At 33.8% G+C, this 141,589-nt stretch overlaps 15 protein-coding genes, 1 long non-coding RNA gene and 2 other non-coding genes across 20 annotated transcripts in view; 9 read left to right on the top strand and 9 right to left on the bottom strand.

Annotated features, from left to right (window-relative positions):
• Window positions 1-1,602, top strand: part of PGGT-I (Prenyltransferase family protein) — a 3,385-nt gene extending 1,783 nt beyond the window's left edge. Inside the window, exons 6-11 of the mRNA XM_078322095.1 lie at window positions 5-81; window positions 171-216; window positions 567-682; window positions 761-828; window positions 1,020-1,107; window positions 1,215-1,602. Of these exons, the coding sequence (XP_078178221.1) occupies window positions 5-81; window positions 171-216; window positions 567-682; window positions 761-828; window positions 1,020-1,107; window positions 1,215-1,358 (539 nt within the window). The 3' untranslated portion in view covers window positions 1,359-1,602. The remainder of the gene's footprint in view (window positions 1-4; window positions 82-170; window positions 217-566; window positions 683-760; window positions 829-1,019; window positions 1,108-1,214) is intronic.
• A 1,700-nt stretch (window positions 1,603-3,302) lies between these two features.
• Window positions 3,303-8,873, top strand: LOC144572170 (inner membrane protein ALBINO3, chloroplastic-like). The gene is made up of 11 exons (XM_078321609.1): window positions 3,303-3,797; window positions 4,336-4,446; window positions 4,641-4,715; window positions 4,808-4,868; window positions 5,105-5,178; window positions 5,287-5,391; window positions 6,461-6,568; window positions 7,008-7,111; window positions 7,311-7,445; window positions 7,886-8,015; window positions 8,501-8,873. Exons 1-11 carry the CDS (start codon window positions 3,468-3,470, stop codon window positions 8,603-8,605), a joined length of 1,338 nt encoding a protein of 445 aa, XP_078177735.1. The 5' UTR covers window positions 3,303-3,467; the 3' UTR covers window positions 8,606-8,873.
• Window positions 7,371-9,287, bottom strand: LOC144572171 (uncharacterized). Its single transcript, XR_013517695.1, has 3 exons — window positions 9,273-9,287; window positions 8,387-9,006; window positions 7,371-8,208 (listed from the first exon to the last, which is right to left on the bottom strand). It is a non-coding gene; the product is annotated as an uncharacterized LOC144572171 (long non-coding RNA).
• Window positions 9,288-20,005: 10,718 nt separating this feature from the next.
• GGT4 (gamma-glutamyl transpeptidase 4) lies at window positions 20,006-26,058 on the top strand. The gene is made up of 9 exons (XM_078321608.1): window positions 20,006-20,152; window positions 20,321-20,685; window positions 22,391-22,573; window positions 22,895-23,099; window positions 23,264-23,394; window positions 23,679-23,914; window positions 24,072-24,336; window positions 25,114-25,251; window positions 25,513-26,058. Exons 1-9 carry the CDS (start codon window positions 20,062-20,064, stop codon window positions 25,807-25,809), a joined length of 1,911 nt encoding a protein of 636 aa, XP_078177734.1. The 5' UTR covers window positions 20,006-20,061; the 3' UTR covers window positions 25,810-26,058.
• Window positions 26,059-33,897: 7,839 nt separating this feature from the next.
• On the top strand, window positions 33,898-38,531 carry LOC144572106 (K-stimulated pyrophosphate-energized sodium pump protein). 2 transcript variants are annotated; one of them, XM_078321518.1, is made up of 11 exons: window positions 33,898-34,167; window positions 34,475-34,559; window positions 35,249-35,454; window positions 35,877-35,959; window positions 36,160-36,205; window positions 36,288-36,344; window positions 36,562-36,616; window positions 37,174-37,280; window positions 37,419-37,482; window positions 37,576-37,709; window positions 38,178-38,531. In XM_078321518.1, exons 1-11 carry the CDS (start codon window positions 34,090-34,092, stop codon window positions 38,349-38,351), a joined length of 1,089 nt encoding a protein of 362 aa, XP_078177644.1. In that variant the 5' UTR covers window positions 33,898-34,089; the 3' UTR covers window positions 38,352-38,531. The 2 variants fall into 2 exon arrangements, with proteins under 2 accessions (XP_078177644.1, XP_078177645.1); XM_078321519.1 differs by lacking the exon at window positions 36,562-36,616 and having other exon boundaries at window positions 37,152-37,280.
• Window positions 38,532-38,966: 435 nt separating this feature from the next.
• Window positions 38,967-44,493, bottom strand: LOC144572105 (importin subunit alpha-2). Its single transcript, XM_078321517.1, has 11 exons — window positions 44,337-44,493; window positions 43,531-43,756; window positions 43,065-43,218; window positions 42,884-42,986; window positions 41,954-42,138; window positions 41,429-41,508; window positions 41,090-41,240; window positions 40,763-40,844; window positions 40,590-40,648; window positions 39,999-40,307; window positions 38,967-39,252 (listed from the first exon to the last, which is right to left on the bottom strand). The coding sequence occupies exons 1-11, from the start codon at window positions 44,392-44,394 to the stop codon at window positions 39,091-39,093; spliced, it is 1,569 nt and encodes a 522-aa protein (XP_078177643.1). The 5' UTR covers window positions 44,395-44,493; the 3' UTR covers window positions 38,967-39,090.
• Window positions 44,494-47,928: 3,435 nt separating this feature from the next.
• On the bottom strand, window positions 47,929-55,010 carry LOC144572776 (sister chromatid cohesion 1 protein 1-like). The gene is made up of 20 exons (XM_078322451.1): window positions 54,958-55,010; window positions 54,764-54,832; window positions 54,516-54,574; window positions 54,372-54,416; window positions 54,236-54,255; window positions 54,044-54,120; window positions 53,617-53,722; window positions 52,559-52,634; window positions 52,387-52,465; window positions 52,104-52,309; window positions 51,842-51,879; window positions 51,595-51,759; window positions 51,231-51,396; window positions 50,748-50,875; window positions 50,561-50,699; window positions 50,126-50,213; window positions 49,735-49,856; window positions 49,280-49,376; window positions 48,833-48,945; window positions 47,929-48,151 (listed from the first exon to the last, which is right to left on the bottom strand). Exons 1-20 carry the CDS (start codon window positions 55,008-55,010, stop codon window positions 48,069-48,071), a joined length of 1,929 nt encoding a protein of 642 aa, XP_078178577.1. The 3' UTR covers window positions 47,929-48,068.
• Window positions 55,011-60,762: 5,752 nt separating this feature from the next.
• LOC144572168 (Chaperone DnaJ-domain superfamily protein) lies at window positions 60,763-62,304 on the top strand. The gene is made up of 3 exons (XM_078321607.1): window positions 60,763-60,787; window positions 61,179-61,358; window positions 61,860-62,304. Coding segments are annotated over exons 1-3 (339 nt in total). The 5' UTR covers window positions 60,763-60,785; the 3' UTR covers window positions 62,017-62,304.
• A 1,203-nt stretch (window positions 62,305-63,507) lies between these two features.
• On the bottom strand, window positions 63,508-65,652 carry LOC144572775 (putative beta-1,4-xylosyltransferase GT43A). Its single transcript, XM_078322450.1, has 2 exons — window positions 65,072-65,652; window positions 63,508-63,817 (listed from the first exon to the last, which is right to left on the bottom strand). Exons 1-2 carry the CDS (start codon window positions 65,650-65,652, stop codon window positions 63,535-63,537), a joined length of 864 nt encoding a protein of 287 aa, XP_078178576.1. The 3' UTR covers window positions 63,508-63,534.
• Window positions 65,653-75,774: 10,122 nt separating this feature from the next.
• LOC144572729 (protein REVEILLE 4-like) lies at window positions 75,775-79,541 on the top strand. Of its 2 annotated transcripts, XM_078322399.1 has the most exons (9): window positions 75,775-76,027; window positions 76,288-76,345; window positions 76,786-76,912; window positions 77,103-77,246; window positions 77,597-77,734; window positions 78,211-78,332; window positions 78,670-78,729; window positions 79,075-79,144; window positions 79,257-79,541. In XM_078322399.1, the coding sequence occupies exons 1-8, from the start codon at window positions 75,906-75,908 to the stop codon at window positions 79,141-79,143; spliced, it is 840 nt and encodes a 279-aa protein (XP_078178525.1). In that variant the 5' UTR covers window positions 75,775-75,905; the 3' UTR covers window position 79,144; window positions 79,257-79,541. The 2 variants fall into 2 exon arrangements, with proteins under 2 accessions (XP_078178525.1, XP_078178526.1); XM_078322400.1 differs by lacking the exon at window positions 79,075-79,144.
• A 272-nt stretch (window positions 79,542-79,813) lies between these two features.
• LOC144572730 (uncharacterized) lies at window positions 79,814-82,868 on the bottom strand. The gene is made up of 4 exons (XM_078322401.1): window positions 82,714-82,868; window positions 81,924-82,018; window positions 81,416-81,630; window positions 79,814-80,355 (listed from the first exon to the last, which is right to left on the bottom strand). Exons 2-4 carry the CDS (start codon window positions 82,014-82,016, stop codon window positions 80,061-80,063), a joined length of 603 nt encoding a protein of 200 aa, XP_078178527.1. The 5' UTR covers window positions 82,017-82,018; window positions 82,714-82,868; the 3' UTR covers window positions 79,814-80,060.
• A 13,689-nt stretch (window positions 82,869-96,557) lies between these two features.
• Window positions 96,558-105,165, top strand: LOC144572167 (structural maintenance of chromosomes protein). The gene is made up of 18 exons (XM_078321605.1): window positions 96,558-96,948; window positions 97,809-98,024; window positions 98,185-98,280; window positions 98,383-98,435; window positions 99,154-99,250; window positions 99,357-99,430; window positions 99,757-99,874; window positions 101,222-101,332; window positions 101,847-101,923; window positions 102,081-102,147; window positions 102,273-102,338; window positions 102,444-102,551; window positions 103,082-103,212; window positions 103,525-103,591; window positions 103,802-103,869; window positions 103,964-104,033; window positions 104,320-104,390; window positions 104,564-105,165. The coding sequence occupies exons 1-18, from the start codon at window positions 96,811-96,813 to the stop codon at window positions 104,961-104,963; spliced, it is 2,028 nt and encodes a 675-aa protein (XP_078177731.1). The 5' UTR covers window positions 96,558-96,810; the 3' UTR covers window positions 104,964-105,165.
• A 234-nt stretch (window positions 105,166-105,399) lies between these two features.
• On the bottom strand, window positions 105,400-106,768 carry LOC144572166 (dirigent protein 25-like). Its single transcript, XM_078321604.1, has 2 exons — window positions 106,093-106,768; window positions 105,400-105,773 (listed from the first exon to the last, which is right to left on the bottom strand). The coding sequence occupies exons 1-2, from the start codon at window positions 106,720-106,722 to the stop codon at window positions 105,501-105,503; spliced, it is 903 nt and encodes a 300-aa protein (XP_078177730.1). The 5' UTR covers window positions 106,723-106,768; the 3' UTR covers window positions 105,400-105,500.
• A 198-nt stretch (window positions 106,769-106,966) lies between these two features.
• Window positions 106,967-107,040, top strand: TRNAR-UCG (transfer RNA arginine (anticodon UCG)). Its single transcript has one exon. It is a non-coding gene; the product is annotated as a tRNA-Arg (tRNA).
• Window positions 107,041-107,108: 68 nt separating this feature from the next.
• TRNAE-CUC (transfer RNA glutamic acid (anticodon CUC)) lies at window positions 107,109-107,181 on the bottom strand. The gene has a single exon. It is a non-coding gene; the product is annotated as a tRNA-Glu (tRNA).
• Window positions 107,182-112,282: 5,101 nt separating this feature from the next.
• On the bottom strand, window positions 112,283-113,031 carry LOC144572773 (uncharacterized). Its single transcript, XM_078322449.1, has 2 exons — window positions 112,867-113,031; window positions 112,283-112,768 (listed from the first exon to the last, which is right to left on the bottom strand). The coding sequence occupies exons 1-2, from the start codon at window positions 113,029-113,031 to the stop codon at window positions 112,283-112,285; spliced, it is 651 nt and encodes a 216-aa protein (XP_078178575.1).
• Window positions 113,032-116,303: 3,272 nt separating this feature from the next.
• Window positions 116,304-125,188, top strand: LOC144572165 (nucleolar complex-associated protein 3-like). Its single transcript, XM_078321603.1, has 14 exons — window positions 116,304-116,381; window positions 116,879-117,037; window positions 117,501-117,664; window positions 117,955-118,157; window positions 119,189-119,397; window positions 119,608-119,710; window positions 119,832-119,995; window positions 120,130-120,268; window positions 120,418-120,594; window positions 121,169-121,305; window positions 121,898-122,230; window positions 122,730-122,869; window positions 123,768-123,865; window positions 124,435-125,188. Exons 2-14 carry the CDS (start codon window positions 116,883-116,885, stop codon window positions 124,987-124,989), a joined length of 2,577 nt encoding a protein of 858 aa, XP_078177729.1. The 5' UTR covers window positions 116,304-116,381; window positions 116,879-116,882; the 3' UTR covers window positions 124,990-125,188.
• Window positions 125,189-133,643: 8,455 nt separating this feature from the next.
• Window positions 133,644-141,143, bottom strand: LOC144572342 (tRNA synthetase class II (D, K and N) family protein). The gene is made up of 15 exons (XM_078321882.1): window positions 140,720-141,143; window positions 140,401-140,544; window positions 140,061-140,170; window positions 139,708-139,819; window positions 139,062-139,133; window positions 138,867-138,958; window positions 138,526-138,646; window positions 138,208-138,330; window positions 137,725-137,920; window positions 136,451-136,638; window positions 136,287-136,358; window positions 135,568-135,666; window positions 134,947-135,027; window positions 134,278-134,335; window positions 133,644-134,025 (listed from the first exon to the last, which is right to left on the bottom strand). Exons 1-15 carry the CDS (start codon window positions 141,062-141,064, stop codon window positions 133,844-133,846), a joined length of 1,995 nt encoding a protein of 664 aa, XP_078178008.1. The 5' UTR covers window positions 141,065-141,143; the 3' UTR covers window positions 133,644-133,843.
• Between the last annotated feature and the right edge of the window lie 446 nt (window positions 141,144-141,589).

Raw genomic sequence — 141,589 nt, 5'->3', positions numbered from 1 at the left:
TCAGCTGCTATCAGTTCCATGCTAAATGATTGGTCAGGAATGGATAGAGAAAAGGCCAAGGATTACATTATCAAGTGCCAGGTTGGCGTTTCAAAGTCAGAAAAGATGTATTTTTAAATGCACCTCATAAAGTTTGCTAATTATTATTTCATACTCTTTTTTTTTTCTAGTCTTATGATGGTGGTTTTGGCCTGACACCGGGTTCTGAGTCTCATGGTATGTATTTCATTTTCATGGCTGCCCAACTTTTTTCGTAATTATTGTACATCCCACTTTTATTGGTACTCTATGACCATTATGCTCTTGTTTTTCTTTAAATTCTTAGCAGAGCTCTGTATTATTCAAGTTCTTTACAACCTACTTTAGCTTTGTGTGGCAATTTAGTATAACAAATTTAGAAAGTAGGTTCTGTACTAAATTGCGACACAACCAAGTTCTGAACAAAGCTCTGTACTATGACAAATTTAGAAATTATGAACTCTTTGTGTGGCAATTTAATAATTATTGTTTCTTCCAGAACCCTGAATGAGTAATATATAATTTCTAAACTGGCTTTAGTGTGACAGGTGGCGGGACATATTGTGCAGTTGCTGCTCTTTTTCTCATGGGATTTATCCAGACTGATTATAATAATAGGTGTACTATTATTGATATATCTTCACTTGTTGAATGGTGTTTACAGGTGAAGTCTTCTTGTTTCAAATATACTCATTATCAGTTTTCTTATATGCTCTTTTGCTGAATCCAATTTTAATTTTAGAGGCAAGGGGCTGATGGAGGGTTTCAAGGTCGAGCTAACAAGCCCAGTGATACTTGCTATGCCTTTTGGTATATTCTTAAATAATATTCATATATTAGTCATTACAGTTACAATTACCAGTATGGATGCTGATTATTATCATGACTATTAGAACAATTCTAATAGTGATTATTTTCATTGTTGTTATATAAACTCAAATTATATAAAAAGTTAAGCCCATGTTTTAAGCCTAACTGACTCTTGCTCTTTCTATCTCTAGGGTTGGAGGTGCACTGAAAATGTTAGGGTTATATCACTTGATCAACCAATCGGCACTTCGTGACTTTTTGTTATCTTGCCAATCACCGGTAATAATCCATTCTTTCATGTATATTTTTCTACACCTGTAATCAAAAGTTTTTTATGTTTGATTCGATAATATATTACTTCCTTTCATTACTTCTTAACTTTTCAGTATGGTGGGTTCACAAAATTTCAGTACGAGGCAATACCCGATCTATATCACTCCTACTACGGCTTTGCAGCTCTCAGCTTGTTAGAGACGGAACTTGATCCCCTTTGTGTCGAGCTGGGCCTGGCTACATTTAGTCAATTGTAGAGGTTATGCAAAAATTAAAATGCTGAAATTCCTCATAATTAATTGGAAAAATCATAATGTGTGTAGATTTGTAAAATAGAGTACAATAGAAGTATCGAGATGGGCTTCAGGAGATTTTGTTGTACATCTAAATTATTTGATGGGGAATTGATGGGGAATTTTGTGAGATTTTGGTGTACATCTAAAATATTTCCAAAATGGATGTTGCAGCAATTTGAATTTGAATTTGAACAAAAAGCAAAAAGTTCTTTTTTGTTGCAAGTTTTCCTTCAGTATAAGAGTATATCAGATAGACATCCTACAAGGTCTCCTGTACTATTCTCAGATTCTGTGGAACGCTATCCTTTGCAGAGCTGTGCGGAGCTTTTAATCTGGACGGACCAGATCAGATCTCAAAATTTGGGCCCCTCTGATTTGGTCCGTCCGATCAAAACAAACGGACCAGATTAAAAGCTCCGCACAGCTCCGCAGAGAATACTCCGCAAAGGATACTCTCCCAGATTCTGTAGGGGATCATGTGAGCAGTTTGCCAGTTTCTGTAAAGTTATGTAATGTTTCAGAGCAAGATGACGACGTGTAAAAACTCTGTAAAAAATTATTCTCCGGGAGGTGTTATTAACATTTCTTAATTATCTTTTTTTTTTTGAAAATCTCGCAGAAGCTGCGAAATCACATTTCTTAATTATCTCAAACAAAGGTGGAGAGTAACGAATATTGCATGTTCCGGTTGAGTCCGCATCCTCTACATTAACTCAAAAGAGCATTTTTGAGTTAATACATATCGGCCGTCCGATTGTAAACAGAATCTATTCGATCACTGTCTAAAAAATTGAGTCTTTAATATAAGTGCGGATCTAATTTGTATAAATTTTGAAGCTAATTGGACAGTTAAGATGTATTAACTCAAAAAGATTCAAAGATTCATTTTTGAGTTAATGCAGATGATACGAATTCGTTCCGGTTTCCGTATTCATTAACAGCTGACAAGAATTTGACTCAAGTCAGAAAGTGAAAATTGATACATCAAAATAGAGTCAGGTTTAATCTGAGGCGTCCGTACATACGGATAGGATCAACACATACAATTTTTAAAATTGATTACGGTCTTTCTGCAAATCTGTTCTGTGACGAACTGACGATACCTAGAAATTTTAGCTCAAAAGATACTCTCGAAAATGTTCGGGAATTTATTTCATTTTATTTGGACTAGTTTTCACAATAATTTCAATTCATGGGAAAACAAATAGGTTGGAGTTAATTTTTTTTTTTTTTATCCACATCCTCTGTTTCCTCTTTTAGAACTATTTTCCTCACCGCTCTAGCAGTTCCAAAAAACGCAGGATAAGATGACTATGTTGGGTATATTCCGGGTACACCAGCTTGATCTGAATCCTACCTGATAGTGTATGGAGTATGGACTGAGTGCGTGCGTATCCTCCGTTCTCCGAGATATCTCATATTTTGCGTGACCGACGTGTCCGGTGCCTATTCGGGGACGGCGCAGGGGACCAGCATTATTTGTGATTTGTGATTCGTGCAGAACGTATTTGAACGGTTGAGATTTCCCAAAAAATCACCAAAGTATGAGATATCTGATGCGAATTTGCATGGACTATGGTTATCGTAATTGGTAAATATCTGCCGCCGAAACAGCAAACACCAAGGTTCACTATGAACCATGTCTGTCCCTCTCTCTGAAGGAACTTGTGGGATACTGGGATGACAGCATTGAACCTGAGTCCATATCCTCTTAGATAACAGAATATATTATTTTCCCTTTTCAATCTTTTTTTTTTTTTTTATTTCTTTATCGTAGAAACAGAGACGAATTGTTTTCAATCCACTGGTCCGGTTGAAAACCATATAATTATAAACCGAGACAAATGAAGTGCACACAATTATTTGCCCACTGTGAGCCCGGTCTACTCTAAGATTGAGCCTCCCAAGTCCAAACTCTTCCAAGTACTCGGATAACAGCCTCTCAAAGAAAGAGAGAGAGAGAGGCCACTTCCTCTGTCCTTCACTCTCTCCTCTCCCCCCTCTGCTTATCCCTTCAATCCCTAGACACCGGAGGGAGGACGGTGATAAACCCCCCCAACCCTTGAATTCATGGCGCAAGCTACAATCTTCACGCCTCTCTCCCCTCTTTCGACTCGCCACGGTCGCCTCTTCTCTCGCACCTTCTCCACCCCTTCGCAGCACATCAAGAGAACTGGCGTCAAGGTGAAATTGAGCTTGAACGACATAATACCTCCTTTGGGTTCAGTAGACGTCGACTTGCATGCACTTGGGGAGAGAATTGAGGGTTTGATGTATACTCTGGCTGATGCGGCTGTAGTTGCAGCGGACCCTGTTGCTGGAAGTGCTGCTGATACAACAACACAGAAGAATGGTGGCTGGTTTGGGTTTATTTCTGATGGTATGGAAGTGGTGCTCAAGGTAAATTCCATTTCTCTTTATTTATCTGAATTTGAATAGCTAACTCTTGGAGCTGGTGGTGGTCTGGTGGATAGACCAGACTCAATTCATATTTAGTTTGGTCACTGTATGAACTTTGTCCTGATTCAGGACAATAGATCCTTGCTGAACTTGACATTTTTACTCAATTGGAATGTAATTATGGCATTACAGATAATTTAAAATTATTGAAGCTTATGTTACCCAAAATTAGGTCTAAACGGCCAAACCAAATCGTGATTTGGTATTTTTTTTTTTTTTTCCTTTTTGTTGAATCAATGGTTTTATCATACATACTCTATGAGTTTCAAAAGTTCAAAATCATCCCTCCCTGTTCATAAATCATATATCCCTCTTGAGTCCTGACAAAGATTTGTTTCAGCAATTATAAAATTGAGGAGGTGGCAATGCTTCCCACATTTATTAGTTGTATATGCTATATTTTTTTCTTTTAGTGTTAATCAAGAATTTCAGTTCTAATGATTTTTATTGTTATTTTGATTGTATCTTTTGAGTGAAGATCCTAAAGGACGGCCTTTCAGCTCTGCACGTACCATATGCGTATGGTTTTGCAATTATACTTCTCACAGTTATTGTAAAAGTGGCAACTTTACCTCTGACAAAACAACAGGTGAAATTTCTAACCTCTTTGCCCGATTACTGACTGCTCTTTTTACTGGTTTATGTATCAAACAACCTTTCTAAAGTTGGTAAGGGTATCTCAAAGAAAAAGTAATAATCAAAGATGGGACAATATAATGATAATATGGTGTTTTCTGTTTCATCTAGCAAGAGAAATTTATATCCCATGATTTTGTTTTATAGGTAGAGTCGACACTTGCAATGCAAACTTTACAACCAAAGTTGAAGGCAATTCAAGAAAGATATGCTGGCAATCAGGTTCTATTTTGTTTCTTGTGAAAGTAAACTTTTGAGTCCTTTCTTTCATAAATTTAGATTCCTAACAATTTTGTAATACTCGTGTCATTTAGGAGAGAATTCAACTTGAGACAGCTCGATTGTATAGACAAGCTGGAGTAAATCCTTTAGCAGGTCCTTATTCGATCTCTACCCTCCTTTCCCCTCCCTCTTTTATTTTTTAAATAAAACTGGGCTGGTCTGCAAAACAGATTTTATATCCTTCCTCCTCTATCTCTCGTGGAATCTTGGCAGTGGCTGCCAAATTTCTCTCCCCCTCCCCCTCCCTCCCTCCCTCCCTCTCTTTTGAAAAACTCTCTGTTTCTCACTCTCTCAGTTTTATCTGGTTTAACATTAGAATGCATTAACAGGGTGCTTGCCAACTTTGGCAACAATACCTGTCTGGATCGGTTTGTACCAAGCTCTTTCAAACGCAGCCAATGAGGTACATAATTTTTTTTACTCCTTTTAGTCGTTTTCGGTAAAGAGGTGATCTTAACTGATTTTGTTTTATGAAATTAACAGATTTTTTTTATTTTTTATGAAATTGAAGGGGTTATTTACCGAAGGGTTTTTCTGGATACCATCACTCGGCGGGCCCACCACAATTGCAGCTCGTCAAAGTGGCTCTGGCATTTCTTGGCTCTTTCCTTTTGTGGTAATTTTACAATAGTCTTTTTTTTTTTGAGGGTAAGGTGGCAAGTTGCCATCTTACGATTTTCATTGATAAGGAAAATTATACAACCCAAATGGGCTTAAAGTTTGAAACTTAATTACAATTAATTACATTATCTCAAACAAACCTCAAATTCCATCTACCAACTAGTCTATCATTGTACCTTCTTTCAAGGGAGAGGTTGAACATCCCTTTTTTTGTAATATGTTAGCCCAACACAGACAAAGATGGCATGAGTATAATTGAATCATTAGAAAGTAAAATTTATTTTGCATAAAGAGTGCATTCCTTACAATTTTATGATTTCACGAACATTAGGGACATTGAGCAGACATAATTGACTATATTAATAAAGTTTTAGTTTGGGCATAATTTTTAATTTTAGCTTTTTTTCTTCTTCCGTACAATACCACCAGTTTCTCATTAATATAAACTCTTTATGCACCCTAACTCAACCCCTCATCCAACCAATTTTTCTCTTTACACTTGCATCCTTCACAATTTTTTACCACACAACTCTTTACAAAGTTAGACTCTAGTACATTGCTCATAAAAAAAAATAGAGGAGAAATGTAATATTTGTTCTATGTGGCACTCCCAAGAGCTATCCTCACCCCTTTTTTTAATGCTCCTGTGTGTATGCTTCTGAAATATGTTGCTTTTGTAGACGTATACCAGTCCCATAAATCATACATTTCCTGCCCATCCTGTGCTCCTGCTTTGTTGTGTGTAGTTTCTGGGACATAGATTTGCCCATCTTTTTGCTCCTGTCTGGACATCACCAGTATGATCTCTTTATCACACCTACTTGCACCAGTCGGCACCATTCCTCATTAATTCGCACTAGTCCTCAAAAAAATCAAAGCTTCTTCAGATTGCCTCTGAAGCACTCTCTGCAGTCTGCACACATCTTAATACAACAGGGGAATATATAAAAAGATTAGTATTTGATCTTATTGGATGTACCCATTACTTCTATCTTAACAATCTGTATTTGATCAAAGGATTTTAGATAATATTTTTGTTATATATCTAAGCTCATTCTTTTCAGGACGGGCATCCTCCGCTGGGTTGGTCGGACACAATAGCTTACCTGGTTTTACCGGTACTACTTATAGCTTCTCAGTATGTCTCTATGGAGATCATGAAACCCCCTCAGGTGTTTTTTTTTTAAAAAAAAAAAAAAATCATTTTCTATTTCCTTGTCAAAACAGTACTAGTTATTTTTATTTATTATCCGAATGTTAAAATCCTAATTAGGCCTCAATTTGTGCAACCGGGCCTCACATTTTGAGTAGAGCAAAGATGCTCAACTAAGATTAAAGAAAAAGTCCTCGTTGGCCCTCTTTTCTCCAGTCAAATATGAGAACTCACAAATCAAAATAAAAAAAAACTAGTAATAAACTCTGTACATAGCGCATACGAACACGACAATGGGTACTACTGCTGACCTGGCCAGAGTAGTACAGAAAGCCTATCCTTCAACCGTGGGCAGGTTGGGAGTACATTATTTTCTCACATTAAAGGTCGCTTCCTACTCTATGCAAAAATATGGGTAATAGCTGATTCTTACAAGTTAATTTGATTTTCAATAATAGAATGATGATCCTGCGGCAAAGAATTCACTTCTAGTTTTTAAATTTCTCCCTCTCTTGATTGGCTACTTCGCTCTCTCTGTACCGTCGGGTCTCTCCATTTATTGGTAATTTCCTTGTAAATTGAAATTGTACATCTTTTAGTTACATCCATTTTTTTCTTTCTTTTTTTATTCCCATATGAGCCCCCATACTTCACCTTATTGCAACTCAAACTCACTGCTTCCAGCATTTTTCAGAAGCCTTAGAAAGACATTAAGAGAATATAGATGCACATTAATTCTACTTTTTACTTTTCTTTTTCAGGTTTACAAACAATGTACTTAGCACAGCACAGCAAGTGTGGTTAAGGAAATTAGGAGGTGCTAAACCAGGTGTAAGTCAAGATGGAGGTGGTATTATTAGTGCTGGCCGTGCAATTCGATCGGATCGTGGTGACAAGTACTACTACTGTTCTATTATTTATTTTTTTAACCAAAACACCTGTAGTGCTTCTGAATTACAAAAATACCTAGAAGCTCAATTTCTGCTGGTTCCTGTTTCCCAAGTTTTACTCATTTCCCTAATTGGCTGATCAAAGCTTCAACTGTGCAATCAAGGCCAATTAATGCTCAACCCTGCAATTAAGAGATCAACTAATAAGAGGAGCTAGGCACAGTTAAGATAATAAACAATTAAAAAATTCACGTAAACACAAGTATTACTTGCCATAAAATCTGGCAAGTGCAGGCATGTATTAATTGTTTTTAGCTGGTAGAGTGGTAGTGTACAGGCTACACACCTAGTACAAAGGGCTGAAGTGACTTGGTAAAATATTGAGGAAGATCCTTCTTTACATTGTAATAGAAGTATTTACTAATTCAGATCTATTTCTTTTCCAGGTTTAAGCAGCTAAAAGATGATGAGAACAGAAGGAAGCTTCCAAAGGCAGCATTGAAAGCACAAGAGTCTCAAACTGCAGGCCCCACTTCAGAGTCCGATGAAGATTCTGACAATGATGCAAATGTTGAGGTACTTGCTTTGGGAAACTTTTTTACCTATCCGCTCTCCTATCAATTAAACATATTTAATGTGCATTATTGCTTTTTTAATAAAAGTGGACCAAGTCCACCAGTTCATATTTAAATTAAGTAGTTTGTTACAATATTGGTACCAAACAGCTGGTATGCATAATTAAGTCTTAAAAGAAATTACAAAAAATTAACTATTAATTTTTTTTTGAAAAAGTGGGGATACCACTTGGTTTCATTATAAAACGCCCAAGTTCTTACAAAATCCAAAATATACAAAACCAATAACAACTAAACTGAAAATAGAAACATCTAAGACAAAATACAACTAAAAACAACTAAGTCAACTAGAGCAAAATATACAAAATTAACTATTAATGTGTATTATTATCTATTTGAACTTTCATGCATATATATCGCTTTCAAAAGTTTGGATAACAGTAATCATTTCTGTAAATATGTCTTCTTATAATAAATGCTTTTCAGAAGGAAGAGGTAGAACCTAGCTACAGCTCAAGTACTAGCAAGCAGCTTCCAAATTATTCTCAGAAGAAAGGGAAAAGGTCAAAGAGGAAACGTACTGTCCAATGATCTGTTTATACTGTTCATTTTTTTTTTCCGGTAATTTTGGTGAAATTGCAAAACCTATCAGGGGTTGGCAATGAAAAAAGCGTCACAGTGCTCAATTTTTCACTGCTGGGCTACTTCGGCAAGGATAAAATGATTAATTTTGGATTAAATTGCATTACTGGGCCTAATATTGTAGCAAATTTCAGGTAGATGAGATATCGCATATTGTTTGTGAATGATTGTTGTAATTAAAACTTATCAATTTGATCCGAGTACTAATTTGCTTACTAACCTCTGTCGGTTACATTTTTCTTATTGACAAAAAAAAATGACGTAGGGTAAGCTTCGTTCAATCAAGATGGTATGCCGATTATGTAGCATCTCTAATTTTTAATTATATGCAGCAAACTTCTTTTTATGCACTACGGTCATGTTTGGTTGTGGGGTAAAGTTAATCCGAATTATTTTTTTTAGTCTAAGTTAAGATAGATTAAAATAATTATGTTTGGTTGGAGTTTGATGGAGTAAGCTTATAAAGATAGAGAAAATTATAACATGATGTTATTTTAACTGCGAGATTCATAGGTGGAGTAAGTTACATCACCTAGAGAAATAGAATAACTTAATCTGGATTAACTCAAATGTTACTTCATCTTACTTCACAACTTACTCCACAACCAAACATAACCTACATTTGTATACGGGTGCCTAGTACAGGAAACACCAGTGTTGGGAGATCAAATATCAAAATTCGTGATATGATGATTGCTTATTTTGGTTAATTGGTTTGCAATTGAGCGATAACGAAATCACGTACTGATGATTCAAATTAACCACCTTGACAGTAAGCAGTAAGCACAAAATGTTAAAAATAATACCATCTGACAATTCTTCAGGAAATATTCGGTAATGCTGAGAACAATGTAGTAGGGAACAAATTGGTTTTCCCTGTGATAAATTATTCAATGTAAGCAAAGTTGTATATCAATAATATGTATACCTACTGAAGAGTAGAACTAGGGTGTTCTTAAGTTTACCAAGTTTTTTGGTGAACTCAAGTTTAAAATCCATCAAATCTGCTTCAAATGACGAATCCGAACTGTTGAAATCCGTTTACCTTACGAGTGATGTGTCTACATGTGAAAATTTTAAACATTTGAATTAATTTAGTATAAAGTCAAGCTGTCAAAATTAGAAGGTTAATAAATTAATTTTAATGCATTCATTTTTTGAATTTTTTTGACCACTTGACTCTATGCAAAATTAATTTTAAAATAAAAAATATTTACATGTAGACGCATCACTCGTAAGGTAGATGGGTTTCAATGGTTCAGATTCGTCGTTTAAAGCCGTTTCGATGCGTTTTAGACTTGAGTTCACCAAGAGTTTGGTGAATTTAAGAACACCCTAGTTCTACTCCCTACTAAATACCAAAAGCATAGCCAAGTTGTAGAAAAAGAAAGGCATGCTAGTTAACGGTCAAATCATTACAAATACACTTAACGGATGTCTGTTTGCAGATGAAAACGATTAATCGACTGTTTTACTGTTTAATCATCCATTTATTCCTGTTTATTTCCGTTTATTTCTATTTATTTTCATTTATTCTAATTTATTCCAGTAAATATTTATTTTCACATGGATTTTTTTTCCTGTGATAGTGTGTGATAATAAGTTTTATAAATCATGTATTGTAATTTTATTTGCGCTTGGACATACATCTAATATTGTTTATATATGTTTTTTCTTCTTACTTACTTTGAAATTGATTAATTCTTCTGTTATTTATATACCAAATATTTTTCTTAATTACTATGTAATTTTTTCAATTAGTACAACATATTCATTTATGAAACTAAGTTGTTATTATAAACTAAATTTAATGATTTAATGATTTTATGTTGGAATGTTTCATTTCTTTCAAATAAAATGTTATTAATATTTGAAAAGGCTTAATTTTTTAATTTATATTTTCATGAAATAAATGTGTTACTTACACATATAAAGTACTTATGCGTTAAGAAAAAATAAGCGTAGTGTTATGTTATAATAATAGAACTAAGTTAAATTAAGTTTATTTGATAAGTTTAATGAGTTAAATTTTATTTACAACACTGCTAATCTGCTACACATGCAGTTAGTAATGAATTAATTAAATCATAGGGATAGGTCACTTTCCGATATTCCGATTGGTGGTTGAATTAAATTAGGAAGGGAATCCAGCTGTAGCAACCGAAAGTAAACTTATTTTTGAAGATCAAAGTTCAAAGATATTGTTTAATAATGTAATTAATTATTATCAGCGCACATTCACACCCCACCTGTCTTTGTCAGCATTCTCTAATCTGAAAGTAGATTAATAGAAAAACACTATGCAGGAGAGTTGTGTTACACGTGCAGGAGACGATATTAGATTATTGAAACTCGATCCACTTCGTTCAAAAGAAGATGAAATGGAAATAAATACAAAGCTTGGGGTTGGCTCGGGCTCTGCTCTTCTATAATGAAGTCAGTGTGCTTAGTAATTTCTATCATTTAATTTTTATTAATTATGTTATCTCCAATAAATTTTCACATAATTTAAAAAAAAAATTATATAGTTCAATTACTCATAATGTTTTAAAAGAGAAGGGGAGCTATGCACATTGAATGAAAATCAATTGATTGCTATTTTTTTTTTTCTATTTTTTTATATGTATACATTAAAATAATGTATAATTTAGAGTAAAATGATATGACTAGTGTAAAATTGACTTACATTCATAATATAAATTTTTTATATAATTAATTTTTATCAACGTCTTACTTTATAACTTAAAAGTCTGACTCCATTCATCCATCATACTTGAGATTTGAGAAAAAGTCAGTTTAGATCAAAAGTTTTTTTTTTTTTTTGACAAAAGTGGGTATCCCCACCAGTTTCTTATAGAAACAGAAAATGTCAAATCTTACAATAATCAACGAGGTAGACCTCATTGTGCAAAACAAAGACAAACATACTCCAGATCAGTTTAGGAAGCATTACAAAACAACTGCTGAACAATTAAAAGAAACTAGTAACTATGAAAAATAGTAAACTTCAATCTTCAGTAGAAGCTGAAGAGTAGTCCATATGACCTTCATCAGAAGGTTGGATATTCATGTAGCTTGATTCAACCCTGTCTATCAAGAATTCTGAAAGGTCCCTCTGTGCATGTCCAGGTTCTTCTTCCCCTGTATCCAGAGTTGGGCCATCCTCTATTGAATCTGGATTCATAAGAGGAACCATGCCTACCTGAGTTAAGTTACATACATTCATAGGCAAAATCAAGGTTAATTTAAAGTAAGTTTCATCATTTTTGACTTTACACCAAAAGGAAGCTAATGAAATTATACTGGAACCTATACTAGCTATGGAGGGAATTACTATATTATCAAAGCAAACTTTGTTTCTAGTTAACCACAAAGTCCATAGTGTAGCTGCTCTAACTAACTCCACTAATAATTTATCTTTTAAAGGAATACAGCAATCAATATACCAGAGATCATCAATTGTGTCACAATTAAAGTGAAAACCGTTATGATGGGCTATCCAAGACCAAATTGATTGCGCTATGGAACAAGTAACAAATAAATGATTAGTAGATTCAAATTCCCCACAAAATATGTATTTCCTGTCCATCCCCTATTTAACAAATTTTCTTTGGTTAAGATCCTATTCTGTTTTAATAACCATAGAAAAACTTTTATTTTTAGAGGTATATTAGCCCTCCAAATTGTTAAAAAATTCCTATTTTTCATTCCCCCAAACTCTAACCATTTATATAAAGAGTGCACTGTAAATTGGCCATTTGTGTTCCATCTCCAAGTTATTAGATCAGGTGCATCAATTGGAGTAAAGGAAACACTATTTCTTAGGGTATTCCATTCTATAAGTAAGATTCCAGTAAGTTGTCTATTGAAAGTTATAGAAATTTGGAGGTTTGTGGAGAATGCATTAGCTACCGAGATTGTCGGATTAGTTGAGGCTCTAAACAAGTTCGGGTAAGTACAATATAAACTAGATTCTCCTTGCCATCTATCCAACCAGAAGGATGTATCTTGACCATTTCGCACAATTCTATTAATTCCTAAATCAATAATTGTTCTAAGGCTGGTGATTCCCTTCCAGAAGTGAGAAGGTCTTTGAAAATCTAAACCGGAATTACCATACTTAATAGACAAGAGGTCTTTCCATTGACCTTTAACAGAAGGGTCTTTGAATCTATATCCCCATTTAGCTAATAGAGCTATATTCATCCTAGTAAGATTTAACACTCCTAAACCACCTTGATCTTTTCCTAAACATACAAACTCCCAAGCAATTAGGTGATACTTTCGTTTATCTGCAGAACTTCCTGACCAAAGGAATTTTTTCCTAATTTTGTCTATCTTTGAGCATACTGTTGCTGGCATTTTATATATAGATAACCAATATAATGGTAATGCAGAAATGACTGAATTTAATAATGTAACTCTTCCTCCTAATGAGAGGAGGGAACCTCTCCATGTTTGTAATTTTTTCTCAATTCTACTAACTAAAGGGTTCCAATCTGCTACACTTAAGGTTCTCCAATGCAAGGGGACACCTAGATATGTAATGGGAAGAGATGAGATTTGACATCCTAAGGATCAAAAGTTTTATAGGAAGCTAAAAGTAATATGATAAGAGTATGGAGGTAGGGAGAAGATAATGAGAGAGATAGAGAGGAGGGAATCGAACGGAGTAGAGAGTGCGGTATCATCGGAGTTCGGAGCGTAGAGTTTTTATCTTGATCGGAGTGCGACAGTGAATAGATCCATTTGTCGGAGTGCGACGGCGGTCGGAAGAGCGGATCGAATCGTAGAGAGAGATGAAGATTAAGGTATTACAGTGATTAATAGTGTGTATATGTAAGATTAGAAGAGTAGATCTAGTTAAAAAGTAGATCTAAGAATTTAGAGGGTGATTAAGAGCGATTAGAGTAATTTTGAGTAATTTAGAGAATTTCGTGAGAATAAAGGAATAGATTTAGGAATTAGAGTCACTTGACTCGTTATAAATACGTTTTTTATCAATCGAATTGTTAGTAGGCATTAAAGCGGCTAACCTAAAAAAAAAAAGAGTCTGGCTCCAAAAGAGTTCGTAGAAGACTCGTATGATTTTACATAAGTGATTAAAATTTTAATTTGTTAAACAACACACTTTCTAGGAAGCTCCGCTGCCTCCTAGGGAGCTCCGCACAGAGAGAAAACGAAGACAGGCTGCAGGTTTGAGAGTCGACCGGCTCCTCCGCACCTCTCCACCCTGCCCCTCTATCCACCCCTCTTCGTCTGCTCGGTTCAACTTGCTACGTTTGAACTGAGCGGATGGACTCGTTCAAGAATTTCGCCGCTTGTTGTATTTTCCGTTCGTCTCGAGTTTTCAGGTTCGACTGAGGGTTTGTGAATTCATTCTGCCCGTAGCATCTACTATATATATATATGAATAAGGTATGTATTTTGGTTGTTGACGATGACGAGAACGCAACGAGTTGTCTTCTTTCTTCTCTCTTTCTTCTTCTTCCCCCTCTCTCAATGGTGACTGTCATGGTCTGGTTGATTCAATTCCCGGTTCCGGTTTGATTTAGTGTCATCTCGGTTGGGTGGTGACTGTCCTGGTTCGGTTTGATTCAGTGCCCTCTTCTTTCCTCCTCTCGAGTGGTGACTGTCCCGATCTAGTTTGATTCAGTGCCTCTCGGCTGTAAACTCCTCTGGGCAGTGTCGAATTCAAAAAGAAGATGACGTTTCGTCATAAAAAATGGTTCAATGCGGCATAGTCCGCGGGATATGCAACTCGAAGAACTTACTGCTGTGTCTACATTCTCAGAGAAGAAAATCGGAAGGCCCACCTACTTGTTATTCGGGCGCGAATAGATCAATTCGCATTCTCTGACTTCAATTATCTTTTATTTTCTGACATAGCAAATTAGATGATTGTACAAGTAGCAAAATATATAGGTTTTAATGCTTCTTAATTTTAACAAAAGAAACCTATGTAATAGTTACTTTGTAAATCATTAGATCAATGCAATCGTCTACGGGCTTTAAATCAAAAAAAAAAAAAAATTATTTGTTAATGTGAAAACTTGAATTCGACTCCTAATGTTTCTCCGCCTATGACTCAATTAGATATTCACTATTACAATTGTTATATTTATTATTGTTATATTTTGATTATTATTGTTGCTATTGTCGTCATTATAATTTGATTCTCCCTGTTCTCGTTACAAAATGCAAACAAAAAGTTAAGAAAAATAAAACACTAGTGAAAGATGACGAGTAATTAAGAACCCAGTGCCGATTTTTTTATAAATATTCAAAAACTAACTAAAGTTGCGCAAGATTTCGAAATCTACCTGAACTGCAAATTTTTTTTGCAGTAATTCAGTCTAAAACCGAAAAAAAAATTGCGGTTTTAGAATTCCAAAACCACAGTTTTTTTTAAAAAAAAGCCACAAAAAAAATTTTGCGGTTTCAAAATTTTTTATTTAAATATAAATATTTATAATTTATTTATTTTTTGTATTGAAATATTAGAAATATTTAATATATTTCTTTGAAAATAAATAGAATACTATATAATTTGATTTATTAGAAAGACTGCTACAAATAACTCGGATCAATATTTTTCATGCCGGATTTTTTGCGGCTATAAGAAAAATTAATATATTTTTTTATGAGTTATTGGAAAAAAAATAAAAATGTTTGGATTCTGAGTTATTGATCCCGGTTGAAAAGTTACTTCTAGGTAATACAAAAAATATTGTGATCCTTCTAGTACATTTAATTTATAAAATGTTGTATCTATTCTGAGAATTTTTTTTAATAACAATCATTAAATAACTTAAAGTTTTTTGTTTGTTTTTTAAATAGATACAACTTTTTAGAAATTAAATGCACTAGAAGGATGACAATATTTTTTGTATTTACTTAAAAGTGACTTTTGAACCAGGTTCAATAACTGAGAATCCAAACATTTTTATTTTTTTCCAATAACACATAAAGAAATATATTAATTTTTCTTACAGTCGCAAAAAATCCGGCATGAAAAATGTTGATCCAGGTTATTTATAGCAGTCTTTTTAATAAATCAAATTATATAGTATTCCATCTATTTTCAAAGAAATATATTAAATATTTCTAATATTTCAATACAAAAAATAAATAAATTATAAATATTTCTATTTACATAAATAAAAACATATGAAAAATGAAAAAAATTGGAACCACTGGTTTTGGAAAAACAACAAAATTGTTTCCAAAACCGTAATTTTTTTTCGCGGTTTTAGACTAAATTATCGCAAAAAAAATTTGCAGTTTGGATAGATTTCGAAATCCGGTGCAACTTTGATTAGTTTTTTAAATTTGAATTATTTTTTTGGATATTTATAAAAAATTCGGAACCCAGTGTATTCTTACAAGTTGAAATTGAATTGAAAACATAATCGTAGAAACAAAGATTCATCACTACGGCTCAATTCCCTCTCAATTTAGATTGCCTTTGACAATAACAAAAAAAAAGAATATTTACAAAGCAATATTGTTTCATAGAAAAATAAAACTAAGAAAGTATATAGAAAATATATAAAACAAATTAGTAGAATTAAAGTGTTCTTAGATCACCAAGTTTGTTATGATGTTAACTTTAAAATTTATCGAATTGACTTCAAATAATTAATTTAAATTATTGAAATCAATTTTTTTTTATAAATAATGGGTTTATATACAAAATATATAAATTTCAAAATTAGTTTAGTATAAAATTAAAAAAAAAATAAGATGATGCAAAAGAATAAAATTTTCACATGACAACTGATAGAAAGGTTTGATGGGCATCATATCTAAATTAAATCTGATGCTCATCCAACCTAATCAAAGTTAAAAAATTTACATGACAACTGATAGAAAGGACACAGTCGCTTCTAAATTGATGTCAGATCATATCATCAGTCTGAATTACAAATAATGATTATGATTGATGACTAGACTAATGCACCTTCCATAGGCTCTTTTTTATATATTTATTAAACTATGCGTCAGTAAAGTTCCAATTCATATCGACTACTTCTTAAATGAAATGATTTGCCATCGTACATTAAGTGCCAAAAGGGAATTCAAATTCCCAACTTTTCAAGGGGCCTAAAAAAAAACAGAGTTAATATGGTTTTTGTTTTAAAAATAAAATAAAATAAACCAGAGACGCAAGGCAACATGGAAACTGCGATTTCTACCTAAATAGCAGCACAGATTTAATCTACGTCCTATCCAGAGTGGTGAAACACAGATTTAAAATTTCTTTTTTTTTAAGGATATTAATAAAAATGGCCGCAGATTCAATCTACGTCCTATCCAATCCAGAGTGATGCAACACAGACAATCCCCGTCTGTATTATATTCATTATTTTTTAAAATCATGTTGACATTGTGTACTCATTATTATATGATGGTAACAAAAAAAAAAAAATCGGCCAAAACTGTTGGACTATTATTCCGATAATTTATTATGGAGGATTTAAAATAATTAAATTAGGGTTTGCTGAACAATATTTTGAAAAATAAATAAATCAAGTAATTTATATATATTAGTTTAATAAAATCAACTAATTAATAAAATAAGTTCGAGACGATGCTAAGTTATTTTGATAAGTCAAGCAATCAAGTCGCATCTAGCTATACTAACAATATATATAGCGACATGCTCGCGTTGGGGTGCAAGCAGATTGGATATTATTCGTCCGAATTCGAATTCGTATTCAAAAATCAGATATTGATAGTTGATATTCGAATATCCATACTGATACGGATACAGTTTTAAATTCTAATCGCTCTAGAAAAAATTAAATACATATATTTGATATCTAAATATCTGTGCGGATACGGATGCGGTTTTAAATTTTAATTATTTGTAACTGAATAGTAAATATATACCGTATAGTTTAATATATTACGAAAAATTTATGTTATTCACTGTTGTAATTAGATAATTATTATGAACTTTTAGTATTCTTTTTAATAATAAATAATAGTATTAAAAAAAATATCCAATCAGTATCTGTATTTATCTAATATTCAATTCGTATATATATATTCGAAAATAAAAACATACAAGGATATAGTTTTATCACTGTCTAATCTGTTTGCACCTCTGGCTCACATACATAGTTACGCGCTGGTTCCTCAATATTGTTCGATTAACGTAGAACGATACAAAGTACAGAACAGAAGGCCTCCATTTCAAACAAAACAAATGGAACTATACATCAAATTTAGTCAAATTTTAATAGTAATATTTTTTTAACAGAATGAGGCATTGTATGCATTCTCTTTTTTTCTTTCTTTGTGCATTCTATACATAGTTCATACGAACTTTGGTTATAACCATTGCTTATAGAAAATCAACGATTAAAAACTATTTTATATCAAGTTCAATTTTTGATTTAAGTAATAAAGACAATGCTCTTTGTGTTAAAAATTATGAGGTTAAAATTCAAATGAAAAATTCCTTACATATATTAAATATTGAGTAATTTTACCTCTAATTTTTACTACAAACAAATATTTCATGTCAAAGTTTTGAGATTTGAACATTTTTTATTTGTTAATAGGATAATGCAACAAAAACTTTGTAAATGAAAGAAAACCTCTAATCCAAAAAAAATAAAATAAAAAATAAAGTAGAAGAAGAAAACAACGACGGCTAAATTAAGACCCATTTCAAAAAGTAAAATCTCACAAAATTTAAGGTCTGAATTAGAAAAATTTAGACATTCTAAGGCGCTATTAGACACTGAATGTAGACATGAAGTTTAATTTGTTTTTTATTGTCATGTAACTCAATTTCATGAATATGTTTCGCTGAATTTTTATGGAAAAAGGAAATAGATTTCTTCCTTGCCACATCTAAACAAAGTAACAAACAAACAAGTCATTACAAACTTCATTTTTTTTTTTTAAATTATGGAAGCACTTATTCATCTTTTCAATTTCTGTTTTATCTATTTTTTTTAGATCACATATAGTCTATATGACATATTATTATGTAGTCTATTATAAATCACATTAACATAAATGAAAATAATTTTTAATTGATGTATCCAAAAGAAATGTATGAAATCTTTCACTGTCATCAAAGACATCACAATATAATTTTATAAATAAAAAATACATTTAATAGAGCATGTGGATCTCTTAAAACTGTTGCACATAAATAAAAGATGAATAATAAGAAAAAGTGCATTTGATACATATAAAGGGTACCCAAAATATCCCCAACCCCAAACTAAGCTGTTGTGCCAGTAAAGGGTACTTCTAGCAAAATATTAATTTCATTGATTGGTGGGTCCTGTTGCTAGGAGTAATATTTTGCCAAATGGATTTTCTAGGTGCACTTACAAAATCTCCCCAGTTACCTTACTTAAGCAAATTACAAACGGACAGTCCAGATTAATTCTATTATCTTGGCACGAATCTCAAAACGAACCTCCTCAAGCTTCCATAGACTGAGTCTTTGAAATGCAACATCAAGCGTGCAAGCAATATTTTTCGTAGTTGCAAGTCGTGTCGGACACAATTTGTATTCTTCCTAAATGCCCCTTGAGATCTCGTATTTTTCAAAGATTGAGATTCAACCAAGGCCCGATCAATGGCACGGACCTGGCTTGAATTTGGGAACTATACATGCTATTTGCTGAAACATCTTCAAAAGTATTGAAATTAGATAAAAGTGTGAAGTGCTATATAAATTCTAAAATTAGATAAAAGTGTATTTTTACGATAATTTAGTTAAATTTGACTGGACAGTTACTACGTCGTTCAACATAATTGCAACAATATAATATTTCATTGAAAAAAGTCCATCCGTCCATCAATTTCTGATCTGAAACAGTTATAATTAAAATATAAAAAGTATTTTATTTTGAGAAGTTTAAACCTATATTTTAATTATGATCGTTCAAATTATAGATGGATGAATGGATGGACAGTGAACCGGAGATTCGATTCCAATAATATTCAATAGAGCAGTTTGATTTTAATTGCTCCTTCACTCCTTGCCTTTTCTGTTCAAACTCAGATACCTTTTCTGTTTTCTTTATTATTTAATAATAATTTCTACAAATAAAAAGTTCTCCCAAGTCCCAATAATTGCTATTTGCTAACGACTCTCGGATTCCGAATTCATATACCTAAGGTACCTCATTTTCAGATTACAAATCTGGTCCGTTCATTATACAACAACACGAATCTTTAAGGACCTCATTGCAATCCAGGCTTGGACCGATTGATCAGGATTTTGATCGGACAGTCCGAATTAAAACTTAAATGGTGCATTACCTCAGAATATTTGGACTCAAGATTCCTGCATCTCTACCCTGTACAAATAGAAGATAGTACGTTTCCATCTCTCCCTCTCCCACTCCCCCCAAAGTAGTTGGAAGATAATGGCGCACGGCGATTTAAAATATACTCTCCTGGACTACCGTGCGCCTTCCCGGCGTACCTGGCTATGCTCCGCTGCGTCCGTTCTGATAGGTAATCCAACATTTCTTTATTGCTATCTATCGGAACTGGATGTGGAGGTTTTTGCATAATTTCATGATTTTTATTTGAAATAAAAGAAGAAGCTGGAGACGTCCAGTTAATTTTCTTTACTGAAGATGCCCTGTGCTCTGTGGTGGTTGTTTACCTGTTTGTTTCCAGGTGTTACGCTTATCCTGACAATAGCCTCCTACACAACGAGCTCCACTAACATACACATCATATCTTCATCACATAACAATGGTGTCAGAAGAACAATTAAAAGCACAGAGGGGCCCGGGTTGGTCGAATCAGATTCTGGCGTAGTGGCGGCAGATGACGGGAGGTGCTCTGAGATCGGTGTGCAAATTCTCAAAATCGGCGGCCATGCGGTCGATGCATCCGTTGCGGTTGCTCTGTGCTCAGGCGTCGTTCATCCTTTCTCTAGCGGCGTTGGTGGCGGATCATTTATTGTTGTCAGAGACTCTGGTTCTGGCGAGGCTCTGGCTTTTGACGCCAGAGAAACTGCTCCAGCTGCAGCCTCCACTGTAAGTTCTCTCTCTCATACATTAATTTATTGGTATTGCATTTGCAAATTTGATGAATTGTAGTAAAATATCAATGTTCTTCAGGGTTATTTACTTATAGTTATTTGTAGGTGGAGATATTTATGTGGTGACCTGGCAAGATTTATTTTGTATTGTTTTGTTAATAAAATTGTTTTATATAATAGTTTCCGGGTCTTTATTCATTAGTATTGTATATTTGTATTATTGGGCTATTGCCTATTATCCTATTGCTGTCGGGTTTTCCTTATAAAAAGTAGAATAATGGGGTCTTTTCCAGTGGGTGGCGCGCAGCAACTTGCTACTCCAATTATAGAATTCCCTGTTTGAATATGTTCTGCGGTGAATTCTCGTGCGATAATCCGTGTTCTTTTAGGCTGTCCATCCAATTATCTTTTATAGTTTTGGGGAATTACACTTATACCACTAAAAAACTATGAAATTACGTATTTTCTTCTCCAAATTCTATAATTACATATTTACCATAAAAAATTCTAGTAACTCACATATTTATTCAATAACTTGAAAACTGAAATTATTTAGATATAATCTTATATAAAATACAATTAAGCACTCCCTCTCCCTATCCTTATTTTTTTTAAATTGAAAATTTAACGGCGTTGGTTCCAGTAGTAGCTAGACCAATATATCAGTAAAATTTAGAATGAAGAACTGTATAAGTACTTTGATGAAGATTTTCATAATCATATTATATTGTCCTCATGTTTGCTTCTCATGGCCTCTTTAAGTGTGCTCTGTTTCAATCTCAAAAGTTGGCATATTGTTTTCGAACTAAGGAAAACTGAAATTTGCAGATAGAGCACTTGCTTCTCCAATGTATATATTCTAACAAAAAACAACCACCTCGAAGGATGGGAGTCAAATCATCTCAAATTCCATATTTTATTTCAGTGGGTTTCTAGGAGCTAGGTACAGCTTCTTCTTTTTTTATATGAAAAGCTCTTAGGAATGCTGTGAAGTTTGTTGATAGTGGCTCAAAGCATAACATTGGATTTTCCCAGATCAAAGAATACACAAATCGACTTTCCCTTTTTGAAAAGAATAAGAAGAGCTCAATTCTTGAAAAAGAGAAGAAGTTCCTTACAGATGCTCAACTCCATGTGGGACAACAAGGACTGCTGGACTGGAGGGGCAAATATTCAGCATCATATGAATTGAAGTGATGCGAACTGTTGATTCTTTTGATTTTCTACTCTGTTAACCGCTTACACAAAATCAAAAGGGGAAAGAAGGAAAAGGAGGATGGGAAAGGGATTGTTTAATTATATTTTATATAAGATTAAATTTAATTAAACTTAGTTTTCAATTAATTAGATAAACACATGAGTTATTAGAATTTTGAATGGTTAATATGTAATTATAGAATTTAGAGAGGGAAATACGTAATTTATAGTTTTTGAGTGGTATATATATGAAATTCCCCCTTAATAGTTTTAAACCGACATCTTATTATCCCCATTTTCCATAGGCATATTGAGCAATAATTCTTTAACAAAGTGCCTATACTTATAATACTGTATTGTTATTGAACAACATAAAAGTATTAGAAAAAAAAATTATAAGACATAGCATATAATAAATTATTCATATTTATGATCAACATCATTTTTTAGCTGTCAATTCAGAATGTTTGTATGTTTTGGTAATATATAAGCAAATTAAACAGGACATGTACAGGGACAACCCAACTTCTAAATTCGAAGGCCCGCTCTCCGCTGGCGTTCCAGGCGAGCTTGCTGGTTTGCATGCAGTCTGGACCAGGTACGGCCGACTCCCATGGCGGGACCTCTTTCTCCCTTCCATCAAGCTTGCCAGAGATGGTTTTCTCATTGTCCCCATCATGGCACAGGTGCGGTTATACATGCTAGCTAATATTAGAACATGCCACTGATACAACTTAGAGCGGGTTATGGTACATATCAGCATTGATTACCATGCCAGCTGAAATGGTACATCATGGCACAAAATTTAGTTTTACCGGTGTGTGACCCAGCTGGAACTTGACAATTATTTAATAGAAGGCACAATGCAAAATGGTATCGCATTGTACTAGCGCAGGACTTGAAAGGGATGATGTCAAAATTTGAACTGCAATTCTGAAATTAAACTGCTCAAATAGGGTCACATGGTGAAGTTGAATCTAAAGAGTCTAGTTTGACTTGTTTAACAGGCAATGAAATCAAAAGAGGCATTGATCTTAGCAGATCCTGGTCTAACGGAGGTCCTTGCTCCAGGTGGCAAGCTGCTATTAGTCAATGAGACGTGCTATAACCCTAAGCTAGCTGACACGCTAGAGGAAATATCAGAGAAGGGGCCTGATGCTTTTTACAAGGGGTCTCTTGGAGAGAATTTCATAAAGGATGTCCAAAATTTAGGTACTGCACACTTTTTTTTGTATGGTTGGATTTGTCAATAATCCAAACCCAATGAATTGACAATCTAGCTATTTGCCAAGAACTTTTAATTGGTTGGGTTCTTATAAAAAGATTCAAAAGAACTATATGATACTGTAAGTTTATACATACAACGCAAACTGTAGGTGGTATACTAACGATGGAAGATTTGAAAGAGTACAAAGTAGTGATAAAGAAAGCACTGGAGTTTGAAGCAATGGGTTATACATTACTTGGCATGCATCCCCCCTCTAGTGGTACTGTTGGCATGGCTCTGGTACTGCTCACCATTCCACTCTACCCTTTATATTTTCTTTTTGTTTTACATGATTTTCTTTCATTTTCAGTATGATGTTACAATTGATACATACTCGTCAGGTTAGTACTGGTACTTGATTTTAATCTGGTAGAGCATTGTCCCGGCTTGACACTAGAATTGGATCACCAGAGTGTTGGGCAGCTCATATGCCTGTATGTAGAAAGTCTGTTTTACAAACTTCCTTTTTTATTTAATACCTGAATTTGCAAACTTCCTTTTTTTTTTTTTTTTTAATTTCGTAGATTATGAACATACTTGAGAGTTACCGGTCGGTACAAGCTGTTCAAGGATTGTTAGGTCTACACCGGATAATAGAATCTATGAAGCACATGTTTGCAGTGAGAATGAATCTTGGGGACCCTGATTTTGTGAATGTAACCCTGGATGTTTCCAATATGCTTTCTCCATCCTTTGCAGCCAAAATTCGGCAGAAAATAGTTGATAATACTACTTTTAGCCCCAGTTACTACATGCCTAAGTAATTCTTTTACACTTCATTTATTTAATTAATAATTTAACAACCTTAATAAGTTAGTGTGTCAACATTATTTATCAACCTTAATAAGTTAGTGTGCCAACAGAAGCTGTTCATTGTTTCATTATATATGCTTGATAGTTGTATTTCATTTAATCAGGTGGAGTCAATTAAGAGACAATGGCACAAGCCATTTCTGTGTGGTAGACTCTGATAGAAATGCTGTAGCAATGACAACCACGGTAAACTACTATTTTGGGGCTGGTGTATTATCGCCTTCAACAGGCATAGTATTAAATAATGAAATGGATGATTTCTCGGCCCCATCTGAGTTGACACCAGACGAGCTGCCACCAGCCCCTGCCAACTTCATTGAGCCACGCAAACGGCCACTTTCTTCCATGACACCATTGATCATACTAAAGGTGAATTTCCCTTCTATTTCTTAATCTTAGTTAATCTTGTCTGAAGAGATTGGCAGTGACAGTTGTATACATGAGGATTTTTTACTGATGTGCTCCATACGTTCTGAAATGCACAAGTTGACATGTATCTGGAAATGAATAATTCCATATAAAAATTGTTAAATTAAATCAAGGAAACTACATGGATAGCCCAAAACAGAAATGCATAACAAGGTAGAAAACCCAGAATAACAATTTTGAACCTTGGACTAAAACACACACACACACAAACAGAAGAGGATAAAAAATGCGAGTATAAGGTTCAACCAAATCCCCTCCCCCCTCCTCCTTCCCATTCAAAAAGAAATAGTTGTGTTTATTATTGAAATTTTTTAGAATTTGTATTTTCTAGCTAGATCTTTTTTCTTTTATTAGATTTTAATTTTGGTTGTAAGTTGTACATCACTATCCATTCTGTTTTGGCCCCTGGACTTTAAATATTCCCATTGTGTTCCTAAACATTCCAAACGAACCTCTTTGGTTTAAAAAATTAAGGAAATTGGTGTGATTGCATATGTGGCCTAGGACATTGTTTGACTGAATACTCTCTCGTTAGAAATCATCCATTCACACAATTGACCTCGTGTTTGACTAAAAGGGTACAGTCAGACTACTTAGAGATCATTCTTAAATTTGAAATTTTTAGTCCCAATACTGTAAATGACTGATGCTTTATAAATCATCTTTTAAGTTCTCCAATTATAATTTCTTTGCTTTTATGGAATACTGATTTATCAGGAAAATCAGCTAGCTGGTGTTGTAGGAGCTAGTGGTGGCACAAAAATAATACCAGCCGTTCTTCAAGTATTTCTGAACCATTTTGTACTTGGAATGGATCCCCTTGCTTCAGTACAAAATTCTAGGGTATACCACAAGGTTTGTTAGGCTCTTTCTCTTTTCATAGTAATTTTATCATTAAATAAAACTGAATTACCAAAAAAAAGTTTCACTGTAGAGACACTCGATCTTAAAACCTTTCTTGACACATTCCGTTTGGGATCTGATATTAGAAATAAAAAACTTTGGCAGAATCAATTCCCAAATAGATATTACAAATAAAGAACTTTGGCAGCAAGTCTTTGACTTGAGATTCAAATCTAATAATCTAATGATAAACTCTAAACCTTATCCATACAGTTGATACCAAACAAGGTTACATACGAGAATTACACTGCAATAGATGGGGAATTAATTAAATTTGAAAAAAACTCGAAACTGTTTTTGGAAAAAAGAGGTCATGTGCTGGAGAACACATCATCTGGTGCAGTGTGCCAGTTAGTGGTTCATGACTTGGGAGAATCTGTGCAAAATTGGGATGGGAAAAGAAGAAACTGGAGGATTTTTTTGAGAAGAAATACTGAAAATGCAGTTCTTAAGGGTATGCTGACGGCTGTCAGTGACCCGCGGAAAGATGGGGCTCCTGCAGGAATATAAGTATTTCTGGTGAATTATGAAAAATTCGCATAGTGTGCAGTGTATTTCTTCAGTACTACCTTAGATAGGTGAAAGCTATTAGGAAAGCTAAAGAGCAGAGTGTCTGCAAAATTTGCAGTGCAAACATTTATATTCATTGGTCAAGGCAAGGGCATTCTGGTCATTTTTTAAGTGTAAGGTGTCTGTTATACTTATACATGCATTTGCTCTTTGTACGTTATAAGTAAAGCTCTGGATGATAATCTGATATATTCCACAGTGGCTCTGGATGCTATAGAGCCCACTTTGATTCATTGATTTCTTCAAAGAAAGCCTTTTTAACCCAACTACGATGGGTCGGGCACTCGGGCTCCTTTCTTATATTGGACCGTTCAATACTTGGAACATCTTTTTATTTATACAATTTAAACTGTTCAATATTCAAACAATCTGATGGTCATGTTTAATTATTAATTGTCCTCATCACTCATCAGATCATTCATTAGAATTTAGAAGACACTGGACCCCAATCAAATCATTTCGCATTTCGCATTTCGCTTTCTCATCAAGTGAAGACAAGAGGTGGATAATGTAGGATCATTCTACCAACTTTTCGCATCGCTGCACGTAGATATAATTAATATTTTTGACTCTCTATATGTGGATGTAAGAGTGACATCCAAAGTTTTTGTTTTTGTCCTTTTATTCTATTCGTATTCGTATTCGTATTGTATTACGTCAATTCGACATGGATAAAAAATTTTAGTCTAACCTAGTGAATAAGAATACGAGTAAAAAAATATTTTTCATTAACTTATCAAGATAAGGACATTGATAAGAATTATTTTGCATCGTTTGCTTCATAAATATTAAAATTATACTGACTATTTTTAATTCCTACTATGATTATTATTTTTATTATCATAGTTATGATTTATACACTATTTTATATAATTTTTTATTTATAAACTTGTGAAAGGATTGATTTGTCCAGTATTGAATGAGACTACAGGAATATGCACATTACGTATCAATCCGTGTTATGAGTTTATGTCTTTATTTTTAAAGTTCAAACAATCAACCTGAATGCTTAACATATCTCTATTGAGAATGTATTCGAAGAGCAAATTGTATATTTCTTTAAAAAAATTAATTATTTTTTAGATAGATAGACAATTATTACTTTTGAATAGTTCATAATCTTTAGATGTAATGATTTTCTATATTAGTAAATAAATTCTACAAATGTAATTTTGGTCCCAGATATATTTTCATATAGAGATCATATTGAGACATTCAAATTGACTGCTTAAATTTTAAAAACCAAGATATGAATCTATAGCGCAGATGCATACCATAGCCTCATTTTAATTAGTAATTTCAAATTGATTTATACAATATATTATTTTTTATTTAATTAGTCATTTATGTTTTTCAAAATAATGAGACTAATAATTAATAATTTTATATTTTGTCATATTATGAGGTATTTTTATTTGTTTGTTATATTTTTGGATTCAATCATAAAGGCTATCAATTATGTGATAATTTTAACACATAAGGTATAAGGATAGAATATGATTATGCTAATTGATGTATTCTGAATTGTGCTTGAAATGGGAGCCGTTTGCATCATTGACTTCAATTACCAGGTGTTCAAGGAATTTAGCCCCGAAATTTTTATTAATATTAAAAAAATATAATAAATTTTAAATACTAACCAACAATTCCACTTATTTCGAAATCTATCCAAACTGCATTTTTTTTTTTGCGATTTCAGCCTTTATTAAAGCAAAAAAAAAAATAGTTGTCACACCCCCGATCCGAAGGTGCGACGATTATTACCGCGTCTATTTATCATTCAATATACGTAACACAAGACATGGATCTTTTTATGCATTGCCAATAGCATCCATTATAAATTTGCCACATCCCAAATAATTAACAATAATTATCTAACATTTTATAGTGGATGATGCTAGAGATATACTCTTTGCACCCTGTCAGATATAATAAACCCAAATCTCATACCTTTAGGTGGCCCTGCTGTCAATTACTCGAAAACGTTCTTTATCTTCGTATAATAAACCTGTAACCCACAAGGGGAAAGGAGTGAGAAATAATAAATAATTTCTCAGTGCTGATTGCCACTCAGATTATTGGATTCGAAGGAAATTCATATTCAGAATGAAATCACCGCACGAGAAATAAACAGTTCATTTCATAATGACGAATGCAAATGCTCAATAATAGAATCCAATTGAATAACAAAAATTACAGAAATAAATAAGAACTCCAATTATCAGAATAAATGGTTTGGGTCAAAATCTTTTAATCTTTTAAGTCTGGTAATGTTTAGGACCTAATCTTTACAACCACTAAGTCTGGTAACGTTTGGTTTCTTAACTTTACAATTTCTAATCTGGTAACACTATAGATACAATAACATGTATCTGTCGTGTCAGGGCTTATACCATTATAATTATTCTAACATATTGTTAACATAACCAATACGGAAACAATATTACAATACTGTTATTATCGGAAAGAAAATCAATAATAAGACAGTTACCACTGTTCATTAATTTCACAATCACAATTCACATTTATTCAATATCCCCTATCCAACCTGGATTCAGTTGGGGCCATTCACCATATGCGCATAAGGGTTCTGGAGTAAAGTCTAGTAGCTAGCTAGACTTTATGATATATTAATCATTTTTCTCCACTATATGGAGGTTCAAGGATTACAGTATTTCATACTCATTCAATTCAGTCACTATAGTCTCAATCAATCATTTAAAATAAGAATCAAGCAATCAATAAATAATATCAACATGACAGTCAACGGACTTACCTGTAATTCAGTTTCAGTTGTATTGGGATATGCATATGATGCAACAGTTCAATCAATGCAGTCAATCAAATATTCAAAATGCACAGCGAGTTACGATTTAATTCCTAGTTATGAATCTCAGACTAATCCAATAACCTTGCACTTGATATCGTAGGACAATAGGTGAGGTCACTAGCAGTCTGTTCTTCCAAACATTTTGTCTCGTCGGTCTCTTTACTCCCAATGATGTACACCTCAATCGAAAGGAATGACAAAGCAAACACAAGTCCATTTGTGAGTTTGCTTAACCGACTGAGAGAAACCCTCCTCTATTTTCTTCTTTGCGCAAGGAAAAAAAAGAACTTTCCAGTGGAAAGAGGAGGAGAAGATGAGCAGTAAAAATCAAAAGAGAAATAGGAAATGAGAATAGATCTATGTGGGTCCCACTAGTCATATTAAATAAATTTATTTTATTATTTAACTCTTAGTTAAGTGAATTTAAACAGGTGGGTGTTTCACACAGTGACCAACGCGTGGCCTTGTGCCATTTAGTCTTTATTAATTTTTATTTAAATGTTGCATTTTTATATATTTAACCCTCCACATTTTCAGTTTCGTAAATCAATCCAAAAGTAATTCAAAGAAGACCTAATATAAAATTACAAGGTTTTAATCTTATATTTTGTATCTAATAAAATTTCCATTTATAACATTTCAATTTTTTTTTTGTATTTGTAAATATTTTACAATTCCAAACCAATAAAAATATTTTATTAATCAAACAAAATTCTAAATAATCAGATTAATAGTAACTAATTTCAAAGCAAATTAATTATCTCACTAATATATTAAAAAAATGTCACTTGTTCTTTGAATGTAACATATTTGACTGAAAAATATATCCAGACATTTTGTACTTTATTTTCATATATTAATCTCATATACGTAATTTTGCGTAATGTTACAATAGTGGTCCAAAGGGATCCGAAACCGCAAAAAAAAAATTACGGTTTCAGATCAGAAGCTATAAGGCCCGCTCCATCCCTTTCCCTTTGATGCATTGCCTCCACATCCCCCTGCGCTATCCCTTTCCCTTTCAGAGCTCTGACTGTCTAATCGATCAGCTCTTCAATTCAGGTATTTTTATTTTAAATTTTAATTTAGAATATAATTAATTAGTTTATTTTAAATGGTTTATAATATTGTCCAAATAATTTAGAAATTCCAAAATAGTTTAGAATAATTTAGAAATTTCAAACTGGTTTACAATAATTTAGAAAATTCCAAAATGGTTTAGAATAGTGTCCTATGAATTTATAAATTCCAAAATGGTTTAGAATAATTTAGTAAATGATTTAGAATATTTGCCGACTAATTTAGAAAATTCCAAAATGGTTTAGAATTTTTTAGAAGATTCCAAAATGGTTTAGAATTTTTTTAGAAAATTTTAAAATAGTTTAGAATATTGCCCTATTAATTTAGAAATTTTCAAAATGGTTTAGAATATTTCGAAATTTTGAAAATGGTTTGGAATAATTTAGAGATTTCAAAATGGTTTGGAATAATTTAGAAATTCCAAAATGGTTTAGAATAATTTAGAAAATTCTAAAATGGTGTAGGATATTTTAGAAAACTCCAAAATGGTTTAGAATAGTGTCCTATGAATTTATAAATTTCAAAATGGTTTAGAATAATTTAGTAAATGATTTATAATATTTGCTGATAAATTTAGAAAATTCCAAAATGGTTTACAATATTGCCCTATTAATTTAGAAATTTTTAAAATGGTTTAGAATAATTTAAAAAATTAAAAAATGATTTATAATAATTTAGAAAATTCCAAAATGATTTAGAATATTGCCCTATTAATTTAGAAAATTCCAAAATTATTTATAGTAATTTAGAAAATTCGAAAATGGTTGAGAATAATTTAAAAAATTCAAAATGGCTTAGAATATTATCCGATTAATTTAGAAATTTTCAAATTTATTTAGAATACTGTCCGATTAATTTAAAAAATAATAACATATAAGTAATTGAAAAATTAAATAAGTGAGAAAACTTACTGAAAATTAGTTTCTCGTGTTTGATTTTTTTTTCTCCTTTTAGAAATTTCAAAATGGTTTAGAATAATTTAGAAATTCTAAAATGGTTTAGAATAATTTAGAAAATTTCAAAATGGTTTAGAATATTTTAGAAAATTCTAAAATGGTTTAGAATAGTGTCCTATGAATTTATAAATTCCAAAATGGTTTAGAATAATTTTGTAAATGATTTAGAATATTTGCCGATTAATTTAGAAAATTCCAAAGTGGTTTAGAATATTGCCCTATTAATTTAGAAGTTTCCAAAATGGTTTAGAATAATTTAGAAATTTCCAAAATGGTTCAGAATAATTTAGAAAATTTCAAAATGGTTTAGAATATTACCCTATTAATTTAGAAAATTCCAAAATAGTTTAGAATATTGTCCTATTAATTTAGAAAATTTTAAAATGGTTTAGATATTGTCCGATTAATTTAGAAAATTCCAATATAGTTTAGAATATTATCTGATTAATTTAGAAAAAAAACATCACCACCTTCCATTCCATGAGTCTTTATTCTTCAAAAAATAAGCAATTCGCCTTTTCTTCTCATCTTCTGCCATGCTCTTCTTTCTCTATTTGGCAATGGAAGGGTAAGGTGGAACGAGTTGTACAAATAGTTACTTATATTATATGCTTTGTTGTTGTTTTGTGTTGGTTGTTTGCTTGTGTCCTGCTTCTTCTTCTTCTTCTTCTTCTTCTTCTTCTTCTTCTTCTTCTTCTTCTTCTTCTTCTTCTTCTTCTTCTTCTTCTTCTTCTTCTTCTTCTTCTTCTCTCCTCTTCCTGCTCTAATAAACTTTTCTGGCTCCAACCCTAACGGCTCTCCATCTGAAAGGTGATTGTCCTGATTCGGTTGATTCAGTTCCTGTTCTGGTATGATTCAGTGCTTTCTCGACTGTACACTCCTCTGGAGCGGTGACTGTCCTAGTTCAGTTGATTCAGTTTTCAGTCCGGTTTGATTCAGTACCTTCTTAACTGTGCACAAGGAAGAGTTTGATATGGTGTAATATGCCAGAAGAAACAAGACAAATATGCACACAATGGAAACATCACTAGGCTTTTATCATTAATATAAAGCAATGATTATCAAATTTGTGTCCATAGAATACACATACCACATGTGTGTGTTTATTCGTTTCAAGTTGAATATTTTTTAAGACACTCGTTGTCTAATTAATATAATAGCTAGCTTGTAACTTTCTTTAATTAATATAATTGCCTACGATATTTCAACCAAAAAAAATATTGTACCTCAGGATATATTGTACACCCTTTTTTTAATCAAGTATAGAAAAAGATGACATAGTCATCGCCATCGGATTAAGATTTATAAGATTAGAAAAATAAAATCGAATATATAAAAAATATAAATAATGTGACATAATTACAAAAATATTTAAAATCTTAATCCGCTTTAAGCAGTATAAATTTGTATACGTTCATATAATTTAAACAAAAGAGAACGCCAGCCAACTCTAACAATAACTTTTATAATTTTTTTTTTTGTAAAATATTGTTTATGCTGTAAAAAAGACACATGTAATTAGGGGTGCAAACAGATCGGATAGTACTCAATCCATATCCGTATCCGTATTTTTTTTCAGATACGGATCGGATATTAAACGGATACAGATACAGATCGGATATTTTTCGGATACGAATACAGATACGGATATAATTCGGATTTCTAATTCAAAATATATATCTAATTGACTTGTTACACCATTACAAAATATATATCTTATTAACTAAAATTAACCAACATAACTATAACTTTAATTAAAAATACCAAACACAAAAGATAATCTTTAAAGATATTCTAATACAAAAGATAAATAGATACAAAAAAAATCTCTCAAATCTTAACATATCTGGATATTCGAAAAATCAAAATATCCAGATCTGGATAATTATCCGTATCCGATTTCGAAACTCAACCCGTATCCGTATCCGAATTCGTATAAAAAAAATCCGTATCCGTATCCAAATCCGCAACTATCCGTATCCGAATATCCAAATCCGCAAAAATTTGAATACGGATCCGAATTCTGACGGGTAATATCCGACTCGTTTGCACCCCTACATGTAATGCGTTGTTTGACTTGTTGCCAAGCCTTTTTTTTTATTAAACTGTACACTATCGAGCCTTTTCCTAACGATTTGGACCCTTTTATTTATTTGTAAATTTTGATAGGAAGTTAATGAATTTTATTATTGAGTGAGTCTATGGTACTATGCATATTACGATTTGGCGCCGTGTTACGGTTCTATATTTGAGTTTTCAAATTCTAACGGTCGATCTGAACTGTTCATCTTGTTCTCCATATTAATATGTGTTTGGAGACCAAATTTTACATTTTTTTGAAATTTTTTTACTATTTGTTTAGATTTATTGAAAATCACTGTTTTTGGATGGTCCAGAATTTTCAGATCAAGTGATTTTCTAAATATCTAAAAAAATAGTAAAAAAATTTCAAAAAATGTAAAATTTGGTCTCCAAACACATATTAATATGGAGAACAAGATGAACGGTTTGGATCGACCGTTAGGATTTGAAAACTCGAATATAGAGCCATAACATAGTAACAACTCGTGATATGCATAGTACCATAGACTCACTCTTTATTATTTATTAAAAGACGTAAATTCGTGCCGTTATGTATCATATCATGATTAATTATGTTGTGATCTGAATAACATGAATAATGTGTCGTAATTATAATAAATTTTCTTGATACTTTTATGATCAAAATCACAAAATATAATTAGGACACACAAATAATCACAGTAATCACAGTACGTTAATTATAATTAAGACACACAAATAAGTTTGTTTAAGAAAAAATATTTATGCGTAAAATGTAAATTTATTTTTTTAAATACCAATGATTAAGTTTGATATGAACGATCATGTTATGGAACCACGTGTCGGCAAGTGTTATGTGTCATACCTAGACCAATTTATCTACCGTATCGCGTTATTTTTTAAAGTTACTTTAGATGCGCCGTGTCGGATCCGCCCAGGATCCGTAAGTCTTGGAAGAAGAAAAATTATATTGTTCACAGCGCTTGCCATAACTCATCAAATATTAATCAATTTCTATTTTCAATTTTTAACTTTCCGAGGACTTAGAAGCAAACCTCCCGCACGATATCTAGAATATAGTGAGAACGCCACCGCCGAGGGGAGAGGAGAGGAGTGATAGAGAAATAAATAAGAAAAAAATGTCAGAATTTCCTAATTCAAGCAAGACAATACATCCCGTGCAAGCAATTCCTTTCCGTTACTGGTTATGTTAAGAATTTGAATCAATATTATATAGCTCAAAAGTTTTTGAACTCGCAACTCAACATCGGCGAGAAGTTCGTTAATGTAACGATGCAAGAGGTGCCGACGAACCGCCGGTCTGATTACCTCGCTGCTCTCACGCAGGAGATCGAGAGAAAGCTTCAAAAGGTGCTTTGTCAATCTTTTCATAACATTACATCTCCGATTTTGCCAATCGGACAAGCGAAATATTTATTTAGGTCCGTTAATCTAAACTTAATTGAGGTGCTATGAGAATGCACCTGCAATTGGAAATTCCTTTTTGTATTTTTTTATTTGACGAAGAATTTTTTTTTTCCAGAGTTCATTAATACAAATGGTTTCCGATTTATGGAGTGGCCAATTATTCATCACTCTTATTTATTTTTTTGTAGTTTGGTACAGAAATAGATTTTAATTTTCATTATTTGAAATTTGTAAAATGGATTTCTTTTAGGCATTGACCAATCATTCACAGAGGCTCCAAGTGTTGCAACAGCTATTTGCTGACATTGCACTTGAAATTGATGATCGGGCTCGAGGTTCCTCTTTCATCTCTTTTTGACTTAATTAACTAGTTTTTGAGTGTTGTATATAATAGATTAGATTCCCGATTATTACTAGTTCTTATTTATTGTGGATAATACATTAGACTTCTGATTATTAGTGTTTTATTACCAGTCAGGATACAGTCAGGATACGGACAGGAACAATATAAGAACAAATAATCAATACTTTTGTTGACCTTATTAAAATAGCATTAATTTTAAAACAATTTGGAATTCTCAACAATGGAATTATTTGACAATCTCAGACAATTTCTTCTAAATCAATTGAAAAATGCATCAAAATGAAAAAAAAAAAATTATGGGTGCATTGTTGGATATATAGATCCCCTACTGTCAAATTTTTTTTGTGTAATTTGAGTATGTCTTGACTGTTGACAAATCCGGACCATCAAGTTCAAATCATTTGATGAACGGTACAACACACGCTGAGTTATTTCAAACACACACACACACACACACACTGAATCTTTTCATTTATTATGTGCATGATAAATGTATCATATATATCATGCCAAAGGAGTTGAATTTCCTATTTCAATCTGTACTTTCGAGGATTGTCAAAATTGTGATAACATATGTTAATGGGTGGCAGACCCATATTTAAAATGATGTTAATCTAGTATACTTAAACTTATGAGTTATTTTTTTGAAACAAAATGCAGACATAATTCTAACTAAGAAAGTGGAGGGGGGTGGCATTAGCAAACTAGAAGACATAGCTGAAGGGGGTTGCATCTGTTTTTATGAAGTGTTAGCGGACCATTATGTAAAATCACCTGAAAGTGCAAGGCGTATACTTGACCTAATAATGCAGCTCTGGAGCCAATCATTCGTTTCTCACATATTTGCTCTACTTTTTCACAAATGGGTACGTTTCACTATGATTTCAGTCATTGTTCTCCTTAATTTTTTTTTTCGGGAGATAACGAGTATTGGAACTTTGATTTTGATCTGCTCCGGTCCTGGTTAGGTACTGCTTTTACCTTCTTCTTTTTATGTTTTGAGTTATTTTTATTGTTGTGTACAAGTCAATTTACTTAATATACATGGATGCACACATACCCACACAAATAATAATTAACGAATATATGAAAAATAAACAAATATAACATAAAGTTAACAAAAGAAAGAAGAAATGGAAAAACTATAGAAAATGCTTACATCTGAAAAGACATCCAATTGGTACTTGTACTGTGGAATAACCAGCTGCGTTAGACATGATACCGAATATCCAAGAACTTGAGAACTAACATTTATATTCATTTCTGAAAAAAATAAAAATTTGGTTAGTCATTTGAAGTACCGATAGATGAGAGTGAGGCATCGACACGGTATGGTTCAGCCCTTGTTCAAGGTGCCAGTGATGTTTTCTGGTATGGATATTTAGCATTTTTTATCATGTTTCTGTTCAGTAATATCTTCACACTTTTAATTCTATTGAGGTTTTGTGGTTGTTCATTTATGGAGATAAAGAATAGGGGTGACTTGAGCTTTTTTTAAGATGAGAGGGTTGGTGTATGTAAAGTACACAGTTTTAATATAGCTTCTAATGGTAATTTTCTTTATGTGTCAGGATTGACATACAAACAAACACGAGGCACTTTTTTTCCTTATTTCGTGTAAGTAATAATTATGCATTTTTCATAACTTATCATCGCAATTTTTAAATATAAATTAAGATCTGCTTATGTATTGAAACAGTATCTCCTAGAGGAAGTGGCATTAATCCCAGATAGGAGCAAGAAAATTTCTATACAGGTTCTTCTTTAGACTGTTATATTTACAAAAGAAAAGAAAAGAGTTGGATGCAAGTATGGTGCAAAGGACCCAACCAGGCAATTGCTGTTGGAATGGCTTACTATGAATTGTTACCTCTTTTTATATTGCTGTTAACTTATATTTTGTGATTTTGAAATAATTAATGACTTGTTGCTTTATTTATTTCATGCACATACTCTTTTTTTTTTTTTTCCAGGCACGTAGAGACCTATATCTTCTATTGTCTAGGTTTATTCTCTTCTATGATTTAGGTTTGTATATTGACCTCTTACCTCCCCAGCCACTATTGTCTAGGTTTATTCTCTTCAATGATTTAGGTTTTTGAGGGGCAATTTGTGCGGTTATGGTAATTAAAATGGAAGTGGAGAATTCTCCGGCAAACTTTCCAAATTAGTGCATATAATCACATGCATAAAGTAGAGCAAAGCTAGCATGTGTTGTACTCACTAAGAGGGTTTGGTAAACGCAACTCCAAAAATCTATCAGATTGGTTTCAAACGATGAATCCAAAACCATTGAAAAATGAATGCATAAAATAACTTATAAAAAGTTAATTTTTTTGACTGCCTGACTTTGTACTAGATGAATTTGAAACTTCCAAAATTTTGCCTGTGGCATGCATCACTCGTGAAGTAGATCGTTTCAACGGTTTGGATTCCGTCTTTTTAAACCAATCCGATAGATTTTTAGAGTTGTGCTCACCAAACTGTCTTGGTGAGCCCAACACACCCTAGCTTTGCTCCATAAAGTAATATCATAATTCCCATTGATCTTATGCTGCTGTAGTGTTTCACATTTTGCACTTTAGGTGAAGAAGACATACTTCAAAATTTTCTGATGCAGTTTCCAACATATCCAAATTCTTTCTTGGTTGGTGGACCGGCTGATTATTTTGTAATAGAGCTCACTGACATGGTACAGACAAGAAATCTAGATAATTTTTTGTTCTAAAACTTGGAATATTTAGAATTTCTATGAGCATGATCTTTAAACATAATCACGATTGTGAGCATACCTTCCATTAGTTGACTCTTTCTACCTTTTTTTTACCAGCTTCAAAAGTTAAAAGTGGAGCCAGTACTGATTCATTACCTTTCTCGCATGGGTGTTCTTCAAGGTATGTGAATTTGTAATCAGTGCCTTGTACCTGTTATTTCAATTGTTTGTCTGTACTCTAGAATATTTATCTTTTCTGATTTTTTTATTGTAGGGTTGGAATTGAGAATGGCCACCAGCACAAGACTAAAGGCATGTTTGTATAGTTTCACATCTCCTGGTGGCCCCGCTTACCCGACCCGTGCTGTCAGACATGCTGCTTGGAACACACTTGATTTCCTCTTTCCTGTAAGTCAACTGACTTCACAAATGGACTTCGCAAATGGACTTACTATCTAAAGAACCGAGATTGTTAAGAGAGAAACTATCTAATTTTTATTATTTGTTTAGAAGTATATTAAGAATTAACGCTTGTAACAAGGAAGAAAGAACACAAACACTAATAAGTTGCAATTCTACCCATATTAGTGTGTTCAGGTGCTGGTAATTGATCTAACCGTGGAAGTGAACCAAATGGTTGCAGAATTTGTAGGGGCATGTCAGGAAGTTGACAAAAGTATACATGTGATTATATTTCCAGCTTTTTTTTTTTCTGGTTAATGAAAATTGGTAGTTGGTCTTTTGCCAACTAATCTTCAAAAAGGAAAAAAAACAGCTCTAATACCAGTGACGTTTGTTTGCACTGAATTTTACTTATCTGTATTGCCTCAAGCTAAACAATTTGGTTCACATATGTAATTAACTCTCTTGAAACAGGTGGGACGTTATCCTCGGCATGTGATAAGTCTCTTCTTTAGGCTATTATACCCATGGTATTGGCCCTCTTCGTGCTGGAACTTTATCATGACATGCGTCAAAACTATATTTTACTATGTACTAGGCCTTATTATTTCTAGCTGGGAGAGCATGAATCGCCCAAAGAATGCATAGGTTAATATTATGCAGCTTCTCAATCTGTTTTTTTGTTTTAAAAAAATCAATTTTACAAACGCCTTCTTTTACACGTTTCTTCTGTATATATATGGTTCGTTTAATGCTTTTAAGTAAGAGATGGAAGTGTTTGATCTTTTTTGTGAGGATAAACTGATATAATATATGTTTTAGTGAGAATCTCGTTCCATTTGAGTGAATATTGTTTTTTTTTTTTTGGTATGCTCACGCAAACAGCGCTCAATGAATCGTCAGGCATCGTTATACTTGATCGCTGATCAATTATTTGAACCCCATGGTTGGGGGCATTTTTCTGGCAGTTCCATCGCATGCCACTCGCAACTATTTGACCATTCTCACTTCTCAGCCATGTATTCTACCTTTGATCTATCTCAAGTCGACAAAAAAGGCCCTTTAGAGCACTACAATGGTTAGATCTGGTCAGATGATGTCGTTTTAAAAAGGTTGCAAATAGTAAGTTGTTTCAGTGAAATACCCCGCAACCTTGATGATTAATGATAAAGAATAACAATAAATACCAGCAACTTTGTCAAAAAGTCTAAGAAAGACTATGACGGGTGTCCCATCACAAAGTTTGGGAAGTGCAGCCCCACATTTCAACGAAAAGCTAAATATATTTTTTAAATTAAACCAAAGATCAAATTGACGAGTCCTACAAGTTTGTTTTGCAAGATAATAATATTTGAAAGCTACTACGAAATGCTTAAATTTGGTAAAACTACTCTACACCATAATCTGCCCCAAAGTACTTATCAACCAAAGTATTAGCCATATTTCTCATCTCTTGATTTTCATGGAATTGAAACCTCTCCATTGCATCAATTCCATCTTCCCTCTCGACAAGCTTTGGACCTTCTCCATTTGGGTATCCCCTCATCACCTATTTCAAAGAAGAGGGTAAAAAATGTAAGGCAAGTACAAAAGTAAAAAAAATAATAATAATCAAGCTTAGTTCGGACTAGGGGCGAGTAAATTGCTCATAACTCGTAACTCACTCATTAAAAACTCATTAACAACTCGCTCATTTACTTAATGAGCCGAGCATGAGCATGCCCCAACTCGCTAATTAAGAATTTGCCACATCCAATCCCTGCCACATCCAATCCCAAATAAATCAATAAATTATGTTAATGCTATTCTAGTTTCTGGGGAGAAACTTTGTAATATGTTGATTCTATTTTTGTTAGTTTCTGTTGGATTTCTTTTCTATTTTATTTAAATGAATTATGACAGTTTGTTAAATTCTATTACTCATAACTCCTGACTCACTCATTATCAACTGACTCATTTATTAACTTGCTTAAACTCGTTCATTAACAACTCGCTAATTTACTTAATGAGCCGAGCATGAGCATACCCCAACCCGCTCATGCTCGCTCATTAATCACCCCTAGTTCGGACTGCTCCACTGTCTGCCAAAAGAACAAAAACTTTCATCTCTTTTGGCTATATTTGCAAATACTTATGCAAAAATGATGGCACCTTATACTGACCTGCGATGACAGCACCAGCTGGTGTAAACTAGTAAACCAACCAAAAGGGAAGTAAATTTTCCTTGAGACCATAACAGGTAAGGTATACTATGATGCAATATAAAAATCACATAACTATATAAAAAATCAGTACCAATTCTAAGAACTGAAGCCCCACCCTTGCACTCTCCAAATCAGCCGACCTGACAAGATTTACAAAACCCGGAAGGCACCCGCCTTTGACAAGCAGCACCAGATGGTCAACAATTATGTCACATTTGTTGTCAGAGCCCTTTGTTGGACCTACACAGATGTTGCCTAGTGTATAAGCGACCTCTTTTCTAGTTTCAAATGGGGCAGTTGACAGAAGATCTATTAGGAGTGGCACCACCTCGCTTGAAAGAATGAGTGTCTTATGTTCCAATGTACCAGCCGCTATGTTTGACAAAACCCACAAAGCCTCCTGAAGTAATGAAAATGAGATGAAATAAGTAAATCAAATGAAGACGTAAAATTGAGTTCATCTAATAACTACCATACCAGGAATTGGTAACAAGCCAAGCATAATCAGTTCAGAGTTATAACTTATAACTCCACATACTTGACATATGATATTACCCTACAATACTTATTTCAGCAACAGAAGGGCTTCCAATTACCTTTATCTCATACTAATACTAATGAGGATGACATCATCACCTTTGTTGTTATTTTATTGAATTATTGTTAATACAATACAAAATACCTTTTTCAGTACCCGATGCTCACTTTTCAGGCACTTAATCAGACCTGAGAGGAGTTGATCTGGAGAATCATGTATTGAGCATTTTAGTACTTGATCAGCACAGGAGAAAACAAAAAATGAAACCAAAAATTAGAAAAATATACATCCTAAAGAACAATTGAAAATATGCTAACCAGTGATATCATTTCCAACAATAAGAACTGAATGGGTGATGTAACCATCAGCAGCTATAAGATTACCAAGGCTTCTAAGCACCTACATCGATGATAAATAAGATCTCATAATATGGAAAGTCGAGCCAAATAAGAAAGATGAGTGCAAATGAGAGAGTTGGAATACAATTAAAAAAAAAGTTGGCTGCTGTGGGATGCTCATATGGGATTGACCTTTTTTTAATGGGGTTAATTGGATCCAAGAGGATATAATTTCACTTTTATTAGAAAAACTTCAGATATTTTAGTTTCTGTAGAAATGTACAAGGTATTATAAACTTTTAGTACCGGAATAAGCAACTGAAGGCTCTCTGACCGCACTAACAGATTAACCAAAACTGGCACAACATCACTTCGTACTAAGAGACTGATGGCCTTATCAGAAAGAGCTGAGAGATACACTACCACCCATGCCACCTCTATCACCAACTCTTCATCGCTAACAAAAAGGTATATCAATCAACTGTAAACCATATATTATGTAAAATCCAATGATTTCTGATGACATCATGCTGAACTTGGTAAAAAAGAAAAAATAAGAAAATAAATAAATAAATGAGGTAGTGGATTTACTCCCTGAACAACCTCTCATTAAAAAAATATAAAATATAAAAAAAGGAAAAGTACGCTGTCTTAAGGTGCTTTATGATAGTATCTATAATCGCTTCTATACGTATCAATTCATTAGCCGCCTTTGGATCTGGTCCCTACATTGAGATAAATAGCAAAAATAATATGAGATGGACTCTTTAACTATCATCACGGTTTGAGAAACATCATCACCTTCACGCTGGAGGCGGCACAGGATACACACCAATGGTTGCTTTATTGCTAACAAAACCAAAGTATATCATCAATGAAGACTTTGATATAGGTTGACTGAGAGTGTTACTTAACTTAATGAGCTGCATAATTAATCTGTGCTTTTCAGTTCTTAAGTGACAGTAACTTCTTCGTTTTTTAACTAAATGGTAACTGCTACTTTTATTATTTTTAATGAAATTGTTGGTTGGCTGTGCACCAACCATTTAATTCTTGTATGTAGGGATTGGAAAATTTGGGGTGGAGATGGGAGGCTCCATTTTTTCTTTTCTTTTTCAACCAAGCTCAGGAGCAGCTAGGTACCTTGTAAAATGTAACATAGCAAAGTACCTTGATAAGATTAGATAAAGCCCATGCAGCTGTTCGTGCAGTGGATCCCTTGTTAGACAGCATCAATCTGGTTAGAGGTAATAATGCACCTTGTGCAAATAAAATGCTACGCAGCTCCATATCCTCTCCTGCTACGTTCCCAAGTGCCCAGGCGCACTGCTCAGCCACATGTGCAGAGCTCTTCTCTAACCGTATTTAAAAATTAGTCAGATGATAAGTCAAACATGTGGTGTCTGGTGTAGAGACAATACGAAGTAGATCAACCCAATATTCTTTTTGCCCTTATCTTGACAGATATTTACAACAACAACAACCAAGCCTTTAGTCCCAAGCAAGTTGGGGTAGGCTAGAAATGAAACCCAACCAGAGACACATAATTTTGGGTTTCATTTCCACAAAGGGCTGTTTTTTTTACCACTGGCTAGCTACGCCTATCACGACCCTCCTCCTTTTTCTTGGCTTGGGACAGACTGTGCAGAAACTCACAGGCGGAGTTTATCTTGACAGATAATTAATTAGTTTTATTTTAATTTTTTTAAGATAGTTTCCTGTTTAATTTTTCCTTACAAAGTTATGATATTATTTTGTGTACAATTGGCCTGCACACACAGGCATCTGACCTGACGAGTGGTAATAACCCTGCTCAGTAGAACAGGGCCAAAGTTTTCGAGAGATAGAACTCTAACAGGTTCAATGGTTAATTCAAACCTCACAATAAAAAAGCTAAAATCCAGATTATAGCTTCTGTGTTGGCGGCTACTCTTACTGAGCCCGAATGGATCTGTATTACCTAGCAGTTGGTATGTTAGACCTAACATCCACTAAACATCCAAAACAGTTGCATCACAAGGTCATACCTTGTTCTCAACCATACAGTACTAGTACAAGCTCAAAGTGACACATATATAAATAAGTAATACCAAACAATACCTCCAAGGTGAGCAACAAGCAAGGGAAGTGCTGGTAACAGAGATTTGGTTTCTTCAGGCCCACCGGCAGCTATATTTGTCACACACCAAGCTGCCTCCAATAACTGCATTTAGACTCTTCATCATTACTTTCCTTTTTATACAGCGAGCAAATTTTGTAGAGAAGTTATATTATATTGTACCTGCTCATCTGCCGAGCCAAAAGAGAGGCATTGTACTAGTAGTGGTACAGCTCCCTCTTGAATGGCTGCTTCAGTTGGAGGTACTTCAGATTTTGACAATAGCCTTCTCAAAGCACGAAGCGCCTCTATGGCCTTTTGAGTTGCATCTTTTCCTCTGACAAATATAAACAATGCGTGTAATTATCATTGGCCAAATAATAATTAATACTAGTATTAATTATTATACCACTAAAGGGGTTTGAAGCAATACATGACACCTAACCCTTACCGGGGCCGGACATCAACAGTATGTTCTTTTGCTCTTATATTTGTTTTGCTTAAGTGGGGCTTTGTTGAGGCAATGAAAAGCATTACCAAGTGTTCATACGCTCCTTTACTTATTTTAGAGAGAGAAAGAGGGAGAGGGAGAGGGAGAGGAAGAGAGAGAGAGAGAGAGAGAGAGAGAGAGAGAGAGAGAGATGTATACTGGTAGGATAAAGACAACTTCAGCTCTTGCACAGTCTGAGCTGTTCTAGCATTAAGTACTGATTGTTCTTCATCAATGACCATTTCACCTTCCAAACCCTTTCCATTCTCATCATTTTCAATGAGTGAATCTCGACACAATCTTTTAGCACGAATTAAAGCCTCTCTTCTTTCCTTTCCAATTGATATAGCTTGCTGCCTCCTCCTGTTGGCCGCAGTGTTAATAACTACAACACAGGAATATCAGTTCTTTAGTTTAATTTTGATTGGAGTAAAATGAAGTGTGCTGTAGAATAAGCAATGGTCGATACAAAGTCTTATAAGCAATCGATAAATTCCGATTATTCTTCCAGATAGAGGAAAAGTTCAATTGTTTTTGCTTCCCAGCTAATTCCTATAAAACTGCCCAACTTGGGCATTTCAGCTTCCTACAAACCCAAAACTGGGTCATTTTCTCCATACAAATTAGTGTTCCCATCCTTATTCTAATTCCTCTCTACTTACAAACTCCTTAATCTGATTTCTTTTCACTTAACAAACCCGAATAAAAGTAAATTGGACAAATCGTGCACTTGCTCGTTGCAAAATCCCAAAATTGCGATTCAAAAGAGTCAGAAATCAGATGACCTGATTCGATGTTTTAGTCTCAAACACTCCTCACTAACATACGAAGACTATATCTAGGTTCTTACTATTCCTTGTTGGAATTTTCATAATTCGCAAACATGCTGGGTCTGCTTTCAAATTCCATTTATAGAGACAGCGATGGAGAGAGAGGGAGAGAGAGAGAGAGAGAGAGAGACAGACCTGATGATTTGATGGAATCTCCGTGGTGAGACTGAGAAGCTGTCTCTTCGCTCGCCATACCTCGAATGAAAGAAATGCTCGAAAGCCTGACTGCCTGACTGAGAGGGGAGAGGTTTGGCACTAAAAGGGAAACGAAAAGAGTGAAGATCTACCGTTCAAAGAGGATATGACCCGATATGCAACAACTTATGAGATTTCTAGACCGTCCGATCGTTAGGTCCTCCAACTCTCTCCATTTAAGAGACGGAGTATATTTTGCTATATGCAGCTATCAAATCACATGCAGCGCTGTTTTGGTTTTATTATTGGCTCTGGACATTGGACAAATCTCAGCTCTTTCGTTTAAGCTCGTTTTATTATTTCATTTAAGCAGACAAAATTTAAAAATAGATATTTGAAAAGGTTTTGGTCAACGTTAAAAGGAGCTTAATGAAAATAATAATAATTAAGACTAGAGAGGATAATTAAATTGAGAAGAGGCTTTGTAGACGCCAACATTTAATAAATTATGCAAACAATGATATTTACTGACATCTTACGTAGATATTAAAATATAACAAAACAAGTTTAGGAAATGGCTTCTGGACCTCTATGTTTGATTATTCAATCGGGGTCATAACAGTGGTCATACTTCTTTGGAATATCTGTATACAAGTTGATATTGCATCTAAGTTTGAAATTGTATTGCATACTGTTTTTTTTTTACAAGAGTATTTACATTAAATATATATATAATTTATGAACATTTTCTAATTAAGTATAAAGTTTTCGAAAGAAAGTATAGATAATACACGTGCATAAATAATATTTCAAATTTGATTTCTATTTTTTCATATGCGAATTAGAATCAACGTTAACAGTGAAGAATCTATGAATCTGATGCGATCCATGGATTTTTCACTGTTAGCATAAGGGCCGATTCTATCCAATATTTAAAAAAAAAAAAAAAATTAACTACTTCGTTAAATAAAATAAAAACATTATTTTAAAAAACTCTACAACGTTCCAACAATTTGAATGGGCCTTTCAAATGAAAAAAAAAAATCAAAATTTAAAAACAGAGAAATGTGTTGAGTCAATTTCTTGTCCACTTCTAGAAGTATCGATCCGGTATCTAATTTTCTTTTTCAACAAACATTTAATTACTCATATTTAATATTAAACTAGTTAGTTCTAACATATATAATGAAAAAAATATTGAATGACTGTGTGTTTTAAACATTAAATTAATTATATCTATCAAAAATATTGGGTTTCGAATTCATGACTTCTCAAATAGAGACCATGTGTCTTTGCCATTAGACCAAAGACTAGTTCTCATTTTTGACACAAATATTAAAGAAGCTCTTTACATTACTCTTCATGCCGGATTATTTCAAATTATGATCAGACCGTTTGTAATACAAGTTCGAAATTTGAGTTACCTCAAAAGATCTAAACTTGACCCACTATGGATCCAACAACTATTATGAGTGTGTTTGGATCATCTAAGAATAGAGCTAACTTTGAGTTAACTCTATATTCTTAAACCTTGGTGATTAAAAAAAAAAAAAGTTAGCTCAAGAGAATAGCTCTATTCTACTAACTCATAAAGGTATTTTTGGTTGCGAAACAAAAATAGTTAGAATAACCAAATTAAGAATAGCTATCGTTTGTCTTATTAGATTAACCAAATTACAAGAACTGGTCTTTGGTCTAGTGACAAAGACACATGGTCTTCATGTAGGAGGTCATGGATTCGAAACCCGGATGGAAGAAATTATTTGTTGTAATAACAAGGGTATGAAATTTAGAGGCTTTGACTTTCATCTTTCTTTTGAAAAAAAAATAGCCAAATCTCAAAACTTTAAGAAATAGCCTATTCTAATAAAACAAAACGTTTGGATTCCCTATTCTAGCTATTCAAACCCAATCAAACACCAAATAAGCTATTCCGAATAGCCTAACCTAAAAAATAACACATTCTTAATCCAACCAAACATACCCTCAATTATAACAGTGGGGTTAGTGATATTAATAAAATATTTAATTCCTAGTGGGATTAGCGATATTAATAAAATATTTAATTTCTCTTAATTAGAGTTAGTTTAAATAAAATATTTGATTAGTATTAAATAAATATAATATTAAATTAGATTAATATTAAATAAATTTAATATCATATTAGCTTAGTATTAAATAAAATATTAGATTAAATATAATATAATATTAGTTTAAATGTTAAATGTAATATAATATTAGTTTAAACATTAAATTAGTATTAAATAAATATAATATCAAATTAGATTAGATTAGTACTAAATAATATATTATATTAAATATAATAAAATATTAGTTTAAATATTAGATTTAATAAAATATTAATTTAAATATTAAATGTAATATAATATTAGTTTATATATCATATTAGTATAAATAAAATATGAGATCAGTATTAAATAAAATATTAATTAGTATTAAAAATATTAGTTTAAATATTAAATGTAATATAATATTTATTTAAATATTAGATTAATTTAATTATTATTTTATTCATTCTCTCCATCACTATTTCAAATATACAATTCAAACAATTTTTTTTACTAATTCAAAATTAACACTATTAAACACTAATTTAAAAATCGATATTCTTACAGTTGCACGATATAAACGTACCAAAAGTCTCATCTGAGTTTAGAATCTGAAGATCTGACTTCCAAATTTTCGTCAAAATTAAAAAAAAAAGGGACTCTTATCGGGCTGCGTAATGTGGGCTTATGACTGTTTTGTTGCGGGCTTCCGCTTTTAGGCTCACGGGACATCAATAATTCAATACCCATTCAAATGCCTTGAATCTCGATTCATAATCGGAACATATCAACATAGTACTTGAGACTTTACGGTAATACATATACCGCACGCGACCCGATTATTGCCTTCAAAATTATAAAAAGGATGCAAGATGAAAATTGAAAGGTTGTAATTTGTTCAAGCAGGTGCCCTCCGTCCCATGTTTTCTAATTAGATATATGCATTTTTGACAATTTTCAATATCTTGTACTGTGAGAGTACCAGGGAGCAACGCAATTCCACCCAAATAAAATTGCCAAGCACGTAAATTTATTATTGCTTCAATGATGTAATTCAAGGAAACAAGTGTTATTATTTCTTCTCAATTGCCAAAGGGATGCAGTTTTGACAATTTTCAATATCTTGTCCATTTCTCCTAATTTAACCAAATTATACAAAATTTGAACCAATTTAACTCCAATTTTCAAGCCAGGAAGCAGAGCCAGCTGCATCACAGAATAACACAGGAGCCAAGGAAACAACAAAAGAAACCGGAAGCTAAACCAGAAGCTTTGTCCAGTTTGAAACCAAGTATACACATGATAAAAAGACGGAAAATGGAAAATAGGTGCAGAAACAAATCTTTGATCCCACAAGTCAAAAAGTTTTAAAAAGAAATTGCTAGTGTTTGGGGATCCGTAAGACAACATAAGTCCCTTATAAGACAAAAACTTGGAGAAGTGACAAATAAGTACTCCACATATTCATTGAACTATTTACTAATTTTAAACTTAGCACCATAAAACAGTGTTGTAGTAACCAGTATTAAACAGCAAATTAGGAAAGGAGGTGTTGCATGGAGAGAAAATCCTTTGTTTAGCACCATAAAACAGTGTTGTAGTAACCAGTATTAAACAGAAAATCCATGTTTTCTAATTAGATATATGCAAATTAGGAAAGGAGCTACATTTTTGGCCCCCTTGAGATTTGTACATCGCCGTATGGCTCCTCCTGCACAACCTTTATGTAATTGCGAGTCGCAAGAACTGCACATTAGGTTCAAACAAGATTGGTTAGTCTCTTTACTAGATCAGTAAAAGAAAATGCTACATGAAAATCTGATTTTTTTTTCTTTTTGAGTTTATATGGAAAATTACCCTGTTAGAGTGAGGCTATGGTACTATGCATAGTGCATTGGTCCGTACTATGGATCAATATATCTATTTTCAAAGTCCAAACAATCAATCTAAACCATTTAACATGATCTCCATATGAAAATGTACTTGTAAACCAAATTTTACATTTTTTAAAAAAAAATTATTATTATTTGAGATAGGTATAAAATCACTTGATCTGATGATTCTAGACCCCATTCAATAATAGGGATTTTCTATCTATCTAAAAAAATAGTAAAAAAATTCGAAAAAATGTAAAATTTAGTCTACAAGTACATTTTCATATGGAAATAATATTGAACGGTTTAGATCAACTATCTAAACTTTAAAAACAAAAATATGACCCATAGTATGGACCAATCTTTGCTATGCATAGTATCATAGCCTTACTCTTATTCTTTAAGCTGGCTAGAACTTTAATTATTTTTGCAAGTTACTTTTGCAAATGAATAAAAAGTTTGGTGCTGGTTGCAAACAGAAACATTGATAAAGTATTTGAACATAAAAAAATTGGATAATTGCTTAAGAGAGAGGGTGCGGAAGGGGAATTACCACATGTCTGATAAAAAAACTTGGCAGCTCTTGAAGCATTCATCCCCTGAGCTAACTGACCAAGCGATTCATATTTAGGGGCCCCAGGAGTTTCAAAGTGTAATTTAAGTTGGCTGCATATAGTTTGCATTAGTGAAAAGTCATCTTACTATAGATAAAGAGAAAATTTTCACATGTGTGCCTCAAATACCCCAAAATACAGTATATTCCTCTGTGAAAAGTCATCCAAACGTACAATGAACAAACAATGCACATATTTAACTGTCAATTTTACCTGAAAAAATGTCCCAACTACTTCATTCTTGTTGTATTTAGAGAGTAGCATTATATTCCTATCTTTCAAAGGTAAGATATGTCATGTTGAAGATCTGTAGGGTGTGATTCTGTGTGAATGAAGCTTTCACAAGGAAGACATAATTTGCTACAAATAAGAAATGCTTTACTTACCATTTGATTGCCAGAGTCATAGGGTCTACAGGAACATCGGAGCTTGTACCTCGGAGAGGAGTTTGAGTTGGCGTTGGCCCAGTTTCCATTAAGGGCTCTGACATAGAATTTCATTTTCTTAGGACAACAATAATAAAGTAGACAATGGAAACAGCCTATATTCTCAATTAGAGAGTACTGAAACAATCCTACTTTTACACAAGCCTATGGTATGTTTATAAAAATATGCCACAATCAGGTAAGTTCATTCAGAGTATGTGTAGATGTGCCAATGCCACATCATTTAGATGATACTGGCCATTGATTTATGTTTTCTTGGGGAAAGAATAAAAAATAAAACTATATTGAACTTAAAATTCTTTTTGGAGATCTTTTCTTTGTCCCTTCTCCTTTTATTTCTTTTTATATTTTTTAGTTTTATCTTTTTGGGTGGGGCAGGGCGTTGGTGTTGGTACCTGTTTCGGGGGTTGGGCCCTCCTCTGACACCCTCCGAATCTTGAAGGCAGCCACAAAAGGTTCCTCCTCAACTGTCTCAAGATGGCTACCTCCTAAGGAGGATTGCTGCCTTCTTTTTGATCTGTTTCCACAATAGACACTTGTATTAAACCCTATGTGGCACAGACACTTCTAAAGCTGTACCATGTCTGTGTCCGAAATGTATTGTACTGTATCGAGTTGTTACATAAATTAGACCTAATTTATCATGCTTACAGAAAGTAATCCTCTTATCCACGTTTGACCGGGCATACTCATGTTAAATAGGTACCAGAACTGAATGGCTGTATTAACTTGAGATCTCTGATCAAAATCTTTCATAACAGAACTGAGCACCTTGATTCTCCTTACCTCCCAGTTGGAAGCATCTCAGATTCACCGACTGGTAGAGTGGGCCCAGAACCTAAGCTCTGAGCTGATCGGGCTGATCCTGAATGTCCTGCCAACATGAAAATGAATATATTATGCAATCCATCATAGAAGTAACAGAACTAGCTGTCAGATTATAGCTTTGAATTGTGGTTTTCAGTTTTGGTTGAATATCAGATGGAGCTTGATTGGGGCAACAAGAAGTTTCTAGGAAAATCAAACTGTGGTAAATATGGGAATGAAGAGGGTATAGTGACTGTCAGAGTGACATTGATTACAAAGTACATCCTGCACACACTAGTGACATACGTCAGCTACACAGTAAATCTTGTGAATTTGAAAGAGGAAAATGAAACAAGAAAAATGTAATAAATAGAGGGAAGGATGACAATTACCCAGTTAGATTCTAGTAACTACCTGGACTAGATGGAGTAAAATGTCCACTATGCTGACCAGCATCAAAACCCAAGTCCTCTAGATCCTTCCTCATCCTTTCGACTGAGTCATCTGGGTTGTACTGCCCCCAATTGTCTGGGAACATCTCAGGAGGCTTTGTCTTAAAAAAAATTCAAGTTAGAAAAGGTTCCAATGCTATATAGACTACTAAGTTGAAAATTAAAATGTAGACAGCTAAATAAAATATTACAAATTCAGGAAGGTCTTGAGGATGGAATTCCTCCTCTGGAAAGTTCCTTGTGTTCTGTTGATGGTGAGCCTGTGGCGATGTTTCCCCTTAAAATTTAAAACTCTTAGACTCACTCTTATACACTAAATGAAATAATCATTATCCACATTTACTCATGCAAAAGCTTGTAAATCTATTCATATAAAAACTTATGTTGCTCTTTTTTTTATAAAAAAAAAACCCTTATGTTGCTCTGTGGCTTGTATCAGTCAATTTCCATAATTATTCCAAAATTGAAGTGCTACTACTGGAAGTATATATATACAAGAATATTACAAGTCCGAAGCAAGCTACAAGCTACTAGCTTTTGCAGGATTCCAAATAAAAACTTCACATACAATTTGCAGAACAAAATAAAAGCATTTACTATTGGGAGACAAAAGGGGTGCTCTCACTGCTTACCTTGAGACAAATTTTCTTTTTCTGGTGACTTTGGTCGAGTACACTCCTGCCATAGGTCCATGATGGTCTTTGGGAAGTAAAAGCCAGGAGGAAACTTTTCATACCCAGTAATGATAGCGACAGGAGGCACTTCCATCAACGCAGTTAATGCTATAGAACTAGAAACCTGTACGTTTTATGCCGATGGTAATTTTTATATAATGAAATAAAGATTTAGCTTGACAACTATACAAATAATAAAAAAAATGTAAACTTCAACAGCCTTTAATTTCTGGTAATGACAACCCCTATACAGTTCAGAAGATGAAACAATTTATCAATAATATTTCAAAGTAGCTGAGGATTCGCAACTATAAGACCATACCTGATTGACTTTTCTTCGCTTGGTAACAATTTGAGATGTATCCTTAAGCCACGACTGGTACACTGTACCAGATATCATGATTTGTTCATTGTCAATTCGAAGCTTTGAAACATTGTTTCTAGCTGCTCTCCTCTTTGGAGCCTTTCGCCTCTCTGCATTATCAACCTGTGTCATTTAAGAAAAAAAATTTTAGGATAACTTTGTTTTCAATGATTTTAGAATAATCTGAAAATGGGGAAGTGAGAACCTTTTGGTGTTGCTCATCTTGCTGCTCAGGAGATCCACCTGTGTCAGAACAGAGGTGATGCACTAATTAATAATAGCGTTATCAATCAATCCATTAAATACGATGGACTTGAACCAAACTCAATGTAATTCTAACAAATTTGAGCCACTTTAGTTATGGCACCACATAGATCATATCAGTAACGTACAACCATTTAGTACAGAGCAAGTAGATGCACAACTTTCCAGGTACAAACATGCTTGTTTTCATGATTACCACTAACATTGAGGATGATTGGTAGTGTTGTCGAATGGTAAGGCATCATCATGAAAGGTAGGATCAGGGGGTTGAGAAGTAGAGGAGCGTATGGTGGTGTTGTTAACTTGCATGACATCATCATATCTAGGTGGTGATGGTATGATGTTGGGCATCTCTTGGTCAGGGGATGTGGTTAGGTCGATGTGTACTTCGTCTTCTCTCATGTCAAACCTATCAAAAAGCACCACCATAAAAATGTTAGATCTGTAAATTTGGCCCAGCGTAGATTTCCTTTATATTTGTGCCACCTTTCAAAACGGTCATAGTGAAAGGTCTCTGCAAAAACAGAGTCTTTGTTGTCAGCCAGAGTGATGTCCTCAGCTTGAGCTGCAAATCAAATTAGTACACTGAGGTTTCTTATTATTTTTTTATTATATTAATTTCTAATTTTTGAAAAAGGGGATATAAGAGAAAACAAACCTTGGTGATGGTTCTCAGAGATATCATAATCATTGATTTCAATGTGGACATATTGCTCATCCAAATCATCCAATCTCTACATTCAAAATAAGCAAGAGTGATGTGTTGTTAGCTGGTTAACAAATATGAGAAAGTCTAAGCAACAATTAAACTAATCTTTCTCAGACAATAGGTCCAGCACCTACAGCTAGGATGGGCATGAATAGACATGCATAATTACGTGGGCTATTATAGTATTTTTACCTCACCATGACCGAACCAACCGTGCCAATATGTTTTTTTCACCTATGATGCCTTTGAGGCATTTTATCGAACACTGGTCGTGTCGATTCCATGCTACAAAATCAGACAACCTATATGCCTTAATGGGGTCGCCAATTATTAAGTTTAACAAGTCTTCAGAGAAGATCATGTTTATAACGATTGGCAGAAGCAGCAACCAGAGCCCGAAGAGAAAAGTTGTCTGTCAAGGAGGTCCCCACAGAGATCCACCAGTTTCGCTGAGAAGCAGGCCCCACAATCGGTCAGATCTTTCCAACCATAAACCAGCCAACTATGGAAATAAATCCCTAAAATTCCAAATCGAACCTTTCATTTTTTTGAATTGTACGAAGCTCTATATAAGTTGTTTTCATACACGAATCTCAAAATAAATGAAAGATTGGATTTGGAATTGTAGGGACCCTACAATCCTAAGGGATCGTAGCTGATTTATTTCCGCCAACTATTGTCTATTTGACTGGGACCCGCATATCAGTGACCTAGCACAAAAGATTCTGCACGAAAGGCCCCCAAAGAGACTGGACTCGTTACTCTAGTCAAGTAGTCATCGCGGTACTAACACGTGTGAATAAAATAACACGGCGGGTATGCCACCGAAAGAAAACAAAAATTGTACCCTGATACAGTTATATAAAGTCTCGTTATTCACCAATTCGACGAAAACGCCCCTCATACAGTTGGTCAGAAATGGCCAACTCACCGCCAATTGACCACATGAAGGGGTATTTTCGTCATGAGGCAAACAATGTCCTACAAATTAAATAAGAAATCATTACCATATGTTCCAATCTGGCAGCAGCGAACGTAGCATCGGCGCCTGGCAGGGTGGGCTCCACCTCGGTATCCACGTTCCCTGGCCCAGGCAATGTAACTGATTCATACCTATAGCGAGTAAAAGCTGTCAGATCATTATCCAACGGCCACTTTACATGAATACATATACTGCAATAGATTTAATTAAGGACTAAATACTATAAAAACAACAACTAAATATTACTTTATTAAATTATTATTGGATGATTGGAGTAACTCTTCTTGTATCCGTTGGACTTGTTTTCGAATGACAAATTCGACAAAAAAAACTGGTTTAACTAGATTGTTTTGAGATTTAGATTCTATATATATATTTACAATTTGTAGATTAATATAATTTAATTTAGATCTATCATTTATAAAACAGTAAATAACGTAACTAGTAGATACCTGGCCTTTGCTTTTCCTTTAGGGAGAACATTAGAATTCCTGACGGGCTTAGCTTTCCATACTTCATTGAGTTCGGCCTGAAATTAAAATAAATTAATGTACGAAAGAGATGAGAAAATAGAGAGAAAATATTGTACTGATAGGTGTAATAAGATAAAATGAAAAAGGCGATCAGAAAGTCAGAAGGATTACCACAAAACGGTTAATATCATCTGTGAAAGAAAGAAACGCAACGGACAAATGTCAGATTTCTATTCCGATCTCAGCGAAAATAAATAAAATCTGTAAAGCATTGGAAATGAAGAAAACTACAGAGACAGAGACGAACCATAGAGGAGCTTCACCTTCCGCTCATAAACAATAACAACACCACCTAATTAAATAAAGCCGGGCATTAAGTGTGAGGAGAAACAATTACAGAGAAGACAACACTAATTTCAGATTTATTTGGAGTTTGAATGGTGTTTCTTACCCATAAGGATTCCAGAGAGCCTTAGAGCCATTGGCACTGAAGGGTTCAAAATCTCCTCACTGAAAATCAATAAAGAAATCCGAAATGCAAGTACAAAAGTGAAATTAAATTCAACAATCTTAAATCAATTAAGATGCTCTTACCTGAGGAAGCTAAAAAAAACAGAGGTACGAACAAATAACTAATTAAAATGTAAGTGAAACAGACAAAAGGAAAGAGAAGTTCAGATAAAAAAAAAAAAAACGCACCAGATCTGAATGATGTTGAGCTTGTTAAGCTTCTTCCTGTTTATCTTCGAGTGCAATGTTGCTGCCATCCTGAAAATCAGATTCAAACAATTTCAAGATATTACAAAAAAAAACTCGGATAAACTAGAAACAAAACATAAAAGCTAGCTCAAAGTAGATCAAAAAGAGACTAATTAAATAGACTATATATCAACCATATCTGGCCCAGTGGTGCTTTTCTCGCAAGGAGCTGATGCGAATAGAACATATCTAATCGAAACTAGTGCAAGAGCTTATCTTATAAAATCTCAATAGAGATGATCTCGTAGAGAACTAAAATATAGAAAGAGTGGAAGAGATGTTTAGAGAAATAGCGGGAAAATGGAGAAGAACGGTTTGTCAGAGAAGAACGCCTGCTTTTCTGAATGCGTGATTACGACACCTTGTCAGTGCAACGGCTCATATATATATAGGCTGTTTCTCGCCGGGTTAAAATGGGAATTCTTTCTATAATTTTTTTTTAAAATAATATTTGGCAATAGCAACTTTGTAAGTAGCATTTTCAGATAAAGCCTCGCGAAATTTGTAATCTGAAATGTTGCTAATATTGCGAATTATATATGTATTTAGAAACTCGGAATATTGGAGGACCTCTCAAAGTTTATACCTCGATCATCTTCTTTTAAACGGAATTTGGAGTTTGTAAAAGAATAGTTATATCCATGTTTTATGGTAAAATTTATTTGAATATTTGATAATATTAACCAAAGTAAAAAAAAAAAAAACTAAAATTGAGAATATGTTATCTATTATTTAAATAAAACTAAAAAATAAAATTGAAGATGCACTATCTATTATTTGAATGAGGAGGGTTCAAATGCTTCATTTTTTGTGTTTTCATCATGACTCTATTTTTAAAATTTTTAATAACTCAAAATTTAATATTTAAAAGTCAAAATAAAACTGTTGGATATGATCTAAATCATTTTATTTATGTACGTGAAAAAATAAGATATTTTAATTTTGTTTTGGTTGTTATCAAGAGCTTGTAAAAATGTACTAATGTGGATAATTTCTAGACATTGATTTTTTCAACTTATTGATTCACATAAAAACACAATTAAAATATAATAATTTTTTATGAGCACGTAGAGAAAATTTAAAAGTCGTTTAACTATTAAATGGTGTATGTATTTAAAACCTCCTCTATTTAAATAGTGTATGTATTTAATTTAAGTTAATTTAAAAGTCATTTAACTTTGTATTAAACGATTTAAATATTAAATGGTTGAGTTCCAAAAGTCGATCTATGAATGTTTTAACCATTTTCAAATCAGAAAATTTATTTTTTACACTGTATGTAAAAGATAAACAACGTATTCACATCTTAGTTTTTTTATATAAACAATTATGATGATGGAAATTATTTTATTCACAATACAACATGTCAAAAATATTAAATTGATGTAACATCACAACAATTAACACTTTCTATCCAATTTTTATTTTTTATAAAACAACACAAGAAATTGTTGCTGGATGGTAGGGTATATGTGCAAATTTGCATTATAAATAGGGTCTAACAAAACATCAGCTTGCAGGAGAAGCAGTTGATTTGGTCAGACCTTGTTGCTGGCGCGCTTAGATACGACAAAAACGAAAAGAATCAGGTCGTTATAATGGATACGAGGTGAAATCGTCAATTTTTACCATTTTTTTCTGTTTCATTTTGAGAATGTCTTACAATGTTAAATCAATACAAGTATGGCATCTACTGACCATGCTCTTTGATAAAGATGAAATTTAACAGGAATTTTAGTTGCAGCGCATCCGGGTTTCTGATAGGTCCTTTTTTTATTATTAAATTTGGGATTCAATAAATAATAAAGGTATTTCTATCTAATTGTCAACCTTTTATTTGTGCTCCATATGTATTTATATTTTTCCGAAAATAATTTATATTTGATGACGAAAGTGTTTTATGATTCTCTAGTCCTTCATGGATCAAGCAGACATTTGTGATTTTTTTTTACAAAAAGTTCATTGCATTTTGATATTTATCATGAGAAAAAGGTAACGTCCTTCGGGCTACAGTCCCCCGAAAATCCCCGTGTATAAAAGCCTTTCATTTTTAGTTTAGTTCTGACGCGCTTTCAACTGCTATAATTTCAAGTACAATATGTATGTTTACAGGATAATATGTGTATGTTTATAAGATAATATGTGTATGTTTACAGGATAATATGTGTATATTCACAGGATACTATGTGTATGTTCACAGAAGATGGTCCCCAACAGCTGTCACGCGTTTTCAATAGCTGTCACACGTTTTTAACAGCTTTCACGCGTTTTTAATAGCTTTCACGCGTTTTATATTGACATGATTTGTTGAATTAGTTTATAGGATTTAGTATTGATGTTTACATAATTAGTTGAAAATATCCGGAGATTTTTGAGAGACTGTTAGCTGCTTCCATTTATCATATATCAGCACAACTACAAATGCCATCTTTCCTATAGATTTAAATGATCTAAATAAACACTGTAGATCACTGAAACCAACGGATTGTTAGGAGAAAAATATTGTAACTTCTAATTTTGAATTAAATCGATATTATTAATCTATCCTTTGTTCATTTTTTTCTTATAAAAAAAATGATAATCATTTTAACTGATTGTTCGTTTCTATGTTTTTTTTCTTCTTCTAAACTATAAAATCATGCGGCTGAGCCCCTAGTTATATTTATGATTTGGTTCGAAGTTAGAACACTTTTCAATCCTTCATGGATAAAATCATGCGCAAACTTAAGAAAACACCATAGATGTGAGAAAATTATATATATATATATATATATATATATATATATATATATATATATATATATATATATAGCAATATTACATCAAAGGTTGAAGTGGGGCACAGATATATAGTCAATTTACGGCTCCATAATGTCAAAATATATTGTCAAGAATCAAGATAGTAGATAAATGATAGTAGTTGTTGGACAAACATTTCAGTCGACCATAAATCGCCATCGATGAATCAGTCAAGGATTACAAATTATCCCTGTACCAATCTAGATGATGTCTATAATATTAGATTTTTAATTTAAATTGTGTTTGTCGTGATAGTCAAAATTATCAAAATACGTAATTGTCAAATGATCATTTCTCACGACAAATACTAGACGCATGTACGGATTTGAGATAAAAAAAAAAAAAAAAAAATCAAATTCGAGTACTATTTTTTTATAGTGGTAATCGATAACAGATATATTGTTATAAAAATGTTATTTTTAAATTCGAATACTGTCATGTTAGATATTTAAGTAGGACAATAATAATATCAAAGTCTATAAAATTAACCGTACGTTTATAATAAAATTGTCACAACATTGAATCAGAGAGTGCAACAATAAAATGAGACCTTCAAAGCAATCTATCATCTCATCAATTTATGTTGTTAATAAAATAAGTTAACACAAAGAAATAATACAAAATCAGTTACAAACCTCAGTGACCGATTATTTACCGATATACATCTTTATAATTGACTTATTTAAACAATTATTCAACGTACTATATTAATCTACACGACCACAAAAATTTACATCAAATTATGTGTACATATTTAACCGACGATAGAATCTAAATTTAGATTATTCATAAAATAAGTCACACAATATTTACACAGTTAGAATCCATACCACATGAATTCCCACAATCTCAAAACACACAATTTCATCACTCCACAAATCAAATCTAACCTCAGACCTACTATGCCGTTAAATATGCAACACCCAGGTCAAGCATCCAATTTAACCATGTAGATCAAAATACATATTAAAAAAAGTCTAATTACTCCTTTTTGAAGAAGTAAAAAAAATCTGATTATCTAGTAGCGATCAATCCAAAAAAATCAAATTAAAATGCAGTGACTGTTCTAAATCAACCAAATCAAACTGAATGATTGTTCGAAATCAACTACAACGTAGTAAGAATTCCAATCATACATACAATCGAATGATAATTAATATCCGAATTTTTATCAAAATATTTTTTTTTCATTTTTCTTTCATTCCGTGTCTCCGTTTTCTTCTTCTTTTCATTTTTCATGCATGTGACGGACAAGCGGAAATTTTTTGTGTGTGCATGCATGCATGTCACGGGCAACCGCTTGTGCATGTATGTACAACCGCTAGTAGTGTCCAAAATAATTCATGTATGTACTATGCTTGGGAGAACCCAAGCACATGGGGCTGCCACGAATTTTTTTGTTTTTTTGATAAATTTGAAATATAAAAAAAATTCAAATTTATTAAAAATATAAAATATGAAATTTGGAGTTTGAAAAAAAAAATTGAGTTGGACAATTTTTGGTCCAAATGAATTACAACCGTCCAAAGAACCATTTTATCTCCAGAATTCTCGACTTGCAAAAATTTTCACTTTTTTCGGATTGGATGGTTGATATCTGGTGTGGACCATTTTTATACTTCCGGATTGTACGGGATCCAAATTTTTGATATTTTCATACTTTTTTTATATTTTGAAAAAATTCAAATTTATTAAAAATATAAAATATGAAATCTGGAGTTTGGAAAAAAAATTGGAAGTTTGAAACTTGAAGTTAAACAAAAAAAGGGAAAAAAATCAGCTAAGCGGGGGCAACTAAGCGGATGCGGCCAACCGTCGGTGAAAAATGGCCCCAAAACTAAGCGGATGCGGCCAAGTGTTGGTGAAAAATGACTCGAAAACAGTCCAGCGGGGCAAAAACTAAGCGGAAGCTGGCAAACGTTGGGCAAAAATGACCCGAAAACAATCCAGCGGGGGAAATTAAGCAGATGCGGCCAAGCGTTGGGCAAAATTAACCCGAAAATAGTCCAACGGGGCAAAAACTAAGCGGAAGCAGGCAAGCGTTGGGCAAAAGTGACCCGAAAATAGCCCAGCGGGGCAAAAACTAAGCGGAAGCGGGCAAGCGTTGGGCAAAACTCAGCGGAAATTGATTTTTTTATTATTTTGAAAACTTTTTGAATTTTCGAAATTTTTTTGAATTTTTGAAATTTTGAAATTTTTTAAGTTTTTTCGAATCTTTGGAGTTTTTTTTAATTTTTTTTGAATTTTTGAATTTTTTTTGAATTTTTGAATGTTTTTTGGAATTTTTGAAATATTTGAAGTTTTTTTGGAATTTTCAATTTTTTTTTGAATTTTTTTTATTTTATAAATTTTTTGTGATTTTTTGAATTTGTTTTGAATATTTGACATGGGGGATTTTCAGGGGTGGTAACCCTAAACATGGCTAGAGCCAAAAAATGCATATTCTCCTATAGGGGGGCATGATTTTCAAAAGGGGTGCCCCCTCATGTACATGCCCATGGGTGTACATGGCCCCGTCGGTGCCCCCGTCGGAACTGGATTAGCAATTCGACTCGAGTTGCTTGCTAGTTGATTTTATATTGGAGTTTCTGACTCGGAACTGGATTAGCAATTCAAATTCAACTCGGCTCATAATTTGCAAATTGAATCCAAATTGTTCTCAATTCAAACTTAACTCGGCTCATGAACAGCCTTAAATTTAAAAGAACCTCAGAGCGCTTTGATCTGGACATTATGTTACCTCAGAGGATATGGACTCCCGTTTTAGAGCTTCGAACAATAGAAAATTCCAGAAACCAATATAAAGGCCGATGCCTGATATGCTCAAGGAAAAGCCCATAATTATGATATGCTCAAGGAAAAGCCCATAATTATGATCTCTCTTACCAGCCCAGGTCCATAATCCCAGGCCCATTTCGTAAAACCTTCGTTCTTTTTCATTTCTCTCGGTGCTCCCTATTTGGAGTAATACTGTAAGTCGCATCTCTCGGCCGCCGTCTTCCGTCGGCTCACTTCCCCGGCGATTTGATCTCTCCGCCACGAATCGTGGAATTATTGATGGTTAGAAGGCGTTAAAGCCACACCTCCTGTTTCTCTCTCTTTCTCATCTACGTGCGAAAATTATTTGATCTCTCCGCCACGATTTGATCTCTCTACGTGCGAAATCAGTGCTTGTTTTCTTTCGTTATTTTTCCATGCTTTCTATTTTTTTTTTTTCGATTTGAATTGTCGTTTCGCAAGCTTAATTTGATCTTTTAGCAATCACTTCCAATTGAAACACGAATAATCACAAGTTCAGCACTGATTTTATTCTGTAGACATTTTCAACACTCATTATTATTTATTATTTTTTCTTTTTTCATTTTAATTTCCTCCCTGGATTTAAAGATTACAACGTCAGATTAACGGTGTATTTTATTAGTAATCCCCAAATCAGCACACAAGGGAACCAATTATTATTTTTTTTTTAAAAACCACTAATTAAGTTGCAAAATTTCTGATTGACGACTCTGGCGATTCCCTTCATTTAATGTACTCATTTTAACTGTAAATATTAGGCAACACCATTTATCGCCGGATTGGCTGTGGCAGCGTTTGCTGTGGCAGGCCGGTATGGGGTCCATGCATGGAATGCATACAAGGCCAGGCCTGTCGTACCACGCATGCGCAAATTTTATGAAGGCGGTTTCCAGCAATCCATGAATAAGAGGGAGGCTTCTATGATTTTAGGTGTCAGGTACATAACATTTCTCATTGCATTTATGATCATTCTTTGTCCACGAAGATGCCTTTGTACCAGTCATGACTCATGATTGTAACCTGTTCATGTAATGGAGTATGGACCTGGTGGGTTGTTGTGGAATTAATGTATTACCTGATAGGTTTGTGGTTGGTGAAAATCTTTTTGTTTGCATCACGGATACGGTTCATTTAAGTTTTGGATTCCCATTGAGAGAAAAGAAGTTAAGAAAAGTTTTGGTGCGGTTAAGTTACTCCCTTGTTGTAGAAGTTGATTGCATGTTCTTGGATCTGTGCATCAAATTCAATTGAAGTAAACAAAAAAAATTAGGCTAGATTTAACTGTATATGAAAGGGAACGCACATGGTAGTCTTGCTAGAGTCTAAACAAAAACATAGTATTAATTTAAATTTTTCGCACTTCTGAGAATTTGTTCCTCTGTAACATATGTAGAAATTCAACTTTTTTTGTGTTTTACTCTTAAATATATTTGAATAGGGAAAACGCCCCTGCTGACAAGGTTAAAGAAGCCCATAAGAAGGTCATGGTGGCAAACCATCCCGATGCCGGAGGTAGCCACTACTTAGCCTCCAAAATAAACGAGGCAAAGGATGTACTATTAGGGAAAACAAAAGGTGGCGGCTCAGCATTTTAACAGTTCTACTCATGCTGATGTGGTTTTAGTTGATGCTGTGTCATGCATATTGGATTGCCAATACAAATTAGAATTTTGAAATTTAATTTGTTTTTATCAGGTTCGGTTAACTTTCTAGTTGCCTCGTCATGATGTGTTCTGATTTTGGAATTTTAGGTCTTAAATTGTAGTGCAAACATTGATTGCGGTGCTGATGCGGCACCACGCTGTGCCAACATACCATACACATCAGCCTTCCAATTGTCACAGCATTATCAAAAACATAATAATGCTACAAATTACCTTTTATCTTGTGAAAAAAGATGGAATGCTTTAAAATTCTTGTACTGCTATACTGCTTTACTGGTAAACTTTACTTGGCGATGGGTTATTTCTGCTTCTTTTTTTCTAGGGTAAATTTCGCTGTAGGTCACTAAACTTTGTTATTTGTCACGAATTGGTCACTCAAGTTTGATTTGTCTCTTTTGAGTCACTCAACTTTGTTATTTGTCCCAATCAAGTCTCTCTATTTTTTCCATCCAAAATTTTAACAGAATATGCTAATTCCGTTAGTATTTTGGATGAAATATGCTCATTCCGTTAATATTTTGGATGGAATGAGTATATTCCGTTATTTTTTTGGACGGAATAGGAATATTCCGTTAAAATTTTGGATGGAAAAGTGTAGAGGGACTTGATTGGGACAAATAACAAAATTGAGTGACTCAAAATGGACAAATCAAACTTGAGTGACCAATTCGTGACAAATAACAAAGTTCAGTGACCTAGAGCGAAATTTACCCTTTTTTCTATATACTGTACCGTATCTATTGTACTATGATAAAGGTTTACAAAAATTGAACCTTCATGCAAACCGAATGATCATGAAAATTATCAACAAAAAAAAAGGAAAGGTTACCTTTTGAAAAGAAACAAATTTGAGAGTAGAGAGCTCAAAACCTGTTTTAGTGAGAATCAACAGCTTATAATACATGTTCTAGTAAAATGGCAGGATGTAGCTTGCTAATTTGCTAAAAAAATTAACCATAATAAGAACCAACAAAATCGTTGATTCAGTTGCCTCATAATTTAGTAGAGACGTGATTTTCCCCAAGGAAATTTATAATGCTAAAAAGTTGAAAATTTCCCCCTGTTTCTTCTACCGCCCTTTACAGTTTTTATCAGGAGTGAAATGGATGCACAATTGACCTAGGTATGTGAAGGTGCCACAACATCACCCGGGAACAGTCTGAAGGGATGCCTTTCAGGTTGGTATCCTCCTCTATCGTTGCCTCCTCCAATACAAATTTAACGAATTCCTAACAACCAATAATACAATCAGAATCTGATCCAACAACTGTTTACACATCAACAAATTTACAACATATCCAGGTTAACTCAAGCAAATGTGTATATTGCTATACATTTAAAAAATTTCAATAACTTGGCTTACTTTCATTTTTTGTTAAACAAATAATATGTACATATAGGTCAAAATGGAAAATTTTAAAAACCATCTTTGTAATAGAGAATGGAAAACTAAAGATCTTTGGAGCAAACCTTGGTGGTGTTTGTCGTAGATTTTGTTCGACTTGAGCTGCTCGGGTCCCATAAAATAGAGCTATCGAACCCGATCCCAAACACATTTATCTTTCTTGCATTAGATCTAACATCTTGTAATGAAGTAATCGCTTGATTTGCTCGGCTACTGGCATCTTTAGAAAACCACCCTACAATATTTGATTCCTGACAAATAGGTCCTTCGATGATCACTTTTCTCTGGTTCAATCCAACCGTTGCAACTGGCCAGACTCCAAACCTCCTGTATGAATAGCATCAAACTAAGAGCAAATATAATAAAAATGGCTATTTCATCTTCTCTGTTGAATTGAAATTTTTAATCATCATGTTTATGTCTAATTTATAAATGTGTTTTTTAAGCACACCCATGTCATGGTTTTCATAACAATGCAAACTTTCATTTAGCGGGTTTTGGTCTTTTGGATCTCACGCTGAAACAAACTCCGAGGCCGCTTTTAAACAACAAAGTAAAAAAGTTTTAATATGATCTATGCGGAGCTTGATTAAATTATGTGAAGAACAAAATAGTTGTCAGTTAGTCGCCTACCGATATGTCGAAATACCGAATTATTTGTTTTATTTGTTGAATGATGATATTTAATAAATTATACTATTTTTGGGTCAACGTATATAAAATAAACATATGAATGATTGTCTTTGACATATTGATAACAAACGTGAAACATATATAGATGCCGAAATTTGTATATAATGACAAAGTGTCGCATGAATGAGATCATATATGTTTATAAATGATTTCAATTTTGTAAAAGTTCATTTTTAAACAGTATAATATCTAAACATTAATGGAATTAGAATGACCATCACGAAAATATTGTATATTCATATCCAAATGCTTAAATGTTATGAACTCGGAACTTATTCTTTTCCATCTAACAAAACAAATTAATTCTAACTTCACAATTCCTTTTGGGTGATAATATGGACAAATTTAGCAAATGTATTTTGAGGAGGCCTCCGCAAACAGGACCTACACAAATGGTCTTCCTAAGTGGCCAACACGTTGAAGACAATTAATGTTTGTGGCTCTCAACAAACTTTACATACAGCAATCATAATTAACGAATTTTAAAATGAAACACCGAGAATAATAATACTTTTCTTTAAAAAAAAGATGGAATACATTATATATGGGGTCATGTAATGAAAGATTCTTCCAAGGTGAGACAGAAATATATGTGAATACGGTACATTATGGAATCCATATCCTCTGAGGTAACAGTATATTTCTGTTTAGATCCAGGACCGTCTGATCAGAATCCGGGCAACTCGGTCAGAGGTGGAATATTCGTACGATCAGACGGTCCAGATCTTAACATAAATATTATGTTACCTCAACCAAAAAGCATGAAAGAAATGCGACCATGGAAAATTCTGGTTTTTATGCTGATATGCACGACATAATGTACTATATGCAAGATTAGATTAATTTTCATCCACAACACAACACCAAAAAACTAAAGGACTTACATACTTTATTTTCCTGATCTCCTCAAAAAAATTGAGATCATATATAACAGATGCATCGGCAAAATGCACGATGCCAGCCAGGTGGTGGAGCTCAATGTGCCTCAGTGCAAGGTTTCTCTGGTGGTCTATCTCCCTTCCCGGCGATGTAAAATTTTCCTTGTACGTGAGATGCCGGTACATCAATTTCGTACCACGTAATGTCTCAGCAGTAATCTTCGATTTCTTTCGTGCCTCCACCACAATCCACAACAGTGGTGGAGGCACGGTTGCTAGGCTATGTGCTAGCCTTGTCAGTTCAATCGGTTCTAACTTGCCATCAGATCGGGTTGTAGTTATAACAATGACCGAGCCATTTAAGTTGTGATTTGTGCTCTCTAAAACAGCCCCAGCACTGTCAGACGATTCAACGAAAGGGTTGAGTAGCTGATAATAGATGGAGAAACGGTTACTTAGGATAGTCATGGTGGTATTAGGAGGCACAAACGCGACGATGAAACCGGCTGTGAAGAAAACAGAGAAGTGGAGCAAAGGTTTGACCCAATTTTGTAGCTTATAATTTTTTGATCTGTGAGAAGGGGATTCCATCACAATTTCCAATCAATCAATGCACTTTTCTCTAGTGTTCTTTGTTTAAGAGGAGGAGAGATAATAGTGTGAAACAAAATCTTTTCTTCTCTTGCTTGTAAGAGGTTGAGGAGCGCCAAAAAGAATTAAAACAGTAACGCAGAGTAGAGGAACCTATTAATGGTGTGGTGGTGGTGCTTGTAAAACAAACTGTGAAATTGTTCTTTCCTCTTTTTGTTAGAAAGAAATCTTTTGTTCTCTTCCATCGTTGGGGATATATATATAGCCTATTGCACCTCAAAATTATATAATTAAGACTTAAGAGGGTACCACGTATCTAGTAAAAAAATAAAAAGAATTATAATTAAGAAAAAATTGAGGGCCAACTTTCTCACATGATGAGAAAAATTGACTAGGAAAATGTTATAGAGTTATTGTATCCAAAAGTCGAGAGTTCGATTCTCTCTCACAATTTCACAGCTCTGCGAAGGTTTTCAAAAGAACTTTCTCGCGTGATACAAAAATGGGTTGTCTCCTAAATTTACATATCCACAAAAAAAAAAAAAATCAATCAAAACTGGAACTTGCTTTATACAGAAAATATTATATTAACCACTAGACTAAATTGAAACTGATTCTTCGATTAATCCTAAACTTATGATGATTAATATGTGCTCCTTATATTACTGAATACATTTTATATATTACAATTAAATAACTCGGTTATATTTTCTATTGAAAAATCAAGTGTCCTCACCCTTTTTATATATATTAAATTGTCAATTGAAAAAATTGTGTACATGAACTAAATCACAAAGTTATCTCAATGTTATTGCAAATTGTTGTTTTGCCATGGTGCAAGGGAACTAAAAGATCCGCTCGTATCACTATATCGTTTAATATTCACAAATAACTAGACAAAGAACAACCAAAAAATCATTTAAATAAATAATATAACAAACCTAAAATTTAATAAAAACAACAAATGTTTTGGAACAAAACTCAAATCAGAAATGAATTAAAAGCAAATCAACAAGTACATTGTATTAAATATTAGGAAAAATTAGTTATTTGCCACTCCAAAACCTTCAAATTTGAAAAATATTATCTCAAAATTTGAAATTTTAATAATTTAATTTTTAATTTTGCCACTCCAAATAATTAATGACTAAAATACTCTTTCTCCCCGCCCCTTTCTTCTTTTCCTCCACCAACAGCTTCATCAAAAGCAATCTTCAATCTCCCGTTAGAAAGTCTCCAAGGAAAACATGTCACCTGCCTCTGCTCTCTTGCAAGGCCTCCCTGGAGAGAGAAACTGAATCATCCAGGTTACCTTGAAATATTTGCTTTTTGTTTATTATGACCCTGGTGTCTGTAAATCTGTCAGCTTTGAGGCAGTCGAAGTTGAGCCAGCATATCCATTTATTTGCAAATGGCTGGCCAACAGAATTGTTAAAGGTTTCTGTTATTTTTGAGAGATGTAGAGCTGAGGAGACCAAGAAAAAATTGTATATTTGAAAAGTTGTATATTTTTTGTTACACAGTGCCTATATATATGTTACAGGGTCAATATGACCGTTGGAGGCTATCTCTATTTTCGCTACAGTAACTGTCTAACCTATTCTATACATTTTACATATAAGCCCTTGTCTTATAATAAATTGTTTCTAAGATCTTTTATTCAACAGTTTCCTTCAATTATGAAATGATAATTTTCCAATTGTACTACTAAAGGATGTGGTATCCATATACATTAAACCTAATAGGTATTTGTACCAGGAAGTATACCGGAACTGGATTTTTGGACAGAAATCATGTAAGTGTCTAAGCCTCCAAAGCAAATCCCTAAGTTGACCATAATAGAACAAGAAACAGAATTAAGAAAAGAACAGCACAGAGTGCCTTTCAATTTAGGTGCTGCAAAATATTTGCTTCTAATATATTAAATCCGTTATATATCTATATAAACATTAAAAAAAACTAATTCAACGGCTACCTTTGATAAAGCTTGGAATTGAGAGGTAGAGTTTTTGTTTTTTTCTCCAAGGTCGAAAGGATTGGGCTTCTGTGGTTGTTGTCTCTGAGAAAACTGTGAAGCGCCAAACCCAAAAGGCTTTATCTGAGTATGGCTCTGATATTCATTGGTGGAGGAAAAGAAGAAAGGGGTGGGAGAGGAAGGGTATTTTAGTCATTAATTATTTGGAGTGACAAATTAAAAATTAATGAAGTTTAGAGTAGCATTATTACAAATTCAAATTTTGGGATGACATTTTTTCAAATTTGAAGATTTTGGAGTGGCAAATAACCAATTTTCCCTAAATATTAATCATTTGATCAAAAGTAATCCAACTTCATTCATGATAGGTAGGGAATAGATCTGAGTGGCTGCAGTGCAACAAATTGATTTTTTAGGGAAGAAGGTTTGCATGCCATAAAATAGCACAAACTGCATTCTCTTGACAGCTTCCAGACTTACCATATTAAATATCCTGTTTGTTTAAAAATGGGTTAAAATTGATCAAAATTTGTAGAATTAAAATACAAAGCCTACAATTCAGAACAGCTGCGCACTTGGATTTCTGCATCACCAGGTAAAGTTCATCTTTACTCTTTATCTTGTAAACTATGAAAATTACTCACTGTCCTTATTTTCATGCATTATTGACTATTACGCAAGGTGTAAATGCATGGCTCAGGTTTCAATTGGATAATTGATGGTTCAAATTGGATTGAACAATACGTGAAATGATATCAGATGGCCTATTAACATAATGGCCAGACCAATATGGGAATATACTACCAAAAATTCTGTCATGAATGCTTTTGTTCCTTCTGAAGGGTACAGTTTGAGCACCCCTGGTAATTGAAACCAAAAATATTTCATGTACATCTCTCTTTAATTCCTTTTCTTGTACTGGTCCAGATTGTTGTCTGTTCTCTCCTCCCAGTTCTGATCGTCTCATAGATCCACCTGGTAAGTGACATGTTTTTCCTTATTGATGTTATTTTATTGAAGTTTACTTCACATTTGGACTACAGTAGGAGTATTTTATGAGATGTACTTGGGGGGCTAGGTCATATGCATCCATACTTTACAACATCCGAACGGATGACATCAGTAAGCCGAGTAATCTTTTTGTCGAAATTGTAGTAGAAAACATTTTTTTATCATAAAAGCATATAGGCCATTCCATTCATTAAATCAAAATTACAGAATGGGTACAGATGCAAATAAACCACAATTAATTAAAACAAAACCCTTCCTGCTATTCCCCTCCCATGCAATCTGATACCAGTAAATATCAGTATCCCCTTAAAAGTCCCTTTTACCCTGATACATTATTTTTACATCGAAACATCAAAGTATTACATAGATTGAAACATTTAACTAAATAAGGGAAAAGCGAAACCAAAGTGCTACATTTGCATAACCTGCCCAGATTAGTTAGATGGTGGGCTGTGCAATTAACTTCCGTTCTAATATACCTGCACCTGAACCTGACTTTTGTGCGAACATTAACCAAGCTTGCATTACTTCTTGATGCAGTCAAGAAGATAGATTTTTGGATATTTATTGCTGCAACAGCTCCGAGTGAACACACAATTGCAAGAGCAAGGAAATTGACATTCTGCTATTACATTTATAATAAGAATGCAACTAAGACTAACACAGTAACACTGCACGACTACTTTTCCAAAAACAAAAACAAAATCGAAGAAAAAGCTATCTCAAAGGAATTATGCATCAATTTACATACATTGTCAGCTGGTTAAGTAGCTCAATTGGATATAAAGTTTTATACTTGCAAGAAACTAATGGATCATTCTTTAGTGTACATGATCGAGATCCCTGACTGGTTCTCTTCAACAGAGGAACTCAGGTCATGAAGCGGCAGGCAGAGAGCGAGTCTGAATTAAGCTCAAATCCATGTCAACACTAACTCATGTTTGAATCAAGTCCCTCTGACTTTGCAATGGGCCCACTTCTGAGTGAGGATTGCAAATGGGCCACCTTCTCTGATGTCTACTGAGATACTCAGTGCGGACAGCATGCAGGTGCCTTTTCTACCACATAATTCCATGAGATGACGTCATAATTCGCATGACATGCTGACAAATTTTATGTTTTCTCTTGCTCGTTAATTGTTATTTAAATCTATGTAATGTGATGGCTTAACTTAATATAATGAAGCAATGAAAGATGAATCAGATTAAAAAATTTACTATCATTTTCTTATTCTAATTATTTTCCTCTTTTATTATAAAAATTTATCAAAAGTAATTCATCTTTCAAGTCACCAGTATTTCATCTATGTAAAATCGACCACCTATATTTCTCAAAACCTCCACCAAAAAATTTGTACCCTTGCTCACGTCTATACCTAAGTCACTAAATTTTACAAGTAACTCTACCAAAGAATCACAAATCTTTTCTCTGCATAATTTAGATGTTAAATCTTACGTTGTCTATACATAGAAAAGAGGGAACAAACATTACCAGTACTAACCAGTAAAAGCTTTTAAGAAATTAGCTTCCTCTTCTTCAAAGAAAGAACTTAGTTTCCTCAGAACTTTGGGATTGTGTACAATTTGCTGCCTTCGTTGCTGAGTTAGGTATATACCAGTAAAGACATTTTTTCAACCAAAAATTTAACTATAGTTGTCGACATGAGTAAGATCATGAAAGATGAAAAGCAGCCCGGTGTATATCTCTTCCCCTTTTCTTTTCTTTTTTCTTTTTTTTTGAAAAACAAGAAAGGTACTGAAAGACTCCAATTCCTTCACAAGGCTGTTCTTTGAGCAAATCATGGTTTGGTCAGAGAATAATTTTACCATTAAATTATAGCCTATAATAGGGATAAATTTAGCTCTAATATTTTGAGATATAGTCAAAGAACATTGGGATAATTGTGAGTTAGATGCTTAATTTAGTTAAACTAAAGTCCGTCGTCTAACTCATGTTGCATCACATGTGCTTTGCCGTGTAAAGAGCACTTGCTTCATATCTGGAGACCACTAACAAGCACACAATTCTGTGGCTGTTTCTGATTGCAAATTTTGGTCGGGCCTAATGCAATTAGTTGCATTGGGTTGAGTCTGAATTTCTTTTACTGCTGGTAAATTCAGGTACGGTACCAGAAAATAAGATAGAATGTGACAAAATTCAAAGAATAGGACATATAATTATTTTAAACACAAACATATGATAAAATAAAATGACAAAAGAAATATAGGCAGACAAGTGTTTTTCTCTGAATCCTACTGACTTCAACAGTGGGTAGATCCAAGTACTGAACTAACAACAACAAAAATCCAAAATTACACATTTAAACTTACAGCAGTCACAAGCGGAAGTCTAATCATTTTATTGGGCATAATTATTTGTATGGTCTTTAAGAGTGCGAAAATTCAAATGCATAACACAAAGTCTAGAAATCCATTGAAGTAGCTAGGAATAGGATGCCTACTTACAAGGAAATGGTGTGCAATTAATTTGACATGTGGTTTTTATACTATTTTCTCCGTAATAACTCCGGTTCACCTCTAAATAAGACTTTTCGTTGAAAAATTTAAGCCTGTAAAAGCCTCATTTCACTCGACCATCTTTTTTTTCAAAATAGACCCGTAACGGCTAATTAGGCAAGCGAGAGCCAGCTCATAGGTTGAGACTAGAGGGCACGTCTCTCAATTTCTCATCAGTACTGGATAGCTCCATTCATCGTTTAGTATATATAAAGTCGGATTGAAATTTACAAAGGAAACCGTATAAAAAAAATATAAAGTTCTATAATATCCTAGCTATTAGCATTCGATACATGAGTAAAAATTTTATTTAAGTAGCCCATCAATTTTTATATGGCTTACAAAACAGTAAAAATCAGAAGCTACCGTTGGATCAGCGATTTTTAAAGTGGCTTAATAAATAGTAAAAAAAATGTAAAATTTGGTCTCCAAACACATTTTAATATGGAGATGACATCTAACGGTTTGGATCGATCATTTGGACTTTAAAAATCAGAAAATGAATCGGTAGCACTTCTGCCGAAGTGCTACCGAATGCATATTAGTCACACTCTATATATCTATCTATATATATATATATATATAAATTCTTCACACTTGAATCTAGTACATGAGCAAATGTGAAGCCTCAAAATTTTAAATTTCAATAAAATCATATGATGACAACATTCGTTTTAATTATTTCTTATTTTGACAAATCACAATGTATGCATGAACAAAGAGAACTATAGATAGTTTGTTCTTAGTGAGCTCTATTAAGTTTAATTCATTTCTCACAATTATGTATAAATAATTACATAGCAGCAGTAAAAAAGTATTTGGAGAAACTCAACAATTAGCTACACAAGAAATTACATGTAGAAATTAAATAGAAAATTTATAATTGAATATCTTATTTTACTCTAAAAAAAACATGTTTTCTTTTCTTTTATAATATCCAAAAAAACAATTGTTACTTCAAATTTAATTTCACGCGAGAAGATGACATCTATGAAAATTTAAAGTATATTTTAGGTTGTGCTTCAGAAATTAAAAAAAAAAAAGAGAAAAGAGGTGAGAGGCAGCGTAAAGAGTTAACTTCCTCTACATTCTAAATTGGAGGTTACAAAATTTGAATAGTTTGTATAGAGACTCCTCTCACTTTCTCTTCCTTTCTCCCCTCAAAATTAAATATTTTGACAAAAGTAAACACGATTCAATCAAGTCTGTTCGTCCCTCCTCTCCCCTGAATTGGTATCCACTGCCTTGACTCAATTTTTAAGTTAAAATTTGGGTTGTCCGTTTTAAATATGCATGTTGGAACCTTATTGTTACACAAACAATTCAATTCAATGTCCCACTATTGATCTACCTATGCCAAAATGACCATCATGCAAAATTCATCAATTCTTAGGGAGCAGACGCAATACCTGACTCCATTAGTTGCAAATTCATCATGCAAAATCCGTGCAGCTGCTGGAAAATCTATTTCCTTAATTGCAAATTTCAGAATCAGTCCATCAATGATTTGATCTTTGCCTAAATTGTTCTACACATTTGTGGACCACATCCTAATGAATATATTGATTGTCTATTTTCTTATTTGATCACTTTAATTGACAACCATATATGACAGTAAACAATGCATAATTAGATTACATATGTGCTCAATGTTGGCATTAAATTCAACGAGGTTGGCAATAAATCCAACAATCTCCCACTTGAGCAATATGTTATGACTTTTTAATTATACATTGTGTTCCTTATGTGCGCACATTTCTTTACTGCCTTCCTTATATATTCTCAAACCAATTCGGTCCATCAACTATATCAGCAAAGGACTAAAGTGGCATTTGTCGCATTTATTTGCAACTAAACCCTCAATAATCACATCACTAATACAGCTAAATGACATGAATCATGATGTGGATGTGTAGTATAGAAATTACATGCAATTGTGATCTTACAATATATATAACACTTGTTACATGTCACAAGTTACATATCCAAAATTGTAATGAAAAATAGAACATTAAATTATAAATCATAGACTCCCACTAAAACTGAATATCCTCAATAGAGATTACACCCATATGAGCAACATGCTCTACAAATTTTGCCGGTGTCAATCCCTTAGTAAGAGGATATGCTAACATAGAATCTGTTCCTACATGTTCTATTTTCAATTCACCATTCTGTACTCTTTCCTTTAGAACTAAGAACTTGATGTCGATGTACTTAAACTTCGACGAACTTCGGTTGTTATTTGCATACAACACTGCCGAATTGTTGTCACAGAACAATTGTAGTGGTCTCTCAATAGAATCCACCACTCGAAGTCCAGTGACAAAATTTCGTAGCCAAACACCATGATTTGATGCCTCATAGCATGCCACAAATTATGTCGCCATGGTGGAAGATGCAACAAAGGATTGTTTTGCACTCTTCCATGAAACAGCTCCTCCGGCTAACATGTAAATGTAGCCGGATGTCGATTTCATGCTATCCTGACATCCTCCAAAATCAGAGTCGGTATAGCCAATGACCTCTAGCTTCTCCGATTTCCGATACGTGAGTATATGGTCTTTTGTTCGCTTCAGGTACCTCAAGACTCTCTTGGCAGCTTTCCAATGATCTGGACCTGGATTTGACAAGTATCTCCCTAGCATGCCAGTGATGAACGCAATATCCGGACGCGTACACACTTGCGCATACATGATGCTCCCAACGACTGAGGCATATGGATACTGTAGCATTACTTCCTTTTCTGAATTGTTTTTCGAGCATTGGTTTAGACTGAACTTGTCTCCCTTTGCCACAGGGGTATTTCCTGGTTTACAGTTCTGCATACCATATCTTGCCAAAACCTTATCGATATAATTCCTTTGGGAAAATTCTAATATACCTTGGGTTCTATTCCTTAGTATTTCTATCCCTATGACAAATGATGCATCACCAAGATCTTTCATCTCAAAATTCTTCATCAGAAAGTTCTTAGTTTGTTGCAACATACTTATATCGTTATTGGCAAGCAAAATGTCATCAACATATAAAACCAGAAACACAAATTTACTCCCACAGAACTTGAGATATATACACTCATCCACAATATTAGACTCGAATCCAAATGAGACAATCACATTGTGAAATTTGTAATACCACTGACGTGACGCCTGCTTTAGCCCATAGATAGATTTTTTAAGTTTGCATACCATGGACTTTGCATCTCCTAATACATAGTTTTCTGGTTGCACCATATAAATTGTTTCTTCAATGTCACAATTAAGAAATACAGTTGCATAATTGTGACATTGCATCAAAAAAGGTATTTTGTGCTATTGCATCAAAATCCGTGCAGCTGCTGGAAAATCGATTTCCTTAATTGCAAATTTCAGAATCAGTCCATTAATGATTTGATCTTTGCCTAAATTGTTCTACACATTTGTGGACCACATCCTAATGAATATATTGATTGTCTATTTCCTTATTTGATCACTTTAATTGACAACCATATATGGCAGTAAACAATGCATAATTAGATTACATATGTGCTCAATGTTGGCATTAAATCCAACAATGCACTGATATTAAAGGGCCCCGTGAACAGATTTTTTTTTTTTTTAAATAAGACTACTAGGTCTGTTTCATTTATTAAAACATATAAATTAACCCGAATTATGATTACATGGTCCGAAAATATAAGGTACGTTAATACAAAGGATGTGGATTATTCTTTATTTTCCTTCCTTGTCTTCCCTTCTTCTATTCTCTTCTAAGTTCTAAATCACACCTAAGATAGTTTGACTGTGTATAGAATACTCACGGTCGGATCAAAATTAATTCAATGCCTATTTGAAATAGAGCACAGTCCTCTTTGACTTTGAGATCCATGTCAGATTAAAATGGAGTACTCAAGTCAAGTATTAGACTGGATGTGAATAGCAAGGACGCGTCCATTGTTGAAGCAAATGGAGTGGGGTTGAATGTAGTTGCGAGAGGAAGTGTTAAATCTTAAATGGGCGAATGCGTGTTAGGCCTCCCTTTCCATTTCTCTCTACCTAAGCACTTGCCTCCCCTTTCTCCAACACATACCATGCCTATTCCTGTCCTTCGCTCTCAACCGTCCGATTTCCATCCATCGCTCATTCCTTGACCCTTGTAGACAAAAGAAGGACTCTTCCACAATGGGGAGCTTCCAAATTCTTGTACCAAAACCTACTGACAGGATAGAGTGATAATTTGGATGCACCTGGCATTTAATTAAATGGTCACACACTTAACATCCGTCACCAGATATTGATTCACAATTAAAATTTTCCAATTTGTTGAGGATGATTGGTTCTGTACAAATGGAGCATTATGTAAAATATTTGATGAAATCATTGGACCATCAATTTGATAAGAATTTGGAAAGGGCTAGAACAAGTACATATTTAAAACAAAACAATATGTTATTACACTTTTCTTCCTAGGTTTAATCGAGGTGCTTCACCATAAATTATACATAGACCAAGTCTAATTCTAATTAGCAATCTATCGCCTCTAAATTGAACGGCCATGATTCCGCCGACCATTTCAAAAAAAATCTGTGTGGCCAAGATCACATCTTTCCCTCTTCTCGCTAACAACCAGCAAAGCAAAGAGTCCATTCTTTTCGCGCCTAACTTGAAAAAAGAGAGAGATAGGAGGGGAACAGGGAAGGTGTATTTAACGAACCAACTTCGCCAAGATGGCCCATTCTATCTACTTACCAAGCATTTTAAAAAAAATCTATGCAGAGAAATATGGAAGGGGAAGCGCCTAGCAAGAAGCTTAGAAAACCATACACCATCACTCGGCCGCGCGATCGATGGACTTCAGAAGAGCATGACCGGTTTCTTGAAGCACTATTACTGTATAATCTCTCTCTCCACTCTTAGCTTGTTTCTTTTTTCGAATTTATAGGATCAGGGGTGTCTCGCTCTGACATGAAATTTTTTTGTTCAAAAAAAATTGCTACGCGCAAGTTAGGCATCAAATCTTGAAAAATATATAGAGAATGAATTTCATATAAACTCCCTTTTGCTAATTATTGTTGAAATTACTGAAAATTATGGTTTCCTTTTTAAAATTTTTGTTTTTGTTTTGTAATATGGTGAAATAATTTACATGTAGGTTCGGCCGGGATTGGAAGAAAATTGAAGATTTTGTTGGCACGAAGACAACAATTCAGGCTAGTAATTATAATTCTCTGCCTGAATTGCTCAAATTTCACTTTTCTAGAACTTTGATCATTTTATAAACATAAAAAATAATAAGTTGAAAATATATGGTTTTCCAAATAAGCAGAATTAAAAGATCGATATATGTATCTTTAACTAAGGTTGATTTTGCCAATTAGAGCATATTTTAACACCCCAACCAAATTTACCAAATTTACACACTCCATTAGCGATTGACTTGTGTTGCTATCTTGTCTCACTAGCTCATCTTTTATGGTTTGTTTATGGATCGGGGAACCAGATCGGGGATTATAAATTCCTATGCATATATATATGGACCAAATTCAAGAGAATCCAGGAAGAAAGCAACAAGTATCAACCATGAAAAGAACCTTAAATGCACCCACAAATGTATACTTTTCTAAATTTATGCAACCCTTCTTTTATTTAGATAAGGAGTCATGCACAGAAATATTTCTTAAAGATACAGAAGATCGGCTTAAACGCACATGTACCTCCGCCTCATTCCCGACGCAAAACTGGGCCACATCAACAATATCACAACTCCTCTGCTAATGGTTTAAATTTCTCCCTTTTCCGTTAGTTCTTATTCAATTGATCAATTCACAAAGAACCAGTACAGTTAGTGATAAATTATCTACAATTACTAAAAACACTCAATAACAATATATAATCTTAAAATTATACTGATCACAATCATATTGTTCACCAAAATTAAGAGTTTGAGTCGTCCACATTACTTTTCAGATGTTATACAGTTAGATCTCCCGCTTGCTCTTCCCGTGGGCCCCAGCTTCATGCCTACATGCAATTCGTGGGACTCACCTTCTACTTCATCGCATGTGCTGAATTATACACCGAATAATGCAGATGCTTTCGCAGAATACCTCAGTATGGTTCTCTAGTTAAAAGCTTGCTTTTATCAAGTCTTGTTGTTTTTGCCCTTATTCCCATCTAAATTTTGATTCCATTTCTTTTTCCCCACCAGAAGGTGCTATTGAAGTAAAATTCTCCAAAAAAACTAACTCTGATTTTTTTTTCCTCTTAATTGAGTTTGAAGGGTATATAGTAGGAAAAAAAAAGAGAAAAAAAAAAACTATTTTTAGCCAAGTTGATAGCTCGCATTGTAGATAAAAGAAATATATATAGAGGGAATAAGCATAACATGAGTATTGTTGATATTGCTTTAAAAAATATTCATGGTATTGATAGCAAGTTTCGTGTACTTATTTTGAATTTAGGTGTCCAAGGTCCAATGAGAAGGTCAAATTTGGATGATCAAAATTCAAATTTAGATTGGGCTGAAAGTTCAAGTCAAGCATGTAGTAATGAATATGCTCTAATGCCCCCCATTTCAAATCCAACTACCTCTGTTCCTGGTAACATTTTTCATACAATTATTTATTTTGGTTCTTAATTATACATCAGCATCTCAGATAATTGCATGCCATATAAAATTTATTCAAATTTCAAAGGAAATTAGCAGAACTTTGCACTATTTTTACTACTACGTGCAAACAAATAATACTTTCAAAGTAATTCATGGATATCATTTGCTAGTTGTCATCTTGCTTACAATGACTGTCAAATATTGTTTAAATTTTCAAAAAAAAAAAAAAAGAATCACACTTAAGAAACTTTCTTCCTAATTTATATTCTACTTTTCACTAATAAAACAATTTTGTACCTTATCTATAATTAGAAAGCTAAAATGCATAGTTAGATGGAAATTGCTATTTCCGAAAATAAATGATTAAGAAAAGTAAAGTAATATAAATCAGGGTCTGGTGGCATTTTTGCATGCATAACTTGTATCCTTGTAAGAATCTCATTTTGGTACTTTTCTTTGATGCAGAAATGCCAAATTTAAGTCAGGTATACTCTTTCATTGGGAACATGTTTGATCCTGAGACGACGAGACCAATTGAAATTTTTATTGAAAAGCTCAGGCAACTTGATCCCGTTACTTTGAAGGCTGTAAGAAAATGATTCTCATGAAATTTACTTTCTTTTTTTTATTTGACAAGTGGTAAAAGGACAGAAACTTGCAATCCAAAAAATATACCAAAAGGAATAGTTAAGGCAGCTCTAACTAAGCACTTAGAAGAAGTCATCTGCCTCAGAAAAAGCACATAATTTTCTTTGGCCACAAATATCATACTCATCATACCAACACACTTATAGGATCAGGATATCAGCTTGAAATTAAAGAATAACAGTATCAACACTGTCCAGTCATAATATTTTCACCAAGATAATCATGCAATTGACTTCTAAGTTGTAATCTTTTTCGAAATCTGATTTTCTCATGTAGCTATTGCAGATGATAAGGAACCTAACCGTGCAAATCTCAAGCCCTGATTTTGAGCCTCTGGTAAGCTTACAAAATCTGTTAATTCTTCTTTGATATAATTTATGTACTTCACCGTTTCAACAAAAGGCCAGCTAATACCCCGGGTTGACCCACCACTCCAGCACGCTTTGTCATGATCCCTGCCTTTGCCCATGAATTATGAACCTCGTACAAAATTTGTACAAATTCACACTTACAAAAAATCTGGACAAGTTTCATACTTAATTTCACAATTAACAGAAAAGAGTTCACATGTGGCAGTGTGGCACCCCAGAATTGACAGCAAATGAAATTATTTCGCTTTAGTGTAAATAATTATTTCCTTCTGCAAAAGGATTTGACTCAAAATCCCTCTCTACCAAACAGGAGAGGTGGTTCTCCACATATGATTCAGAAACAAAAACAATTGGAAAGTTCACACATTCACTCTCATGATGTACAATATTTTTTTTCTTATTTTTGTCTGTACTTCTTCAACTATTTTCCATTATTCTGTTGCATTGATATAATGATTTCGTTACATGACATTGTTTTTGGATGATGTGCAGAGCAACAACGGGATGTGAAAAATAGCTAGTGCGGTTTGGCACCAACTACTTTTTTTCATTAATACCTTGTAAAATTCATAAGAAACTGGAAGAGAAATAAAGGCACCGAAGATTTAAAGTGCGTATGTATATATGTACTTATGTATACAGATGAACAAGGAGATATCTTAATGTTATTTAGGATTGATAAACCGCCAATCGAATATTTTTGGAGCTTGTTTACTCTATGAACCATAAATTATTCTATGTTTTTTATGATATAGATATATCACTTGTGTCTTCTTCTTTCTTCTTTCTTTCCTTTTTACTATTTTGTTGATTTGCTTCCTTGTTGTGAATTGAATTTGATCCCACCTAAATCTGCTGTCTGCATACATTATACAAAAGAGTGATAGGGTATACACATCCAAACAAAGTATCCATAGTCCCTCCCTCCTAACTGCTTTTATAAGTTAATTTTAATATGTTTATTTTTTTTTATCATTTTTTAACTGCTTAAAAAATGATACAAAACAGGCCGGTCTAACAGGACCCCCGACCCCGTCATAGTATCATCGTGCAATATGATAAATACAATCATATTTGAAGCAATAAAAATTATTCATACTATACTATGCCAACAACGCAACTGATATATCTATATACTATCAAAGCAGCTAACAATTTATCATTTATGATACAAAATACCAACCACGGATCACCCACAATGCACTATCTTATAACCACAATTGTCACTCTAAATCGCATAATTTATAAGACAGGAATACTAACCCCCCACCATTTATTAATAAAACAACCGTTTTCTCAGGCCTTGTTTGGGGCATTGATGGCATCATAATCTGTCTCATACACCTGACCATATTGCCCCTTGGCATCTTCATCTTCATCAAAGTAGTCCGCCCGGGCATTTTGGGTTAGCATCTGACACACCAGCCAGAAGAGAGTGGCATCTAGAGCTATGAACCCAGCCCCACCAAACAGGCCGGTCTTCGCTGTGGGGCAAGTTGTGTCGAGGTTGTGGTGCACATTTCGGGAGAGGTGAAGCCCCTCTGTTACTGTGGCCCATGTAAAGAAAATCAAGGCCAATCCAGTTGTCAGCCTATAAAAGACAAAACAGAAAGAAAAGGAATAAGAGGCAAAAGACGGACCCTTATCAAGGAAATATCAGATCTGGTATTGTCAGATAGTACTATGAACCACATGATACAACCTCAGTGGGTGTGGTGATGTGTGCCTCAAACTGATGAAATGAGAAAAACAGTTAATTGAACAGATTAAGAATATGCCGATACTCAACCCTCACAACTCCTCTACCATGCCGTACCAGTAACAGCTAGGGGTGTCAATGGGTACGGTATGGGTCGGGTGGAGACATTTTCATACCCATACCCATTAAAATTGATTTTACCCATACCCTACCCATACCCATTAAAATTTTACTTTACCCTACCCTACCCTACCCATACCCATTAAAATTTTACCTTACCCTACCCTACCCTTACCCGTTAATATTATCAGGTAACTAAACGGTAGCGGGTGATAACAGATAATACTAATATAATAGTTAGTTTTATTATATTTTACAAATTAAATATCAAAAACTCATTCATTTCACAATATGTAATTGTATTTTTAATAAAAAAATAAAAATGAATGTGCAATCAATTCCAACTAAATTGTTTTTTATAAATGAAGAAAATTCAAAAACACGAATATATATATTTAAGTAGGTTGGAGATTGAATTATATATATATATGTAAATTTTATAGTTACCCTATAGGGTAACGGGTACGAAATAGTCATTACCCATACCCTTATCCATTTGATTAATAAATTTTTTTTTTTACCCATACCCAATAAGCTAACGAAAAAAAAATCTTACCCATACTCTCCTTATCGAATACGATACGGGTCGGGTAAACGGCTAAAAAGGTACCATTGACACCCCCTAGTAACAGCGTGTTAGGGCTGAAATCCTGGATGGTCACCACTTATTAGAAGCATACAATAGACCATATTGACCTTTCTTTTCTTTTTTTCTGTTTTTTTGAGGAAACATATTGACCTTGTTCATATTCAGTGTCGCACCCCTTTTCCTACAATTTTTTTGAAGAACAAAAATAAAAATATTCATGCAAAAAGTGACTTCTATACTTACTCGGCAATAGAAATGAACACAACCAAACTGAAACTTCGAAATAAAACTTCTCTTGGGACCGACTTCCCCTTGTAAGGGTAGAACACCACAGCATGGCCCACCACCCAAGCAACTAAAAGGGCCAGGATGGATAAGATCCCGAGTGCAACTGTCGGGTCACTCGGGTACTTGCAAATCGTAACATCTTTTCCTTTAATTGGGGTCCCATATGGAGGCTATGCATCATCAGTAATTTAAAAGAAAACATTAAAGTTGAGTAAAAATCATGGAAAAACTGTGGAGTTCCTGCTGATAGCTACAACAATAGGCAGGTAAACCATATTCAGGCCTGGTATTCTGAGATAAAACCTCAACTTACAAAAAATTCAAACCAATGGAAAAACATTTATAAAAAAGAATAAGAGCTCTAGTTAAATCGTTTCACAGTACCAGCTAATATTTTCTTAACCTGTTATTTGCAAGGCTTACACTTCATATGTGTTCTTTAGTTCTTGAACAAAGAGCTTACCTTTTTGTTTTCAGCAATCACACCAAGTAGGAAAGAGAGGATCCCAAAAAAAGTAACACCAAGTGCCAGATTCCATGTAGAATTCAGTGCCATTTCTTACCAAGAGATAAAAAATAAATAAATTAAAACACTAAGTAATAAAATGCACTGAATTTCAAGTACCTTGTTGTAGCAATTGCTATATCTATGATATGTAACCATTTGTGCTGGACCAAATGCTCAGATACACACAAGACCAAAACGCCAGATACAGTTAATAGTATTTATATTGAAAATAGCTGTGTGCAAATTACTTGATGAAGTATGAAAAATAACTAAGCATTTTTTTCCCTTGGAATAAGATTTACATTGTATGAATCACATTACAGTATTTCGTTAATTACATATTTCTTGACAACAGACCAATTGGTTGTGCGTGGAAAGGTTTCCTTTTGTCTTTCAGTTAGAATATTTCTGGGGTCTCATATCTAAATCATGCAATAATTGAGGCCTTAATTGGACAAACAAACAAGAAGAAATTTTACTAAAATTCTTTCATAATCAGGGGGAAATGCATTTTTTGGGTCCAAATATCTTCAAAATCGACTTAGATCTGAGATTACTTAAAGTCCCATATATGGTGAAACCTACATTGAGATAACAAATAGAAGGGGCAAAGAACAATTCCAGATTCAACTTCAGCACACAGCATGCCAGTGAGAAAAATCAATTGAGAAGCAAAATTTTAGAGGCAAAACTCAAACCATCAAGTAAATTAACTCTAAATAAATGAAATATGTTGCAGAAGTACCTTCTGACGCAACAATCAGAGAAAATCTGAGGAGAATCGAAGAAGCAAGCAAAAATGGGGCTGGGTTTGGTGCTGGTGAGTAACAACTAACAAGCGGATAAATATACGGGGGGGTAAATTCGCTAATAAATAGAAAATGGTGGGTATTTAGTTTTCGAAAAGGTTAGTCTTGTGTTCCAGGAGTGCGTATCCTCTGAGATATCTCAACTTTTGCGTGACCGACGTGTCCAGTGCCTATTCGGGAGTGATATGGGGTCAGTATTATGTTTGCTTTGAGATTCGTGCAGAACGTATTTAAACGGTTGGGATTTTCCATAAAGTCATGCAAAGTTTGAGATAGCTCAGAGGATACGAATTCGTGTTCCAGGTGGTTGTCCAGATTCACAGGAATCTTGCAAAATCGGTATTTCCTGTAACCTTTTCCTGTTTGAATTTAGTAAAGTTGGCAATACTGTGGCGGGTCGAACCCTTGAATTGTATTGAGTTTGACCCGACACATATTAATCTATCCGAAACATTTATAGATAGTCAGATATGAATTTGTTTTCTTTGAATATTGGTGAGATTCTTGCAATGGATTTGCCGTGTACTTATTATAAAGGACCCATGCATATCCTAGTAAATTCAAAAATTCTAAATTCAGAACCCACGCATATCCGGTAAAGCAACGAAATCAATGCAATTTCAAAAAGCAAAATAATAATAATAATAATAACGTTTTTAACTTACATCCGTCTACTTAACATCTTATAAAATATTATTTAATCCAGAATAATGAATATGAGGCCTACGTGCTGTTCATGAAGCAAAATAAAAATAAAAATAAATATGTTCTTAATTATTTAAATAAGACGTGTATTAAACTTATTAAAGTCGACTTTAAAATTTAATTTATCATCCGTTATAAAATCATTAACCATCAATTTGAAGTTCGCATTTTTTTTTTTTGTTTGCTCCTTGTAACAACCCAAAATTTTTGAATTATAATTATCTATCGTTAAATATTATTTTCATAAAATATTGAAACCACTATTATACGTCTAGTAAAAATAAATAAATAATGCAACAACAAACTTGTTGTTTTTTATTTGATTTTCTAAATAATTAATTAGATCAAATTTATTTTCATTAAATGTTTTTCCTCCCGGTTACTTTGCTGGTCTACTATATTCATTTCTATTTTTTCTAACTCCCGAGTATCATGCATTAAACCATCTCTAAATTAATAACCGACATCCTAAATCCCTCTTCAAAGGTGTCTTCTCTCTACCGATTAAAAAAAAAAAAAAAAAGTTCCGCATCTTTTGATTAAACCGTTTATAAATATATCCAAACCGCACCCCTTTATTCTTCTTCCCCTGTCATGTATATTAACCGTCCACCATTTCAATTCCCCTCTGATTATATCAATTCCTTAGCTACGAAAAATATAAAGAAATGAAGAGAGCTTATCATGACAATTATTTTGATATTCGATTTCAATATCCGATTCGAATTCTGACTACTTCGCTATGATTCTAATATGTCGTTGCGATTCGATTTGAAATTCTGAATATCTCGTTATCAAGTAACCAGACTTCTCTATAACTGTATTTTCGTTTTGTATGGTTGATTTTAATATTGCTATTGCATATTGAATTATTATGACATATTTAACATGATAGCGGGTATGAGGTTGGAATTTGATATGTGATTGTAGCCTCTCACAATTGGTTGGACTTCCCAATGAATTGGCGGTGTTGAAAATAATTAGTATATACATCTTGGAGATTCTCATATTAATTATTGGATCAAGGGATTATATCCAGATATGCACTCACCTCCTCTGGCGATATTTGCTTCTCTTCTTTAACAAGACCAGCTGTCTACAGTAAATAATACCAGCTGTATAATCTGTCCCTATTAAATTCTGATTCTTGTTTCTTTATTTGTTCCAACGGCTAATTGCCTAAATGTGTATAAGTAGCTTAGCTTTGTACCTTGTAATTTAAGAATATAATATCAATAAAATCAGAGAAATTCCTTTTATCAAAAGTTTCATGGTATCAGAGCAGAAAATATAACAGACCAATTGAGTCTGACTTTCACATACAATCTAATTCATTGATGGCGAACGCACCTGAGAAGACAGTTGCACCTTCTGAAAATACAAACAACTACAAACACTCAAATGTTGATTCATCATTACGCCTCTCCACCGTGCTGCTCAATGGCGATAACTATCTAACTTGGTCGCGTTCAGTGACAATGGCGCTTCACGGAAAAAGGTTAATTGGCTGGATAAATGGTAAAGTTTCTCTTCCTAAATCTGATAGCAATGATCCAAATAGTGAAAATAAATTGGAAGAATGGCGCTCAATTGACAATCTGATTATGACTTGGTTATTGAATTCAATGGAACCAAGCATATCAAATTTGTTTATTCTTTCATTTAATACCTCAAAAGATATGTGGGAAGGAATCAAACAAATGTACGGCCAACAGAATAATTATGCTCATATCTTCCAATTGAAACAAGATTTACTTCAAATAAAGAAAAAAACAAATCAATCAACTACCGAACATGTTGGATCTTTGAAATCAAAATTAGAAGAACTTGCCATTTACCAGCCCCCAACAATTGATTTGGGTAAATTACAGAAAAGAGCAGATCAAGAAAATGTTTATTTGTTCTTATCATCTCTTGATTCCTCTTTTGAGCATGTAAGAAGCCAAATTCTCCTCTCTCCCGAATTACCTTCTTTTGCTAGTGCTATCAGCCTTGTACAGAGAGAAGAAAGTCACAGGAAACTCATGAATCAAGGGAGCAATCAAATTGAAAGTGAACCCGAGAGAAGTGCTCTAACCACAATAAATGGTGGAAGTCACTACACCACAAGAGGTGACAACGGTAGGGGAAGAGGCAAAGGAAGTTCAAAGCGCAACTTGAAGTGTGACCATTGCAACAGAAACGGTCACGAGCGTGCTGGTTGCTGGTTTTTGTACCCGCATCTCCGGCCGAACAAGGAAAAGAAGTGGACTGGAGGTGATCGAGCGAACTGGAATGGAGGCGATCCGAGTGGGGGCGCGAGATCAAACCTGGCAGAAACCTCCACGAATGGAGAGGCGGTGGCATCTGTTTTGTCCGACTTAATTGAAAAACTCGGACAAAATGGCCAACTCAGTCAGGTGATGTGTACTCAACTTGGTCAGACGCTGAAGAAAACCCTTCCTGAATCGCAAGAGGACAGTCAAGCACCTCCTAGAGAAGGTAATTTTGCAGGTAAGCCCCTGAATTTTTTAGTTAATAGAAAAACAACATCAAAACCTGCATTAAACCTTTCTGCCAATTTTTCCAAAGACTCAGTGGCATTATCTGCCATGCATAAAAATTATTGGTTAATCGACTCCGGTGCCACAAATCACATGACTGGAAATTTAGCATTGTTACAAAATTTTACAAAAAATAATGATGACAAATCATTTGTAACAGTGGCAAATGGCACTAAGGTCCCAATAGATGGTCTAGGACAAACCAATTTTTTCACAAAAACAGTTTCAAACATTATGTACATACCATCTTTGACTTCAAATTTATTATCTGTGGGCAAGATCACAAAAGAATTAAATTGTAATTTAATTTTCTCACCCAACAATGTAATATTTCAGGATATAGTTACAGGGATGACGATTGGTGAGGGAACATTACAAGATGGACTATATATTTTAGATTCATTTAATTATTCTCATATTGCAAATTCTTGTTCTAGCAAAGATAAACTATGGCATTATAGAATAGGTCATCCTTCTGATAAAGTATTAGAAAAACTTTTTGTGCTACCAAATTTAAATAATGCTTGTTGTGATGTTTGTCGCTTTGCAAAACAAACAAGATCATCTTTTCCACTTTCTCAAAATAAAACAAATATATCATTTGAACTTGTGCATTCAGATGTTTGGGGTCCAGCTCCAATTGATTCCTATAATGATTTTAAATATTTTATTACATTTATTGATGATTTTTCTCGTACTACTTGGATTTATTTACTAAAAGCAAAATCAGAAGTATTTTCTACTTTTAAAGAATTTGTAAATTTGATATCAAACCAATATAATACTTGCATTAAAATATTACGTACCGATAATGGAACGGAATATGTAAACAAGGAATTTTCAAATTTTACAACAAATCTTGGCATTGTGCATCAAAAAACATGTGTTGGAACTCCACAACAAAATAGAGTTGCAGAAAGAAAAAATAGACATTTGCTTGAGGTAACTAGATCATTACTATTTCAAAATAATGTTCCAAAAATCTTTTGGTCCGATGCCGTTCTTACAGCGACATATTTAATTAATAGAACACCGAGCACTATTTTAAAAGATAAATCACCTTTAGAAACTTTGAATAATAAATTCATAAAACTAGATCATTTACGTATATTTGGATGCACTTGCTTTGTACACATTCAAAATAAGCATAGAGATAAATTGGACAAGCATGCTTCAAAGTGTATATTTTTAGGATACTCCTCAGAAAAAAAAGGGATATAAATGTTATGATCCCATCAATAAAAAATTGCACATATCAAGTGATGTTTCATTTTTTGAATTTGAACCATTTTTTCAACAAGAAGAAATTGATCAAAGGAAGGATTTAAATCATTTTGAACAACCTCGACCACAACTAACTATTTTTGAGCAAGGTATAAATCATGAGATAGGTACCGAAGAAATTCAACTTGAAGAAAATGAAGATCAAGGTAACAACTCACAAGCTCAAGGTGACATTACAAATTCAAACACGCTACGAAGGTCAGTTCGTTCCACTAGACCCCCTCAAAGGCTAAATGACTTTGTAACATACCATACAACTACATATCCAATTCAAGATTATATGTCATATGAAAATATTTCACACAATTTTTGTGCTTACTTAAGCTCTATATCAAATCAATATGAGCCCACTACATATCAAGAAGCAAATGAAAACCCATTATGGAGAAAGGCAATGGAAGAGGAATTGCATGCCCTTGAAAAAAATAAAACTTGGACCATTGTTACATTGCCTCAAGATAAAAAATCTGTAGGATGCAAATGGGTTTATAAAGTAAAATATAATAGTGATGGCTCAATTGAAAGGTATAAAGATAGGTTAGTAGCAAAAGGGTTTACACAAACATATGGCATAGACTATAAAGAAACATTTGCACCTGTTGCAAAAATGAGTACGGTAAGAGTATTGCTCTCAGTTGCAGTAAATCAAGGTTGGCAATTATACCAAATGGATGTTAAGAATGCTTTTTTGCAAGGAACATTAGATGAGGAAGTATATATGGACCTACCACCGGGCCACATAGAAAATGACAAATATTTGGTATGCAAATTACATAAGTCTATATATGGTCTCAAACAATCACCACGTGCATGGTATGCCAAGCTTAGCTATGCTCTTTTAGAATTCGGTTTTACCAAAAGCTCTGCCGATTCATCCATGTTCATTAAAATCAACAAAAACTCAACTACAATTGTTTTAGTATATGTAGATGATTTAATTGTTACTGGAAATAATAAAAATGATATTGAACTAATTAAACATCACTTGAAAACTAAATTTGAAATTAAAGACCTAGGTCAACTTAGATATTTTTTAGGAATTGAATTAGCTTATTCAAATAAAGGTTTGTTCATTTCACAAAGAAAATATACATTAGACTTATTAAAAGAAACAGGTAAATTAGGTGTTAAACCATTCAACACTCCAATGGAAATTAACAAAAAAATAAATCTCGAGGATGGTGAACCCTTAAAGAATATTGGTCAATTCCAAAGACTTGTAGGTAAATTAATTTATCTAACTGTCACTAGACCCGACATTGCTTTCGCGGTTAGTGCAGTAAGTCAATTCATGCATGCTCCTCGCACAAGTCATATGGATGTCGTTGAAAGGATACTTAGATATCTTAAGGGTTCACCCGGTCGAGGTATTTGGTTTAAGAAAAATAATGATTTGACCATTGTAGGTTTCTCTGATGCGGATTGGGCAGGAAGTTACGATCGACGATCAACCACCGGCTATTGTACATTTGTTGGAGGCAACCTTACAACATGGAAAAGCAAGAAACAAAGTGTGGTGGCAAGGTCGAGTGCCGAAGCAGAATATCGAGCAATGGCAGCAACCGCAAGCGAGCTAGTTTGGCTAAAACAATTGCTATACGATATGGGAGTTAAAAATGATCAACCTATGAAGATGCATTGTGATAACAACTCGGCTAGACACATTGCATCCAATCCGGTGTTTCATGAACGAACGAAGCACATCGAAGTTGATTGCCATTTCATTCGAGAAAAGGTGCAATCAAAGGAGATTGAAACGCCTTACATTAGCTCTAAAAATCAATTAGCAGATATTTTCACAAAGGCGTTAGATACATCGAGTTTTCAAACTATTTTACACAAGTTGGGTTCTATAGACCTATACGATCCCAACTTGAGAGGGAGTGTTGAAAATAATTAGTATATACATCTTGGAGATTCTCATATTAATTATTGGATCAAGGGATTATATCCAGATATGCACTCACCTCCTCTGACGATATTTGCTTCTCTTCTTTAACAAGACCAGCTGTCTACAGTAAATAATACCAGCTGTATAATCTGTCCCTATTAAATTCTGATTCTTGTTTCTTTATTTGTTCCAACGGCTAATTGCCTAAATGTGTATAAGTAGCTTAGCTTTGTACCTTGTAATTTAAGAATATAATATCAATAAAATCAGAGAAATTCCTTTTATCAAAAGTTTCAATTGGTTGGACTTCCCAACATGATATTGCATATGGTTGGACTTCCCAACATCAAAAGTTTCTTTATTTGTGCCTAACTGTATTTTCGTTTTGTATGGTTGATTTTAATATTGGTATTGCATATTGAATTATGATGACATATTTAACATGATAGCGGGTATGAGGTTGGAATTTGATATGTGATTGTAGCATCTCACAATTGGTTGGACTTCCCAATGAATTGGCGGTCTTCCAATGTTGGATGGATTTCCCATTAAATTGGTGGTTTAAAGGAATTGTGTTATGAGAATGTGGGAATCGCTTGTGATAGGGATTACACATGTGTGAATATGATGTGATTGGTTTTATGGATAACCTAGACCGACGTGCTATTGCTGGTTAAATATGCATGCATAATTTGATGTGTATTTGTGTAGATTAATCTGGCCTATTTGAATGGTTGTTAAACTAAGTCAATTGTAAAGAAGCGCGTCGTTAAATAACTGATTACTGAGCTTTGTATCTGACTCTATTTTGTTATTTTGTTTTCTATTTTGTTGGTGACGTAGGTTGACAGGCCAAGTAAAAATGCAATAATGATGTTATAATTACGCTCTTAATGGTAAAAATATGGGGTGTGACACTCCTCTAAATCCATCTTCTTTTACTTCTTAATTATTTAAGATAGGTGATGATTGCATGCCCTTTTATTTTTGGTCAACTATCTCAATTAATGACTTTTGACCAGAACTACGTTCTAGAAAATCGGTAGTGCATTTACATTTGACGCTAGTTCCACGTACAGGTAGGGACGATCCCAGTCTAAGCCAAAGAGGATCAATTGCCCCTCCCTAGATTTTAAAATTTTATAGAAATTCATAGGTTCGTATTGATTTTGCTCCTCTCTGAAATTTTATTTGTTCCCCTCTGAACTTTTAATTTGTAATTAATGTTAAATTTAGGGTTTAAATAGTGATAAATTTCTTGAATTCTAATTGATAATTAGGATTAGAAATCTGAGCATTGTAAATTAGAAGTCAGAGCATTTATACCCGATTAGCTAATGGATTTGAACATGATTAATTATTTAAATCCGATTCGTTATTTTCTTACTCCTCCCTGACAAAAATTCTAGATCCACCCCTGTGTACAGGTCTTTATACCTATGTGTGCAAGTTTTTATACATTATATATCAAGTTTGTATACCTAACATTACTAAGGTTTTATAAATACTGAACATATCAACTCTTTGTGAAGACTGAATAGTTGACACTAGTTGGACTTTATTTTGAATTGAAATCTTTTATAAAAATGTTTTGTATCAAAGTTAGGATTAGCTAGTGTAAAATATTAAAAAAAATAATTGCTTAAACTTTTATTAATAGCAGTAACTCTATACCTAACATACCGACATACTTATTAATATCCAAACTAAAAAACAAAGTATCAAATGTATCTATAGTCTGGCAACATTTTATTAATGTCCAAATTGGTCATTTTTTTATCGGTTGGAATAAAAATTCTGACCGGTCAGAATCTTTGTTTTTCTTAAATATTTGTTAGATTACTTTTTTTGATGTATAATTAGCATAGTTATACTAAAATATAATAAATTATAGTAATTATATTAAATTACGCTAAATTATCTTTAATAGCACTAATTACGCTAAAGTACGTTAAATTACACTAAATTACGTTAAATTACATTGGTTTATATTAAATTATACTAAATTACGCTATTTCTTTAGTGTTTTGTCGTCGTTTTTCTAAGAATGTCGGGTAATTTAGCGTAATTAAATATTTTTCATAATTAACATCATCGTAATTTAACGCCATTGTAATTTAGCATAATTTAACGCAATTTAGCATAATTATACTAAATCATGTTTGATTACTTCTTTGATGTATAATTAGCATAATTATACTAAATTACGCTAATTATATTAAATTATGTTAATTACGCTAAATTATGTTAAATTACGTTAAATTACGCTAATTATGCTAAATTACGACGGTGCTAATTATATGTAATTTAGTACTAATTATACATCAAAAGAAGTAAATCAACAAATATTTTAAAAAAAAATTCTAACCAGCCAAAAAATGGCTAGTTTGAGCATTAATAAAAATGCCGCCAACCTATTGACATCAAGTTTTTATAAAGTCTCTAAAAATTAAAAGTGTAATTTTTATACATAAAATATCAGTATATATACTTAACATATCATGTTCTTATACATAATATGATAATATATCAAGAAGGAAAGAAAGAAACATAAAAACAAATATAATCCAAAAGTATTTTAATGTAGATCGGATTTGAAAGAAACAAATAGAATACAAGATGTTTGTAGTCTTAGATTTACAAGATTTTTCATAAATCGTTAGAAAAATAGATAAAATTGAACGAAGAAGAAAAATAAGGTTAGAGTGGGAAAAATGGCACGGCAGAGTCAACTCCGTCACGGAATGGCACGGCACGCGTGTTGGTTACGTATCGTGACTCGGGTGTTCCATGTCGTGATCATTCGCGTGCCGTGACCATCTTTATAAAATTTGACACAACACGCACGTCGCGTAAAAGATCTAGTCACATTATGCCATGTCGTCACGTGAGTTATGTGTAACTAGGACCGTTAAATTTTAATTAAATGAAGAATCTTGAATAAACTAACTTAAATTATGATCAAATGATTGCGTGAGTCACGCGAATCAAGTTTGATCACGACACGACATGGTACGACACTAGACTAAAGTCACAACATATTAGTCATGGTACAGCATCACATGTTTTTTCCACTCTAAACAAGGTATGTAAAAAAAATCTTTCTTTTCTAACGGGAGGCAAAAAATAAGATTATTGGAGATGAAGACCCAATTAAAATAAAAAAAAAACTAACTTAAACGTTTCTTATTATTTTAATCTTCTGCTTTATTCATTTTCTAAAAGTTATCCAGAAGATCAAAAGTTTTCTTCCAAAAAAAAGTTATCCAAAAGTCATCGGATCTTATAAATTTTATAATCTGTGTGGTAAGTATTGCATGGCAGTAGGGGTGTCAATGGGTATGGTACGGATCGGGTGGAGGTATTTTCATACCCATACCCATTAAAATTGACTTTACCCATACCCTACCCATACTCATTAAAATTTTACCTTACCCTACCCTACCCTTACCCGTTAATATTATCGGGTAACGAAACGGTAGCGGGCGATAACGGATAATATTAATATAATAATTAGTTTTATTATATTTTACAAATGAAATATCAAAAACTCATTCATTTCACAATATGTAATTGTATTTTTAATAAAAAAATAAAAATGATTGTGCAGTCAGTTCCAACTAAATTATTTTTTATAAATGAAGAAAATTCAAAAACACGAATATATATATTTAAGTGGGTTGGAAATTGAATTATATATATATGTAAATTTTATAGTTACCCTATAGGGTAACGGGTACGAAATAGTCATTATCCATACCTTTACTCATTTGATTAACGAATTTTTTTTTTACTCATACCCAATAAGCTAACGAAAAAAAATCTTATCCATACTCGCCTTATCGAATACGATACGGGTCAGATAAACAACTAAAAATGTACCATTGACACTAGGGGTGTTCAAACGGTCGGTTCGGTTTAAACCGAACTAAAATAATCAAACCGAACTTAAAACCGAAGTTTGAAAATCCAACCAAACCGACCGAACTAAAATAGCAAACCGAATTAAACCGAACCATTTAAACTGATTTAAACTTCGGTTTGTTCGGTTGAACCGAACTTTCTCAAAAATTAAAACTCAATACATCTATAATACTCAATTTAAACTTTGGTTTTGATTAATGAACCAATTTAAACTTCGGTTTTGATTAATGAACCAAAATAATACTAGAAGTCTTGACCCTATCAATAAAATCGGTCGGTTCGGTTTAATCGGTTTTGAGAAATCAAAACCGAACCGAACCATTTAAACCGAACTAAGTCACAAAATCAACCGAACCGAACCAATTCAACCGAACAACCGAACCATTTAAACCGAATCTTACCGGTTCGGTTCAAAACCAAATAAACCGAACCATTTGAACACCCCTAATTGACACCCCTACATGGCAGGTACTGCGATCATCATTCATCATATCGAATTACACCTTCAATTGAGTATAGTAGGATCTTATACATTTCTCTGGAGTGTTATATCTAACATGAATCGAAGTTGTAATGCGTGGTTTTATACTTATTAGTAGTTAAAGATAAGATTATATTTGTGCTTTTAATATTAAATATTTATAATAATTGTTGAGGTTATTATAACCTGCAATATCAAGTGTCGAATATTTTATATAAATATTCAAATTTGCATGTTTATATCAGATGTTTATAGTTACAATGATGTTTATTATTACTGTTGTGATATTCTATATCTAATATCATATACATATGTTTAAAATTCTATCATTATTTAATATTTAAATTACATTTTGAATTGTTAAGAACGTATACAACTTTTTTTTTTTTTTTTTTGAGTAAAGTTGGAGGTCAAACTACCCAACTGTTTTAATATTCAGGAAAGATTCTCATTCAAATTTTGAATATGCAACATTCCATAGAGAGCATTAAGAACATACACAGTTAAAGGTTTAAACTAATAATTGGGTGTTCATATTTAGTGTCATAGTATATTTTATATACTGATGCTATATGCAAAAATTTAAACTTGTACCACCAAGCATGTCTAATAAGCATCGTGGCTTTATACATGACATGACAAATATATGTGTATAATTAATTCTTGTATGTTTGTACTGTACAATTTGTATTCATTACACATTAAGTTCTACCATTTCAACCACAAATAATCTAGAACATTGTTTGAATTCATTAGACCTCTTATCGCAGCTCCCTTGTCTCTTATAATTACTCAATTGAACAATTGGCAGTACTTAACTTTCAACTAGGAGAAAGTTATTATTTTTCATATAAAAGAAATCAGAAATTACTAAGCCATAACTGCAAGTTTAAAAATAATTAAGATGCGCAGGGGCGGATTTATACTTACTTTCAGATGCCAAGTCATCTTTATAATTTTAAATTTTTTAATTACATGGGTTGAAATTTAATTTTTTTAAAGTTTTTATATAGTCCAGCTCATCTCATAAAATACTGTGGTTAAGATCTTATTTTTTTTGCTTAGAAGATCTTAGGTTCAGATCTTACTAATTACAAATTAATAATTATGTATTTTAAATTTCAGTCTCCCTTAACTAAATTTTCTAATTTCATTTCTGAAATAATAACACGGGTCAATTAATACGATTTATTGGCCAAATATTGGTCTCTTTCTAATCCTGAACCTTAAATTACAGATAAAAAAAACTCCAGGAAAAAAATTTTAACCAAAAATTGATATGAAACAAATACATCTCCTGCTGTTTGACACGTTCCCGATTTGTTATGGATGGCATTAAAAATAAAATAAAAATTCATACCACACTCTTTACCGAATTTAATTTCGGTCCATTAAATAATTCAGCTGTGTTGCATAGCTACTCCCTCTGCACTACTCAACATCTGTTGAATTATTGATCAGTTATATATGCTATAAAACGAGATCTGGTGCACAGTGCAGTTTTTGTTTGTATTGTTTTAAGAGGACGGTTCAAATGCCTCCATGTTTTTGTGCCTCCATCATGCCTCCATCTCTCTCTATCATTTTCAAAGTTCAAACAGTCGATTCGAACCGCTCAACCTAACCTCCATACTAAAATGTGTTTGGAGACCAAATTTTATATTTTTAGGAATTTTTTTACTATTTTTTTAGATATGTACAAAAATACTGTTTTTAGATGGTTCAGATTTACTAATTTTGTACCTATCTAAAAAAATAGTAAAAAAATTTCTAAAAATATAAAATTTGGTCTCCAAACATATTTTAGTATGGAGGTTAGGTTGAGCGGTTCGAATCGATTGTTTGAACTTTAAAAATAATGAAGAGAGATGGAGGCACAAAAACATGGAGGCATTTGAACCCTCCTCTTGTTTTAATACTGCCAACAAAAAAATTTGCCCACCTCCCTATTCTGGTACTTTTGCTGGTTTGATATTAATATGCGAAGATAAAATTTGAATTTTTTTTTTAATTTGTAATTTAAGTTAAATTTAGAGTTAAAATTAAAATAAATTCATTGAATTCTGATTGGTAATTATAATTAGAGGTTAAAGCATTGAAAATCACAAATTAGAACATGATTTTTTTATCTAATATCCAATTAACTAATAAGTTTGAATCCGATTAACTATTTAAATCTAATTTGCTATTTTTTTGCCCCTCTTCCGACGAAAATTCTGAGTCCGCCGTCCCTGTACTCACCTATGCCTACTATAAAAAATCAATCATGCAAATAAAAGACAAACAAAAATCTAATGTTTACTTAAAAACAACAGAAAATATATATGTAAAGTTTTGTGATTCTTAGAATTTAAATTTATATAGATTAAGTGTGAAAAATAAAATAAAATGATTTAGTTAATCATAAAATACTAATTATATATTCTTTTTTGAGTTAATGCAGACGATACAAATTCTATATATCTATTCCCGGAGGTCACGAAATTCACCAAAAAATTCTCTATTGTTATAATGCGAAAATCTGAATTCTTTTTTTTTTTTTTGGAGTTCACGCTACGGTAATCCGAGATTGAGAATATTAAATTTCTTTCGAGTTAACCCACTGGGTTGGTGAATGGTACGTGAATGCGTGATCCCCGGCGTACTTTACAGTTTACAGTGACCCGGGAAGGCGTGGAGCTCACACGTCAGTCAGAGAGAACTCCCACAAACATGGGCCCACTTTCCGTCCGAGTCCGGATCCTCTGAGATAACTCAATTTTTGAGTTTGGATTCAGATCGTCCGATCAGAATCTGGACCAATCAGGCTTCAGGCACGAGGTGGAATGCACGGTAATCCTTTAATATTCGTGTCAAAACAGATCGGACGGTCTGGATTTAAGTTCAAATTTGAGTCACCATATGAATTCCTGTCCCTGTTCTGACTCATATATACCGACAATTTGTACTTCTTTTTTTTTTTTTTTCACAAAAACGATCTCGAGATCGAGAAATCACGACTTTTTTTTGGGTTCAATTGTATCAATTTGTAATCAGCACAGAGATTCCGACTGCTTGCATTTCACTCTCTCGACTCTCAGCTACCTTTCTTCCCCTTTCCCCCTTTCTCTCTCTCTCTCTCTCTCTCTCTTTTAAAACCTTGGCAGCGGTTGCTGAGTCTACCTCTCTCTCTCTCTCTCTCTCTCTATATCTATTCTCGTAAGTTATGTCGTCGTGGATTCGAAACGCGGTGAGCAAGGCGGTAGAGGCGGGAGGGAAGGTCAAGACCTACGCCGACACCGTGGCGACTCAAGCCGGGAATGCTGTTTCTGGGGGCGCCAAGCTTCTTTTCCAAGATCACCTTGTAATTCTTTTCTTTCCCTAAATCTCCCCCTTTATCTAGTTGTTTATCCATCAAATTAAGAAAGTTCTTCTGTTTCTGAGCTCTAATTTGACCGATTGATTGATAATTTATGGAGGGGATTAGTTTGGAGATAGACCCGTGTAGAGGAAGGAGTTTTGTTTGCCTCAATGAATGCTTTATTATTCTACAAAGCACTCAGAATTTGTTTTTGTATGGCAACTGTACCAGACTAAATAGTGGTATTTACTAACTAGATTTACTTGCACAAGGGAATAACTAGTATGTAAGTGCCCTGCCAACCATTGCTTATGGCTAGCACAATGACTTATGTTTGACAAACCGAGCTTGATTGAAAGGTCCCTACTATTTTATTCACAGACAAGTGTTTTTTTAATCTGGAAATTGTAATGGAAGCTATGCATATCTTTTTTTTTTTTCAATCTATCATTGCCTTTTAGCTTTAATATAATAAAGGAATGATGCATTTTATCTCATTTATAACTTTATTTTTTTACTTAAAAATATGAGATAGATTCCGCAATGATACTAGATTAGGATAGGGTTTGTTCTAAACAAACTTCTGTTGAGGTATAATAGACATATTGATGCCTTGTATGAGGGGATATAATTGTTCTGTGATATAGTTTTGTACTTTGACGCGATGTAAAATATCTCTGGCTCTCCCTGCTGTGCATGAATACCAATGGTCTGTTTATTCAAACCTAGAAAGTTGGAAGCCCTTTATCCATTTTACTTTATTCCTTGAGGTTATATTTAAACAAACAGAAATAGACAGTATAAACCACAATACTTATACCAAACTATAATTTGAATTAGTATGACGTCAATTATTATTTTAGGGAATGAGAAACTATAGAAGTTTCAAGCAAACTGTGAAAAGGTTAGAAGAGGTGGCTGTGTCTTGCCGTGGTGTTGAAAGGGTTCAACTCTTGAAACGTTGGTTGATGGCACTCAAGGAGACTGAAAATTATGAAAATGCCCCTGCTGATGAGAAAAGTGTCGAAACATCCCAGGCCTCCGCTGAGCCCATCACTTCTCCTAGAAAGGCTCCTTTGGTGAGTGAGTTTAGGCTGTAATATTTTATTTTTTTCCCTGCCTTGTCAAAATTGTGTCATTATGGAGGTGGTTGTTGAGGAGATTGATGAAAGAATATTGAATGTCTTATTTTTATTTACTGACCAATACATATTATTTTCTTTTTCATTCTTGGCACAGGTTTTATTTTTTGATCCTGAGAGTGGACAGGAGCCAGTGGGCTTTCGCGAGGTGTTCTTATACAGCCAAGCACTCGAAGGCATTACACTCTCCATGGTAAGCCTGTTACAATGAGATCTTTTGTCTTCTTGGTGTGTGTGTGTGCGAGAAGGTGAGAAAGATTGTTTGTTGTCATCATTTAGTTAATTATTGATACAGATATTGGAGGCTCCAACAGAGGAAGAGGTATCCCTTCTTTTGGACATCTTTAGGTAGTGCCATCAACCTTCTCTTCTCATTTATTTTTTCCTTCTGTGCAACTTTATTAATTTATTCTAGAAAAAGATACAAGATGAAACCTAAAAGAAATCACTGGAAGGAGGCTTTGACCTTTTGTTAGTTTTAAAAGGCCAGTATTACAGATAATTTCAAACATGCATAAAAGTATTAGGTCTAAATTATGAAATGGTGAAACTAAACCAAAGAATATATTAATGTATTAGTAAAAGCATCACTGTGTTTACATGGAAGTTAGTATGAGGTGAAGTTCACCAAGGGTGTTGGCGAGCTGAACCTCAAAAACAATCGAATTGGCTTTATTGACGAATTAAAACCATTAATCTCGATCTACTTGATGAGCCAAAACATTACATACCCATTTTCTCATTTTGTGAGTTTGTTTTGTGTTAAGATCAGGGGTTTGAAATTATTGACGGGTTTGGAAAATGTCGCTTAAGCCAATGTGATGGGTTTGGAAGTTAAGATCACGAATCTTTTTGGTGATCTTAAGCTCATACTAGCTTTACTAATATTATTGAACTAAGGTACTGGTTTTAGAGCCTAATTAACAGCATGAGGCCTCACTTTTAGCTTCTCAAATAAGATATGGATGTTTTCTTAGGGACTTTTTTGCACCTTTTTATAATTTAGAGGATTTCTTTTAAATCTTTATTTTATTTTGTCTCACTTTAATTTTTTTCGTGTTATAAGCATCTGTCTGACAGGAGGGAAAGAAGTACACAATGCAGTAATAAGTAGCATACAAGATCTGGCCAAAGTTTTTTCTAACTACAAAGAAGAAGTCTTGGTATAATTCACTTTTCATTTTATTTGCTTGTGTCTTTTATAAATTTTGTCTGCTATCTGCTCAAGCCTGTTTGTATATTCTGGTTCAATCCTGATTCAATTTGCAGGTGAAGGGTGAAGAACTACTACAGTTTGCTCAAGGTGCTATTTCTGGGTTGAAATTGAGTGCTGACGTGGTCAGGTTGGTAATTGTTTTATAGTACTAACTAGTCAACTTTTTTTTTTTTTTTTTTCCAATATTTTTCTGGTGGCCTCTAGTTGATTTTAAATGTTTACTAGCAAAGAAACTCAAAAGAAAAGGAGCTTATAAGTATTGCCCGGTTTGTTATGTGCCAATTAGATTATATCTTCATGCATCTTAGGTCCCTCATTGTCTTTGTTTTGATATGGGTATTCACCGTTGCTTTGCGTACTTCATAACTTTTTAATAAAAATGTAAACTCCAGAGAAAAAAAAAATTATAAACCTAGCTAAAACAGTGAACCAAATAAACATGCTCTCATTCAGGTTGGATGCCGAGGCGTCAAGAATTGAAGTAAAGATCAATGAACTGGAAGCAACACAAGCAAAATCTACCATAAATGACGATATAGCATCGGACAAGACAGCTCTTGCCACTGTGGAGGTAGTTCTAATATTAATAATTCCAAAGTGTGTTTGGTCCTTTTTTTATCATTTTGAACAGAACCACTATTGTGACCTTATATGTATGCATGCACAAATTTATGCTTTGATATGTGCATTATGGATGAATTTAGGGGTGTAAACGGAGCGAATTCGGAGTGGTAATGCTAATGCCAAATTCGTATCCCCTTTGAATGAGCGGATACAAATACAAATAGTAAACGGATGTCAAAATTTGAAACCAAATCCACCTTAAACGGATATGAACACGGAGCGGATAATCCACGAATATAGATTCGAATACGAATTATCGGATAATCAATATGAATTTTAACACACAAAAATTAATTAACAATTTGAAAAAATGAAAATGAATGAATAACAAGGTTTTCTGTTAAAAGATGATTCATTACTGGAAATCCATGTTACATCAATGACATAATAAATGGCTCAAATTTCAACCAATAGGTATGATGGCTATAAGCATCCTTTCGTCAGGTTGCACCTGGAGCTACATTTAAAATCAATGTGCCAGCCTCAAATCAATGGAAAACCACTAAAAACTAGCACGGTCCATTGCACAAACTCATAGAACGGGAACATGCGCAAAAGTTAAAAGAAGAAGAAGAAAAAACAGAAGTCCGGATGTCCGGATTGTATTTAGCCCCACAAAGAATAGAGGTTAGGGAGAGAGAGTATATAACACTATGGACTTTGGATGCTTCAAACGCTGGAGAGCGCGGAGAGAGGTGAGAGAAAGGAGGGCGGTGGATTCGGAGGTGGGTTCCAGATATCCGATCCGTTTCTGCACCATCTAAGTTATCCATATCCGAATCCAGTTATATTCTTCTTATATAAAAGTTATCCGAGTTTGGATCCGCCAAATTATCCGACCCGTTTATCTGTATCCGGACTATTAGCGAATTCGGAGTGGATTCGGTCGGATAAAACTGGATCTGTTTTCAGCCCTATGGAAGATTGTATGTATTTTTGCTATGAAAATGCACATATGCTACATCCATTAAGGGTGTGTGCATGATGGACTTATCTATGTGATGTACATTCATCTATGCAATGTGCACGTGTGCATGATGTAATTTTTGCATGGATGAATATGTTTTTCAAACTTTTGTTTTAAAATTGGATGTTTAGGTTTTCTCATTTGCAAGTGAGCAACTTTGTTATCTATTTACAGTTCTGCGTTATACATATTTTATGTATGCATTTTGCATAGGAAGTGTAAAGATCTGTCCGTGCGTGCAGTGTGCATGATGTGCTTCTCTACGTGCATATGTGCATGCCAATTTAATCTGCCTTAATCTTCGTGATTTTTAATTTTTGTAAATAGGCACTCAGAAATGCACTTGCTGAAGCACGGTTGTGCTACAAAATGGAAATTATTGCGCTGAAGAAGAAAACAATTTCCACTGGAGACTCATCAGAAGTGCATTCTCAGAAGGTATCTCTTGTTTTATCTACCTCACGTGTTAGGTTTTGATTACTTGAAGAATAGAAAGTTACTGTTTTATTCTGTTAGCTTATCTTTCTTGTTAGAGGTAATGTCATTGCATTCTGCAAAATGTCAACATATGATTCATTCATTTGTTATACTCCAGCGAATTGGAATATCATGCATACATCTGCAAAGCGCGACGATACTATGCATACCATTATGAAACATGAAAACAATTTCGTCATACCCCCACCCTTAAACTACTTGCTTAATAAATGCGCCCTCAAGTGGCTGCCGCCTCGTTTATGTGATTGTTTATATGAAAATGAGGGAGAAGAGGATAATTACCACATTCTGAAAGAAATAAGGAGAAGATGTTTTTGTTTTTGTTATTATTATTATATCTAGTTGGTACTCGATACACACAGTATTTTGCTGCTTGTAGGGGCTCTCACATAAATTCGTACCTCGGAATGCTATTGCATGAATGCATTTGATTTGGAATTTAATTATTTATTAGGTTGACAAGCTGAAGGTGTTAGCACAATCTCTTGCCAATTCTTCCTCTAAGGCTGAAAAGCGTATTTTAGACCACAGGTCAATCCTCTCCCCCTTCCCACACAAAAAAAGAAGGAAAAGCAAAAAGAAGACAGGAGAAAGATTCTGATTTAGTTGAATTTTCTTTATTTTATTAGAAGTGAAGTGCACTAAGCTGTTTGTTTTTTTTCCTTTAAATTCTCCTAAATAAAAATAGGCGTCAGAAAGAGGAGGCACTTAACTTCCGTGTAAAAAAGACCAATGAAGTCGGTGTGGTTGAACAGGTAATATCCATCCTGTTAGTTCAGTTTAGTGATGTACTGGTACTGGTTTGAATTTCTATTTAACCAGCATATACTGTCAATATACAGATCTAGTTCTAAAATTTATATTATTTATTATAAAAAAGGAGCTGGTAGCTGAAATAACCGAGCTTGAAAAGGAAAGAGATGAATTGGAAGCTAAATTAAAGAAGGTAAATGGATAATTAAATTTAAATATGACTTCTGTACTTTAATACACCATTGCTAATTTGAACATGGTTATGTTCATTTGGAATTTCAATTTCTCCTAAATTCAGGTCAATATATCCTTAAATGCGGTAAACTCACGCCTCAAGAAAACAAGGGAAGAAAGAGACCAGTTCGATGAAGCTAGCAACCAAATTGTACTGCATCTTAAAACAAAGGTTCTTATTCTGTTCTTTGATGGAATTCTTTGTCTACCCTTTGAGCTTTTCTTCTTTGCAACCAAACTGTCTATTTGCAGTTTTATGCATATTTGCCAGTTAGCATCACTCCTTTAAAAAGTAGTCTGTGCGTTTCTAGTAATTTGAGTATCTAAAAGAGTTATTCAAGGGTCATTAATGCAAATGAGAATTTATGTCCACAAAGTTGAAGCCTATCCACCTAGTTTTACATTTTTAAATGTTGGCTTCTGGAAACCCTAATTTTAATTAAATTTGTTGACTCCCCAGGTATCTTAAAAGACATCTGCATACCTAGGATGCAGGGCCATGGAATATCTTTTGTATTCAACTCTGGAAATTAATCTTTTTTATTTCATTAAATCACATCTTTGATTTAGTAGTTGTGCATCTCAGCAATTTCTAATGGCAAGTAAAAAAATCATAATCATTTATGGGTGTGTTGCAAATTGAAATCTCTAAAAGGCAAAACTATGTGAAACTTCTTCTGACCTCATGTACTTGACATGTAGGAGGATGAGCTGGCTCGGTCAATTGCATCCTGCAAAGTAGAATCGGAGATCGTGAATACCTGGATTAACTTCTTAGAGGACACCTGGCACCTCAAATCAACTTATACTGAAACAAAGGAGAAGATATCCAGGTCAAAGCAAATTCTATTGTTTAAAAGCAAACTCCTCACATGTGTTGTTACACACACACAAAGTCACACAGAAGTAAGAATTGGATAGACCAAAAATAGGGAAGTTGTAAAAACAGAAGAAACTTACATTTTGCAGGGGAAACTTATTCAGTTGGTCGTAGTCTTGATCAGTAATTCAGTATTGAAGACTTACATACTTCACATGTTTATGAATAGAATGAAGTTAGTGATGCAATTTCAACAATATTTTATTACTGTAGCATGTTCTATCTGTTTACTAATTACACTCCTCTTCATTTTTCTTGTCTGAAGTGAGGAATTGGAGAAGAGTAAGAAACGCTTTGCGGAGGTCACAAACCATCATCTTGTTGAATTTAAGGTTTTCTTTCACCTTATAAACTCTCCCAAAGCATGTTTTTCTAAATTTGTTCTACTGGGCCCACCATCCCTGCCAGGTTTTTTTTTAATAGAGTTCAAGGGGATGCATACAATTTTGTGGGTGTGTACTTGTGTTAGAATAGAATTTTTTTTTTTTAACTGTTGATTGTGTATTTGTGCATTACTTTCTATGACTGCATTTGTTGCTCAGGAAATGCTGGGCCCTGCTATTGGCCGCATCAGAACATTTGTGGATAATTTGCATGTTATTAGTGAGAGGTTACTTTTAACTCTGAATTATTACCCTTTTTGTTCGGTAATTTAGCTGTAGTTTGTTCAGACCTAAAAAATACATTTTAATAATGCTGCACAGGTCTGAGACGGTAGAAGAGTTAAATCCCAAGAAGTACCTTGAGGAGGAATACTTGGAAACTGAGAAAAAGGTAGTCTAATTATAATTTAAAATCATTTTCCATTGCAAGTAACATTGTATCATTTATTTGCTAAGCATGATGGTCCATTGCAAGTTAATGAAACAAGAAAGAAAGAGAATAAACCTGATATTAGAAAGAAAATAAACACACATTATGAGAACTTAAGTTGCCCACCAAATAAACTGTTGGGAAAAGATAAACCCGATAAACACTTGCATAAACAAAGAAATACAGTTCAATTACACTCAGTTCTTGTTTTCCCTTTCGTTTCGACACTAATATATCGATTTTCCAGATTGTGACTCTATTTGGTGTGGTTGATCGCATGAAGGATCTATTTTATGCCGAGCAAGGGGACACTTCTAGGTAAATGAGGAATTGAAATATTCATTGCTGTTAGAAATGAACACAAAATTATCCTAAACTACTAAATCAGTACATCTCAATGCATTTAATTGGAAATCAAAAGATTCACTGCATATTTCATCTGTACTTATTTGTTTATTATGTTACTCTTTATAACTTGTCTATCACTATAGGAAAGAAGATCCCAACATAAAAGTGCTTTTTGTTGAGATCGAAAAATTGCAAGAGGAATTTGATTCAATTGCAAGGCCAAAATTAGAAATTGAATCTCCAAAAGGAAAAACCAAAGCTAAGGATAAGTCACAAGCAAGTGCATCTGATGAACCTTCCAAAGCCGAGGATAAGTGGCAAACAAGTGCATCTGCCAAAGGCAAGGTTCCAAATTCACCCAAACCAGCTGAAATGAACTCGCCAAAATCTCCTGTACCAGTCAAACATGATTTGGACCCTGATACTGATCTCTCGAAATTTGAACTGGAATTTGGAAAAGAAGGTAAAGACTATTCAGCTGATGAAATTAGTGGATGGGAGTTTGATGAGCTTGAGGAGGAACTAAGGTCTGAATCAAAATAATTTTAAATATATTTAATTTGTGCATGTAAACTATATTCTGTTTAAGTGAATGCCATCGACAAAATTTTAACTGTTGAAGACATGTTGGGTAGAGTTGTAAAATGCCAAAGTCGGGACTAGCATTGTCGTGTATATAATTTGTTTGTTTCTTGTACTATGCAAACAAAGATACAACCGTTATATGTCATATTTGGTTTTTTAATTCTTATACATTTCTTTCTAGTTTTGGTATTTTTTTTTTTGCTTCAGCTGTTCCTCGTGTACGGTATACCATGTCAACAATAAAGCATGGAGATGGAATACCTTGCTGCAATAAATTAATTCATGGTCATAAATTAACCTATTGATGAAATCGGGAGAACTGTTGCTCATATAACATCATACAAGTTGGGTGAAATCAAAGGGACAATTGAAACTAAGACATGAACACTTAAATAAAGCCCCACTCCCGTATCATTGGTATAAACGAAAATTCACACTCCTTTGACATGAAATAAAAGAGAACAAAAAACGGGTAGGCACAACTTGAAGCAAATTCTAGTACGTAAGATAAACTGAAAATTCCAAGACGGTCTCGACACCATCAGTCTCATGTTGTGTTGCTGCTGAATGGACAACTGCCACCTTGGCAAAGCCATGCGCATCAACGTACTTCCCAGTGCCACCGACAATCGCCAAGTGGGACTCTGAGTCAATAGTGCGGTGGACCCCAAAGAAGCTTATGCTATCAGCGTACTCATTAGCCTTGAACATCGTTGTCAGTGCTAGAGTCTGGCTTGATCCATCTAACGAGCTGGCCACATAGAATCCCTGATAATTGAAACATCAGCATATATTATTATATTATATTATATTATATTACATCAATAGAAGTGAGAATGTGAGATAGTCTCAGAGATAACCATATGGATAAAGGAATGAAGGAGCCAGGTTAATTAGCACGAGTCCAGACTCCAGAACGGTAAAATACCGCAATATAATACAAAAGGTTGTATGATATCTTGTCATAGATTGGTAACATAAACATACTGTACTATACTACTATATACTATATACTGTACGCCGGCAGAGACCGGAGATCATTTTAACTAAGAAAAAGTATGAAAGTAGAGGGGTATTTATAGAAAACCTGCGCCTTCCCCGTTGCCCCTGATCCGAGCTCTGGTCCCTCTGTTAGCTCATCATCAACCACTGTCATTGACCCAAAAAGCAGTTTCTGCAATGTGGTCCCCTCCGGCAGGCTGCCTCCAGCGAAAAAAGGTACACCATTAGCATTTCCATTGCCGTTATTTGTGTTGACGGCATTTGTGGTGCCCCCGAGACCGGTGAGAAATGGTATGTTGTTGTTATTAATGGCCCCACTGTTGCCGCTATTTACATTGACATTACTATCAAGAGGTAACACCGCACCATTTGGACGTGCAAAAGGTAACTGTGAGCTGACTGCCACATCATCAACTATACCGGCCACGATTCGGGCTGATGGGTTGGACCCACCGAGTATATCATGCATAAAGAACGTGAGCGGTTGATCCCCAGTTTGTGGTATGCCGGTTGAAGCAACGGGCGCAGAGGCCGGTGAGATCGCTGTGGCAGCTGGGCTGGCTATAGGGGACTCAGCAGTGGGGTCAGAGGTTAAGATGCGACTGGCATGTGCAGTGGCGATTAAGAGGAAGAGTGTAAAGATAGAGAGGGAAATCGATGGAGCTTGTTTTTGCATTTTGAGAGGTTTTTGGAATTTGTTAAGATGGCTGATCATGAAGAGAGTATGCTTTGAATATGTTTTGTGTAGTGATGTTGCTTGGCCTTGTTAGCTTTGGTCGCCTGTACTGTATTAATAGAATGACAAAGGTTGGTTAAGGGTTAATGGAGTGGGTTTAGGTGTATTTGTTGAACTTCTCCGACTCCACGTCTCCACCTGAACTGATACACACTAATTGAGTAATTGGAGATCCATGTTTAAATTAGAATTAATAGTAATACTTCACTTAATCAAACAAAAAGACCGCATAGCGCAGTGGATTAGCGCGTCTGACTTCGGATCAGAAGGTCGTGGGTTCGACTCCCACTGTGGTCGTTTTTAATTTTTTTCTTATCACTTCCGCAGCAAACGAGTGATCGGAAAAACTCAAATATAAAAAATTATTCCGTTGCCGGGACTCGAACCCGGGTCTCTCGGGTGAGAGCCGAGTATCCTAACCAGCTAGACTACAACGGATTTGATAGAATGCGCAACTTGTACATATTTGTTCATTTGCAGAAATTTACCCAACTCACTCACTTATAAAAATGCATCATCACTTCAATGAGAAAAGGAAAACAAAGAGAGTATAAACTGCGTTTTTCAACTCAAATTTCAAGATTCACACTTTATCAACAATTTACATAAAATTTACACTTTAATTTTTATGTAATGTATTTTTGTCAAGTAAGCTCAAGGGAAAAATACAATTATTAGCACGGCTCTTAAATAGTGTTGTAAAAAATGGCCGTTTAAGTCAATTAACCTTCTAATTAGTCGTTAGCGTAGATCGAATCATCAAATTTTTTCAAATAATTAACTGATTATTCTTGATTAATAGCTTAATAGTATCTATCCGTCTAATGAGTACATGCCGTTATTTACAACACTTGCTCTTAAATATGTTTGTGTAACTTCCAGCCATTTGTTGAAATTTTCTTGAGACGTTATAATACTCGTCTGGATTCTGATTTGCTAGTATCATGCGGCAAGTAGACACCAAAATGTGTTGCCTAAATTTAATTTCTGAGTGGACTAAAAGTAAATTTGAGTTGTGAAAGGAAGAACGAAATGATCTTGTTACCGTATTAAAAAAAAAAAAAATGATCCTGTTACCAAACGAATTATTTTAGTCTGTCCCCTTGTTTTTTTATAAACGATCAAATAAAATTTGACAACATTATTATTAAGTCTATAATACTTTGACAATAACAAGAGAGTCCAGTTGAATCTAATGGAAAGAAATTCATTATTAGTGAACTAAAACCACTCGTAACTTTAATGATATTTATAAAAAAAAAAATACCGTCAATATTCTACAAGTTATATTTCAAACAAAAAAATAGTTAGATTCAACAGAAAGCTAGGATGAAGCATTGGGGGGGTTATGACTTATGAGGAGAAGCAATTGTATACTTTGTGCGAGTTCAAATGTTCAGGTACTGCACATCTCCTTTCTCCTTTCCGTATGTAACCTGTAACTTACAAGTTGGTCAAACAACTGCACTTATTGGCAACTGGCAAAGGCGTACCAGAGGCATTTTTAATGGCAACTGCACTTAGTAGAAGTTTTAAGGAAGAGCTTGAACTCAAATACTCAATACAGACATTGACATGCCTGTCTTTGTCGTCCAGACTCCAGAGAGACTAACATTTGCTGCTAATGCGCATACACAATTGTTTATTGTTCCCTTCACTTGCTTCTTCTTTCTCCTTTTCTATTGTTTACTTTTATTTAACGTGTGAGTGGGATCATGTTATGTAATGTAGGTGTTGAGTTTTGAGATGCAAATATGAGGAGAATTTTTGAATTTTTTTTTTTTATATTTTTACAAGTCTGGTGTTTCCCTTTTATACATGCCTATCTCAATTTACCGTTGGTACTCAGACAGTGGTACCTAACGGTACAATCATTTAATTATCCTATTTACACTTTAGCCCTTTTTTCCTTATTTTACATTATTACCCTTCTATTCTTCAATTATTCTCAACACTCCCCCTCAAGCTAGGATTATAGATGTCGAGTAATCCTAGCTTGCTTGTGATTTCTTCAAATGGTTTTGGATCTAATCCTTTTGTAAATACATTCGCTAGTTGATCTCCACTTCTAACAAATGGTGTTTCTATTTCCTTGGCTTGGACCTTCTTCCTAATAAAATGACAATCAACTTCTATGTGTTTGGTCCGTTCATGAAATACGGGATTTTGAGCAATGTGACGTGCGGAGTTGTTGTCACAATACATCTTCATGGTTTGATCATTGTTGATTCCCATGTCTTTGAGCAATTGCTTGAGCCATATTAGTTCACTTGCGGTTGATGCCATGGCTCGATATTCCGCTTCTGCGCTTGATCGTGCCATGACATTTTGCTTCTTGCTTTTCCATGTGACTAAATTTCTGCCTACAAATGTGCAAAAGCCGGTGGTAGATTTTCTATCAAAGCTACCGGCCCAATCTGCATCGGAATAGCCACATACTGCATTAGAACTATTATTCTTCATCCATATTCCCTTTCCGGGATTTCCTTTTAAATACCTCAAAATTCTGTTTATGGCCTCTAAATGTGGTGTTCTTGGTGAATGCATAAATTTGCTAACTTGACTTACAGAAAATGAAATATCCGGACGGGTTACCGTGAGATAAATTAATTTTCCTACAAGTCTTTGAAATTTGTTTATATCTTCTAAAGGTTCACCATCTTCGGTATTTAGTTCATACTTACTATCTATTGGTGTAGAGGCCGGTTTACAACCTAATTTACCGGTTTCTTTTAATAAATCTAAAGTATATTTTCTTTGTGAAATTAATAGGCCTTTGTTGGAAAAAGCTACTTCTATTCCCAGAAAATATTTTAAATATCCTAAATCTTTAATGTCAAATTTTTCTTTCAATTGGGATTTGATTTTCCTAATTTCTTCTAGATTATTTCCGGTAATTATTAAGTCATCTACATATACTAACACAAGAGTTGTATTATTTCCTTCAATTTTTGCAAACAATGAATGATCGGCATTGCTAATTTTAAAATTGCAAGAAATTAAATATGAGCTAAGTTTGACATACCATGCTCGTGGAGATTGCTTCAATCCATATATTGATTTGTTTAATCTACAAACAAGATTAGCATTTTTTTCTTTTACATGACCCGGTGGTAGGGTCATATAAACCTCTTCCTCAAGTGTTCCTTGAAGAAATGCATTTTTGACGTCCATTTGATATAGGTTCCATCCATTGTTTACGGCAATGGAGAATAAGACCCTAACGGTATTCATTTTTGCAACCGGTGCAAACGTTTCATTGTAATCTATACCATAGGTTTGTGTAAATCCTTTGGCCACTAACCTTGCCTTATACCGTTCTATGGTACCATCACAATTATATTTAATTTTGTAAACCCATTTGCACCCAACGGGTTTTTTATTTTTTGGTAATAGAACAATTACCCATGTTTTATTTTTTTTCTAGAGCTTTTAGCTCTTCTTTCATGGCCTTATTCCACGTTGATTTTTGAATGGCTTCTTGGTAATTTTTTGGTTCTACTTCTTTTTCTATGGTAGTAAGGAAAGCTTGGTATGAAGGAGAAATTTTATTGTATGAAGCAAAATTTTGTATTGGATATTGCACGGTATAAGTTACATAATCTCTAAGTCTAGTAGATGGTTGTGAAATTCTAGTTGTTCTTCTAGGTCTCGAATTAGTTTCTACTTCGGTTTCATTTGCATCATTTTCATTTTCATTTATTTCTTCTTCGTGATCACTTGTATCATGTTCATTTTGAACAAAGTTTTGATTTTCAAGATAGGATATCATGGGGTTTATATTTTGACAAGTCATGAGGTTTATATTTTGACAAGGTGTTTGAATTTCTCCCCCTTTTTTGAAATATGGTTCATTTTCAAAAAACGTAACATTTCTAGAAATAAATAATTTTTTATTAATAGGATCATAACATTTGTATTCTTTTTTAAAAGAAGAATATCCTAGGAACATAGTTTTGGTGGATACAAAATCTAGTTTGTCTTTTCTTTTAATATGTACAAAACTTGTGCATCCAAATATTTTTAAGTGATCGAAGGTAATTTTTTGTTGGTAGAGAATTTCTAGTGGGATTTTATTTTCTAGTCTTGAACTTGGTAATCTATTAATCAAGTGTGTAGAACAAAGTATAGCATCTGACCAATATATTTTAGTGACATTACTTTGAAACATTAACGTTCGTGTCATTTCTAACAAATGTCTATTTTTCCTTTCCGATACTCCATTTTGCTTGGGTGTATTAATACACGTCGTTTGATGTATAATTCCTTTTTCTTTAAAGAAATTCGCAAAATTTTTATTTATAAATTCAGTCCCATTATCCGATCTAAATATTTTTACTTTAGTATTAAATTGATTTTCTATAAGATAAAAAAATTCCTTGAAATTGTTAAAAACTTCATCTTTTGATTTGAGTAAATATAACCAAGTAGTTTTTGAAAAATCGTCAATAAAAGTAACAAAGTATTTGAATCCATTATACGATTCAATTGGGACCGGTCCCCAAACATCCGAATGGATCAAATCAAACATAGGTTTACTTTTACTAATAGAATTATGAAAAGGAAGTTTTGTTTGTTTTGCTAACTTGCAAACTTCACAATTAGTACAATTTGAGCTTTTACAATCCAAAATAAAATTTAAAATCTTGTCGGAGGGATGCCCAAATCTTCTATGCCAAAGATCAATGTCGATGGATTTAGCGGAAGCACAAAGATAATTTTTCCGGTTCAAAAAATAATGTCCATTTTCAAGAAATCCTTCACCAATCTTCGTCCCGGTTTCCCGGTCCTGAAATACAACGTTTTTACAAGAAAAAATTACATCACAATTTAATTCTTGTGTTAATTTTTGTACCGAAAGTAGGTTTATAGGAAAAGTTTTCAAATATAACACATTATATATTTTTTTATTACAAAACATAGCTTCACCTATTCCATTTATTTTCGCCTTCATACCATTGGCTACCAAGACAAATTGGTTATTCTTGGTCATGTCTAAATTTCTTAGCAATTTTTGGTTACCAAACATATGATCAGTGGCTCCACTGTCAATAATTATTTTATCTAACAAATTTAAATTTTTTGAGTGTGAAGAGATACCAGAGAAACAGGGGTTCTGTTTTGCTAGCAACACGGACATCTGCTGGAGAAGTGACTGCAGTTGATCAGCTGTGACTGCTGACCCGTTTGGGCCTAACCCGCCAGCGAAAAAGCCAACTCCAGGGTCATTTGCACTATGCTGTCCAGTTGGACCCGTTAACTGCAGGCCGGGCAGACCCGTTAAGGCAGAAGATGACCCAGCGTACTCTCCACGCGGTGCAGCCACATCTCCACGCGAATTTCCCCCACGCGAGTCTCCCCCACGCACCTTCTCTGTTTTTTTTCGTTCCAGTCAGATCTTCCTCCAGCACCACTCCTTCCCTTCCATTGTTTCGGTTTTAGATGGGGATGGAGAAACCAGCACCTCTCATGTGTATGCCCCTCCTTCTTACAGTATGTACATCTCTCAATTTCACTCCGATTTGAGTAATTTTGGGAACTAGGGTTTTTCCCGAAATTGGGGAAATTTGATTTTTTTGGTAGCGGCAAGGCCGTGGGTCTCAGGTCCTTCGTGAGAAATGACTTGTGGACCGCCCATGGCCTCTCTTCTACTTTCCTCCTGTTGAATCATGTTTTTAATTTGAGAGTAAGAAGGGAGAGGGATTGTGTTCATAATTTGAGCTCGCACGGCTTCATAACTTGGGTTTAATCCCGCAAGGTATTCGAAGATATCATCTTCTTCTTCTCTTTTTCTGATTATGGCAAGATCGGTAGTTTGCGGCCGATATGATCGAAGCTCGTATTTTTTCTTTTGAAGAGCACCAAGGTACTCTACATGCTTTCTCTCGCCTTGTTTTTCTTGTTGGATTTCTAGTTTTAGTTGATAGATGCGAGAATAGTTATTTTCTTGGCCGTACATGGCCTTCACGGCTTCCCATAGCTCGAAGGCTGTGTCGGGGAGAAGGAATAGTTCAGCAATGGATGACTCCATAGAATTTGTGAGCCAAGTTATAATTTTATCATTTTGTGTTCGCCATTTTCGCATTGCCTTTTTTCGGTTTCGGTCAGCTCAAGCAGGTTTACAATTTTTGGTTCTTTATTTTCTCCCGTGATATATTCTCGCATCTCTTGACTGCTGAGCGCTCTTGCTGCAGCCTTTGCCCAGGTGAGGTAATTTCTCCCATTGAGCAGTGTATTTGTAAGCTTGGAGGCATTGTTGGTAGCTTCATGTTGCCCCTCTTGAGCCATTTGCTCTTTGCTGATTTTTCGGTTTATGAATTTTCTTTCTGTTGAGATACCAGTTTACTGGTACGCAACGAATTTTTTCGGTCACAGAAACTAATGCTCTGATACCATGTTGAGTTTTGAGATGCAAATATGAGGAGAATTTTTGAATTATTTTTTTTTATATTTTTACAAGTCTGGTGTTTCCCTTTTATACATGCCTATCTCGATTTACCGTTGGTACTCAGACAGTGGTACCTAACGGTACAATCATTTAATTATCCTATTTACACTTTAGCCCTTTTTTCCTTATTTTACATTATTACCCTTCTATTCTTCAATTATTCTCAACAATAGGTTACTTTCTAATAATGTAATTTAGGTTGTTTTCTAGTTTTCTGTTGTAGCAAGATTAAGAATTTTGTAGCTCGAATTTTATTTGATGAATAGACTATGGGTCTCTCCAAAAAAAAAAAAAAAACTTACAAGCTAGAAGCCTAGAACATACACTTATGCCCCAATCCAGTTCAATCCAAATTTAAATTGGATTCTAACATCATCAATTATTTAATTAAATCATAGTCTTGCTGATGCAATTTAGCGATTAACATATATATTTACTAAAAATCATTCTAGAAAATCTGAGATCTAAACATTTTTTTTTTCTGTGAGAAATTATTTCTTTTATTAATTTTTTTCTTTATTAACTTTGAATTAATGGACATAGATAATAAAGAGAGTAGAAGGGTAAACTAGATATTTATTATTTAATAAGAAAATTTTCTCTCACAAATCAATATTGTAATAGCTTAGTTAAAAATAGCACTCTTCTTTTTTAGTAGAACTACGGTGCTCTTAAGCTCACCAAAATTTTGGTGAGCTTAACTCTAAAACTCATCAAATCGATTTCAAATGACGAATCCGAACCGTTGAAACCCGCCTACCTTACGTGTGATGCATCTACATGTGAAATTTTTAAACATTCGAATTAATTTAGTATAAAGTCAAGCGGTCAAAAAACGTTCAAAAAATGAATGCACTAAAATTAATTTATTAACCTTCTAATTTTGACCGCTTAACTTTATACTAAATTAATTCGAATGTTTAAAAATTTCACATGTAGATGCATCACATGTAAGGTAGGCGGGTTTCAACGGTTCGGATTCGTCATTTGAAATCGATTTGATGAGTTTTAGAGTTAAACTCACCAAAACTTTGGTAAGCTTAAGAGCACCCTAGTTCTACTCCTTTTTTGTGTGGTGAAATTGTACGTAACATAATGAGTAATTTGAACTTTTAATTGTATGGAACATAATCAATAATTTTTCTTATTAAATAAATTATATGTAATTAATGCAAATTCATAAATCTATATATATGGAAGGAAATAAAAATCCAAATAAGACTGCATTGACTGATCTTGTGTAGTTTTTTTTATCTTGCTTTTATTACGTTGCTTGAGCAACAATAAACCGATTTTTTTATTAATAGAAAATAAATAAATAAAATATCGAAATACAACATAACTTTTGGATTTTGTCGAAAACTAAGTAGAACGGGTTGTGTAAACCCGTTCCACCGGACGGGTCTAATTATCCCGTCCGGTTAATTAATAGTTAGCGTTAAACTCAGCGGAGGAAAAAAAAAAAACAAAATCCGGACGGTATGCTTCAACCCGTCCCAGATCAAAAAAAAAAAAAGAAAAAAAAGAAATCCGGATGGGTTATGTAACCCCGTCCAGGATTTGAAAGTTTAAATATTATATTATTATATTATATTATATTATTATATTATATTATTATATATATTATATTATTTTTTTGTTTTTTATATTATATTTTTTGTTTTTTATATTATATTATTATTAATATACTTATATATGTATTATGTTATGAATAGAACTAGTTTAGTTGTGCTTAAGCTCACCAGAGTATTTGGTGAGCTTAACTCCAAAACTTATTAAATCGGTTTCAAATGACGAATTCAAACCATTAGAACCTGCCTATCTTGCGAGTGATGCGTCTACATGTGAAAATTTTAAACAGTTGAATTAATTTAGTATAAAGTCAATCGGTCAAAATTACAAGGTTAATAAATTAATTTTAGTGCATTTATTTTTTGAACGTTTTTTTACCGCTTGACTTTATACTAAATTAATTCGAACGTTTAAAACTAGGGTGTTCTTAAGCTCACCAAAGTGTTTGGTGAGCTTAACTTCAAAATCGATCAAATTGGTTTCAAATGATGAATTCGAACCGTTGAAATCCGCCTATCTTACGAGTGATGCATCTACATGTGAAAATTTTAAACGTTCGAATTAATTTAGTATAAAGTCAAGCGGTAAAAAAGCGTTCAAAAAATAAATGCACTAAAATTAATTTATTAACCTTGTAATTTTGACCGATTGACTTTATACTAAATTAATTCAACTGTTTAAAATTTTCACATGTAGACGCATCACTCGCAAGATAGGTAGGTTCTAATGGTTTGAATTCGTCATTTGAAACCGATTTAATAAGTTTTGGAGTTAAGCTCACCAAACACTCTGGTGAGCTTAAGCACAACTAAACTAGTTCTATTCATAACATAATATATATATAAGTATATTAATAATAATATAATATAAAAAAAATATAATATAATATAAAAAACAAAAAATAATATAATATATATAAAATCATAATATAATATAATAATATAATAATATAATATAATAATATAATAATATAATAATATAATATAATAATATAATATAATAATATAATATTTAAACTTTCAAATCTGGACGGGGTTACATAACCCGTCCGGATTTTTTTTTTTTTTTTTTTCTTTGATCTGAGACGGGTTGAAGCATACCGTCCGGATTTTGTTTTTTTTTCCTCCGCTGAGTTTAACGCTAACTATTAATTAACCGGACGGGATAATTAGACCCGTCCGGTGGGACGGATTTACACAACCCGTTCTACTCAGTTTTCGACAAAATTCAAAAGTTATGTTGTATTTCAATATTTTATTTATTTATTTTCTATTAATAAAAAAATCGGCAACAATAAAGCCTTTTCTTTTAATAAAAAATGTCATTAATTATACGTAAATCCACGATGACCCGTATGTTATGGTCCACCGGGGTCCGGTTTTCTAGATAAAACCATCCCGGTTAATGAAAAGTTTACGGTTCTTTTATCTTTATAACGAACCAGACCGAAAACAGTCCTCTCCGGTTTATTGCCGGACCGCCCGTTAAACCCTCGTGTCTCCGGGTTTAATATTTTCCAGCCTTGAACCCTCGTCTCTCAGCGTATTTGTAGAAAATATTTTCCAGCCTTAAACCCTCGTCTCTCAGCGTTCTTCCGACTTCCTGCGGCGCCTCTGAGGTACGGTTGTATTACCCCCATCCGGCAACCCCCGGACTTTTAAATTTCGCCAAATGAATTCGCCTATGGAATTGAACCTTACTTTCGGGTATCAAGAGAAACTGCCGCTCATAGATTTATCTCTTATGATACAAGGACTAAGGTTCATTCCTAGGAATATATGTAGTTGACTATTGCAGGGTGCTGAGCAGAATTGGTGTATCTGTAATATGGTGTAATATGGTGGAATAGTTTGCTTGATATATGCTTCGTTTTGTGCAAGAAAAATAGGCTCAAGGCTGAAGCAGTTTTATCACTAACAATCAATATAGTCCAAGTGCCAGACATTTAGACAAGGATGATTTTTAGAGGAATTAGTGCTCAAGGATAAAGTGCTCGCTATACTGGTGTTTTGAAATTGGCTGTACCAGGGACACACCATTAATCCCGTGAATGCAGAAGTGAAAACTTTAATTTATTATTTACTACCTTTTTCTGAATTTAATGTCTCCCTGTAGGATAATGGGGAAAAGGAAAAATGTTATCCTGCCTCCAGCTCTCCCACCCGAAACGCCGGATGAAGAATTTCAAATATCTGATGAGGATATGGAGTTTTTCTCAGAAAATCCCAAATTCACCAATTTTTTGACCCGTATTGATAAAAAGCAGATTGACAGGTAGGTTGTTACTGTTTGATGTAATATGTACAATTTTCGGGAACTTGTATGCCTGCATAGTGCATACCCCTGAGATTATCATTTTCATAGGTGCTGCATAGTGGTGCATTTGTTTGTGTTGAGACTGGTGGCATGTTTAGTACCACCTACATTACCAGTTTTGCCGAATTATGTTGGAACAGTCTTAATAAAAAAAATCACTCTGTTTTAGAAATGCCTGCATACCTTCTTGCTATTTTGTATGACATCCTTTAGGTTGTAGTACGTCAATCATGACTTCATTAGAAATGGAGTTTCTTTTTATTCTAAAGCTCCATCTAATAGACTGACCTTAATGTACCATACTGGTACATAATGCTATGCAAAGTTGCAAACAGTACTCAAATTGTTGGTGTCGAGGTTGTTTTTGTTCTTTTTATATAATTTTGTTTCACTGAATCTGAAACTAAGTTTGGTCTTGAAGGCATGTAACCCGAGTGGCAAACAAGTCTGAAGATGAGGTAGAGAGGCTTTATGAAAGGAAAAACAGAAATGCAGCTCCATTAGATTCACTGGAAAATGACTATGTCGACCCAGTTGATGCGCTTCCTATTAAGACATTGGATGGGAAGCTACAATATAGGACAAGTATGAAATCTTTTAAACATTAATTTTGTCAATGTGATTTTTGTGAAATGTTTATTTTTTATACTTCATCATTTGCATCATCATGATCACGATCATCATTGTACAATTTTTTACTTGTTGTACAGGCCTTCTGTTGCATGATAGGAAGTGCAAGCATGAATCTATGATTTTAAATAAACATTATTTGAACAGAAGAAAAAATGACCTAATCTGTAATGTATGAGTAATGTCTGTATCATACTTGTACATACCTTATTATATTTGCTATTTTTTTGTTAATTTCAATTTAGACAAGAAGGTGAGTACTAGGGAAGGAAAAGCAGACACAGAATCAGCTGAAGAAGATGATGATTCAAAGAGCGGCACAATCCGGCTCACAAAAGCTGAGAGACGTGTAAAGTTAAAGAAGGAGAGAAAGGATACTAAAAAGCTAAACAAAGATGAAGATATAGCGCCCGACTCACCAAAAGAAAAATTACAGTCAGAAGTTTTGGTAATATGCTTTTCTAATTTGTTTGTTATTATCATTGTTATTATTGTTATAAGTTTTTTTGTCAGTGTACCTATTTAGTTTTGTTGTTGTTTTTCACTTGTTATCAGTGTTCTAAATAGCTAGCTATAGCGGTTTTGGACCTAGAAAGCTAAGCTACGGGGTAAAACTGCGCTAATCAAGCTACGGCCGCTATAGCGCTAATAGCGGTTCGCTATAGCGTGTAGCGCGTAGCGGCAATAGTGGTCCGCTATGCTACATGGGCTTATGATTTTGCAATTTTAATGGGCGTTAATGTCCAGATGGTTTTTTTTTTTTACTTTATCAAACTATATCAATATAATGGAACATGTGCGGGCTATACCGATATATCAATTAAATTTTGTATTATGCATTATTGTTGGGTTTTCCAAAAATGAAAAATTAAAACAATGCCTAGGGACCTTGTTCGTGAGAAATTGAACTTCAATATGAATATTATAACTTCTGAATCAATTTGGTGTTTTTTTTTCTCGATGAGACATGTTTACTATTAGTAGAAATATAAAATATAATTTTTGAAATAAGAAAACGCTATTTATGATAGTTTCCGCTATAGCTGCGCTATTTGCTAAAGTTTTTTTTTTTTGTCTCCCCGCTATGCCGCTATAAACGCTATTTAGAACCTTGCTTGTTATAATGAGGGTATATGAAAAGTTTGTTTCAACAGATAAAAAGAGTCATTTTGTATTCTATTCATATTGGAAAATCAAGAAATTTTGATGATGCGGCACTGTTAAATGCTATTGGAGAAAATTTACAAGTTTTTTTATTTTGTAATTGTAACTGGTGAAAATGAGCTTGTCATTTTGCCGTACCTGTACAGGTACTGGATGAGGGTTGAGATTTCATGTCCATACTTGTATTCTGCAGGCTTTGTGATACTATGAAAAATCCTTACATTTTAGGAAGCTTTTATTTTTTCTAACAAGATTATATGGATGTTTTATGATTTTTGGGTATATACATAATAAATATCTTTATTCTATACACAGAAAGAAGTAGAAGAAGAAATTTCTGCTGAAGAATCATTTGGAATGAAAAAGATAAAATTGGCCGAGATAGGGACAGCCTTGCTTGAGGACCCGGAAGGTAATATCAGATCTTTGAGGGACCTTTTGCAAATTTGCGAAGACAGAGATCCTGAAGTTATAAAGCTCGGTCTTATGTCAATGCTAGCTGTTTTTAAAGATATAATACCTAGGTAAAGTAATTTTTACTTTTTTTCTTAGTTAGTGTTGATTGAGTTTGGATTGTCTCGTCTTTGTTGGTTTCTTAAATTGAAATTTCACCATAGAAAAAAGGATAAAAGAAAAAAATATATCTTGCTAATGGGACACTCATAAACCAAGACTGATAATTTTTTTGATTAGTTTTCTAAATGAACTGAGATTTTTCTTATTATTGTTTTCAGTTATCGGATAAGGGAACTTACTGAAAAGGAGCTAGCAATGCAAGTCTCAGAAGCTGTACGAAAGACACGCTATTATGAATATACCCTTTTGCGCTCTTACAAGGTCTCTTTTTCACCACAAAATTGATGGTTAGCCTGTAATGCGTGTATAAAGAGAATGCTTAATATTCTCATTGTTTTGTTTTTCATGAATCTTTTATATTTTTGCAAAATTATTTACTCAGGCCTATCTGCAAAAGCTAGTAGCATTACAGAAGAAGCCTGTTTTCAAGCAAGTTGCAGTACGGTGTATGTGCACTCTATTAGAAGTGGCCCCACACTTTAATTTTTGTGAGACTGTATTGGCTGGTACCATCAGGAACATTAGCTCTTCAGATGATGTCATCAGGTGCAAAGTTAAAAGGAAAAGGAAAAATACAAAACTAGCACACTAATGTTTTCTATTATTTTCTATAGTTTTGTTTGTTTATAGATAATCAAGTAAAGTTTTTTTAATTACTTATTTAAAATTATTTGATTTAGGAAATTGTGTTGTGAAGCAATCAAGTCTTTGTTTAAGAATGAAGGAAAGCATGGAGGTGAAGGAACTGTGCGTGCAGTGCGACTCATTGCACAGCTAGTCAAGTCACGTGATTGCCATTTACATCCTGATAGCATATATGTGTGTAATAACAAGCTTTTATGATTTTGGTTCAATTTTTAATTATTTTGGGGGAGGGTCATGTTCAACAAAGTCGAAGTAGAATGTATCAACATGGATTCATTGAATTTTCCTTGTAACCAGCATTTTTGTTGTTACATATTGTATAGGTTTTTCTGTCTCTGAGATTTGACGAAGATCTGGGGAAGCCTGAAAACAAAACTGAAGAAAAGAACAAATTTAAGAAAAATAAAAAAGGAAATAAACAGGAGGATCCAATGAAACTGTTGCAACCTAGTGAGAGGAAGAAGAGCAGACAGGAGTTGATTGCTAAGACAAGAGAAGAGGTAACTTTCTCTCCAGAATCCTTGTACTAGATGCTAATACTTCACTGGTCAGACCTGTCACTGATATATTACTGTGAAAAACCACTGGTTGATATATTTATTGACTATGTTACCAAGATACGATGGTTATACTGCCAAACCTCTCTGTCAGATCAGTATCTAATACAGTATGCAAGCGAATGCATGTTCAATACTTATAATTTTTTAATATTTATTTTCAAGCTGATATGAATACAAGTATTGATGGACTAATGGTCACACCAGTAGCCTCATTTGGACTCCAGTTACTGCAATGGGAAACTCTGGGTAACCCGTTCCTTTTTATAAGGGAATGCAGGAGGCTTTGTTGAAACTGCCCTTGTGGGACTAATCTTGTTGGTCTTGTGTTGGTAATTCCATATATATGTACTGCTCCAGGCCAATGAGATTTTCTTTGACTGTTGAATTAGTAGATAACACTTTGCCAGCTTGTGTTTCATTTCTTTTACGGTTTTAATGATTGCAGGCCATGATAGCATGGGATGATAATGTTGATGCCAGTAAAATTGATGACTATGTTTATCTTTTTGGTTAGGTTTATGCAGATTACAGAGCAGTTTCTTTTGCCCCTGGCTCAAAGGAGAGACAAAGGATGCAATCTGACACACTTTCAGCTGTTTTTGAAACTTATTTCCGTATTTTAAAGCATGCTGTCGATTCTTCTGATCCTAGGTTTCATTCTTTACTATATGTATTGTTTTTCTTTCATTTTTTTTTTTGCATTTCATGACAGCCTAATAGAAAAACTAATAGTTGTGCTTGGAAAACATGAAATATTTTGTTATTGGATCCAAAAAGTATGGTGTGTGCCTCTTAAGAGATCAAGTATCTATGTATACCCTGCAAAAGAAGTATCTTATATACCCTACCAATCAGTGCATGTAAATATCATGCATGTCCTTACTGTCTTAAACCTACTCTTTTCCTACTGTACTTGTAGAGCAATAAGCAGGTGTTAGGCATCTTTTAAAGTAAATGGGGAAGAGAGGTTTTCATTGATGTTTTCTTCAATAGTTTGCAGGGGACTGCTTGATATATCCAATGTTTTTTATGGCATGGTTAAATTTTGTAGTTTTAGGTGTATCCTTGATATTGTGACACTTTGTACTTTGTAGTGGTACAATTGAAATTGCTTGAAAAATTATGATGATAGTATTAGTCTATTAGATGGTAAAAGATACAAAATTGGTATAATGGTCATGCTGTACCGGACCATCCAAATGTCGGTTTCCTAATTGGTAATTTTTTAATTACAAAATTCCAGGTCTGATACAGAGACGAGTAGGTCCCATGCACATCCGCTGCTTGCACCATGTTTAGATGGTCTTGGGAAATTCTCTCATTTAATTGACCTTGACTTCATGGCTGACCTCATGTCATGCCTTAAGCAGCTCTCTGGCTTTAGTAGCGGGACACACATTCAGACAAAAACTTCTGATAGTAGTAGAAGTAACAATGGATTGACTGTGTCTGAGAGGTTGCAATGCTGTATAGTTGCATTTAAGATTATGAAGAGCAATTTGGATGCATTAAATGTTGATTTGCAAGATTTCTTCGTGCAATTGTACAACCTCCTACTTGAGTATCGGCCCCACAGGTTTCTCTCTCTCTCCACTCCCCCTCTTTTCCTCCACTATGTGTGTCTGTGTTCAAATTGTTGCTTTGGTAGGGAACTCAGGCCTCTAAATGTATTATTGTTTACCTTTTATTTTGTGTTATACCAAGTTCCCCAAGTAATTGGATTTTAGGCCTGAAGTTGGTTTTCACAAAGTCTTGATACATCAAAATTGTATCATACAGCCCATACTAGACCAAAGAATGTATATGCAAAGGAACAGTCAAAGCTAACAAGGTTTTGGTTATTCATTATATTTAGGCCAGTTCTGTTGTGGAACTTACAGTGGCGCATCCAATGTTTCCTTTGTTAACATTATTAGAGTTACAAATGCATTATTCAGTTGTGACATGTAAAATGTTCTCATATGATGTTGGACAAAAACGATAGGTTAAATTTAAAATTTCACTTTTGTTTTCAAGAAAATTATCATGATTATAGTGAGATTGATTTTAAGTATTGAAATGGAAAAAAAAAATAGGGATAAAGGAGAGGTTCTAGCAGAGGCACTAAAGACAATGCTATGGGATGGTAGGCAACATGACATGCAACGTGCAGCTGCTTTTATAAAACGTCTAGCTACCTTTTCTCTCTCCTTTGGTACAGCTGAAGCTATGTCAGGTACTCTAATCAGGATATCAGCTTGGTTAGCAGTTTTTATTAGGAGTTTAAATTGGGATATCACTAGTGGATCTAGTAAAGCCTAGCTGAAACAGAAACTCTAGCCAGGCTGCTTTGGATTTGCTTGGATTATGTTGAACTGGCTGGTTAACCTACTAAATTGTCAAAATGTTAATAATATATTAAATTTGAAACTAGTGGGCAATTGTAGCATGGCCTTCTATACTGATAAACATTCTGACTTCAATGTTTAAATGGATCAGCAGGTCATGCATGACCTGCTGGCCAAACCCACTAGGAGGTCATTTAGCATGGATCGGACAGGTCATGCTAAACCCCATCAACCTGAAGACCCAATGGTCTTGGCACCTACTGGAATTGTTTAAGCACTGTTGAGAATTACCCACGTGTTTTTCCTGTTTAATCAATCTAATCCTAGTTTAGCTCTTCAAACCTATTGGGCTTAGGTTAATTGCTGGAAGTAGTACCCAATTTTCTATCATGCAGCGATGTTTTATCATAAGCCCAACTTTATTAATGAAGGGAAAAATGTACATCTGCATTCAATTCACAGCATGACAACCAACAAAATGGTTATCAAAATCAGAAAAGTGAAATTGTGATATGTTCTTGATAGTTTAGATATGTTGTGTATTAAATTTAGTGCAAGTTGGGAATAGTTTGTTACCTATTAAGGTGCTGATAGAACTCATTTTTTTTTTAAATTGCTTGATGGATGACTAATTGATTTACAGATCACCAAGTTTGATGCACAGCCTACCTAAATTATAGAGACATTTAGTTTATAATAACTGTTTAGTCGGTTCACAGTTGTTAATTAAGTTTGATATTAATAAATATCTATGATGATTATCCTTTTGTTTTCATATATTTTTAGCCCTGGCCACACTGAAGCAACTCCTACACAAGAATACTAAATGCCGAAGTTTGTTAGAGAATGATGCTGGTGGTGGTTCCATTTCTGGTTTCATTGTGGTAAGCCAACCTTTTCTCAGAAAGAGATTGGAAGGTTAAATTTTGGCCCGCTACCAACTTTGTTCAGTTACGACAGATGCTGTGAGGGTTTGTGACCAGTGCCACCTCTAACTAGGAACTACTTTCTATTTGTTCAAAATGTTCAAGCCCGGTTCCATGTAACCAGTCTTGTGGAATTCTTGCATGTGTATTCGCCAAATGATATGCATCTCATTAGTGGAAGCGTATCCTCTGAGATAACTCAATATTTGAGTTGATGGATTTACGGGCCAGATTTTAAACGCTGCCTATTTAGATGCACGGGGGAAGTATTAATAAGAAATGGGTTACTTCAAGGTTCGTGCTGAATGGTTCATATTTTTACACGTTTTAATTCAAATGTTGAGTTATCTCAAGGGATGTGGATTCCTCATTAGTTGGGTATATAGAAAGGTCGGCCCTTTGGAGTACCACCTCATTGAATTCACATATTATATTGGCAGGATCTCACACAAATCCAATTAAGTACACTTAAGTGTGTAGTCTATCAATTTTCTCTTTTTTTATTTTTTTATTTTTTTGCTTTCTAGAAATACCAACCAGAGGTCACGGATCCCTACCTCAGTGGGGCGCTTGCTTCAGTTTTATGGGAGCTAAGCCTTCTATCAAAGCACTATGACCCTGGTGTTTCACAGATGGCCTCAAATATTCTAAGCATGGCAAATTTAAAACCAACACAAAATATTGTCAACCCCTCTTTGGTCGCCTTGAATCCAATTCAAGCATTTTGGGAGTCCACAATTGAGAAGGAATTATCTAAACCAATGAACACAAAAGTTCCCCCTTCTTTAAAACGTAAAAGGAAAAGGGAAGACAGGGAATATTTTGTTTTGGACCCAGAAAAAATGAGAAATGTTGAGAATGAAGTTATTGGAGAGGAGGAAGTAAATGTGAGGTTTGAAGAGCACTTTAAGGTCCTTGGGGGCATTTCAGAGAATGAGAGGTTGAAAGGGGAACTGAACCGTACCTGCGCATCTATTAATTTATTTGATGAGTTTTTGAGAGTGAGGGAGAAAGAGAAGAGTGTGGGGTTGAAAAGCGGAAAAAAGAAGGCTAAAGTTTTGGTAAAATGTTCTAGCTCTTGATAGATATTATGTTGTCCTAATTATTTTTTTTTAAGCAAGTGTAGGATTGTTCTCAGAATTGAGCGAGTTTATTGGTTGACACAGAATTTGTGAATGCTGTATTGTAATGATAGGATGCTGTACCATTGTTCAAGTTTTGATAAATTTTGTAAGATTACAATCATTACTTGATGTTGTACGATTAGTGTTTTTCTCTTAATGGTAAGCTGGGATCTATTGATCATATTTGGTTCCATTATGACATTCTATAGAGGGCTCAGAGCTGTGGCCTCTCCTCTTGCTCACAGCCTTTTCCCTTCGAAATTAAAATCTTCCTAAATGATCAGGGGCAGATGCAGCTTATTACATAGTAGAGTAGTTCATCAAAATTCTTGCTCTACTCTGAAAATCCAAAATTAATTTACATGAATTGGGTTTTGGACCTTCACCTTATCATGAAAAATGATATTGTCCCGGTGATGTGAGTTCAGTGATCCAATATATTTTAGCTATCTCAACAAATTAAACAGATAGCTTAATAATTCAATATATTTTAAATAGTCCAACAATACAATTTTAAAGCATCAAACCCCAACAAATTAACTAGATAGCCTTGAACAGTTTTGACCTGAAATCGGACTGAATTTGATCCGATAACAATGGAACAGCCCCCGATTCTTGTTCGTTGCATGTTCTCTCACCGCTTAGTATGGATTTTACCTAAGATTGCATGGGAATCGCTCTTGTGCTGCTACAACTGGCAACCTCGGGTAGCATGGTTTTTGTTTTTGTGATCTGGTAACGTCTGTTCTAAACTGAACGCACTAAATCAATTTATTAACGTCTATAAAAATTCAATTTTAGATGACATAAGTGGGTCAATCAAGCGCGTTTGGCACAAAACATATATTCTACCTTCCCTTTGCTTTAGTTAGTATTTCTTTTCTTTCGATAATTTGATGGGGGCTGTCAAAATTTACATCAAATAACATAAATTACATATGTTGATCTATCCATCTATCTTTAATGAATTCTTAAATAAGAAAATGCGTCCACTGCTTCAACATCTGAGAACTCACTAAAGATCAGTAATTCTCCTATCAGTATTTTCACCATATGTGAACCTCTTGCCAGATCTGATCTACCAGCATTTTTTTTTTTTTTTTTTTTTGAAATGCTTGATAGAAGCTACCAAGTTTGAAAAATAGATATAATTAGTACAACAAAATCCTAACAGTTAGATCTACCAGCATTTGTGGTGGCAATCTCTTGTCTCCGAATATGGTCTCATAGTGATGTTTCCATATTAACCAACATCCACACAGGATCGGCACAGGTCCTAGACATTTCCAATTTGTGTTTGCTGGTACTTGCAAGCTTTCGTTAGTACTTAGTAGTTGATTTTTGATTTACCATGTATGCAATTTATGTTGTGATGAAATGGGGGCGATTAAATTCTGGCGAGAAATAATATATCTCTTAAATTAATATTCAACTCTATTGTCTGGCGAGTATGTTAGTACATGATATAAATTAATTACTTTAAATACACTATTTAAAATAATTAAACGATAATGAACAATAATTTTGGGAATTTCTTTTTTTATGATTGGGTATTTCATTGATGAAATTGTACAACAATATAAGTTGGGACCGTGGATAACATAATTTAGGACTTCAGGTCATAGAAATCTTGATAATATCTTGCTAATATTATTGCGATTAACAAATTTAATTCGGAAATTTATATATTTTTTTATCTGCCAAAATCCTAAAGGTTAAGTTATGTTTTATTTTGGTGCTCGCACATTGTTTCTCATTTCTTTGTTGCGTAAAGATATTAACAACACTATTTTGACTTCATACAACGCACTAATAATACTGTCAAAATAAAATAACATGTGATTCGTGTGTTATATAAAAGATAAAACCAAATCAGTATGTCATTTGATAATATCTTTGCCCGTTTCTTTTCTTGAAATATACTTCATACTGTTCAACCACCACGACTTGCTTTGACTTCTATAAACATATACTAGTTAACCAATAGCATTAGTGTTTAATTTTTAAATCTCTCTCATTTAATGGTCCTAACTTTGTTCTGTTGCCACCTCACCTGTCTTATAACCATAAAAATATTGTAATTAACAATGCACTCATATCCTTTGAGGAAACTTGAGGCAATGTGAATTTGGATCTCAATTATATTGAATCGTGTTAATAAAATTTTATTGGTCTAATCAATCCCTTACTCTTATAATACAATTTTTAAAAAAAGGCTATTATAACATGACAACTACAATTAAGTTGAGTATCATCCAAGTGCTTAGGGTGTACTCCAATAAAAGTTCAAAGGAGGAAATTAAAAAAAATGGAGAGATATATTTTATATAACCATGGTGAAGCTTAAAAAGAAACGAGGATAACAAACCCATTTTAAGTTTCTAACGTCGTATAATTCGTTACAAAATAATGCAAGTATTTATGTAACTAATATAGAGTAAAGCTAGCGTGTGACATGCTCACCAAGAAAGTTTGGTGAGCATAACTCCAAAAGTATATCGGATCGACGTCAAATGCCAAATCCAAACCGTTGAAATCCATATACTTCATGAGTGATGCATATATATCCAAAATTTTGAAAGTTTCGAATTTATTTGCTACACGGTCAAGTGGTCAAAGAAATGAACATTTTATTATAAGTTATTTTATATATTCAATTTTTATTATTTCTTTGACCACTTGACCGTGTAGCAAATAAACTCGAAACTTTTAAAATTTTGCATGTATATGCATCACTCATGAAGTACATGAATTTCAACGGTTTGGATTTGACATTTGACGTCGATCCGATATACTTTTGGAGTTATGCTCACCAAACTTTCTTGGTGAGCATGTCACACGCTAGCTTTACTCACTAATATATGTATCGCAATTTACTGATTTACCTTAAAAAGATTTTTGTTGATGTATTATGTATATATTAACAATCCCACAGCTAAGGCCTTGAATTGGTCAAACTCTATTATTAATTTATATATTTAACCTTGCTCTTACTTATCAATTAGAAGGTAAATGGGGGCTGAAGGAGTAAAGCTAGTGTGTGCTATGGTTATTAAGAGGGTTTAGTAAGCATAATTTCAAACTCTATCAAATTGGTTTCAAACAACGAATCTAAACCGTTGAAATCGATCTATTTTACGAGTGATGAGTGTAATTGCAAAATTTTGAAATTTTCGAATATATTTAGTACAGAGTCAAGCGGTAAAAAAATTGAAGTTATAAAAGTTATTTCAATGCATTCATTTTTTTACCTCTTTATTTTGTACCAAATGAATTCGAAAATTTCAAAATTTTACATGTACATGCAACTCATGAAATAAATCGGTTTCAAAGGTTTTAATTTATTGTTTGAAGCCAATCCGATAGATTTTGGAGTTACGCTCACCAAAACACTCTTGGTGAGCATAGCACACACTAGTTTTGCTCGTAAAAGTGCTAAAAAAACTTTTTTTTAAATTCATTTTTGCAAGTTTGATTCACCTTCAACTTAAATCATAATGAGGTGTAACTACATAGCTTGAATTCCAATTTCTTTTGTTTCTCTCTCTTTATTTCCAAACATGCACGACAATAATTATTTTTGGTTGAAGATCTGTTGACAATTGACAACAAATTATAAAATACATTCGAGTCAATATGAACTAGATAGAAATCAAGACATTTTGTGTATATTTTACCATGTAGTAAATAATTTGAATTTTGCATCAATTAGTTTTTAACGCTTAGTTGAAATTTAAAATAATACTGAAATTGCACAATACTTCAAAAGTTACCCTCTATATCTGGCAACACACTTGTAAACTTATTTTCTTGGTTTTGAAAGTATTTTCATAAAAAACTGATTCAAATTTATTTTCTGCAATCATCTAAATTTGTAACAGGTAAACTTGTTTTTATAAGCATGAATGTAAAATAGCCACTACAAGGTTCTTTATACAACTTACAGGGAGAAACAAAACAGGAAGTAATCTAACAATATTACAAAAATATTCTCTATTACAATTGGTAGAACAGGTAAACATCTAGTATAGAATGAATCGATCTTAATTTGCAGAATCCGTGACAAGACCTCGAGAAATCATGCCATCTATGAAATAGCACGAATTCGATATGTTGAAAGGATCAAAGTGTGTTTCCAAATAACAATTGCAAAGCTCTGTTTGTTGGATAGATTTCAAGTTCAACACTTGTAAAACAATCGATTTTAGTTAGAGAAATCAAGCCCAAAAAAAGAAAGAAAAAGAAGGTTTGTGGAGCATAAATAAAAAATACGATGATTTTGCTATTAACCATGATCTTCCTTCATAGCACACTAAATTCCAAGAGAAGGAATTCCCACACAAAACCATTTAATTTTCTCTGGTACTCCTATGTTACAATTGTAAGTTCATGAACAAAAGTAAGGAAAATAAAAGAAAATTTACAAAGTAAAACAAATGTCATGAGTTTCCTTTGTTTAGTGCAGCTCTAACCAGCATGAATTGCTCGACTTCGCATGGAATCTGAAGTATTCCCTTTTGTTCATACCCAAATTCTTGCACAGCCATCTCAAGTAGTACCAGAAAAAATGGATGCTTCAGTAACTTTGTGTGTACCAGAACCTTCTCCTTCTCTTTATCTTTTCCTACAAGTATCGGTACATAGCCTCTGGGCACCTTCCCCATTTTTAACATTGCTAAATCTGTGCACCAGTTCTTCAGAGCTAGTAAAAAAAATGAGCAAGGACTTGCTTACAAATATTTTTGCTAAGAACTCCTTATATAGAGATCACTTGGTTAATGGATAGCTTTGTTTAGATAATGAAACTTGCATTTGTTTAGAGAACAATTGAATATACTTCCTTTAAAATAAAGGGTTTGTGATTTATGTGAAGATACTTGAAAGAAGACCTTAAGTTATTTAAATGAGCATTATTAGCTATAATTTATTGATAAAGGAAGGTATGCAATTTTATATAAGAAGCTATTCTCTCTTTACTTTGTTGTTGTCAAAAGAAAGGCAAATTGTGTAACTTTTCAGTTAGCACCTTATATTTCATCATATTGAACAGAACAGTACATTTTTGTTTTAAGTGCACTTTTTTTTATTCAATATATTGAAGAAGTATATTCTTCTTCATGTATAGTCATTGTTTGATAGACTAATATTGTTAGATTTATCTCCATTAATTAGGTCCTTGTGTAATTTTCAAAGACGGATGTTTTCCAGATACACAGTAAATATAAGGTCTGAATGAATAATACTTGGTAAAAGTATTTGCATTTGATGGTGAAAATGAAATGATGACGCCAGGTGTATATATAATTTGCATTGTATCGAATGCGATATGAATTATGAATGATGTTGTCGTTTTTATTCAGAAACAAAAAAACTGACAAGCGCTGACCGTAAATATATAAACTTGAGAAATTTGAAATGTTGTAGGGGTACACATGTAAATGAATTTTTGCGGGAACTTGGATTCCAAAGGGGTTTGACTATATTTAGAAGTTTGGAAGTAATTTTTTTTATGCATTATTGAGCTGAGTTGACCCAAACAGAAACTCATCAGGTGCGCTTTGCTTTTATAATTTTTGAACTTCAATCCAGAGTTAAGATTAAAAGATTAATAGTTGGATACCGAAGGATAGGCGTAGGCGTGTCACTGCTGCCATTGAATCTGTATCATCCCAGTCTTCCCAGATACTTGAGGTGCAAGTGGAAAATTCGGACCATTTTTTTAGCTTGGCACAAATCTCAAAGCAAGCCTCCTATGGTCACAATAGTTGCCGGATTGAATTTGATCTGAATGGAATATCAGTCGTTTGTTTTTTTTAAATTGTAAAATGTTAATAAGATTTTTCGTGGCGTGCTCCAATTGTATATTTAGTGCATTACTTATTAATAGATTCTAAAATAATTTTTGGGAACAGACTTACAAGAAATATAGATTTTTTTTTTAGGACTTCGGTTTAAAGAAAATTAGCTGTTCACAAACGACAACATAAATTATCTTCCATAGATAAAACATACGAGTTAGAAAAAGCGTCAATTAAGCAAATTCTGGATACAAATATATATCTTTTGAAAGGAGCTTGATAATTGTACTCCAAACAAAATCTCCGAGTATGTCCCCCAAGTAATTAAACAGAAAAAACTTTTAATATTATCTAATTTCCATTTCTAGCGCTAATATCCAAATATTTAAAGCTATGTTTATAACATTTTACAATGCTACTCGTAAACATTTAAACCTCTGTCTGCAAGCATTAAAATTCTAAATCTGTATAGTTTTAACTCCTAACTACTTTTGTTTTCAAGCCAAAAAGGAAAATATTTCTTTCACCCACTTTTTTTATTTTCTCTCTGATCATTCTCATCCATTTTCTCGACAATCCGTGATGAATTTTGCGAATTTAAAAATATGAACGTTTTTTATCTGATTTTCTCTTTCAAATGAGATCCATGAAGAATAACTTTTCAGTTATATTTGTGTCGTAATTTTTTTTACCACTTTAAATTTTTGTGACTTTCAGTTTTTTTTTTATTTTGCTTCAAAATAATTTAAACCTCTGTTTACTAGCATATAAACCTCATGTACAAGCATATAAACCTCGTTAATAACACTTTAAATCTCTAGACATATAAACCTCATGCACAAAGCCTTTCAAATTTTAATGGTTGTAGACTGAGATTTAAAAACTTGAAAATTTAAAGTGCTAATGAGTTTTACTTTAAAAAAAACAAATGACTTTAAAATTACTCAAAGTATTTCTTCATGGATCTTATTTGAAAGATAAAATCCAATAGAAAACGTTCGTATTTTTAGTTTCGTAAAATTCATCACAGATCGTCGGAAAAATAAATTATAATGATAAGAGAAAAAATAAAAAAGAGTGGGTGAAATGAATCTTTTTGTTTTTGGCTTAAAGACAAAAGTAGTTAGGAGTTAAAACTTAAAACTATATAGATTTAGAATTTTAATGCTTTCAGATAGAGGTTTATATGCTTGCGAGTAAGATTGTAAAATGTTATAAATATAGCTTTAAATGTTTGGATATTAACGCTGGAAATGAAAATTAGACAACATTGAAATTTTTTTTTGTTAAACTACTTGAAGAGGATGCGCTCGAATATGATAACTTGGGGTACCAGAACATTTCTCCTTTTGAAATACTTAAATACCTCATACAATGAACAATTACACGATTAGCCGTACATAAATCATACATGAAAACACAGAAAATAGTGTAACTTTAAAGAGTTCTAATATATCTCAGGTACATAAACGACATATATATATATATATATAGAGAGAGAGAGAGAGATGGGCTATGGTGCATTGCAATGCATGGAGGGATTTGTGCATTGGACCATAAATCTAAAATTTAAAATCTAAATGGCCGATCCAAACCGTTCATCTTGTTCTCCATATTAATATGTGCTTGGAGACCAAATTTTACATTTTTCTGAATTTTTTTACTATTTATTAAGTATTTTACAAAATCGCTGATCCAACGGTGGCTTACCAAACAGTAAAAATCAGAAGCTACCGTTGGATCAGCGATTTTCAAAATGGCTTAATAAATAGTAAAAAATTTCAGAAAAATGTAAAATTTGGTCTCCAAGCAGATATTAATATGGAGAAGAAGATGAACGGTTCAGATCGACTTTTTGGATTTTGAAATTTCAACTTTCCACCGGAAGTATTTCGGCCCATATGCTAGAGGAAGCGCGTTAGCCGTACTATATATATATATATATGTATATATATATATTACATAAACTACCCTAGAAAAGTTTCAAATTGTACCTGAAACGATTTTTGGAACGACATTTTAAAAGGTAAGCTATAATGTATTTGGAAAATATTAATTATCTTATACTTTAATTTTATAAATTCATTGTTTAGATTAAAATGATCAATTTGAACCATTCAATATGATATACTATATTGCAATCTTATAAGATCCAAACTTTATAATATTGTAGTTTATACTACTTTGCTATTCGGCGTTCTATAATATTTAAAGGCAATGATTTTTTCTATTAAATGATAAAAAGAAAAGAAAATAATGTAAAATACTAGTGTTTGAAAGGGAACAGCTTGAGCTATCAATTCGTATATTACATCTCGGTTGCAGTGGTGTACTAATATTAGATGGTCCAATCATATACCCAGAAAAAGAAAAGAATAAAAATAATGTCGAATTGACAAAATCGCACTGGGTTAATGCTGGTTTGTCAGATATGTCATGGAGACATGTTGTGAGGCTGACCGCCTATTAATTAGATATATATTTTTGAGATAAAATAAGGATTTCTTATTTAAATCCTTCACCAAGAACAAGTCCATCGCTAAGTACTGAATGGAATTTCCTATGTTTCCATTGATAGGCTAAAAGAACTAAAAGAAGATTAGCCTATTAATTAGCCTTTATTTTGGAGTATCACATTTCACATGCCAAACATTCCATGAAAATGAAAAAGAGCTAAAAGAACAAAAAAAGCAAGCAATTTTTTCATAAATATTGCGCTCTTTCATAAACACTATTTTGGGCCTTGTATTGAAAAAAAATGGATCAAAAGAAGATTCCGATTCAAGCAGAAACGAAAATTGTATTGAAGAAAGCTTTGCTGGAACCAATAGAAATTATTTGCATTCCCCAGAACATTGGTTCTTAACAATCTGACAATGCAAAGAGTATAAGCAAAAAAAAAAAAAAAATCAATATAATATGTTATTCTTTGAATGATAATTAGGTTCTCAAAAAGGTGTTTAACTCTATAATTATAAGTCTTACATTTAAGCAATTCGACAGAAATTAATTGACTAATTAACCTCGGATTTACTAGAAAAAGAGAGCTCCTTCAATTGTTGTGGATCAACCTCTGATGGTGCCTTTGTAAGTGCACATTGTGCAGTGGTGGTTTTTGGAAATGCAATCACATCTCTAATTGAACTCGCACCAGCCAAAAGCATTACTAGTCGATCCAAACCATAAGCAATTCCCCCTGTATGTATGTAAGTAGACACACAGTTAGTACAACAATTTTTCAGCAGTAATCACGTGAACTTCTACCAAGTACAAAACAAAAGATGTCAAAATTCTTATGATAGTTAATAATGAACTGGGACAGATTGGACTTTTCTCATTATAGCAATTTGCGGTTTACAATTGTACAAAACTTTTACTCAAAAATGTACGGTGCTTTTCAATAATTCATATTCAAAAGTGCTAAAAATAGCAAAAGCTAATACAGTACCATGTGGAGGGGCACCCATATCAAGACATTCCAAAAGATATCCGAACTTCTCTTCGGCCTAATTGAACAAATAAATTCAAGTAATCATCTTGAAAATTGAAACAAAAGCCTGCAGATTTGGTACTTGACAACTGTGCCAATACTCTCAGTTTCTAAATTCAAAGTTTTTGTAAAGGCATTCAAGTAGTGTGGGAACCTATGCGCAATTGAGAGCAATGTTTTAAAATGCGGCCACATGAACCACATATGCGGCTGCAGTCAGCAGCCATGCTCAGAATGTCATGCAGTCCCTCCCATGCAGTTTAGAACATGCATCCGCATATGCGGTCCGAATATGCGGATATGCGGATTAAAAACGTAATATGCAACGCATGTAATTAAAAGTTCATATGCATTATGCAGAGTTTTACTATCTCATCCCAAATTATTGTATTTTTTATATACAATAAGGGACACTTCATGTTGGTTATGTGGAAATAAATTCAACTATATGAATATGAATATATATGTGTGTGTGTGTGTGTGTGTGTGTGTGTGTGTGTGTGTGTGTGTGAATTTTTATTTTAAAATCCGCATTAAAATCCACATATACCGCTTATGTGGTATGCAGAAGCATTCCGCATGCATGAACAAAACCGCATTTTAAAACATTGAGTGAGAGAGAGGAACCTGTTCTCGAGAGATGCCGATAATTTCCAAAATCTTTTCTTGAACTTCTCTCTTGTATATTCTCAAGCTCCCTCCCCCAATCTAAAATTTAGAAAATAGAATAGGAGAAGCAAAAAATATTAAAAAAATATATAATATAGCGCACTGTACAGATGAATCAACAATATGCCCCCATGAATTAACATTTATATGGCACGGATCCTAATTGTTACCACTTGCGTAATTATGATGACATGAAGTCTGAACATGCAATTATTTGGAAATCAGCCATCCAATTACAATTGAATAGCACAAATCAAATGTTTATACATATTGGATTTATCCATTTTGCATGAACTATAGAAGGATCAAAGACACGAAGCAACAATCCCATATCCATAATAGTGCCAATTGGAGTTTATAATCCAAGACTCCTGCTTGTTGCCATCCCAATTTCTAGTACTTTGACTGCTAAGATGGGCCATTGGCTGGATAGACACCACAAGATGGGCCATTGTTCAATAACTTAAACCATTGTCAATTTATAATTCAAGCCAACCCACCTTAACTAGTATTTGAAGAAAAATCTAAGGAAAAATGCAAACTAATAAATCCATTAATTTATAATAAAAGTAATAATACCTCAACTCCATTATAGATCATATCATAGGCCAAAGCGCGGGCAGAGGCAAGGTCATCCATGTCTTCTGGATTTGGTGCTGTAAATGGATGGTGCAAGGCCTGAAATGTAAACAGTTAGCACTTAGTTATCTACCAGATAAAACTCCAATCACCAAATTTAAGCATGAATTTTAATTTTGACTGCTACTTTAGAAATGTCGCAAGTACTTGCTGGTAATAACCCTCTTAAGAAGTAAATGAACCTTAAGAAATCGGTCTCCACAATTTGTACAAGCTTGACCCGGTTAGGCCAAGTTTTGGTAGCAGAAAGTCAGGCCAGCTTGGGTCATTTCAGAGTAAGAGTTGTGTTTGGTCTCAGGTTATTCCATTTTGAGTCAAGCAGACTCAGGTGCAAGTCAGCTGGGTTGGATAGGTAGGTTCTTTCAGTTTTTTGCCCCAGCAATATTGATGCACATAGTAATTGGTGTTTCCGAGTCAAACAAAGGTCACAAGTCGGGTTAAGCAGGATGGGGTGTCATGTCAAACAGGTCAGGCTGAAGTCAGTCTGGTTGCCGATCAGATTTCAGGATCCAGTCAGGATTAGGGTGATTGGATTCTGAAAAATCACATTGCGTCAGCTTGATGTTTGGATAGCTTGGTCAGGTTTTCAGGTCAGGTCGTGTGCTAATTCTATATAGTAGAAGCAATTACAAAAGGTTAAAAAAAAGAACAAATTTAACCTCATATCTTTTCTCACAATCATTCCATTCGAACATTGGAAAATCTGTAACCCACAGTATTGAATGCACTTCCTACAAAGTTCCCAGAAAAATAAAAGTCAAATAAATTAGATTTAAAAAACGTAAGTCAAGTAGAACATGAGAGGAAAACCTTCTGTACCTACATGGTTTATTAAGCCCAAATTGTTGGCAATAAACAATCTAAGTCGGTCAAGAGTCTTATTCACGCTTGCAGTATTTCCAATTGCAAACAAGATGAGATCGCCTGAATTTGCATTGACAGTTTTTATCAAGCTCTCCTTTTTGTCAGGACTTAAACTTGAGATAAGAGCTGGTATTCCTTCTAGGTCATCTACAAAATTAACAACAACAAAAAAAAAGATTAATAAAAGATACTCAACTGAACAGTAGTTTTGTTCAAATCAAGCATCTCAATTTTAATTTTTGTATCATTGGTACAATAGAACCACAGTAAAATATAACTCCGCCTGTGTAGTTTCTCCACAGCCTGTCCCAAGCCAGGAAAAAGGAGGAGAGTTGCAATAAGCGTGGCGAGCCAACATAAAATACAACATTTTTTATGGAAATGAAACCCTCACAGGTTGGGTTTCATTTCTAGCCTACCCCAACTTGTTTGGGACTAATGGCTTTGTTATTGTTGTTGTTGTTGGTACAATGTAACTAATAAAACAACATTTTACTAGCTTCAACTACCATCTAGCTCTTATCTGACATTTGAGTTGAACCAGTTTGAACACTAAACTTCACAGGGATTCCATGAACTAAATTGTGCTTGGGAATATTTCAAAATCTGAATCTCAAAGAACAAATCTAAAATTCTAAACTGCTGATCTTATTCTACAATCAATGCGTATATGCCAAAAATCATAAAATTTGGACCATATCTTGTTGAGTAAAGATCAAGGGGCCAGAAAATCAAACTGTTGATCATTGGCCTCTTGATATTGTGCCAAATCGACTTGAAATTCTACAATTACCAACATGCATGTGTGGCTTGTGGTGTAGAACATTAGTCCTATGGGCATCACCTAATTACTAGCTCCTGAGGAGTGCATGTAAAAACTTTTCTTTGTTAATGAAAATCGTTGACTGGGCAACTCGCCCGACAACCTTAAAAACAAAAGAATCTTTGCATGAAGACCCTGTAGCGTAACTTCATGCTCAATTCTCATATGTACTGGCCTACCAGATCAGTTTGGGCCCATAGAAATGCTGACAGATAATGGGGCACTGTTCAGTATAGCAGCTCTAAGTGCAAAAATGGTAAAATTTAAAAGACAGTGCTGAAATCAAGGTCTTCAACAGGTATGATTTGGTACTGACCATTACAAGGACATTGGCAAATGCCACCATAAAGTAATAAAGTTTCAAAATCCACTCATGTAGATGCAATAAATAGCATTTTCTTTTCTATTACCATTGTCCAAGACCTTAAGAAAAGGAAGCCCCTTTGCACCAGCCTTAATTGCTTGGTTGTAAATATCACCCTTTTTTAGTGCTGTGTTTGAATATTTTTGGGCACCAGATGGCACGCATAGGGCTTTTATTATGCCCCCTTTTGCTAGCAAGTCTGCAAACACTTTGAAATTGCACCCCCTGAAAATGTCACCAACCTGCATATTAGAGAGAGAGAGAGAAAAAAAAAAAAACATTATGTAATGTTTTGTACTGTTACAATGTATAAACCAGATGCCACCCTATTTCTTCCTCGGTTGACAAACCCAAATAAGAATAATAAAGGAAAATATAAGAAAAAAAGGTGAAATAAACAATGATGATAAAGATGATGATGGTGACGGCAACTATGATGCTATCACCATATTGTTATTAATTATTAAAACTAGCGCTTCTGTTCCTGCTGCTGATATGAACATAGTTCAATAATGGTAGAAGAGCATACATCTTTGAGTTCTAAGTCAAAACGAAGATCAGGTCGGTCGGTACCATACCGACTCATTGCTTCGTCATATGTCAACCTTGGGAAAGAGTTTGGTAGATGTACTCCTTTTATCTCTTGAAAAACCTGACAAATAAGAGATGTTATTGTTCTAATAGCTAGAAGCTTAGTATATATACAGAGTTGGATACCCTATCATACTGGTAAATCTATACAAGTACATTCCTGTAGGTACATTTGATAGTTCCAAGTTACTTAGAAGGCTGATACTGGAGTGTTGGGAGGGTAAAACTGGCAATATAACTAAAAAGAAATGTATACATGTCTTATAAGATCTTCATTAAGCTTCAACATATCTTCAAGGGGTATAAAAGACATTTCCATATCCAATTGTGTGAACTCAGGCTGTCTGTCAGCTCTCAGATCCTCATCTCTAAAGCATCTGTTTTACAGAGGCCACTTCGTTTAAAGATGAACAGTAATAGAAATTAAAATATTAGATTGAGAATTTTAAAAGACAGAAGGGTGCTCCATATAACATCATAAGTATAATACTTTTCATCCACAGATAATATATTAAGAATTTTAAAAGTCAGAAAGCTGCTCCAAATAACATTATAAGTTGCAAATTTTGTATAAAAAAGGGAAATGATGTATATTACCGTGCAATCTGGTAATATTTCTCGAAACCAGATACCATAAGCATTTGCTTGAAAAGTTGAGGGCTTTGGGGCAATGCATAAAATGATCCTGGCTTCATAAACCCCAAAAATATAGTTAGATGGAAATCAACAACTGACAAATATGAACAAGGAATTGTCTGAGCCTGATTTAAAAAAAATAATAATATGAAGTACCTGAACTCGTGATGGTACGAGATAGTCCCGTGCCCCTTCTGGCGTGGATCGAGATAGTATTGGAGTCTCAATCTACCTTAAATCCCACAACATGACTATAAATACAGGAACTTATATTTTCTTATCACATTAATTTGAGATGGAATCAAGCGCACAAAAACTTAAATGGGTTGTTAAGAAAGGGGCTTCTACATAGTACACCCAAAGAATCACATTTTTCCAGTTAAAATCCTATAACTTAATTGTGTTGCTTAGCAAATGAAAAACTAAATCATTTACAACAATGTAGACAAGGAGAACAACTAAAATGTCCCCATCTAACACAACCGAACCTTTTCCAACCAACTTATATAAACATGGAACCCAAAGGAAGTCAGCCCAGGCTTAATCTTAGTTTAATTTGAGTTTTGGAGCGAGATAAAATTGGTAAGCTTGGGGTCAAAATTGCCAACATCTACAGATTATAAAACCCTTTCCATAGACTAAGGATTGGGTGCTGCACATGTATTATATGAACAATAAAATCTGACAGAAGTTGGTCTTACAGTTCAAATAAGAGATACATTAGTGTCAAACTGTCAATAGCAAATGTGATAAAATATCAAAATATATGATGCATTTCATAAAAAAGAAAATAACACACTACCTCGACAAAATCATGTGTGTCTTCCAGATAACGCCTCATAAGCTTAACTACATTATGACGTAGCCTTATATTTGACTGCATCTGCTGCCGCCTCAAGTCTAGCACACGAAACCTAAACACAAGTTTTTCAAGCCATTATCTTTAACTTGAAAAAAGAAACAAGAAGAAAAGAAAAGCAGACAAGAACGATGCCATGCCGGTATCAATACAGATACTGGTCTCACTTGAGGTTTAACAAAAGCCCAAAACAAAAAAGAAAATAAAAAAAAAGATCCAATTGTTGGCAATCTTTTGGCATACTACTGCTATAATAACAGGTGGTACTGTGGTTCTCATTTGCAACCGTTTAATACCTCAAACGAATCTCTTCAGTGACCATGTCCTTCACCTCGTCAGAAGTGGTAACAGGAAAAGGTAAGGAACGGCTTACAGGGTTCAGCACCTGGACATTCTCCAGTGCAACCTGCATTAAAATATCTATCCACATGATGCTCATTGCTTAATCAGGTAACTTAAATTGACCATCAATTGAATTTTGCAATTCTTTTAAAAATACCATTTTTTACTCTACTCCTCAATATAAACATTATATCCTGCAAAACTTAATTTAACCTCCATTTCACGTAATTCAATGTGATTTGTCATAAAAGTTACAAATACGGTTTAGAAAGAAATCAGATACGAAAAAAGAACCTCAATAGCACCAGTTCTCATCTTCGCATTTAATGATTCAGCCGGCCGAGACCTGACAACACCTTCGACAGCTATCACATACTCTACTCGTAGTTTATTTGCCACACTATAAGCTACAGGAAACTCTTCTGGAAGAGTTGTTACCTGAGAACAAGAAAATGCTTCAGCATGAAAGCTAATAATTTTGTGAAAATTAAATACTTGAACGTGAAAGGGACTGCCAAGGATTGATGAAACAAAAATCTGCAACAGCACGAACACAAAGATAATACTTTTGGTCTTTACAAAAAAAAAAAAAAAAAAAAAATGCTCTCTACACCTGTACGATACCAGATGAATCTCTGAGGTTGAGAAAGGTGAGACCTCCATGGACCCTGTGTAAGGCGACCCAACCACACAACCTTACGCGCTTGCCTACATCACTCACCCCAAGATCACCGCAATTTGCGGTTCTGTTCACCCAAATCAATGGAGATAGCTTAGCCGGTGTGTCCGGCTCATGAAGGGCCTCGACTGTGGTAGAGGTGGAAGTAGTAGAAGAGGGTGTGAAATACGGTGGTCGGGGCAAGCGCGGTGCGCGTGAGATGGACTTGATGCGGGCAAGAAGAGAGAGGCGGGGCGACAGAAGGAAGAGAGGGGAGGCGCGAAGGAGCGCTCCCGCCATCGTTGCCTGTGGAAAGAGAAGGGGTTTAGTCCTTGCGCTATCGTCTCGGTGTATAGTTACAGAGCAGTCCCGGTCTTGATATGCTGGAGACTGCAGTGGTCTAGGTATTATTTGTGCTTTGAGGTTCGTGCAGATTGTATTCGAACGGTTGAGATTTTCCTAAAAAACACTCAAAGTTTGAGATATCTCAGAGGATGCGAATTCGTGGTCTAGTGACTAGTGGAGACTGGAGACAGAATTATCTCAATTCTGATTCAGTGCAATACCTGACCGGGTAGAATGAGATCTGACTCGTTAGTTTTATTTTGCCCGAATCAAAGCAGACCTCATATTTCAAATGGTAAGCACATCGACCTTGGGATACTCGAATTTTCTACTAATCAATGAACTTTTTTATACATGACCGTATAAGCCAAAAAAATGTCCTAAAATCTGAAATTGAATTTATCTTTATAAATAATTTTTACACTCTGTGCCTTGCTCTTTTTACACGCGTTGAGGTATTCTTCTCACATATTTTTTTAT

The sequence above is a fragment of the Carex rostrata genome, chromosome 20 (assembly GCF_964058835.1).
Source record: "Carex rostrata chromosome 20, lpCarRost1.2, whole genome shotgun sequence".
Taxonomy (NCBI): domain Eukaryota; kingdom Viridiplantae; phylum Streptophyta; class Magnoliopsida; order Poales; family Cyperaceae; genus Carex; species Carex rostrata.
The sequence above is the reverse complement of the archived record's forward strand: the minus strand, read 5'-3'. Positions and strand labels throughout refer to the sequence as shown.

Bases quoted from the DNA above. Each gene is read 5' to 3' on its own strand.
- LOC144572170 (XM_078321609.1), top strand. From the start codon at position 3,468: ATGGCGCAAGCTACAATCTTCACGCCTCTCTCCCCTCTTTCGACTCGC. The intron at 4,716-4,807 runs GTTCTATTTTGT...CGTGTCATTTAG, and splicing joins AAAGATATGCTGGCAATCAG to GAGAGAATTCAACTTGAGAC. The intron at 4,869-5,104 runs GTCCTTATTCGA...ATGCATTAACAG, and splicing joins TGGAGTAAATCCTTTAGCAG to GGTGCTTGCCAACTTTGGCA.
- GGT4 (XM_078321608.1), top strand. From the start codon at position 20,062: ATGGCGCACGGCGATTTAAAATATACTCTCCTGGACTACCGTGCGCCT. The intron at 20,153-20,320 runs GTAATCCAACAT...GTTTGTTTCCAG, and splicing joins CGCTGCGTCCGTTCTGATAG to GTGTTACGCTTATCCTGACA. The intron at 24,337-25,113 runs GTGAATTTCCCT...CTGATTTATCAG, and splicing joins CACCATTGATCATACTAAAG to GAAAATCAGCTAGCTGGTGT.
- LOC144572106 (XM_078321518.1), top strand. From the start codon at position 34,090: ATGCAAGAGGTGCCGACGAACCGCCGGTCTGATTACCTCGCTGCTCTC. The intron at 36,617-37,173 runs GTTTGTATATTG...TTTGCACTTTAG, and splicing joins TATTCTCTTCTATGATTTAG to GTGAAGAAGACATACTTCAA. The intron at 37,281-37,418 runs GTACAGACAAGA...TTTTTTTACCAG, and splicing joins TAATAGAGCTCACTGACATG to CTTCAAAAGTTAAAAGTGGA.
- LOC144572105 (XM_078321517.1), bottom strand. From the start codon at position 44,394: ATGGCGAGCGAAGAGACAGCTTCTCAGTCTCACCACGGAGATTCCATC. The intron at 41,509-41,953 runs GTACTTTGCTAT...ATCTCAATGTAG, and splicing joins CTTTATCTAATCTTATCAAG to GGACCAGATCCAAAGGCGGC. The intron at 40,649-40,762 runs GTTAGCATATTT...ATGATTCTCCAG, and splicing joins TGTTGGAAATGATATCACTG to ATCAACTCCTCTCAGGTCTG.
- LOC144572776 (XM_078322451.1), bottom strand. From the start codon at position 55,010: ATGTTCTATTCGCATCAGCTCCTTGCGAGAAAAGCACCACTGGGCCAG. The intron at 50,876-51,230 runs GTAAGCAGTGAG...TTAAATTTTAAG, and splicing joins AAAAGAAAATTTGTCTCAAG to GGGAAACATCGCCACAGGCT. The intron at 50,700-50,747 runs GTAGTCTATATA...ATTTTTTTTAAG, and splicing joins ACATTTTAATTTTCAACTTA to ACAAAGCCTCCTGAGATGTT.
- LOC144572168 (XM_078321607.1), top strand. The intron at 61,359-61,859 runs GTACATAACATT...ATATTTGAATAG, and splicing joins TCTATGATTTTAGGTGTCAG to GGAAAACGCCCCTGCTGACA.
- LOC144572775 (XM_078322450.1), bottom strand. From the start codon at position 65,652: ATGGAATCCCCTTCTCACAGATCAAAAAATTATAAGCTACAAAATTGG. The intron at 63,818-65,071 runs GTATGTAAGTCC...CTATTCATACAG, and splicing joins GAGGAGATCAGGAAAATAAA to GAGGTTTGGAGTCTGGCCAG.
- LOC144572729 (XM_078322399.1), top strand. From the start codon at position 75,906: ATGCAGAGAAATATGGAAGGGGAAGCGCCTAGCAAGAAGCTTAGAAAA. The intron at 77,247-77,596 runs GTATGGTTCTCT...TTTTGAATTTAG, and splicing joins TGCTTTCGCAGAATACCTCA to GTGTCCAAGGTCCAATGAGA. The intron at 78,333-78,669 runs GTAAGAAAATGA...TTTCTCATGTAG, and splicing joins ATCCCGTTACTTTGAAGGCT to CTATTGCAGATGATAAGGAA.
- LOC144572730 (XM_078322401.1), bottom strand. From the start codon at position 82,016: ATGGCACTGAATTCTACATGGAATCTGGCACTTGGTGTTACTTTTTTT. The intron at 81,631-81,923 runs GTAAGCTCTTTG...GATGATGCATAG, and splicing joins TGATTGCTGAAAACAAAAAG to CCTCCATATGGGACCCCAAT. The intron at 80,356-81,415 runs GTAAGTATAGAA...TGTCTTTTATAG, and splicing joins GTGTTCATTTCTATTGCCGA to GCTGACAACTGGATTGGCCT.
- LOC144572167 (XM_078321605.1), top strand. From the start codon at position 96,811: ATGTCGTCGTGGATTCGAAACGCGGTGAGCAAGGCGGTAGAGGCGGGA. The intron at 98,025-98,184 runs GTGAGTGAGTTT...TTCTTGGCACAG, and splicing joins CTCCTAGAAAGGCTCCTTTG to GTTTTATTTTTTGATCCTGA. The intron at 102,148-102,272 runs GTAATATCCATC...ATTATAAAAAAG, and splicing joins AAGTCGGTGTGGTTGAACAG to GAGCTGGTAGCTGAAATAAC.
- LOC144572166 (XM_078321604.1), bottom strand. From the start codon at position 106,722: ATGATCAGCCATCTTAACAAATTCCAAAAACCTCTCAAAATGCAAAAA. The intron at 105,774-106,092 runs GTTTTCTATAAA...TTCAATTATCAG, and splicing joins GGGCAACGGGGAAGGCGCAG to GGATTCTATGTGGCCAGCTC.
- LOC144572773 (XM_078322449.1), bottom strand. From the start codon at position 113,031: ATGGCTCAAGAGGGGCAACATGAAGCTACCAACAATGCCTCCAAGCTT. The intron at 112,769-112,866 runs GTAAACCTGCTT...AATTCTATGGAG, and splicing joins AAAATAAAGAACCAAAAATT to TCATCCATTGCTGAACTATT.
- LOC144572165 (XM_078321603.1), top strand. From the start codon at position 116,883: ATGGGGAAAAGGAAAAATGTTATCCTGCCTCCAGCTCTCCCACCCGAA. The intron at 118,158-119,188 runs GTAATATGCTTT...TTCTATACACAG, and splicing joins AATTACAGTCAGAAGTTTTG to AAAGAAGTAGAAGAAGAAAT. The intron at 119,711-119,831 runs GTCTCTTTTTCA...TTATTTACTCAG, and splicing joins CCCTTTTGCGCTCTTACAAG to GCCTATCTGCAAAAGCTAGT.
- LOC144572342 (XM_078321882.1), bottom strand. From the start codon at position 141,064: ATGGCGGGAGCGCTCCTTCGCGCCTCCCCTCTCTTCCTTCTGTCGCCC. The intron at 139,820-140,060 runs GTATTAAACGGT...ACTTGTGTTTAG, and splicing joins ACTGAAGAGATTCGTTTGAG to GTTTCGTGTGCTAGACTTGA. The intron at 136,359-136,450 runs GTAGGTACAGAA...GGAACTTTGTAG, and splicing joins ATTTGGGCTTAATAAACCAT to GAAGTGCATTCAATACTGTG.